Genomic DNA, 129781 nt, shown 5'->3' with positions numbered 1-129781 from the left:
TTGGCGTTGTAGATAAGGGACGAATTCTCAATTCGTAAACCAACACGCATTATTTTTTCATCATCCAGAAATGAGAAAATCGAATCAGCAGTGATATTGAGTGGAGCTGACGTCCAATTTCGAGATGTTTATACGCCTTCTGAAAGGCCTTTCGTTGAATGTACAGGGTCTGAGGTTGCTGAGTTGTACAGGGTCATAAAATCGACCCGGTTATGGATCGTTAAATAAAATTCCAGAACTATTTTTTCCGGGTCCATCGAAAACTCTCCATCTTGATCACGGCGTGTTGCGGTAGGTAAACGCAGGTGTTAGGGCATTAACCGATTTGAGCTTTTTTCAGCTAACAAGAAGTCATCTAAAAACTCCTCGTATTGCTGTTTGAGTTAAGGATTGTGGCGGAATTTTTGTTACAATGAAAACACGATTGGATGTCTATGGTAGAGTTGACTCGATAGATTCCATCCTTGAAAGGATACTCGACAATGACTTTCTGTGGGGTCACTAGTGTCCAAGAGTGTCTGGCTAGGTTGAAGACTGTCCCATTCCATAAAAGATGGGACCATCGTGTCAAGATTCACGTGATGTGTCACAGCCGGAATTTCATGGTCGTTGCAATAACCAAACATTGTATTAGTGCTATAGGGTAGCCCTGAGCAAACTGTTTTTTTCTCCGGTGTATAGAGACCAAAGTCTATCTGATCCAACGATGACTTCTATAGCTCCTGGGGTGCAGAATGTGGAATCTGCTAGTGGAAGCGCCGAGATTTGTTTCCACACTAGAGATGTGGTGCCAAACTCTTGCACTGGAAAAGGTGACGTCAATGATGTCAGTATGAAATAGGCCAATTCGATGACCTGATCCGAATGTCGAGAGCGCAACCTAAGGTGTTCGCGTCCGCGAGTAAGACCCGCGTTCTTGGCTGCGAGGCCAAGAATCCGCTGGACAAATAATTCCGATGCCAATGTAATGGTGGAGCCCGTGTCTAGGCATCCTGCATTTTGTGGTGCTTCCCCAGGCATCGATTACATCTGCAAGGATGGTTGGCAAAAGGGCATTCTCCAGGGTATGATGAATGTAGTTGTTTTCTATAGGAGGAACGCTTTTCGATGGTGGGTCTTCTTTAAGGCGATGTTGGTTGTGAGAAGTTCGTTACTGTTAACGCTTTTTGCTTCAACGTAAATTCTATTTTGATGAGGCGAGCCGTCGATCAATGTGTGATGTTTACGGTGTCAGACCCGACACGTGTTTTTGAGGTACAATTGCCGACCATATGTGAGGCGCTGAGGCAATTAAAACAAAGCTTTTTGGGCTAAAAGAATTCTCGGCGATTTGCGATGTCCAATGCGAGGAACAGGTTGTACCTAAAAAGTGGATGATTCTGCTGGTACGATGTGCAAATGTGATCCTCTCGACGCGGATGAACGTCAGCGTGATGTGTGGCAGCTGATCGTCGAGCTTGTGGCGCACGAACTAGTTATCAGGCATGTAAGGTGTCGCAACGAGACGTCGGAAATGTCAGGATTTGACGAGTTTCGGCATATAGTTTGGATAATTATTATTATTATTATAATATGTTACGGAACTGCATCTTTCCCGGAGGGCGGAGAACCCCCTATGCCCTGCAGTCCGAACAATCGATTTCGACTCATCGAACGTCTCACGGCTCTAATTTGACGATTACCATCACTATCGCAAATCAAATCAAAACAGAACAAAAGTGTATATACATCAAAACCTGAGAAAATTGGACGAAATTGGTGGCTTGGGTGTTATTGCCACGACGCACCCACCCTTCCTTGGCTACCCCAAAGCTAATGTTGGAGGCACACCCCATCTCCGGCAGACCGGAGTCTATTCCTGGTGAATTAGGATCGGCTCATCTACCCGCCCAAGGTAACTCACACAAACAATTCGGCCGTTTGTTTACATTTAATTTTGTGCAAGATTAATTATAAAACACGTTCCGATTTAATTCCTACTATTTAATTTCTACTCTTTTCGTTAGCAACACTTAAGGCCAATCTCAGACCGTAGCCCAGATGACAAGTGGTCAAAGCGACAATAACTTAAGGAAAATTTTAAGACGCTGAAAATTGTAAGTATTTGGCAAAGTCGCCACGGATATGAAGTATAGGGCACCAATTTGGAGGCGTTTGCCCACCCGGGTCACCTATTCCTGAGGAGCTCCAAGGGAAAAGAAGGGACGTGCTGAAAAGGTAAGTATGCTTAATAAGTCCCACAAGTCATCAAATTTTGCGGCCTAATTTAGACGTAGTTGAACGCTCGGCTAGGGTGCGGAATTAAGCCTCTAAATGCAGATTAGATTTCACAGTGAGTATTCGAAACAACCTTTACAGCAGGATTGCATAATTTAATGACTACAACTTATTTATCGCTGAGCTGAACGTTGGATATGGTCGAGCCTGTTCGAAGCTGCAGCAGGAAGAAAGGACCGCTAGCGGCAAAAACCAGCGCGAGTCCGCACGGAGTCAAATGGTCCGGAGGATAGCTCGCGTCTGCACCAGAAGGGCCGGAGAGAATTCGTCGGTGGTCCCAGAGATGATCACGTAGTCAGCGCGGGTATTCGTTCCCGGAACGGAGTGACCGAGGGAATCTGCGTATGTGGCCGTCTAGCAGGCAGTTGCTAGAGGATGCGGATGCTGCTGATGCCGCTGCTGCTGCTGCTGAAAGCTGCTGCTGAAACGCTGCTGCTACGCTGCTGCGGGTGCCCTGCTGCGGCTGATGCTGCTGCTAATGCTGATCGCTTCTACTGCTGATTCCGCTGCTGCTGCTGCTGATAGCTGCTGCTGCTATTGGTGGTGCGGCTGCAGATGCTGATCGCCGCTGCAGATCGCTGCTGGTGGACGACGTGGTCTTCACGACCAGGTTAGGTCCGCCAGGTAAGTGTTTTGCCTTCCCGAGTCTTCAAAATTTCCGGGGCCCTTTAGATAGGGTCCCCGGCAGTTTTAATATTTTTTAAAAACCACTGTTATTTATAAGTTTATGACCAATATATAACTACTCACTTCAACTTGTGTAAGCACTAATATTTAATTGCGGAACTCCTATTTTTTCATATACGACTGTTCGTCTACAACTTTTCTCAGCAACTGAACTAAAACCCTGACCTACTCCAAGGTCGTTCGCCATTTTTTCTCCCGCTCTCCCAAAATGGGTGAGTGAACGCATTTAAGGCTATCTAAACCAGTTAACGAGCGAACCGGGTTAAATTTAAATAGCTAGATGCTCTCCCACTATCAACAGTTGGTGTCACCACCGAATCATATCGATAACGCAACCTGCTGACGTATCGGTCTATTTTGGTATTTTCCAGACGACTTCAACTGAAAATGCAACACCACCCTGGATTCCGAGAGACGCCAACACAAAGTTTTAGACGAGCACAGGAATACTTGGGAGCATTTGGATTTGGACTAACAGGATTCAGCCGGCCTCCATACCAAGATGCAGTTCCAACTGTATCCAACGCGGGGCCCACGCTTTACGGGAAGTAGATACATTCCAATTCTGAGCTCGTGTACTTTGTTGTTCCTCTTTCTAGATCACAACCTAATGTCCTTGGCATGGTTTAGTCCGATCGGTCGTCCTTGAAGATCCTCGAGCTCGTATGCATTGTTGCCGACTGTTTTGAACACCCGAGCTTTCAGGAACTTCCGCGCAAACTTGACGCTAAAGGCTTTTTTAAAATCGCTGGGGGCAAAGTTGCGGCGATACACTTCCTGACCCGGCTTCGCAAGGAAAGTACGAGCCCTTTTGTCGTACCGCAGGCGACTCCAATCGTATGCATGCTCGAGGTTCTTCTGCACCTTGTCATGGATCACTTGGAGTTTATCAGACGTTCTCATCCCCGCCATCTCGTGATCACACAGCGACTTCAACTTCCTTGCCAACTTGTAGCTGGCTCCGTTCAGGAAAATACCGAATACGGTGCAGAACGGAGCTTCCCCGATTGCCGAATAATGGCACGCGTTGCGGATGGCCAACTGAATCTCCGGAAGATACGTGTCCCGAGTTGCTTTGCGGAGAGTGGACTGGCGTCTCGATGTGCGTAATGCCAAAGCTTTCCATCGCCTCCTCGAAGATCTTGGACGTAAACTGGCCGCCGTTGTCTGAATGCACAATTTCTGGAACTCCGAACTTGTAGAAAACCTCGTGAATGAGAAACTGCACTACATTTGAGGCCGATGCCTCTTGCACGGCTTATAGAAAAGTGTACTTGGAGAAGTGATCCACCACTATGAAGATATAGGCCTGTCCCTTCTTCGCCCTCGGATATTTCCCGGAGTATGGACTCCCGGTCTTGCAGTGCCATGCCAGGCCAGTAAAACTGCCGCCGTATGCTCTCCAGAGTTTTTCCCATTCCGCCATAAGCTGCCGTTGGATCCGAATGTGCACGCTCAATTATGCTGTGGGTCAGGAAGATACTTCATGTGCGTTCTCATGTCTGGCGCTATTATTAGCAGATCATCCAAGTAGACGAACACATAAGAGCGGATCTCAGCTGGAATCACTCGGTCCATGAGTCTCACCAGCCTCTGTGATGCGTTACAGAGTCCGAAAGGCATTACTCGGAACTGGTAAAGAGGCCGACCAGCAACCGCAAATGCTGTATATTCCTTACTGTTCGTGTCCAACTCAATCTACCAGAAAGCGAACTTCAAATCCACACTGGAAATGTTATACGTTTGATCGATTCTGGACAGGATGCCGTCTTTGCTTCGCGGGAGACATCGGATAGGGTCGATCTTTGAACACTTTGGCTAAGTCAATCAGCTCAATCGTGTGCCTCTCCAGACTGGTGGTCCCTAAGCCATCCTTCTCGAAAGTCAAGAACTGCTGCTTGATCTCCTCCAGCTCTTGTTCCTCGGCTTTGAAAAACGTCCAGGACTCGGGATCGTCTTCCTCCTCGTCGTCATCCTCGACCTCAGCGTAGTGCTCCATCTCCCTAGCGTGTATTTCTTCGGCCTTTTCATGCTTTCGGGATCGATGTGGCCTATTATTGCTGGAGCCAGTCCGACCGCTTGCCAAAAATCCACTCAAAAATAAGCCGGCTACTTCAGGTAAGGACATAAATAAAAGAGAACGTACTCTGTCTGTCCTCGGTATTCCACAGGTAGCTTGACCCGTCCTATAATCGACCGATCCTCTCCAGATGCCGTTCGGACTGCGGATAGGTACTTCTCGACGCGCACCTCCAATGCCTCTACCAGCTCTCTGATGAGCTCTTCAAAATCATCGCGAACCTGGCTGCCGATTTCAATAAAATCCAGCACCTCAAGACTGTCATGGACCTATTTAAATTCAGCCTAATTCTCCTCTGAGAGCTTAACACGAAGCTGTAATTCATCTTCACTCATAGGGTGGAGCTTTTCAACAGTCAAGGCCTTCTCAGAGCCTTTAGCCTTAGAAAGCATTGATTCAGCCATTAATTTAAGTTGCCTCACTTGCTGAACTGGAGCAACTAAAGTTGTTTCGGTTAACATTTTATTAAATTTATTTAAATTATTTTCAGTTTATATCACCTGCAAATAATTAAATTTCACTGTGCAGTGTGTGCTGCACCAAAACTCTTGACCACCGAAAAACAAACGGTATGTATGTGCATAATAACTGTGATATATCGGTAGAAAGGAGTGCAACGAACTCGCGAACAACACACAACGCATCCATTTCCCAAAGTGATTGTGAATTGTTTCAGTACGATGCTGAAGTGTGCTCTTGGAAATGTAGTAGTAAATGTAGTAAATCGATCGATCGAAGGAATTTCATTAATAGCTGCAGATTCTTCCCAATTGGCCTGAGTTTTGCTATCTAATTTTTAGAACAAGAATGAATGTATGAACAAGAATACAGTTTTAAATTTGCTTACCAGAACCCATTGACTGAAGAGCTCGTAGATTAGCATTTATTTTTATCGGACATATCTCTCAGCTTCGTTGCGAACCGCATGTCCACTTTAGGAAGACCCAAAATTGCCATTATATGAGATTGGAAATTTAGACGCTTATTATTGAAACGGTTGTTCAACAAATCCTAGGCTACAGCATAGTTGCCATAACAAATTTCTAATGAGCGCACTGTATCCAAAGCGTATTCTTCAAACAGGACTTTAAATGCTGCAGTCTCTCAATGCTAGTGGGCTCAACGTCATTGTGGTACAAAAAAAATTAAAAGTCCTGTAAGGCAGGACTTTAAATGCTGCAGCTTCTCAATATTGAGCTCAACGTCATTGTGGTACCAAAAAAATTAAAAGACCTGTACTACCCAGATTCCTATCGGATCTGTACTCCCCTGGCCATCGACTAATGCCACTTTTGCCTTAGGTATTATGGAAAATTATCGTGTCATTCTTGGATAAAAAGACATCGTTCTGGACTACGATCAATTCGTGCTGGGGTCCCGCAAGGAAGCGTCCTTGGGGCAGTCCTGTATACAGTTTCACGTCGGATCTTCCAAGGCTGTTGTCCTGCCAACGTTAAATTGGGGAATAACTTGCAGGGGCACTGCCTGTGTTTCATCCCTTAAAAGGGTAAAAACGTGCATATCAAAGCCGATTAGGAGGATACTGGGTTTGATATATCACCATTATGTCGAAAATCATATGTTGTTTCAGGGCACGGGAGTGCCGACGGTCGCTTGCTGGATCACACGAACCGTCTGGCTAGACGGCTTGCTACACCATTGGGTAGACGACGTCTTCGCAGACAGCATCCAGCGGTCCTGTGGATTATTGGTCGTGATAGACACGGGCGCCTCTTATAACAACACAAGAATACTGACAAGCTTTTACCTGCCCTGCACTTAATACCCTACGCATACACGAAAACAAAGACCATCCTTGTGTGGCGTCTAAAATAAAATAATAGCCAAAAAAAAAAAAAACTGCAACTCAGCAACAGCAAGTATGAAAATTAAATCTGTCAAAGTCGATTTTGAAAGCTTAAGAGCGCTGATTGTCACTATCATTTCAGAAGTGGCAGCGCAAATACTGAGATTAGTGGGATATCTTCTGAAGGTACATGTGTATCAAAATAAAGAATAAAAATGGTAATTAAATCCCCTATTTCTAAAAAACCATTTGTCACCGATGCAAACATATTGCCAAAATTAAGACAAAAATAGAGAAATAAATATAGATAAATCAATATGGCAACATTTTTCATTAGCTGACTCGAACTTTAATAAGCCATGCCGAGTTGTTGTAAATATTGGAGCGATTTATATACACATATTTAAAGGAAAGGTATGAACGATTCTGGGAATGACATAAAACTGTAATTTCTAAAAGCAATACTATTAAATTACCACTGTTAATTCAAGTGGTAGTATATTGTTAGTATTCCATTTAAACGATACATCCGTACGGCTGGGAAAGAATTTCCAGCGGAATGAAAAACTTAGCGGCGCTAAAAAGGTTTATCGCAAAAAGAGGAAAGCGGACTGCTATTTATTCTGACAATGGAGCAAATTTGGTAGGTGCCGACACACTTTCTCGATAGCCTTGTGAGGTACTGCAAGTGCTGTCGAACTCGAGGACCACTGCGACTGGATCAAAAGGATGAAAGACCAAATACAGGAGGAACCCGAGAAGTTCGCCAATTACATGATCGAAAACGACCAGCTCTACAGGAACATGGTCTACCGAGCTGACGAAGAGGACTACTTCCCGTGGAAGCTCTGTGTGCCCACTTCCCGTAGAGGCCGCGTCTTACGTGAGTGCCACGATTCCCCGACCGCAGGACACTTGGGAGTCCGATCACGCGTCTGACCCAGAGGTATTTCTGGCCCGGTATGTATCGCGACGTGAAACGCCATGTTCGCCATTGTGAATCTTGTCAAAAGTTTAAGACGGAACAAACCAAAGCGGCACGTAAGATGCTAACCCGGGTCGTCAGAGAACCTTTCGATATTCTCTGTGCGGACTTTGTAGGTCCACTACCCCGGTCGAAACAAGGAAATAATATGCTTCTGGTGTTTCACGACGTATTCTCGAAATGGGTAGAACTGATCCCACTCCGGAAAGCCACCGCAGCTCAAGTGCAGAAACCGTTTCGAAAACGCATACTTGCACGAGTGGGCATTCCCCGGAAGTTCGTATGCGACAATGGAACCTAATTCACAAGCCGGGTCCTAAAGGACTATTTCACCAAGCTCGGCATAGAAATCCAGTACACGGCTCCATATTGCCCACAGGAGAATCCCACAGATAGGACCAACCGCACTGTGAAGACGCTTATATCCCAGCTGTCGGAAGGCGACCAGAGTTCGTGGGATAATATGTTGCCAGAGATATCCCTCGCGATCAATAGCATTATATCGGATTCGACGGGGTATAGCCCCGCGTTCCTAACTTAAGGACGGGAACCACGCTTGCCTGCGATGCTGTATGATGAACTCACCCCCGGATCGGCGTTCGTGCATACAGGTCCTGAAGACAAGGCGTCTCACCTCAAAGGAATCTTCGACATCGTACGAGCGAATCTTCAGCGAGTGTCTCAAGACCAGGCGAATGGAGACCCACGCTCGGCGGTCAAGTTTGGCTGCGACAGCATCCCTTATCGAAAGCAGCCGAGGGATTCGCCGCCAACATTGCTCCCAAGTATGACGGCCCTTACACCGTTGCGAAGTTCACGTCTCCGAACTTGGTACGCCTGCAACGCCCCGGAGATCGACGGCGGTGGATCGCCAACATATCCCAGCTCAAATCATACTACGCAAAGGCCACTCCAGACAGGATCGATGACAGAGTCGCCGGACTGAGTAACCCGATACAGTAAGTGGCATACAGCCGCAGAATAGTCTAACAACTAGTCTAATAACCATTGTATAAGCCGCCAATAACCACTGTATAACCATTGTATAACCAGTCGAGTAACCATTGTATAACCACTGTATAACCATTGTATAACCAGTCGAGTAACCATTGTATAACCATTGTAATAGATTAAGGCCGAGTCCTTTGTTAGCTACACCGTCAGGTAGGGAGCTCGAAGACGTGGGGCAATACCAATAAGTTTAGTTTACCGTTTCAGATGGATGAAGTAATTGTGTTGTCGGACGACTCCAACGACACGGAGGCCTTCCACATGGAGATGGATCACAGTGACAGAGACGACGAAGCAATGGAGAAGGAGTTCCTCACGTCGGACGGCGAGGCAGACGGTAGCTCGGTGGAGACAGACGACGGTTTCCAGGCTCCTGAAGGATCCCGGCTCGCAGGACTCCGCGGAGGCTTGTGGAGCCCCCGACCCGACGGGTCGCGGCAATATTATCAGCCGACGTCGCCCCAGTCAGCTTCCTACCGCCTGGAAGACGACGAAGATGACGCCAGTGACCGGGATTCGGAGCTATTCAGCAGGCCCCCACGTTCCAGGGAAAGCTCACCAAGTGGGGCCAGCGGTTACCCCAACGGACGACGACCAAGGGAGCCGTACTATACGGAGTCCCGACGGCCCACCTCAGAGGAGGATTACCCGTGGACCCGACGTGACCCTCGGTTTGGCCATCCGGGTTACCCAAGACCCAGTCCTCCAAGATTCCCGGACGTTGAGCATTCGTATCATCACACGTCCGAAAACCAGGTCTGCCGGTACACGTATCGCTGGACACGTATCGCTGGACACGTATCGCTTATGCGTATCGACGTCCGCTCGGTGGTGATCAAAGTCCCGGGGTTACCTGCAGAGGGACCCTACGTCGACGAACCGCCATCCGCCATTGGAAAATCGCAGAGTTGCAGATCCCGACGTTGACGTCGAGAAGGCAGCCGGCGAGAGGGTAGGACAACCGAGGACCCAGCCCCGACGGACTGTGGTGCCCCCCGTTTCGATTTCTCAAGGGGTCCAGACATCCCCAGCCGTGGAGCGGGTCAAGAAGGCGAAACTACTCAGACCTCTCCGTCTAACCAAGGTCGGTTGCGGGATGTAGAACCAGTACAGGAAGCAGGACTCCCCGAACCCAGGTGCGACCCCAGGTTCATAACGTCGGACTCCCCGGATCCCGTATACCTAGCGGGATTCGAGCTGATCTCCGACAGCGAAGACGACGTAGGAGAAAGGCCACTATTCCGCCGTTGTTTCCAAACATCGCCGCAGCAAGATCTGCAGGGCGTGGACACCTCGGCCAGATCTCGCCCAGATTATCTCTATCGAGGAGACGCTGGACAGCGGTGGGACGGGGCCGTAGATCTCCAGCACTTCCCCAACTGTGCTCATCCGATCGACCAACTCACCGAATGGGAAGATCACTTGCTCGACCAGGTCCTAATGGATATTTCGGAGATCGATTCGACCGAATTCGCCGCCAGGTATACCCAACCAAGTGCTGCGATGACGGGCGAAGTAAACGCCGTACCGACTTCCGCATTGGAGTTGGCGGAATCCGCAGTAGGGGAGGATGATCTCAGCCCATTGCCGGAGGGCTGGATTGGTAGCAGCGGTTTGCGTTACCTACCTAGACATATTGTCCAGGAGATCAAGAGGAAGGTAGCAGCCCGGGCCGGCCGCGGACGCCGAGTCCGAATAGCCATAGGAGGCGACGGACTCCGGTTCATCGTCACTGTCAAGAGTGACGGGCGCCTCTTTATCGCCCCACGGGAAGAAAGGGGGGGTGTAACGTACACACCTAGACGGTGTACGATACAATTGTTAGTAGGATGTAAGGTTATAGGAGTAAGCGACTTATCATGAATAATAAATATTAAGTTAGTAGTATGTAAGGTTATAGGTGTAAGCGACGCATAATGGATAATAAATATTAAGTTGAAACCGAATATTAAGCCGTAATTAAGTTTCAAACCCGAGTGGCAGCGCCAGCCGATATTTAGTGAGTAATAGAAAATACTTGGAATTAAGGAATATACTAGAAATCCCTAAAGCGAGAAAAAGGGAGCGTGGGAAAGGTGGTCATACACCGATCGAGCGAGGGTTCTCTTGTGTCGGAATGGTAAGAGGGGCCGACGTGTCTCCCGCAGTGACTTTCCGTGTAATCCGAGTAACGCCTCGACCGCGCGACGGCACGCGACCAGTGAATAAGTGAGCTGATCAGTGTTTTGAGGTTAGTGTGTATAACATTCCTCCCCTGTAAGTAAAGACGGTGTAGCGGACTCTTAGGAGGGTATTAGATAAATAAAAATAATCTAGAAAAAATAAAGAGAAGAAGTAAAAGTGAAATCCCTCGTTTGTGATTCTTGTATTCGTAGTCGACCAGTAGCTTCTCTCCTCGTAGTGCATGTGACCTGTATGCGGACATCCGTCCCGTCTGGTCTAGTATCCTAGCTTCCCTCCCCGTAGTATTTGAGACCTGAACTTGGACACCCGGCCCGTCTGGTCTAGTATCTTAGCCTCCCACACCGTAGTATTTGAAACCCGCACGTGGGCGCCCGTCCCGTCTGGTCTAGCATCTTAGATTCCCGTCCAGTCTGGTCTAGTACCATAGCTTTCCTCCTCGGACATCATTCCCGACTGGTCAACTTGCGCGTGACGTCACCCGCCGGCCCCACTCTCGCGAAATAGTGTCCTGGCTTGGCCTCGCCCGAGCGTCCAGCTCGGTGGATTTTTGGCCTCCGGCACGCGGAAAACGACTTACGTGTCCCAATCGCGGAAGTGACCAGTGGGATCACCCGGCGTTCCCACCCTCGTGAAATCGTTCGCCTGGCTTGGCCTCGCCCCAAGGTCCAGCCCGTGGGATTTTTAAGTCCGGAGCAAGGTACGGCGCGATCAACTCCGACATTACTCTCTCTCCCTGGCGTCCATGAGAACCTTCGGCGTGACCCCCCAAACGACTCATTCACTCGTTGAATGAAACTCTCTTGTCCGGTGTTTCGGTGATTTACAAATTTCTTATAAAGGACTCCTGGATCTGACTGAGATATGTACCCCGGCCGGAGAGCATCCTTACAATCTTGCAGAAAATTAAATGTAAACAAACGGCCGAAATATTTGTGTAAGTTACTTTGGGCGGGGATAAGAGCTGATCCTAATCCACCAGGAATAGACTCCGTTCTGCCGGAGATGGGGTGTGCCTCCAACATTAGCTTTGGGGCACCCAAGGAAGGGTGGGTGCGTCGTGGCAATAACACCCAAGCCACCAATTTCGTGGATCACGGGTTCCGTGACTGCGCAGCGACAGAACGCAGACTGTTCAGCTACCGATGTGGAAAGCCAGACAACGTGTCTCCCAAATGTCTGGGTTGTGCGGAAAACGGTCGACTGGGCGATCCGAAGGCGGAGGATGCGTCCAGACAAGAGTCCCGCAAAGAAGAAGAGTCGGAAGGTTTAAATAAATGTTTTCTTTCTTAGAATAGTAATAGGTCCAAATTACAATACTTACCCGATGCGGAGAGGATGAGACGGTACCTAGAGGCGGGATGCGTATGTAGTCTCGCAAGGTTCAGAAGGCCAGGGATCGATTTCGACGCGAAGCAGGGTCCGCCGTGAAGCGAAGTTTATCGCGAGATCCCAGACCATTCGCCGCAGTCCGAGTCCTGACCAAGCAACTGACGGTATTGAGTGGATTTTTGGCAAGCGTTCGGACTGGCTCCAGCAATAATAGGCCACATCGATCCCGAAAGCGTAAAGAAATACACGCTAGGGAGATGGAGCACTACGCTGAGGTCGAGGATGACGACGAGGAGAAAGCCGATCCCGAGTCCTGGACGTTTTCCAAGGCCGATGAACAAGAGCTGGAGGAGATCAAGAAGCAGTTCGTGACTTTCGAGAGGGATGGCTTAGGTACCACCAGTCTGTAGAAGCACATGATTGAACTGATTGAACGAGCCAAAGTGTTCAAGGATCGACCCTATCCGATGTCTCCGCGAAGCAGAAGGTGGTCGAGGACGAGGTCGACAAGATGCTAGCGTTCGGAGTCATCGAGTAAAAGCGCCTGGAGCAACCGCATCACCGTAGTGTCAAGGTCTGGAATTGGCCATTAGAGATGCTTACCCGTTGCCCAGCTAGACGGCATCCTGTCCAGAATCGACCAAACGTATTACATTTCCAGCGTGGGTTCGCTTTCAGGCAGATTGAGTTGGACACGAACAGCAAGGAATACACAGCACTTACGGTTCCTGGTCTGTCTGTTTTCCAGTTCCGTGTGATGCCTTTTGGACTGTGTAACGTATCACAGAGGCTGGTGAGACTCATGGACCGAGTGATTCCAGCTGAGATCCAGGGCGTGTATCAGGTATTAGGAGAATGCCTGAGCCAAGGACCATGAAGGAAATGAGAGTCTTTCTTGGAACCGGTGGTTGGTACCGTCGGTTTATAAAGAACTTCGCGACGTTGGCAGCTCCGCTTACGGAATCCTTGAAGAGGACTGGAAATAAGAAGTTTTCCTTGAATCCAGAAGCAAAGCTGGCAGTAGAGTCCTTGAAAATGGCCCTTGCAACTGCGCCAGTTTTGGTACATGCTGACTTCAAGCGGCACTTTTTCATCCAGTGCGATGCATCCCAGATCGGAGTCGGTGAAGTGTTGTTCCAGCGGGATGAAGTCGGCCAGGAGCAGCCAATATCGTTATTTTCGGCCTAGATGAATCGTCACCAAGTTCCCTACACCGTCACTGAAAGAGAATGTCTCGCGGCCCTGCTGGCCATTCGAAAGTTCCGGCCGTAAGTTGAAGCACTTATCATGCCAGCTTAAAGTGGCTTATGTCTATGAAAAACCTTTGGGGTCGGCTGGCTCGGTGGTCATTGCAGCCCCAGGGATTTCACTCCAACATCGACCACAGGAAGCGAGAACGTCGTGGCAGATACCCTTTCGCGTTGTGTTGAAGAGCTAACGGTGGACCCGTCACAGTTGGTCGGCTTCGAGACCACCGAGTTTACTGGGGAAAAATACACGGAGTTGTTACAAGTAGCTAACGGTGGACCCGTCACAGTTGGTCGGCTTCGAGACCACCGAGTTTACTGGGGAAAAATACACGGAGTTGTTACAAGTAGAAAAAAACTTGGTCAACTTACCTGATTTGGGGATAGTGGACGGTCTCATCTTCAAGAGAGTCTTCTTCAAATCTGGATGATTGAAGCCTTCGTATGGAAATTGTGGATTCCCCAGAGTCCGATCCACAGCAGAATTGTGCGTGCACATTCGGATCCAACGGCAGCTTATGGCGAAATGGGAAAAATTCTGGAAAATCTAAGGCGGCAGTTTTACTGGCCTGGCATGGCACTGCAAGTCCGGGAGTCCATATGTAGGTGTGTTCTCCAAGTACACTTTTCTGAAAGCCATGCAAGAGTTATCGGCACCAAATGTAGTGGAGTTCCTCATTCACGGGGTTTTCTTTAAGTTCGGAATTCCATAAATAGTGCATTCGGACAACGGCCGCCAGATTATGTCCAAGATCTTCGAGGAGGCGATGGTATTGGTATTACGCACATTAAGACGCCAGTCCACTCTCCGCAAAGCAACGCAGTTGAAAGGGTAAACCAAAGCGTGTTGGCGGCGATCCGAAGCTATTTAGAGAAAACCATCGAGAATGGGACGCGTATCTTCCGGAGATTGAAAGGTGTAACGAACAAATTGCAAACTGTTAGCCCTGCACGCGTTTAAATCCGGCTCTAACTCGTCAGCGAATGTCGTGAGAGGCTGCAGCTTACGGGTGCTCTTTTATATCTTTAACAATTAAAATGTATCGCGTGCAAACAGGCAACGAGCCAATATCGGCCGGAAAAGAGATAGCATAACAAAAAGACAGATAGAAATAGCACTTCTCACATTACACGCCCCTAGATGTAAATGGGGTGTTATCAGCCCAATAAAATACTGCATCAGACCCCTTTAAATAATTAATTTTAAGACGGCTCTCGGGTCAGCACGGAGTTAAAAATATGATTGTTTACTCAGACATTATAATCATTATTTATTTACTAAATATAAAAGGGAAAGATATAGACTTCATTTAAAATTAGATATTTTTGTACACAGGTATTGTTTAAAACTAGCAATGCATAATCCTTAATAAAACTGTAAATTTGCATAACTTCATATATCGTGCGATCTCAATTACGGTAACAAAGAATAATAAAATATATTTAAATTTAATATTACAAATTTACTCTTTTTTTTACTGTTTGTTTCATAAGAAAAATTATCGTTAGCATTCATACATTTTATTTAGTATTTATTTACTTTACATTTTATTTAGTATTACTTTACACTCGATCACTTAATTGCGTAATAAAATTTCGGATAACTCTCAAGACCTTTAAATTTGCCGCAGGGTATAAAATTGTCAAACTTGGTTCACCTGAGATATCCCACTAATGAAAGCGCTTCCATATGTTGGTGGTGTTGATGAAAAATTGTAAACAAATGCAAACCAAAGAAGTTCGGCAATTATTACCTAATCGGCTCATACGTCTGCACATATTTAACGTGACCGAAATTTGCATACACATCTCTTGAATTTAACATGTTCCTACTCTTTGCCTATATTCGCATCTTTTTACTCTATTTATAACTAACGATAAAAAAACTTTCGAACTTCTTGTTCTCTCCTTATGTTCAACTAATTCTCATTTTCATATTCATATTTCGTTTAACATTTTAACATTTTAACTTATTCATATTTTTATTGATTTTACTTAATACAACTTAGGCTTATCTTATACGATTTCTATATCTTCATTGGGTTTTATATATTTACTTGGCGATTTCAAATTTAGTACATTTTATTTGCGTAAACAACTGGGATTACTTTTACTTTGGTGTTTACATTTAGGTTTGCGTTTACTTTTACATGCATTCAGCATTGCGCTCACTTTTACCCGTGTATTTTTTTTGTATACTTTTATATGTGCATGCGTTTACTTTTATACACTTCACTATGGGAATTACTACTGTAGGCCATAGCTGTTGATTAGCTGAGCACAGACGAATTTATAAACACTTTTTGGTATGCACTTTAATTAGTTCGACAGACGTATGATACAAAAAAAAATGCACTGTACACTATTGCGGCATGCTGCTGGCGCTGGTTATGTTGTGCTCCTGATGGGGTTTCCTTATCCTCGTTGCACCGGGGTTTAGTTGAAGAATTTGGCGAACTGAACTGCCTTTTTGGGGCAGAAATGACTGATGATACGATCGCCGGCGGTACTCGGCGACGAAAGGGCATGTAAGAATGCCGTCCCCTATGTCAAATAAAACGCCTGGATGAGGGAATATTCACCTGCACCGGTTATAGGTTATGACTTACCCGTGAGGGGGTAGTAATTAACCGTTTTGGCCAGAATCTGGCCAAGAATTGGTTCACTGCGACTGTAACACCTTATGCCGTGCAATAATTTGTGCAGTGGTGAGCTGTGAAAGTCTTGATCGGCCACAACCTCTTTACTTTTAGTTGTATTATCGCTGTTGTTATGCCAGCTATACAACCGCTCAGGTCGGGACTCAGATTAAGAAGAAATCATGAGGTTTTCGAGGGCGGATATTACAAGATGGGTTACAACCGGGATTAAAGCTGGGTTTTCGCTAAAAACCTTAACGCTAATGCAGTCCTACCTATTGACGATTAATCTTCCACTTTAAGGTTGCCATTTACAGCCTATACCGCCCGCTAGGTGGCGCAACTAAACATACCGTATGTGGTTCTATACTCCACTACAGGTGCCCATCCGCAACGCGATTCATTCCGCAACCGGAGAAGCTCCGTTCTTCACCTTATTCGGATGACACATCTTCCTGAACGGAGCCAGCTTCAAGTTGGCAAGGATGTTGAAGTCGCTGTGTGATCACGAAATGGCGGGGATCAGAACGTTTGATAAACTCCAAGTGATCCATGACAAGGTGCTGAAGAACCTCGAAAATGCATACGATCGGAGACGCCTGCGGTACGACAAAAGGTCTCGTACTTTCCTTGCTCGGACCACTAATTATACAACATATAGACTGGTCATTTCATACAAGGCATTTGGACACAAAAAAACGGATCACAGGAAGCCCCCCGTGCTCACAGCAGCAGGCCCCTGCACTTCGTGTGCATTCGGGTTTTTTGCTCTCTCATTCTTATTCTCATTTTTATGCTCGCGCACTCATTGCACGAGTTCAGTCGTTCAGTCGCAGAGAGGCGCTTTTTGTAGAAGGCTGCCCTGCGCTTGAATTCGTCTTTGTATGTATGCGTGATCATGCATTCTCATACACGGGAGCATGTGTGCATTTATTTCATTTCGGCGCATCAATATTTGGTCTTTTGCCACTTTTCAAACTTGGTACCCTAAAAATATAGGCGTATTTACTATTGGGTTATGATAAAAATATGAATATTATATGTTATAATATATTTTTTTGATAGTTCAGCATACATTTTATTTTTGTTTAGAAATTCAAATCAGTGGTAGCAGTAAAATGTTTTACATATATGTATGTATTCGAATTTATAGAAATCAGTCCACTGAGATGGGCATATCGCAGTCGTGTCACTTGAAACACCGACTGCTCTTCAGTGGTTGAGAAAACTTCAAACTAAATCTGTTCTTGTCATTGTTTTGCGAGCGGTTGGTGCCTGCATACCCTACCGACGATTGCTTTTAAGGAGAGCGGGCTTTTAGGACACTTGTTTTAGATGTTATGTTTAGTGATCTTTGGTTTATTTTTTAATGATTCGCAGTGTTATTTTAATTATTATCTATACTATTATATAAAATAAAATGTCGACGAAAAAAATTTTCGATTGAGAATCATTGCACAATTCCATTATGCCAACCTTTTTTGCATTAATAAATTGGCCACATTTTGCCACTGCAATTTTTATAGGTTGTTCCAATATTATAAAATGTTCAAAAAATTTTGTATTATTAATTAAATGTTCTAATGCTCCTGTTCTAAAGAAAATAAATTTATTTTACTTTCTCTTCTACACAGCATGACCAAAATTTGAATCAGAAGGACCTGCTTCCAATTGTGCATGTTTATTTTTGTGATTATTATTATGATTATTTTCTTTCTCTTTCTTTGTTGCATTTTCAGTTGAAGTCGTCTGGAAAATACCAAAATAAACCGATACGTCAGCAGGTTGCGCTATCGATAAGATTCGGTGGTGAAACCGACTGTTGATAGTGGAAGAGGATCTAGCTATTCAAATTTAGCCCGGTTCGCTCGTTAAATGGGTTAAATAGCCTTGAATGCGTTTACTGACCCATTTTGGGAGAGCGGAAGGGAAAATAGCGAACGACTTTGGTGTAGGTCAGGGTTTTACATTAGTTGCTGCAAAAAGTCGTAGGCGAACGTTCGGAAAAAAATAGGAGTTCATAAATTCATAATTAGTGCTTAGACAAGTTAAAATGAGTAGTAATTTATTGGTCTTAAACTTATAAATAACAGAGCCCGGAAATTTGGAAGACTCGGGAAGGCAAAACACTTACCTGGTGGACCTAACCTGGTCGTGAAGACCACGTCGTTCACCAGCAGCAGCAGTGATCAGCAGCAGCGATCTGCAGCGGCGATCAGCATCAGCAGCCTCTAGCAACTGCCTGCGAGAGGGCTACATACGGAGATTCCCTCGGTGAGTCCGTTCCGGGAACGAATACCCGCGCTGGCTACGTGGTCATCTCTGGGACCACCGTGGTCGACTCCGGCCCCATTTGACGCGAGCTATCCTCCGGACCATTTGGCTCCGTGCGGACTCGCGCTGGTTTTCCCCGCTAGCGGTCCTTTCTTCCAGCTGCAGCTCGAGCCTGGTCGAAGCTAATCCAACGTTCAACTCTGCGTTCAGCTCTGTTTCAAATACTCACTGTGAAATCTAATCTGGAATTAGAGGCTGAATTCCGCACCCTAGCCGCGCGTCCAACTACGTCTGAATTGGGTCGCGAAATTTAATGACTTGTGGGACTTATTATTATTATTAATATCGGTGTGTTCAGTGTACCGCGACCTGTAAGATCTATTGTACCCCCATTCAGAGCCTACAGCTCAGATATCAACCCACTTCCTCGAATAAAGTCGAGGAGTTTTAATGGGTTGATTCTTCCTAGGAGCTCAGGTGTAAGAGTTCTGGTTCCAAAGTTTTTACATCTTATACTTACTAACGCCGGACAGTCTGCAATGATGTGTCTAGAGGTTTCGTCCTCTATGTCTCAGAATCTGCAAGTTCTACTGCTGGTTATTCCCATCTTACCTAGGTAACTTTTCAGTCTACAGTGCCCGGTTAGTAATCCGGTAACGATCCTAAGTGAATTTTTCCCTAGTTGAATAAGTTCCTTGAACCTCTTCTTGTTATAGTTATTTATTTGAGTTTTGGCTTGCCTTAGGCCTGGGGTATTTCTCCAGTGTTCTTGTCTCATGGCGCCTTCCTCTTTCCTAAGGTATTCTTTTATAGTGTTCCTCCCTATGCCACAGTAGGGCTCTGGGCCTATCAGGGGCTGTTCGGCTCCTAGTTTTACCATTTTATCGGCAAGTTCATTTCCGGATATATCCTTATGTCCCGGAATCCATCTGAGGGCCAGCCTGTTTCGGCTGCCCAGTATATTTAGCTTACTCTTCACCTCTAGGACTAGCTTCGAGGTGATTTTGTTACTATGTAAAGCAGTAATTGCTGCTCGGCTGTCCGAAAGGATCGATATGTCCTTTTCCTTGTATCCACGCTGTATGTTGAGCTCTGCACATCGTCCAATGGCACATACCTCAGCCTGGAATATGCTGGTGTATTGGCCAAGGGATTCGTGGTATTTTATGCGAGGCCCTACCACTCCAAGGCCCGTGCCTTGTTGTGTCAGGGATCCATCTGTGTACCATGCAATGGTGTGTTTAGCCATCGGGTGCACTTCAGGCAATGTGGTCCAATCTTTCTTATTGCCTAGGTGTGCTGTGAAGTTCTGCTCGAAGATTAGTTCGGCTGTCATTTCATCCCTAGGGTGGAGTATTAGGGGCACCTCACCTAACAGATTAGTCGCATCCCTGTTATTTAGAATGCAACCACTACCTGTGCCCTCAGTGCTTATTCTTAGGAGTGTAGCTTTGCGTTGAATTTCAATCACATAGTGGAGTGGTGTTAGCTCCATCAAAACTTCTAAGGCAGTTGTAGGACAGGTCCTCATTGCCCCTGTCATGCATACGCAGGCAAGTCTTTGTAGTTTTCCTAGCTGGTTTTGCATGCTGGTGAGCTTAGCTCGTTTGCCCCATGCAAGTGCTTCGTAAGTGAGGATTGGTCTCACGATCATTAAGTATAGCCATCGTATTATCTGAGGCCTGGTTCCCCAGGATTTCCCAGCAATTTTCCGACATGTATAGAGTGCTCTGTAACACTTTTCCAATGTCTTTTGGACATGGGAAGCGAAGTTCAGGTGATTCCTAGATATTTAACCTCTCGGCTAGTTTCTATAGGAGTTCCTAGCAGTGAGATTTGTCTCATTCTCAATAGTTTGTACTTCCTTGTGAAAGGAACGATGACTGTCTTAGCAGGATTTAAGTTGAGTCCAACCTCCCTGCACCAGTCCAGCGTTGTCCTTAGTCCGAGTTGGACGATGTCGCAGAGTGTCGCTTCAAATTTGCCTCTGGCGATTATCACGATGTCATCGGCGTATCCCTGACATTAAATGCGTTTTACAGCAATTTTGCTGAGAAGGTCATCTACTAGCAGACTCCATAGCAAAGGGGACAGTACTCCTCCTTGCGGGCAGCCTTTGCTGGTTGCAATTGTCACTCTATCCGAACCCAGTGTACATGTTGCTTGCCTGGATTCAAGTAGGTTGCCAATCCATTTGCTTGTAGTAATGGCTATGTTCCTTCTGGACAGGGCAGCTCGAACTGCATCATGTGATGTGTTGTCGAAGGCTCCCTCTATGTCTAGAAAGGCACAGATAGCTATTTCTTTGCTGTCAATTGCCCCTTCTAGGGTTCGACATAGTTGATAAAGTGCAGTGTCTGTTGAACGGCCTGCTCTGTATGCATGCTGTGTGTTTTGCAGCGGACAGTCTCTGAGAGCTGTTCTTCTGATATTGTTTTAAGCGTTTTAAGACAAAACGAAGTTAAGCTGATAGGTCTGAACGACTTTGGCTGGTGATGTCTTTCTTCCTGATCTTGGGGATGAAGACCACCCTAGCGCTGCACCATGCACTTGTGGTGTACTCAAGGGCTAGGCTGCTCACCATTAGTCTTCTTAGGCGGGTTAGGAGTAGTTCCTGCCCCTGCTGTAAGAAAGCTAGAGAGATCATGTCTAACCCCGGTGATTTAAATGGTAGGAAGGTTCCAATAGCCCATTTGAGTTTCTCGGGCGTAACTTAGACTTGGCTGCTGCCCAGTCACTGGCTACTGTCCTAGGGGTTCTATGTTGATCACGCCTTACGTTTCCCATAGTGGGAGTACTCCCCGGGAAATGCGTGTCAAATAGCAATTCTAATTTGGTTTTGGTTTGTTGAAGAGCTTCCGAGTGGTTACTTGTAGTCGTTCAAGACTAGCATTCCACCATGGTGCGTCTGTTTCCCGCTTCTGTCTGCCTGAAGGACAACTGTCTTCAAAGGCATTTACTATCTTGTGGCCTAAGTTGTCTACCGCTCTATCTAATTCCAAGGGATGTCTAGGGTATTCTGACGGTTCGTTGGAAAGATTGAGCTCTAGAGTTTACCTGAATTTGTCCCAGTTTGTTTTTCTGGGGTTTCTTTTAGGGTTACATCTTTTTGTTTTGAAGGCTACTTCAAACAAAATTGTCTTGTGGTCGGACATTGATTCTTCTGGTGACACATGCCAGTTCTTAATGTGGGGTTTAAATGAATTGGTTACTAGAGTTATGTCTAGCACCTCTTCCAGCGGCATTAGGTCACACACGCAAGTGCGTATCCGATCATGAGACTTATCGGCGGCCTATCAGCAACAGATCAAGCTCTATGCTTGGCGGATAAGATGGAACTAGTACGCAGTGTAGTTAAACAAGTATTAGCTCGGGCACACGAAAAAGCTGAAAGAACGTATAATACCCGCAGTAAGGAAATAATAAAAAAAACAAAAAAAAAAAAACAAATTCATATCTTATCAAATAAATAAAAACAAACAAAAATATATATATATTTGTCACCTGACCTTTTTCTAATTTTTTGTTGAGGGCAAATTAATGATCACAATGGCCCGGATATCTCAGACAATAGAGCGTGAGACTCCTAAATCCCAAAATATTGGTCGTGGCCCCATGTTAGGGTAATCGCTCCTCGTAGGTTTTTTTTTGCGAGTGCATTCCATGCTGAATCAGCATCGACGACACTCGAGCGTGTTACGGAAGCAGGGTAAGAAATAAAACAAGAAAGAAATAGATACAATAGCCAGAGACAGAAGACACTGTGAAGTGCAGGTGTCGAAACACCGAAATTGGCCAATACAGTAACCAGCAACGAATTGGTCAGAGTAAGCAATTCATGAGAACATACAGCAGACAATAGAGGATCGCATTGCAGTGACCGGCGACGATCCATCGGCATACGAGAGGTATGAAGGGGCAGGGTAAAACAGCCACACGCTGCCGATCGAAATTCGGTCGAGCGCTCGAACTAGCTACTTGAGAAGCTTGTGGGCAGCGACGACAAATGACAAAACGAACTGAACGATCTCTATCTTTTTCCTAAGGCACGATAAATTTATTCTCGTTATGTAGGGGAGGGAGTGGTTTCCAAAGAACCCACCCCATCCGGCGAGCTGAGCCGGCAACCAGCGTGCCTACCCAGGACGCAACTCCCTCGGCCCAAGTCCTTTGGACTGGGCACTAATACACCGACGTAACAAAGCACGAAAGGCTGAACCACAAACTGTGATATAGTTATTAGGGACATATTTTTTTTATTTACGTAATTTTAATGAATGTTTGTTTTTGTGCAGATCCTTGCGTTTTCTTAGTATTTGTGTTTTCATATCATTTCGGTTTTAAACTAAAATGTGTGGTCGTGACCCGTGACGTCGTTACGTGCTGTTCGACCACCGCGACTTGAATGAAAAGCGAAAATTCAAAAGGAAATCCTATGCGATCCTGCAAACAGCCGAGGCCCTTAACTGGCGAATTTCAGCACGGCTGAAAGTTAGTCCAGTTAACGAGCGGCTTGTTCAGGAGAACAAGGCAGCAAACATGATCACCTGCTTCGGTCGAAGGGTTTTCCCTTCGGTTTCTCTACGTTGAGGACCGCAGGGCTTTAGATTTCCGCGAGAAGCCGCGCCTGTATGCCAATTTTGCGCCGGTAGCCGCCAACCAGCAATGGCGAATTGAGCAGTGGGGAGTATTCTTCGACGGTGAGGATCAACGGAACTCGGTGGAGGATTTTCTCTTCCTGTAGGAGTTCCTGGATCACGGGTTCCGTGACTGCGAGTGTTAGTCTGCTTGGTAAAGGTGGCAGAGAGCTGGTAGAGGTATTAGATGTGCGCGTCGAGAAGTACCTATCCGCAGTCCGAACGGCATCTGGAGAGGATCGGTCGATTATAGGACGGGTCAAGCTACCTGTGGAATACCGAGGACGGACAGAGCACATTCTCTTTTATTTATGTCCTTACCTGGAGCAGCCAGCTTATTTTGGAGTGGATTTTTAGCAAGCGTTCGGACTGGTTCCAGCAATAATAGGCCACATCGCTCCCGAAAGCGTGAAGAAGGCCGAAGAAATACACGCTAGGGAGATGGAGCACTACGCTGAGGTCGAGGATGACGACGAGGAGAAAGCCGATCCCGAGTCCTGGACGTTTTCCTAAGCCGATGAACAAGAGCTGGAGGAGATCAAGAAGCAGTTCGTGACTTTCGAGAGGGATGGCTTAGGTACCACCAGTCTGTAGAAGCACATGATTGAGCTGATTGAACGAGCCAAAGTGTTCAAGGATCGACCCTATCCGATGCCTCCGCGAAGCAGAAGGTGGTCGAGGACGAGGTCGACAAGATGCTAGCGTTCGGAGTCATCGAGTAAAAGCGCCTGGAGCAACCGCATCACCGTAGTGTCAAAGTCTGGAATTGGCCATTAGAGATGCTTACCCGTTGCCCAGCTAGACGGCATCCTGCCCAGAATCGACCAAACGTATTACATTTTCAGCGTAAGTTCGCTTTCTGGCAGATTGAGTTGGACACGAACAGCAAGGAATACACAGCACTTACGGTTCCTGGTCTGTCTGTTTACCAGTTCCGTGTGATGCCTTTTGGACTGTGTAACGCATCACAGAGGCTGGTGAGACTCATGGACCGAGTGATTCCAGCTGAGATCCAGGGCGTGTATCAGCTATTAGGAGAATGCCTGAGCCAAGGACCATGAAGGAAATGAGAGCCGTTCTTGGAACCGCTGGTTGGTACCGTCGGTTTATACGTTGGCAGCTCCGCTTACGGAATCCTTGAAGAGGACTGGAAATAAAAAGTTTTCCTTGAGTCCAGAAGCAAAGCTGGCAGTGGAGTCCTTGAAAATGGCCCTTGCAACTGCGCCAGTTTTGGTACATGCTGACTTCAAGCGGCACTTTTTCATCCAGTGCGATGCATCCCAGATCGGAGTCGGTAAAGTGTTGTTCCAGCGGGATGAAGTCGGCCAGGAGCAGCCAATAGCGTTTTTTTCGGCCTAGATGAATCGTCACCAAGTTCACTACACCGTCACCGAAAGAGGTATTTCACTCCAACATCGACCACAGGAAGCGATAACGTCGTGGCAGATACCCTTTCGCGTTGTGTTGAAGAGCTAACGGTGGACCCGTCACAGTTGCTCGGCTTCGAGACCACCGAGTTTACTGGGGAAAAAAACACGGAGGTGTTACAAGTAGAAAAAAACTTGGCCTGACCTGATTTGGGGATAGTGGACGGTCTCATCTTCAAGAGAGTCTTCTTCAAATCTGGATGATGGAAGGCTTCGTATGGAAATTGTGGATTCCCCAGAGTCCGATCCACAGCATAATTGAGCGTGCACATTCGGATCCAACGGCAGCTCATGGCGGAATGGGACAAATTCTGGAAAATCTAAGGCGGCAGTTTTACTGGCCTGGCATGGCACTGCAATTCCGGGAGTCCATACGCAGGTGTGAAGTGTGCAAGGAGACGAAATCCCCGAATTTCCGGATGCAAGTTGGTATCGGTGAAAGAGTCCAGACTGAGCAGCCATTTCAGAAGCTGTACATCGATTTCCTGGGGAGCTGATGGTATTGCAAACTGTTAGCCCTGCACGCGTTTAAATCCGGCTCTAACTCGTCAGCGAATGTCGTGGTGTTCTTGAGAGGCTGCAGCTTACGGATGCTCTTGAATATCTTTAACAATTAAAATGTATCGCGTGCAAACAGGCAACGAGCCAATATCGGCCGGAAAAGAGATAGCATAACAAACAGACAGATAGAAATAGCACTTCTCAGATTACACGCCCCTAGATGTAAATGGGGTGTTATCAGCCCAATAAAATACTGCATCAGGCCCCTTTAAATAATTGATTTTAAGACGGCTCTCGGGTCAGCACGGAGTTAAAAATATGATTGTTTACTCAGACATTATAATCATTGTTTATTTACTAAATATAAAAGGGAAAGATATAGACTTCATTTAAAATTAGATATTTTTGTACACAGGTATTGTTTAAAACTAGCATGCATAATCCTTAATAAAACTGTAAATTTTCATAACTTCATATATCGTGCGATCTCAATTACGGTAACTAAAGAATAATAAAATATATTTAAATTTAATATTACAAATTTACTCTTTTTTTTACTGTTTGTTTCATAAGAAAAATTATCGTTAGCAATCAGACATTTTATTTAGTATTTATTTACTTTACATTTTATTTAGTATTACTTTACACTCGATCACTTAATTGCGTAATAAAATTACGGATAACTCTCACGAACTTTAAATTTGCCGCAGGGTATAAAACTGTCATACTTGGCTCACCTGAGATATCCCACTAATGAAAGCGCTTCCATATGTTGGTGGTGTTGATGAAAAATTGTAAACAAATGCAAACCAAAGAAGTTCGGCAATTATTACCTTATTGGCTCATACGTCTGCACATATTAAACGTGACCGAAATTTGCATACACATCTCTTAAATTTTACATGTTCCTACTCTTTGCCTATATTCGCATCTTTTTACTCTATTTATAACTAACGATAAAAAAAACTTTCGAACTTCTTGTTCTCTCCTCATGTTCAACTAATTCTCATTTTCATATTCATATTTCGTTTAACATTTTAACATTTTAACTTAACCTTTAACCTTATCTTATACGATTTCTTTGTCTTCATTGGGTTTTATGTGGCGATTTCAAATGTAGTACACTTTATTTGCGTAAACAACTGGGATTGCTTTTACTTTGGTGTTTACATTTAGGTTTGCGTTTACTTTTACATGCATTCAGCATTGCGCTCACTTTTACCCATGTATATTTTTTGTTTACTTTTATATGTGCATATAGCTTGCGTTTACTTTAATACACTTCACTATGGGAATTACTACTGTAGGCCATAGCTGTTGATTAGCTGAGCACAGACGAATTTATAAACACTTTTTGGTATGCACTTTAATTAGTTCGACAGACGTATGATACCAAAAAAAAATGCACTGTACACTATTGCGGCATGCTGTTGGCGCTGGTTATGTTGAGCTCCTGATGGGGTTTCCTTATCCTCGTTGCACCGGGGTTTAGTTGAAGACGTTGGCGAACTGAACTGCCTTTTTGGGGCAGAAATGACTGGTGATACGATCGCCGGCGGTACTCGGCGACGAAAGGGCATGTAAGAATGCCGTCCCCTATGTCAAATAAAACGCCTGAATGAGGGAATATTCACTTGCACCGGTTATAGGTTATGACTTACCCGTGAGGGGGTAGTAATTAACCGTTTTGGCCAGAATCTGGCCAAGAATTGGTTCACTGCGACTGTAACACCTTATGCCGTGCAAAAATTTGTGCAGTGGTGAGCTGTGAAAGTCTTGATCGGCCACAACCTCTTTACTTTTAGTTGTATTATCGCTGTTGTTATGCCAGCTATACAACCGCTCAGGTCGAGACTCAGATTAAGAAGAAATCATGAGGTTTTCGAGGGCGGATATTACATGATGGGTTACAACCGGGATTAGAGCTGGGTTTTCGCTAAAAACCTTAACGCTAATGCAGTCCTACCTATTGACGATTAATCTTCCACTTTAAGGTTGCCATTTACAGCCTATACCGCCCGCTAGGTGGCACAACTAAACATACGATATGTCTTTCTATACTCCACTACAGGTGCCCATCCGCAACGCGATTCATTCCGCAACCGGAGAAGCTCCGTTCTTCACCTTATTCGGATGACACATCTTCCTGAACGGAGAAAGCTTCAAGTTGGCAAGGATGTTGAAGTCGCTGTGTGATCACGAAATGGCGGGCATCAGAACGTTTGATAAACTCCAAGTGATCCATGACAAGGTGCTGAAGAACCTCGAAAATGCATACGATCGGAGACGCCTGCGGTACGACAAAAGGTCTCGTACTTTCCTTGCTCGGACCACTAACCATACAACATATAGACTGGTCATTTCATACAAGGCATTTGGACACAAAAAAACGGATCACGGGAAGCCCCCCGTGCTCACAGCAGCAGGCCCCTGCACTTCGTGTGCGTTCGGGTTTTTTGCTCTCTCATTCTTATTCTCATTTTTATGCTCGCGCACTCATTGCACGAGTTCAGTCGTTCAGTCGCAGAGAGGCGCTTTTTGTAGAAGGCTGCCCTGCGCTTGAATTCGTCTTTGTATGTATGCGTGATCATGCATTCTCATACACGGGAGCATGTGTGCATTTTTTAATGATTCGCAGTGTTATTTTAATTATTATCTATATTAATATATAAAATAAAATGTCGGCGAAAAAAATTTTCGATTGAGAATCATTGCACAATTCCTTTATGCCAACCTTTTTTCATTAATAAATTGGCCACATTTTGCCACTGCAATTTTTATACGTTGTTCCAATATTATAAAATGTTCAAAAAATTTTGTATTAATAATTAAATGGTATAATGCTCCTGTTCTAAAGAAAATAAATTTATTTTACTTTCTCTTCTACATGACCAAAATTTGAATCAGAAGGACCTGCTTCCAATTGTGCATGTTTATTTTTGTTTTTATTATTATGATTATTTTCTTTCTCTTTCTCTGTTGCATTTTCAGTTGAAGTCGTCTGGAAAATACCAAAATAAACCGATACGTCAGCAGGTTGCGCTTTCGATAAGATTCGGTGGTGAAACCGACTGTTGATAGTGGAAGAGGATCTAGCTATTCAAATTTAGCCCGGTTCGCTCGTTAAATGGGTTAAATAGCCTTGAATGCGTTTACTGACCCATTTTGGGAGAGCGGAAGGGAAAATAGCGAACGACTTTGGTGTAGGTCAGGGTTTTACATTAGTTGCTGCAAAAAGTCGTAGGCGAACGTTCGGAAAAAAATAGGAGTTCATAAATTCATAATTAGTGCTTAGACAAGTTAAAATGAGTAGTAATTTATTGGTCTTAAACTTATAAATAACAGAGCCCGGAAATTTGGAAGACTCGGGAAGGCAAAACACTTACCTGGTGGACCTAACCTGGTCGTGAAGACCACGTCGTTCACCAGCAGCAGCAGTGATCAGCAGCAGCGATCTGCAGCGGCGATCAGCATCAGCAGCCTCTAGCAACTGCCTGCGAGAGGGCTACATACGGAGATTCCCTCGGTGAGTCCGTTCCGGGAACGAATACCCGCGCTGACTACGTGGTCATCTCTGGGACCACCGTGGTCGGCTCCGGCACCATTTGACGCGAGCTATCCTCCGGACCATTTTGCTCCGTGCGGACTCGCGCTGGTTTTCGCCGCTAGCGATTTTGTGCAGATCCTTGCGTTTTCTTAGTATTTGTGTTTTCATATATCATTTCGGTTTTAAACTAAAATGTGTGGTCGTGACCCGTGACGTCGTTACGTGCTGTTCGACCACCGCGACTTGAATGAAAAGCGAAAATTCAAAAGGAAATCCTATGCGATCCTGCAAACAGCCGAGGCCCTTAACTGGCGAATTTCAGCACGGCTGAAAGTTAGTCCAGTTAACGAGCGGCTTGTTCAGGAGAACAAGGCAGCAAACATGATCACCTGCTTCGGTCGAAGGGTTTTCCCTTCGGTTTCTCTACGTTGAGGACCGCAGGGCTTTAGATTTCCGCGAGAAGCCGCGCCTGTATGCCAATTTTGCGCCGGTAGCCGCCAACCAGCAATGGCGAATTGAGCAGTGGGGAGTATTCTTCGACGGTGAGGATCAACGGAACTCGGTGGAGGATTTTCTCTTCCTGTAGGAGTTCCTGGATCACGGGTTCCGTGACTGCGAGTGTTAGTCTGCTTGGTAAAGGTGGCAGAGAGCTGGTAGAGGTATTAAATGTGCGCGTTGAGAAGTACCTATCCGCAGTCCGAACGGCATCTGGAGAGGATCGGTCGATTATAGGACGGGTCAAGCTACCTGTGGAATACCGAGGACGGACAGAGCACATTCTCTTTTATTTATGTCCTTACCTGGAGCAGCCAGCTTATTTTGGAGTGGATTTTTAGCAAGCGTTCGGACTGGTTCCAGCAATAATAGGCCACATCGCTCCCGAAAGCGTGAAGAAGGCCGAAGAAATACACGCTAGGGAGATGAAGCACTACGCCGAGGTCGAGGATGACGACGAGGAGAAAGTCGATCCCGAGTTCTGGACGTTTTCCAAGGTCGATGAACAAGAGCTGGAGGAGATCAAGAAGCAGTTCGTGACTTTCGAGAGGGATGGCTTAGGTACCACCAGTCTGTAGAAGCACATGATTGAGCTGATTGAACGAGCCAAAGTGTTCAAGGATCGACCCTATCCGATGTCTCCGCGAAGCAGAAGGTGGTCGAGGACGAGGTCGACAAGATGCTAGCGTTCGGAGTCATCGAGTAAAAGCGCCTGGAGCAACCGCATCACCGTAGTGTCAAGGTCTGGAATTGGCCATTAGAGATGCTTACCCGTTGCAACTGCGCCAGTTTTGGTACATGCTGACTTCAAGCGGCACTTTTTCATCCAGTGCGATGCATCTCAGATCGGAGTCGGTGAAGTGTTGTTCCAGCGGGATGAAGTCGGCCAGGAGCAGCCAATAGCGTTTTTTTCGGCCTAGATGAATCGTCACCAAGTTCACTACACCGTCACCGAAAGAGGTATTTCACTCCAACATCGACCACAGGAAGCGATAACGTCGTGGCAGATACCCTTTCGCGTTGTGTTGAAGAGCTAACGGTGGACCCGTCACAGTTGCTCGGCTTCGAGACCACCGAGTTTACTGGGGAGGTGTTACAAGTAGAATAAAACTTGGCCTGACCTGATTTGGGGATAGTGGACGGTCTCATCTTCAAGAGAGTCTTCTTCAAATCTGGATGAATGGATGAATGGCTTCGAATGGAAATTGTGGATTCCCCAGAGTCCGATCCACAGCATAATTGAGCGTGCACATTCGGATCCAACGGCAGCTCATGGCGGAATGGGACAAATTCTGAAAAATCTAAGGCGGCAGTTTTACTGGCCTGGCATGGCACTGCAATTCCGGGAGTCCATACGCAGGTGTGATGTGTGCAAGGAGACGAAATCCCCGAATTTCCGGATGCAAGTTGGTATCGGTGAAAGAGTCCAGACTGAGCAGCCATTTCAGAAGCTGTACATCGATTTCCTGGGGAGCTGATGGTATTGCAAACTGTTAGCACTGCACGCGTTTAAATCCGGCTCTAACTCGTCAGCGAATGTCGTGGTGTTCTTGAGAGGCTGCAGCTTACGGATGCTCTTGAATATCTTTAACAATTAAAATGTATCGCGTGCAAACAGGCAACGAGCCAATATCGGCCGGAAAAGAGATAGCATAACAAACAGACAGATAGAAAAAGCAGACAGAAATGGGGTGTTATCAGCCCAATAAAATACTGCATCAGGCCCCTTTAAATAATTGATTTTAAGACGGCTCTCGGGTCAGCACGGAGTTAAAAATATGATTGTTTACTCAGACATTATAATCATTGTTTATTTACTAAATATAAAAGGGAAAGATATAGACTTCATTTAAAATTAGATAATTTGTACACAGGTATTTTTTAAAACTAGCATGCATAATCCTTAATAAAACTGTAAATTTTCATAACTTCATATATCGTGCGATCTCAATTACGGTAACTAAAGAATAATAAAATATATTTAAATTTAATATTACAAATTTACTCTTTTTTTTTACTGTTTGTTTCATAAGAAAAATTATCGTTAGCATTCAGATATTTTATTTAGTATTTATTTTCTTTACATTTTATTTAGTATTACTTTACACTCGATCACTTAATTGCGTAATAAAATTACGGATAACTCTCAAGACCTTTAAATTTCATACTTGGCTCACCTGAGATATCCCACTAATGAAAGCGCTTCCATATGTTGGTGGTGTTGATGAAAAATTGTAAACAAATGCAAACCAAAGAAGTTCGGCAATTATTACATTATTGGCTCATACGTCTGCACATATTAAACGTGACCGAAATTTGCATACACATCTCTTACATTTTACATGCTCCTACTCTTTGCCTATATTCGCATCTTTTTACTCTATTTATAACTAACGATAAAAAAAACTTTCGAACTTCTTGTTCTCTCCTCATGTTCAACTAATTCTCATTTTCATATTCATATTTCGTTTAACATTTTAACATTTTAACTTATTCATATTTTTGTTGATTTTACTTAATAGAACTTAGCCTTATCTTATACGATTTCTTTGTCTTCATTGGGTTTTATGTGGCGATTTCAAATGTAGTACACTTTATTTGCGTAAACAACTGGGATTGCTTTTACTTTGGTGTTTACATTTAGGTTTGCGTTTACTTTTACATGCATTCAGCATTGCGCTCACTTTTACCCATGTATATTTTTTGTTTACTTTTATATGTGCATATAGCTTGCGTTTACTTTAATACACTTCACTATGGGAATTACTACTGTAGGCCATAGCTGTTGATTAGCCGAGCACAGACGAACTTATAAACACTTTTTGGTATGCACTTTAATTAGTTCGACAGACGTATGATACCAAAAAAAAATGCACTGTACACTAATGCGGCATGCTGTTGGCGCTGGTTATGTTGAGCTCCTGATGGGGTTTCCTTATCCTCGTTGCACCGGGGTTTAGTTGAAGACGTTGGCGAACTGAACTGCCGTTTTGGGGCAGAAATGACTGATGATACGATCGCCGGCGGTACTCGGCGACGAAAGGGCATGTAAGAATGCCGTCCCCTATGTCAAATAAAACGCCTGAATGAGGGAATATTCACTTGCACCGGTTATAGGTTATGACTTACCCGTGAGGGGGTAGTAATTAACCGTTTTGGCCAGAATCTGGCCAAGAATTGGTTCACTGCGACTGTAACACCTTATGCCGTGCAAAATTTGTGCAGTGGTGAGCTGTGAAAGTCTTGATCGGCCACAACCTCTTTACTTTTAGTTGTATTATCGCTGTTGTTATGCCAGCTATACAACCGCTCAGGTCGAGACTCAGATTAAGAAGAAATCATGAGGTTTTCGAGGGCGGATATTACATGATGGGTTACAACCGGGATTAGAGCTGGGTTTTCGCTAAAAACCTTAACGCTAATGCAGTCCTACCTATTGACGATTAATCTTCCACTTTAAGGTTGCCATTTACAGCCTATACCGCCCGCTAGGTGGCACAACTAAACATACGATATGTCTTTCTATACTCCACTACAGGTGCCCATCCGCAACGCGATTCATTCCGCAACCGGAGAAGCTCCGTTCTTCACCTTATTCGGATGACACATCTTCCTGAACGGAGAAAGCTTCAAGTTGGCAAGGATGTTGAAGTCGCTGTGTGATCACGAAATGGCGGGGATCAGAACGTTTGATAAACTCCAAGTGATCCATGACAAGGTGCTGAAGAACCTCGAAAATGCATACGATCGGAGACGCATGCGGTACGACAAAAGTCTCGTACTTTCCTTGGTCGGACCACTAACCATACAACATATAGACTGGTCATTTCATACAAGGCATTTGGACACAAAAAACGGATCACGGGAAGCCCCCCGTGCTCACAGCAGCACGAGTTCAGTCGTTCAGTCGCAGAGAGGCGCTTTTTGTAAAAGGCTGCCCTGCGCTTGAATTCGTCTTTGTATGTATGCGTGATCATGCATTCTCATACACGGGAGCATGTGTGCATTTTTTAATGATTCGCAGTGTTATTTTAATTATTATATGATATTATTATATTATCATATTATTATATAAAATAAAATGTCGACGAAAAAAAATTTCGATTGAGAATCATTGCACAATTCCATTATGCCAACCTTTTTTCATTAATAAATTGGCCACATTTTGCCACTGCAATTTTTATACGTTGTTCCAATATTATAAAATGTTCAAAAAATTTTGTATTAATAATTAAATGGTTTAATGCTCCTGTTCTAAAGAAAATAAATTTATTTTACTTTCTCTTCTACATGACCAAAACTTGAATCAGAAGGACCTGCTTCCAATTGTGCATGTTTATTTTTGTTTTTATTATTATGATTATTTTCTTTCTCTTTCTCTGTTGCATTTTCTGTTGAAGTCGTCTGGAAAATACCAAAATAAACCGATACGTCAGCAGGTTGCGCTATCGATAAGATTCGGTGGTGAAACCGACTGTTGATAGTGGAAGAGGATCTAGCTATTCAAATTTAGCCCGGTTCGCTCGTTAAATGGGTTAAATAGCCTTGAATGCGTTTACTGACCCATTTTGGGAGAGCGGAAGGGAAAATAGCGAACGACTTTGGTGTAGGTCAGGGTTTTACATTAGTTGCTGCAAAAAGTCGTAGGCGAACGTTCGGAAAAAAATAGGAGTTCATAAATTCATAATTAGTGCTTAGACAAGTTAAAATGAGTAGTAATTTATTGGTCTTAAACTTATAAATAACAGAGCCCGGAAATTTGGAAGACTCGGGAAGGCAAAACACTTACCTGGTGGACCTAACCTGGTCGTGAAGACCACGTCGTTCACCAGCAGCAGCAGTGATCAGCAGCAGTGATCTGCAGCGGCGATCAGCATCAGCAGCCTCTAGCAACTGCCTGCGATTGCCAAATACTTAAAATTTTCAGCGTCTAAAAATTTTCCTTTAGTTATTGTCGCTTTGACCACTTCTCATCTGGGCGACGGTCTGAGATCGGCCTTAAGTGTTGCTAACGAAAAGAGTAGATTATGAGTAGAAATTAAATCTGAATGTGTTTTATAATTAATCTTGTAACGAACACACCTAAACGGTGTACGATACAATTTTTAGTAGTATGTAAGGTTATAGATGTAAGCGACTTATCATGAATAATAAATATTAAGTTAGTAGTATGTAAGGTTATAGGTGTAAGCGACGCATAATGGATAATAAATATTAAGTTGAAACCGAATATTAAGCCGTAGTTAAGTTCCAAACCCGAGTGGCAACGCCAGCCGATATTTAGTGAGTAATAGAAAATACTAGGAATTAAGGAATATACTAGAAATCCCGAAAGCGAGAAAAAGGGAGCGTGGGGAAGGTGGTCATACACCGATCGAGCGAGGGTTCTCTTGTGTCGGAATGGTAAGACGGGGCCGACGTGTCTCCCGCAGTGACTTTCCGTGTAATCCGAGTAACGCCTCGACCGCGCGACGGCACGCGACCAGTGAATAAGTGAGCTGATCAGTGTTTTGAGGTTAGTGTGTATAACATTCCTCCCCTGTAAGTAAACCGGTGTAGCGGACTCTTAGGAGGGTATTAGATAAATAAAAATAATCTAGAAAAAATAAAGAGAAGAAGTAAAAGTGAAATCCCTCGTTTGTGATTCTTGTATTCGTAGTCGACCAGTAGCTTCTCTCCTCGTAGTGCATGTGACCTGTATGCGGACATCCGTCCCGTCTGGTCTAGTATCCTAGCTTCCCTCCCCGTAGTATTTGAGACCTGTACTTGGACACCCGGCCCGTCTGGTCTAGTATCTTAGCCTCCCACACCGTAGTATTTGAAACCCGCACGTGGACGCCCGTCCCGTCTGGTCTAGCATCTTAGATTCCCGTCCAGTCTGGTCTAGTACCATAGCTTTCCTCCTCGGACATCATTCCCGACTGGTCAATCATACCGGCATCATTTTCCCTTCAATCCTCCCATGTCCGACAAATTGTACCCGGCTTGGCCTCGCCCGAAAGTCCAGTCCGCTGGATTTTTGGCCTCCGATACGTCGTAAACAACTTGCGCGTGACGTCACCCGCCGGCCCCACTCTCGCGAAATAGTGTCCTGGCTTGGCCTCGCCCGAGCGTCCAGCTCGGTGGATTTTTGGCCTCCGGCACGCGGAAAACGACTTACGTGTCCCAATCGCGGAAGTGACCAGTGGGATCACCCGGCGTTCCCACCCTCGTGAAATCGTTCGCCTGGCTTGGCCTCGCCCCAAGGTCCAGCCCGTGGGATTTTTAACTCCGGAGCAAGATACGGCGCGATCAACTCCGACATTACTCTCTCTCTCCTGGCGTTCATGAGAACCTTCGGCGTGGCCCCCAAACGACTCATTCACTCGTTGAATGAAACTCTCTAGTCCGGTGTTTCGGTAATTTATAAATTTCTTATAAAGGACTCCTGGATCTGACTGAGAAATGTACCCCGGCCAGAGAGCATCCTTACAAGTGGCGCCCGAGCAGGGTTACCGAGAATAGCTAGAGAATCATCCAAGTGGCTTAAAGACCCACTGAAGAAAAAAAATGAAGGACCTAGAAGACTTGAGAAGGAAGTTAACACCAAATTAAATCGAAGAGGACAACAAACAATGAGTAACCCCAAGGAATCTGACGGTGAGTACGAAGAAGCCTATTTTTTTAAGAACATAGGTATAGGAGTCTGCTGGATATACGCTCGCCGAAAAGACGAACTCAGTTCTCTCGCCCTGGAGTTTGGTTTTAAAGCCGACGGTACCGTCGAGGAGACCAGGAAGGCATTCGCCCACCTCGTCAACACAGGGTCGTTGCAGGAGCAGGAGCAATATAGCAGCCGGGCCCCAAGTCCGAACCCTCCAGGCAGGAACGGTGAGACGGGACAACTCTCGGAATCCCTGAGCATTTCCATGACTTCCGGAGCTACATCGATCGGGACTCCGCCCAGGATCGACGCACGGTACCTGGATGCCACCGGTAGACGCCCGCTTACCTGCCGATCTACAAGGGCGAGACACATGGAGCAGCTCCCACTCAACATCTGCTCCCCGAGAAGATGCACAAATGGAATTTACGGTTCAATGGGAGTTCGGATCCGTTGACTCTCATCGCCGCGCTCGAGGAAAAGATGACGACGTACAGGATAAATCCAGAGTAGGTACCCCACGTTATGTCCGAAATTTTGGAGGGCACAGCGGTACGGTGGTTTCGCACGAGCCAGCTACAGTCGGCCTCATGGGGAACCTTCAGAAGGGAATTCCTCGACTTTTTCCTACCACCTCGATATTTCGAGCGGTTGGAAGATGAGATACGGACCCACGTGCAGCGGAAAGGAGAGCCTTTCAAGACCTTCTTGATCGAGCTTAGAACCAAGATGCAGCAAACCGGTTGTCGAGAAGAGGAAGAATTGTACCGGGCATACGAAAACTTGGCTCCAGAATACCGACTGTATAATAAACACAGTGAATTCGTGAACTTGACACAGTTGACCCATATGGCCAGAGAATATGAGAGTGTCAAACAACTCGAGACGACTCGGCGCGAGCCAAGAGCAACCATGGACAGGAACCAAGAAGAACCTCAACTTCGCCGATCGCCGAACCCATTCCGGAATCCGGTGAATACAACGCAGACGGGACACCTGACCCACCAGATGATCGGTCAAGGAACCTCTCGAGTGGACATACGGCTGGCTTGTAATCGCTGTGGAGAGAACGGACATCTCCAATGGAACTGCCCCAACCCACGTCGGGATTTATGTTGGGACTGTGGGCGACCAGGAGTTTTAACTATAGAATGTTGCCGTCGAAATGTGTCGGGAAACGCCTCCGCCGGAACCCGGGTGCGGCGGAGACGAACGGAGCAGCAACCCGACCCCAGTAAAACCCCCGTTAAGGTTACACGGCGGGCTCATCACAGCAGCGATAGAAGTCGGAGGACAACGGGTGGACGCCACCATTGATACAGGGGAATCGAGGAGATTCGTCAGTGAAAGTTTTACTCGACTGGCCGCGAGTGCAGGCGAGTTACAGGATGTTATCACTAGAATAGCGTTGGCCGACCGGTCATGTCTGGATGTGACGAAGCTCTAGCGAACCTCGGTTACGTTGGCCGGCAATACGGTGCTCTTACCTATGTTAGTAATGCCCACCATGTTAGATCGTGTAATACTTGGGATGGACTTCCTCAAAGTAGCGGGAACTCAGGTGCGATGTGGTCGAGCTACCCTTGGATTGCAAAATGAAGCCCAAGCGGCAGGAGACCCTCTCTTACAGCCAGTACTTATAAAGGCGCGGAGCAGCCAGGAGGAAACGGTACGCCCTGTTGCGGTTGGGGCCCATTTGGGAACTGCCAGGCGACTAACAGCGACAGAGCACACTATTGAGTCCGGCGCAACAAAGCTTCATCGATCGGGAACTGGCCTTATTCGAGAAGCTGTATGGGGTGTCTCACGTCGCCGAGCACACTATCGTCATGCGCGACGATAAGCCCGTAAAGCAAAGGTATTATCCCCGGAACTACGCGATGCAACATGTTATCGATGCCCAAGTAGACGAACTGCTCCGTGACGGGGCCATCGAACCTTCCAGAAGCCCGCACAGCGCTCCCATCGTATTGCTCAAGAAGAAGACTGGCGATTGACGCATGTGTGTAGACTACCGTCAGTTAAACGCACACTCAGTGCCCGACGCCTACCCAGTCCCGAGAATCAATCACATTCTGGAGAAATTACGTCACGCCCGATATATCTCCACGTTGGACTTGAAGCACGGCTATTGGCAAATTCCCATGGCAAGGGATAGTCGCCAATATACAGCATTCACGGTTCCTGGGAGAGGATTGTATCAATGGAAGGTTATGCCCTTCGGGCTGCATTCTGCCAGTGCCACGTTTCAACGCGCTCTAGCTAGTGTGTTCGGTGTGGAGATGGAACCGGTCGCCTTCGCTTACCTAGACGTCAGGTAAACAGTACTTCGCTCATCTTTTGGAAGTTTTCCGCAGATTGCGGGCGGCGAACTTAAGGATAAATCCAAAGAAGTGTTGCTTCTTCAAGCAGAAACTCGTTTACCTCGGCCACGTCATCAGCAGCGACGGAATTCAGACTGATCCCGAGAAGGTGTCTGCGATCAACGGGTTAAAGGCCCCCTCTAACTTAAAGGAACTCCGTCAATGGATCGGGATGGCCTCGTGGTATCGGCGATTTGTCCCTAGTTTCGCGACTATCGTGCAGCCGATGACTGCGCTACTAAAGAAAGGACGGAAGTGGACCTGGGGACCAGAACAGCAAGCCGCCTTGGAAGAAATTAAAAGATGCCTGACTACTGCTCCCGTCTTAGGCTGTCCGGATTTCGACCATAAGTTCATTTTGCAAACAGACGCTAGTGGGCTCCGAAAGTCAAGAGAAGGTCATCGCATACGCTAGCCGCCGACTAACCCCCTCGGAACAGAACTACACTACCACGGAGAAAGAGTGTCTGGCCATAATCTGGGCAATCAGGAAGATGCGGTGCTACCTGGAAGGGTACCGATTCGAGGCCGTTACTGACCATCTAGCTCTCAAGTGGCTAAATTCTATTGAGAGCCCTTTCGGCCGAATAGCGCGTTGGGCGTTAGAATTGCAGCAATTCCAATTCGACGTACGCTATCGACGAGTTAAATTGAACGTCGTGGACAGCGGTGGGACGGGGCCGTAGATCTCCAGCACTTCCCCAACTGTGCTCATCCGATCGACCAACTCACCGAATGGGAAGATCACTTGCTCGACCAGGTCCTAATGGATATTTCGGAGATCGATTCGATCGAATTCGCCGCCAGGGATACCCAACCAAGTGCTGCGATGACGGGCAAAGTAAACGCTGTACCGACTTCCGCATTGGAGTTGGCGGAATCCGCAGAAGGGGAGGATGACCTCTGCCCATTGCCGGAGGGCTGGATTGGTAGCAGCGGTTTGCGTTACCTACCTAGACGTATTGTCCAGGAGATCAAGAGGAAGGTAGCGACCCGGGCCGGCCGCGGACGCCGAGTCCGCATAGCCATAGGAGGCGACGGACTCCGGTTCATCGTCACTATCAAGAGTGACGAGCGCCTCTTTATCGCGCCACGGGAAGAAAGGGGGGGTGTACACACCTAGACGGTGTACGATACAATTTTTAGTAGTATGTAAGGTTATAGGTGTTAGCGACTTATCATGAAAAATAAATATTAAGTTAGTAGTATGTAAGGTTATAGGTGTAAGCGACGCATAATGGATAATAAATATTAAGTTGAAACCGAATATTAAGCCGTAGTTAAGTTTCAAACCCGAGTGGCAACGCCAGCCGATATTTAGTGAGTAATAGAAAATACTTGGAATTAAGGAATATACTAGAAATCCCTAAAGCGAGAAAAAGGGAGCGTGGGAAAGGTGGTCATACACCGATCGAGCGAGGGTTCTCTTGTGTCGGAATGGTAAGAGGGGCGGACGTGTCTCCCGCAGTGATTTTCCGTGTAATCCGAGTAACGCCTCGACCGCGCGACGGCACGCGACCAGTGAATAAGTGAGCTGATCAGTGTTTTGAGGTTAAGTAAAGACGGTGTAGCGGACTCGTAGTAGGGTATTAGATAAATAAAAATAATCTAGAAAAAAATAAAGATAAGAAGTAAAAGTGAAATCCCTCGTTTGTGATTCTTTTATTCGTAGTCGACCAGTAGCTTCTCTCCTCGTAGTGCATGTGACCTGTACGCGGACATCCGTCCCGTCTGGTCTAGTATCCTAGCTTCCCTCCCCGTAGTATTTGAGACCTGTACGCGGACACCCGGCCCATCTGGTCTAGTATCTTAGCCTCCCACACCGTAGTATTTGAGACCCGCACGTGGACACCCGTCCCGTCTGGTCTAGAATCTTAGATTCCCCCCCTCGTAGTGCATGGGACCGGTACGTGGACACCCGGCCCGTCTGGTCTAGTATCTTAGCTTCCCTCATCGTAGTATTTGAGACCTGCACGTGGACACCCGCCCCGTCTGGTCTAGTATCTTAGATTCCCCCTCTCGTAGCGCATGCGACCGGCACGCGGACACCCGGCCCGTCTGGTCTAGTACCCTAGCTTTCCTCCTCGTAGCGCATGCGACTGGCACGCGGACACCCGGCCCGTCTGGTCTAGTACCATAGCTTTCCTCCTCGTAGTGCATGTGACCTGCGCGCGGACATCATTCCCGACTGGTCAATCATACCGCCATCCTTTTCCCTTCAATCCCCCCACGTCCGACAAATTCTACCCGGCTTGGTCTCGCCCGAATGTACAGTCCGGTGGATTTTTGGCCTCCGATACGTCGTAAACAACTTGCGCGTGACGTCACCCGCCGACCCCACTCTCGCGAAATAGTGTCCTGGCTTGGCCTCGCCCGAGCGTCCAGCTCGGTGGATTTTTGGCCTCCGGCATGCGGAAAACGACTTACGTGTCCCAATCGCGGAAGTGACCAGTGGGATCACCCGGCGTTCCCACGTTCGTGAAATCGTTCGCCTGGCTTGGGCTCGCCCCAAGGTCCAGCCCGTGGGATTTTTAACTCCGGAGCAAGATACGGCGCGATCAACTCCGACATTACTCTCTCTCTCCTGGCGTTCATGAGAACCTTCGGCGTGGCCCCCAAACGACTCATTCACTCGTTGAATGAAACTCTCTAGTCCGGTGTTTCGGTAATTTATAAATTTCTTATAAAGGACTCCTGGATCTGACTGAGAAATGTACCCCGGCCAGAGAGCATCCTTACAAGTGGCGCCCGAGCAGGGTTACCGAGAATAGCTAGAGAATCATCCAAGTGGCTTAAAGACCCACTGAAGAAAAAAAATGAAGGACCTAGAAGACTTGAGAAGGAAGTTAACACCAAATTAAATCGAAGAGGACAACAAACAATGAGTAACCCCAAGGAATCTGACGGTGAGTACGAAGAAGCCTATTTTTTTAAGAACATAGGTATAGGAGTCTGCTGGATATACGCTCGCCGAAAAGACGAACTCAGTTCTCTCGCCCTGGAGTTTGGTTTTAAAGCCGACGGTACCGTCGAGGAGACCAGGAAGGCATTCGCCCACCTCGTCAACACAGGGTCGTTGCAGGAGCAGGAGCAATATAGCAGCCGGGCCCCAAGTCCGAACCCTCCAGGCAGGAACGGTGAGACGGGACAACTCTCGGAATCCCTGAGCATTTCCATGACTTCCGGAGCTACATCGATCGGGACTCCGCCCAGGATCGACGCACGGTACCTGGATGCCACCGGTAGACGCCCGCTTACCTGCCGATCTACAAGGGCGAGACACATGGAGCAGCTCCCACTCAACATCTGCTCCCCGAGAAGATGCACAAATGGAATTTACGGTTCAATGGGAGTTCGGATCCGTTGACTCTCATCGCCGCGCTCGAGGAAAAGATGACGACGTACAGGATAAATCCAGAGTAGGTACCCCACGTTATGTCCGAAATTTTGGAGGGCACAGCGGTACGGTGGTTTCGCACGAGCCAGCTACAGTCGGCCTCATGGGGAACCTTCAGAAGGGAATTCCTCGACTTTTTTCCTACCACCTCGATATTTCGAGCGGTTGGAAGATGAGATACGGACCCACGTGCAGCGGAAAGGAGAGCCTTTCAAGACCTTCTTGATCGAGCTTAGAACCAAGATGCAGCAAACCGGTTGTCGAGAAGAGGAAGAATTGTACCGGGCATACGAAAACTTGGCTCCAGAATACCGACTGTATAATAAACACAGTGAATTCGTGAACTTGACACAGTTGACCCATATGGCCAGAGAATATGAGAGTGTCAAACAACTCGAGACGACTCGGCGCGAGCCAAGAGCAACCATGGACAGGAACCAAGAAGAACCTCAACTTCGCCGATCGCCGAACCCATTCCGGAATCCGGTGAATACAACGCAGACGGGACACCTGACCCACCAGATGATCGGTCAAGGAACCTCTCGAGTGGACATACGGCTGGCTTGTAATCGCTGTGGAGAGAACGGACATCTCCAATGGAACTGCCCCAACCCACGTCGGGATTTATGTTGGGACTGTGGGCGACCAGGAGTTTTAACTATAGAATGTTGCCGTCGAAATGTGTCGGGAAACGCCTCCGCCGGAACCCGGGTGCGGCGGAGACGAACGGAGCAGCAACCCGACCCCAGTAAAACCCCCCGTTAAGGTTACACGGCGGGCTCATCACAGCAGCGATAGAAGTCGGAGGACAACGGGTGGACGCCACCATTGATACAGGGGAATCGAGGAGATTCGTCAGTGAAAGTTTTACTCGACTGGCCGCGAGTGCAGGCGAGTTACAGGATGTTATCACTAGAATAGCGTTGGCCGACCGGTCATGTCTGGATGTGACGAAGCTCTAGCGAACCTCGGTTACGTTGGCCGGCAATACGGTGCTCTTACCTATGTTAGTAATGCCCACCATGTTAGATCGTGTAATACTTGGGATGGACTTCCTCAAAGTAGCGGGAACTCAGGTGCGATGTGGTCGAGCTACCCTTGGATTGCAAAATGAAGCCCAAGCGGCAGGAGACCCTCTCTTACAGCCAGTACTTATAAAGGCGCGGAGCAGCCAGGAGGAAACGGTACGCCCTGTTGCGGTTGGGGCCCATTTGGGAACTGCCAGGCGACTAACAGCGACAGAGCACACTATTGAGTCCGGCGCAACAAAGCTTCATCGATCGGGAACTGGCCTTATTCGAGAAGCTGTATGGGGTGTCTCACGTCGCCGAGCACACTATCGTCATGCGCGACGATAAGCCCGTAAAGCAAAGGTATTATCCCCGGAACTACGCGATGCAACATGTTATCGATGCCCAAGTAGACGAACTGCTCCGTGACGGGGCCATCGAACCTTCCAGAAGCCCGCACAGCGCTCCCATCGTATTGCTCAAGAAGAAGACTGGCGATTGACGCATGTGTGTAGACTACCGTCAGTTAAACGCACACTCAGTGCCCGACGCCTACCCAGTCCCGAGAATCAATCACATTCTGGAGAAATTACGTCACGCCCGATATATCTCCACGTTGGACTTGAAGCACGGCTATTGGCAAATTCCCATGGCTAGGGATAGTCGCCAATATACAGCATTCACGGTTCCTGGGAGAGGATTGTATCAATGGAAGGTTATGCCCTTCGGGCTGCATTCTGCCAGTGCCACGTTTCAACGCGCTCTAGCTAGTGTGTTCGGTGTGGAGATGGAACCGGTCGCCTTCGCTTACCTAGACGTCAGGTAAACAGTACTTCGCTCATCTTTTGGAAGTTTTCCGCAGATTGCGGGCGGCGAACTTAAGGATAAATCCAAAGAAGTGTTGCTTCTTCAAGCAGAAACTCGTTTACCTCGGCCACGTCATCAGCAGCGACGGAATTCAGACTGATCCCGAGAAGGTGTCTGCGATCAACGGGTTAAAGGCCCCCTCTAACTTAAAGGAACTCCGTCAATGGATCGGGATGGCCTCGTGGTATCGGCGATTTGTCCCTAGTTTCGCGACTATCGTGCAGCCGATGACTGCGCTACTAAAGAAAGGACGGAAGTGGACCTGGGGACCAGAACAGCAAGCCGCCTTGGAGGAAATTAAAAGATGCCTGACTACTGCTCCCGTCTTAGGCTGTCCGGATTTCGACCATAAGTTCATTTTGCAAACAGACGCTAGTGGGCACCGAAAGTCAAGAGAAGGTCATCGCATACGCTAGCCGCCGACTAACCCCCTCGGAACAGAACTACACTACCACGGAGAAAGAGTGTCTGGCCATAATCTGGGCAATCAGGAAGATGCGGTGCTACCTGGAAGGGTACCGATTCGAGGCCGTTACTGACCATCTAGCTCTCAAGTGGCTAAATTCTATTGAGAGCCCTTTCGGCCGAATAGCGCGTTGGGCGTTAGAATTGCAGCAATTCCAATTCGACGTACGCTATCGACGAGTTAAATTGAACGTCGTGGACAGCGGTGGGACGGGGCCGTAGATCTCCAGCACTTCCCCAACTGTGCTCATCCGATCGACCAACTCACCGAATGGGAAGATCACTTGCTCGACCAGGTCCTAATGGATATTTCGGAGATCGATTCGACCGAATTCGCCGCCAGGTATACCCAACCAAGTGCTGCGATGACGGGCGAAGTAAACGCCGTACCGACTTCCGCATTGGAGTTGGCGGAATCCGCAGTAGGGGAGGATGATCTCAGCCCATTGCCGGAGGGCTGGATTGGTAGCAGCGGTTTGCGTTACCTACCTAGACATATTGTCCAGGAGATCAAGAGGAAGGTAGCAGCCCGGGCCGGCCGCGGACGCCGAGTCCGGAAAGCCATAGGAGGCGACGGACTCCGGTTCATCGTCACTATCAAGAGTGACGGGCGCCTCTTTATCGCCCCACGGGAAGAAAGGGGGGGTGTAACGTACACACCTAGACGGTGTACGATACAATTGTTAGTAGGATGTAAGGTTATAGGAGTAAGCGACTTATCATGAATAATAAATATTAAGTTAGTAGTATGTAAGGTTATAGGTGTAAGCGACGCATAATGGATAATAAATATTAAGTTGAAACCGAATATTAAGCCGTAATTAAGTTTCAAACCCGAGTGGCAGCGCCAGCCGATATTTAGTGAGTAATAGAAAATACTTGGAATTAAGGAATATACTAGAAATCCCTAAAGCGAGAAAAAGGGAGCGTGGGAAAGGTGGTCATACACCGATCGAGCGAGGGTTCTCTTGTGTCGGAATGGTAAGAGGGGCCGACGTGTCTCCCGCAGTGACTTTCCGTGTAATCCGAGTAACGCCTCGACCGCGCGACGGCACGCGACCAGTGAATAAGTGAGCTGATCAGTGTTTTGAGGTTAGTGTGTATAACATTCCTCCCCTGTAAGTAAAGACGGTGTAGCGGACTCTTAGGAGGGTATTAGATAAATAAAAATAATCTAGAAAAAATAAAGAGAAGAAGTAAAAGTGAAATCCCTCGTTTGTGATTCTTGTATTCGTAGTCGACCAGTAGCTTCTCTCCTCGTAGTGCATGTGACCTGTATGCGGACATCCGTCCCGTCTGGTCTAGTATCCTAGCTTCCCTCCCCGTAGTATTTGAGACCTGTACTTGGACACCCGGCCCGTCTGGTCTAGTATCTTAGCCTCCCACACCGTAGTATTTGAAACCCGCACGTGGACGCCCGTCCCGTCTGGTCTAGCATCTTAGATTCCCGTCCAGTCTGGTCTAGTACCATAGCTTTCCTCCTCGGACATCATTCCCGACTGGTCAATCATACCGGCATCATTTTCCCTTCAATCCTCCCATGTCCGACAAATTCTACCCGGCTTGGCCTCGCCCGAAAGTCCAGTCCGCTGGATTTTTGGCCTCCGATACGTCGTTAACAACTTGCGCGTGACGTCACCCGCCGGCCCCACTCTCGCGAAATAGTGTCCTGGCTTGGCCTCGCCCGAGCGTCCAGCTCGGTGGATTTTTGGCCTCCGGCACGCGGAAAACGACTTACGTGTCCCAATCGCGGAAGTGACCAGTGGGATCACCCGGCGTTCCCACCCTCGTGAAATCGTTCGCCTGGCTTGGCCTCGCCCCAAGGTCCAGCCCGTGGGATTTTTAAGTCCGGAGCAAGGTACGGCGCGATCAACTCCGACATTACTCTCTCTCTCCTGGCGTCCATGAGAACCTTCGGCGTGACCCCCCAAACGACTCATTCACTCGTTGAATGAAACTCTCTTGTCCGGTGTTTCGGTGATTTACAAATTTCTTATAAAGGACTCCTGGATCTGACTGAGATATGTACCCCGGCCGGAGAGCATCCTTACAATCTTGCAGAAAATTAAATGTAAACAAACGGCCGAAATATTTGTGTAAGTTACTTTGGGCGGGGACATGAGCCGATCCTAATCCACCAGGAATAGACTCCGTTCTGCCGGAGATAGGGTGTGCCTCCAACATTAGCTTTGGGGCACCCAAGGAAGGGTGGTTGCGTCGTGGCAATAACACCCAAGCCACCAATTTCGTGGATCACGGGTTCCGTGACTGCGCAGCGACAGAACGCAGACTGTTCAGCTACCGATATGGAAAGCCAGACACCGTGTCTCCCAAATGTCTGGGTTGTGCGGAAAACGGTCGACTGGGCGATCCGAAGGCGGAGGATGCGTCCAGACAAGAGTCCCGCAAAGAAGAAGAGTCGGTAGGTTTAAATAAATGTTTACTTTCTTAGAATAGTAATAGGTCCAAATTACAATACTTACCCGATGCGGAGAGGATGCGACGGTACCTAGAGGTGGGATGCGTATGGTGTCTCGCAAGGTTTAGAAGGCCAGGGATCGATTTCGACGCGAAGCAGTGGCCGCCGTGAAGCGGAGTTTATCGCGAGATCCCAGACCATTCGCCGCAGTCCGAGTCCGGACCAAGCAACTGATGGTGTTGTTGTACTTTGGAGCGAGTGTTAGTCTGCTTGGTAAAGGTGGCAGAGAGCTGGTAGAGGTATTAGATGTGCGCGTTGAGAAGTACCTATCCGCAGTCCGAACGGCTTCTGGAGAGGATCGGTCGATTATAGGACGGGTCAAGCTACCTGGACGGACAGAGCACATTCTCTTTTATTTATATCCTTACCTGGAGCAGCCAGCTTATTTTGGAGTGGATTTTTAGCAAGCGTTCGGACTGGTTCCAGCAATAATAGGCCACATCGCTTCCGAAAGCTTGAAGAAGGCCGAAGAAATACACGCTAGGGAGATGGAGCACTACGCTGAGGTCGAGGATGACGACGAGGAGAAAGCCGATCCCGAGTCCTGGACGTTTTCCAAGGCCGATGAACAAGAGCTGGAGGAGATCAAGAAGCAGTTCGTGACTTTCGAGAGGGATGGCTTAGGTACCACCAGTCTGTAGAAGCACATGATTGAGCTGATTGAACGAGCCAAAGTGTTCAACGATCGACCCTATCCGATGTCTCCGCGAAGCAGAAGGTGGTCGAGGACGAGGTCGACAAGATGCTAGCGTTCGGAGTCGTCGAGTAAAAGCGCCTGGAGCAACCGCATCACCGTAGTGTCAAGGTCTGGAATTGGCCATTAGAGATGCTTACCCGTTGCCCAGCTAGACGGCATCCTGTCCAGAATCGACCAAACGTATTACATTTCCAGCTTTCAGGCAGATTGAGTTGGACACGAACAGCAAGGAAAACACAGCACTTACGGTTCCTGGTCTGTCTGTTTACCAGTTCCGTGTGATGCCTTTTGGACTGTGTAACGCATCACAGAGGCTGGTGAGACTCATGGACCGAGTGATTCCAGCTGAGATCCAGGGCGTGTATCAGCTATTAGGAGAATGCCTGAGCCAAGGACCATGAAGGAAATGAGAGCCGTTCTTGGAACCGGTGGTTGGTACCGTCGGTTTATAAAGAACTTCGCGACGTTGGCAGCTCCGCTTACGGAATCCTTGAAGAGGACTGGAAATAAAAAGTTTTCCTTGAGTCCAGAAGCAAAGCTGGCAGTGGAGTCCTTGAAAATGGCCCTTGCAACTGCGCCAGTTTTGGTACATGCTGACTTCAAGCGGCACTTTTTCATCCAGTGCGATGCATCCCAGATCGGAGTCGGTGAAGTGTTGTTCCAGCGGGATGAAGTCGGCCAGGAGCAGCCAATAGCGTTAGTTTCGGCCTAGATGAATCGTCACCAAGTTCACTACACCGTTACCGAAAGAGAATGTCTCGCGGCCCTACTGGCCATTCGAAAGTTCCGGCCGTAAGTTGATGGAATGCCGTTTACGTGCATCACGGATAATGCCAGCTTAAAGTGGCTTATGTCTATGAAAAACCTTTGGGGTCGGCTGGCTCGGTGGTCATTGCAGCTCCAGGGATTTCACTCCAACATCGACCACAGGAAGCGAGAACGTCGTGGCATATACCCTTTCGTGTTGTGTTTGAGAGCTAACGGTGGACCCGTCACAGTTGGTCGGCTTCGAGACCACCGAGTTTACTGGGGAAAAATACACGGAGTTGTTACAAGTAGAAAAAAACTTGGTCAACTTACCTGATTTGGGGATAGTGGACGGTCTCATCTTCAAGAGAGTCTTCTTCAAATCTGGATGATTGAAGGCTTCGTATGGAAATTGTGGATTCCCCAGAGTCCGATCCACAGCAGAATTGTGCGTGCACATTCGGATCCAACGGCAGCTTATGGCCATGCAAGAGTTATCGGCACCAAATGTAGTGGAGTTCCTCATTCACGGGGTTTTCTTTAAGTTCGGAATTCCATAAATAGTGCATTCGGACAACGGCCGCCAGATTATGTCCAAGATCTTCGAGGAGGCGATGGTATTGGTATTACGCACATTAAGACGCCAGTCCACTCTCCGCAAAGCAACGCAGTTGAAAGGGTAAACCAAAGCGTGTTGGCGGCGATCCGAAGCTATTTAGAAGAAGACCATCGAGAATGGGACGCGTATCTTCCGGAGATTGAGGTGTGTAACGAGCAACGTTGAGCTGATGGTATTGCAAACTGTTAGCCCTGCACGCGTTTAAATCCGGCTCTAACTCGTCAGCGAATGTCGTGGTGTTCTTGAGAGGCTGCAGCTTACGGGTGCTCTTGAATATCTTTAACAATTAAAATGTATCGCGTGCAAACAGGCAACGAGCCAATATCGGCCGGAAAAGAGATAGCATAACAAACAGACATATAGAAATAGCACTTCTCACATTACACGCCCCTAGATGTAAATGGGGTGTTATCAGCCCAATAAAATACTGCATCAGGCCCCTTTAAATAATTGATTTCACGACGGCTCTCGGGTCAGCACGGAGTTAAAATATGATTGTTTACTCAGACATTATAATCATTGTTTATTTACTAAATATAAAAGGGAAAGATATAGACTTCATTTAAAATTAGATATTTTTGTACACAGGTATTGTTTAAAACTAGCATGCATAATCCTTAATAAAACTTTAAATTTTCATAACTTCATATATCGTGCGATCTCAATTACGGTAACTAAAGGATAATAAAATATATTTAAATTTAATATTACAAATTTACACTTTTTTTTCCTATTTGTTTCATAAGAAAAATTATCGTTAGCATTCAGACATTTTATTTAGTATTTATTTACTTTACATTTTATTTAGTATTACTTTACACTCGATCACTTAATTGCGTAATAAAATTTCGGATAACTCTCAAGGGTATAAAATTGTCAAACTTGGCTCACCTGAGATATCCCACTAATGAAAGCGCTTCAATATGTTGGTGGTGTTGCTCAAAAATTGTAAACAAATGCAAACCAAAGAAGTTCGGCAATTATTACCTTATCGGCTCATACGTCTGCACATATTTAACGTGACCGAAATTTGCATACACATCCCTTGAATTTTACATGTTCTTACTCTTTGCCTATACTCGCATCTTTTTACTCTATTTATATCTAACGATGAAAAAACTTTCGAACCTCTTGTTCTCTCCTTATGTTCAACTAATTCTCATTTTCATATTCATATTTCGTTTAACATTTTAACTTACTCATATTTTTATTGATTTTACTTAATAGAACTTAGCCTTATCTTATACGATTTCTTTGTCTTCATTGAGTTTTATGTATTTACTTGGCGATTTCAAATGTAGTACACTTTATTTGCGTAAACAACTGGGATTGCTTTTATTTTGGTGTTTACATTTAGGTTTGCGTTTACTTTTACATGCATTCAGCTCACTTTAACCCGTGTTTTTTTTTTTTGTTTACTTTTATATGTGTATATAGCTTGCGTTTACTTTTATATACGCGTTTTGCTTTGCGTTTACTTTACTACTACTTTTAAGCACTATTCTGACCTAGTTTTAGTCACTTCACTATGGGAATTACTACTTTAGGCGATATTTGTTGATTAGCTGAGCACAGACGAATTTATAAACACTTTTTGGTATGCACTTTAATTAGTTCGACAGACGTATGATACCAAAAAAAAATGCACTGTACACTATTGCGGCATGCTGTTGGCGCTGGTTATGTTGAGCTCCTGATGGGGTTTCCTTATCCTCGTTGCACCGGGGTTTAGTTGAAGACGTTGGCGAACTGAACTGCCTTTTTGGGGCAGAAATGACTGATGATACGATCGCCGGCGGTACTCGGCGACGAAAGGGCATGTAAGAATGCCGTCCCCTATGTCAAATAAAACGCCTGAATGAGGGAATATTCACTTGCACCGGTTATAGGTTATGACTTACCCGTGAGGGGGTAGTAATTAACCGTTTTGGCCAGAATCTGGCCAAGAATTGGTTCACTGCGACTGTAACACCTTATGCCGTGCAAAAATTTGTGCAGTGGTGAGCTGTGAAAGTCTTGATCGGCCACAACCTCTTTACTTTTAGTTGTATTATCGCTGTTGTTATGCCAGCTATACAACCGCTCAGGTCGAGAGTCAGATTAAGAAGAAATCATGAGGTTTTCGAGGGCGGATATTACAAGATGGGTTACAACCGGGATTAGAGCTGGGGTTTCGCTAAAAACCTTAACGCTAATGCAGTCCTACCTATTGACGATTAATCTTCCACTTTAAGGTTGCCATTTACAGCCTATACCGCCCGCTAGGTGGCGCAACTAAACATACGATATGTCTTTCTATACTCCACTACAGGTGCCCATCCGCAACGCGATTCATTACGCAACCGGAGAAGCTCCGTTCTTCACCTTATTCAGATGACACATCTTCCTGAACGGAGCCAGCTTCAAGTTGGCAAGGATGTTGAAGTCGCTGTGTGATCACGAAATGGCGGGGATCAGAACGTTTGATAAACTCCAAGTGATCCATGACAAGGTGCTGAAGAACCTCGAAAATGCATACGATCGGAGACGCCTGCGGTACGACAAAAGGTCTCGTACTTTCCTTGCTCGGACCACTAACCATACAACATATAGACTGGTCATTTCATACAAGGCATTTGGACGCAAAAAAACGGATCACGGGAGGCCCGCCGTGCTCACAGCAACAGGCCCCTGCACTTCGTGTGCGTTCGGGTTTTTTGCTCTCTCATTCTTATTCTCATTTTTATGCTCGCGCACTCATTGCACGAGTTCAGTCGTTCAGTCGCAGAGAGGCGCTTTTTGTAGAAGGCTGCCGTGCGCTTGAATTCGTCTTTGTATGTATGCGTGATCATGCATTCTCATACACGGGAGCATGTGTGCATTTATTTCATTTCGGCGCACCAATATTTTGTCTTTTGCCATTTTTTAAACTTGGTACCCTAAGAATATAGGCGTATTTACTATTGGGTTATGATAAAAATATATTTTTTCTGTTTAAGGTTCGATCGTCATGACTTTTTTACCTCGTTAAGAGGTGTTTTTGTTAGATATCAAACGTTTTTATTTGAAAGTACCACAATATTATTGCATGATTAAAAAAAAACGTTTAGCTTTACGTCAGTACTTTAGAAACTACGTTTGGCAAGTCTTTAAAGCTTAACAAGAAAGGAAGCAAACTTTGGCAAACCGACCTACCTAACGACCTGCATGAAAAATTATTCCGGAGCTCTTTGAGAAGTCCTTAAAGTTTGAAATTGTCAAACAGACACGGACAAATTTTCGTTTTGAGATAACCAAAAATAAGTATTTTTGAATAACTTTTGATCGGAGCAACGGGTCCAAGTAAATTGGGTGTCACTCCACTTTAAAAAAAATTTCACCGCCCTTTCTCCTGAACCAATTACTTTTGCTTAAGTCTTCGACAACAATCCCGATTCAATTAGCGATACCCTTACTCGTTACGATCGGACCATCACAGCAGATTTTGAATTCTGGCTCCTATGCACATGCTCTTGGTGCTCATCGTCACTACATGTACTGCCGTCCATAGTGACACAAAAGTAAACCGCGACCACACGCGGTCGAAATAGAAAGCAGAAACAACTTAGGTTCTTTTTTCAACGCTATGCAGTTGCTCGCAGACAACTATCGCGTTCAGCTGACAGTCGGCGTTGCCATATTAATCTTTATTTCCAACGTTTATATTGAAGATTTATTTTTTTTTTTTCACCTACATACATATGTGGGTTTTTGCCAATTACCTTGAGTTGATTTTTTTCTAAATCTGTAATACTCACCGTACGACTATAAAAAGTATATTCATGTTATATTATATTTTATCAGTTCAAAAAAATGTATTTATCTCATTCGAGTCAAGAGCAACTATGGCCTCTTCATGCTTTATATTCGTCTATGAATTATTTTAATTAATGTTGTCTACATTAAGTGAGGTTTATATATAGGGCCATTCGTTCTGAGCCTAAGCAACGGAATGCAGAGAGTATAATATATATATTTATTAAGTTTGCGTAAAGCCGTTAAAAAAACCACCAGAACCAAAAGACACAAGTTAACTAAAGTTTAAGACAGCTTCAGAACAACTTTTCTGCAAACAGAACTTGGCATCGTGGCGATATCTTTTCATCAAACAATGTCTCATATCGCACCTGAACAGTAAGTTTCTGGTTTTCTGCCGCTTCCTTCAAGAAACACAAACGGTCAAATAACACTACGTTTTCACATAGTTTCTATGGAAAGGTAAAAAGGTATAACAGTTATCATTATAAACATGTAAGGAAGCAAACTTCGACAAGCCGAAGTTTATATACCCTTGCAGGTAATTCTTGAAATTTTCGTTTTATATGCGTATATGTTTAAAAACATATAAGTGGTGATTTTCAGCTTAATTATGCTATCGTTTCTATGGCAGCTATATGATATCGTTTTCCGGTTTAAATTAAAATAAAACGTAAATCTGAACTATCAAATTAATAATATTTCCAAAACAATTTTTTAAAAATTCAAAAATAGAGAAGTTTAATTATTTTTAAAATGTATTTTTATTAATATTGTGATTGTTTCTATGGAAGCTATATGAATATGAATTATACGGTTATTCTAAATTATTTAACTATTACTTCATCTCGAATAACTAAAAAAAATTAACAACAGCAAATTTATAATTTACCTGCCTACCTGCAACAGAAAGACAACTTTTGGGAAAGTTTTATGCAGATACGCTAAAAAAAACGGAGACTAGTTTGCGTAGAAACGGACGGACGGACAGACGGACATGGCTAGATCGACTCCCCCAGTGATCAAGAATATATCTACTTTAAAGGGTCGGAGATGACTCCTCTCACTGAGATAATACCCTCTGCAAGGGTAAAAAAAAACATTTATAATATTCCTAAAACTTACCTGCATTGCTGCTTGCAAGCATGTTAAGCCTTCGACCAACATAGAACCCTCTTTGTCGGTATACATAGTGCTTATCTCAAAAAACATCTTTTCGTGGGAAGGCTGCCACTCCACCGACTCACCAGATTCTTTTGAAAGTAACTGAAACCTTCTCTTTATTTCAAAAAAGTCTATTGGGTAGCTGGCCACTGGGAATTGACTCTTTCTTGGCTTTACAAATTCTGTTGAGTTAAGGATAGCCTCAGCCAGCGCTCGCATGTACATGCGGTATCCGTGCTCCTTATGTGCGCCTTCGGTGCAATCTCGCCACCAGTGAGAAGTGGAACGTTGGCACGCCAGTCTAAGAAACGGTCTATTTAAGAATGGGTTTTTAAAACTTTTTTTTACAGACTTTCCTAACGCAGCGCTAAGCGGAAAGTTAGTAAATGATTTTTCATCGCTGTCTCCGCCATGATTAACGACTTCAATCTTGTGGTAGCAGCAGGGCATAATGTGAAGGCACTGAACTCGGGGCATTTTTAAAAATAAGTGCAGTGCATTTATGCTTAAATCCCCACAGGCATGCAAGCCAATTATTGAAATTGTTTTACGATCTAAAGAACCGTTATTCCTAGCAAGTTCTGAAGTCTGCTCATCTATATAAGATCCGGAGTCAAAGCTAACGAATTTTTGCAAATATCGAATTGAGTTTATGGCATCCGGTGGCAAGCAACGAAGACATCTTTGACGAGCCTGCTCCACGCGTGCCATATCGGCTTCCAAGCCTAGTATAAGGCAATCAGGTTTAAGTCCGTAAAGGGCATGGCTTAGGTAACCCAATCCTGCTCCCAAGTCAACTAACACTTGTGTATTTGCACAATGGTCGTGTATGTGAGCTGCAAGTTGTTTGATTTCCTGTGTTTTCTTAGTCGACAGCCCCTTGTGGTTTCTATTATTCCTGATTACGTCGAAAATTTTAGGCGAATTAAGGTTTGGCGTTAAAATGGACAATTGTTGTCTGAAACTACAAAGCTCTGATGGGTAATCGCTTATATTTTCGTGAATATAAGGAAATGCATTAAGTTTTTCATTAGATATTTCCAGAAAATATTTTTTGAATTCAGGCGGCATAATGTTAATAGAAGGTATACAAGCTACATTGGCTTCGCGATAAATCCACGAGTATGAGCATAGAAATTCTACTACGGTGTCAAAGTATGTCTCTGAGTTTCGGAAAGAGCTAGGCATTGACATATCTAAAATAGATACAATTAAATTTGATTTACCTAACTAAAAGATATATTATACAAACTAAATATTAAGTACTGGGTACCAGCGGTTCCGCCACAGAATTCTAGTTCAGGTCTCCGTGGCTGTCATCCGTACGAACAAGTCTTTCAACAAGTCTTTCCTTTTATAAATACTAAAATGATTTACATAGGTAAGTTGCGGCTGAATAAGCAAATTCTAGTGAAATTTGTAACTCTGCTAACCACCCACTTTTTATATATATAAATTGGTTATGGCCTCCATTCCTTTGCCTTTTATAGCCCAGTCGCACAGAGCCCATCCAAGTGAAACGGCTGGGATTTTTAGATGTGAAACCCGTGTTTCGACAGAGCAAACATTCGCGTTCCACAACCTCCATTCAAAAACAGACATTAACAATCACTGTTAAATTTTTGAAATAAATTTTTAATTTTTTGTTAAAAAAAAACTAATTCTCCTCTCTCATATTTTATGAAATGCTGAATGTTTAAATTATGGCTTACATATATGTTATATCGCATATAAATTTCTGCCTGGGAGAACGTCAACCTCCCAAACCCCATTTTTCAATTACATCTCTGGTTCACAGATATTAAGAAGGTGGACATGAAAATTTAAAAATTTCAAATTCGCGTCATGGTTTTAGGTCTGCACAAAAAATACGTCGGCTAGGTAATGACCAGAAACGAGCGGTAAGGAACGTTAAGTGTCCATCTAGGACTAACTGGGAAATTTTTGGCGCGTGGATGGTGCTCTGTGCCACAAATTTTATTGCGGGTAGCTCGTTAAGGATTGCCATAGTCCAAGTCAGAAATCTCCGCCGCGGTTCAATTTTAAGGAATTACTGTGCGGCCCAATTATGCTCGCTATTTGATGAAAACCCTAAAAGACCAGTCCCTCGGAACCCATATAAGCGAAACGCCTGGGATTTTTTATGGTTTGCGAATTGGTGTTCCCACAGAGCCACCTTCCACCATCCGCCATCCATCAAAACCCACAGTGGCATATGCAGAATTTTCGAGGAGGTCTTTAACTCAATCAAATTTTTTTTAAAGTAATTTTTCCGGCTTTTATTTTATTTAAATGCTATGGTTTAGTGGTGAAATGGCTATTTGCTTATATATACCTTGTACTCAAATTGATGGCTGGGGGAGCGTTAACCTCCCAAGAGAAGTATCCTACTTCTCTTCACTGACTACATGTATTAGTTTGTATATTTCCATTATATAAAAGAATAATCAGCTGTTATATAGTTGCCAAACTGGCAACTCTGCAAAATGTTAAATATCGGTACTGATCGCACCTACTCAGCAGCTCTGAACTTGCCAACCAGCGACAACGAGGCAGAACAAGCAGCAGCAGCGATTAAAGTGTCGATAAGTGGCGCTGATATCGATGTCAACAAGGGTGTTAAGCAACGGCAAATGATAGATGTAAGCAAAGGACTTCAGTGGACAAACATTTCACATTCTTTCGCCAAAGAAATCATTATGGACTATGATGGATCGTCGTGCGCAAGCATTTGGACTCAGCAAGTACAAAACATTGCTGAAATGTACAACCTGAATGCAGTGTGCGTGAAAATAGTGATTGTGTCCAAACTGAAGGGCATCGCCCAGCGTTGGTTGCACTCAAATGCAACGCGCATCATAGAGCCAGTAGAAAATCTGTTGGAACAACTGATTTTAGCATTCAGCGATAAATTTTCTAAAGCAGAAGTGGTAACTGCAACGCCAGAGGACACACCGCCAAGGATTGTCGAAAGCAAGCGAGGGAGCCAGAATCATGCTATGGTTGTGGCAAAGAAAAAAAACGGCAAATGTACAAATGCTTCTAGGAATCGAAGATTTTGAAACCGAAATACTGAACATTGACTTTACAAACGATGAAATCATCAAATCAAAAGAACAACTTATCAAATACAATGTCGATTCTTAAAAATAATAGAAAACAGCTATGTATGTTTAAGCAATTATATTCCCTTTTCGAAGTAGACGAACAATTTAACCTTTTACAAACAACCTTTTACAACCTTTATTTGTTATTTATATAACTGTCTCGTACCTGTTCATAGCAAAGTTATTCGTTTTCCTGAATTACCATTGTTTCAAAGAAACATCAAAGACGCAATATTACAGCGTGACGGGACCTATAATAAGTGGAGAAGGTACAGGACCCCTCCAGCTTACGCGGTGTTCAAGTGACCCAACTTACTGATACCGCCAAGACAAATTTTTATTCCCGTAAACTCACGACGCATCTTCCACAAGATATATAAAAACCTGTGAATATGAAAAGTTAAACCAAGCCTTGAGCAAGACATAAATGTTAATGAACTTAATAAATAGTTCTTAAACTGCACAGTACCTGAAATCACTGAAAATAAATATCTGAACCCACGAATTGTACCTGAAACTATCTGTGATATTAGATTTAGGTTTATGTGTGTTAATCAGTGTGATGTCCTTCAAAGTATACTACAAATTACGAGTGACGCCACTGGGCCTGACAACATAAACCCTAAATTTATAAAAATTCTGCTGCCAAAAATCCTGCCATACATAACCTATACCTTTAATACTGCACTGACAAAATCTACTTATCCGGACTGTTGGAAAGCGGCAAAAATAATTCCGATTCCCAAATCAAATAATGAGTACAGACCCATCTCCATTTTACCATACCTATCAAAGGTATTTGAGAATCTCATGGCTGATCAAATTAATAAATTTATGTCCGACAATGCAATGCTTACTAATAACACTAACCATACAACATATAGACTGGTCATTTCATACGACGCATTTGGACACAAAAATTCGGACCGCGGAAGGTCCACCGCTCTCACAGCAGCAGGTCCATGCACTTCGTGTGCGTTCGGGTTTTTTACTCTCTCATTCTTATTCTCATTTTTATGCTCGCGCACTCATTGCACGAGTTCAGTCGTTCAGTCGCAGAGAGGCGCTTTTTGAAGAAGGCTGCCCTGCGCTTGAATTCGTCTTTGTATGTATGCGTGATCATGCATTCTCATACACGGGAGCATGTGTGCGTTTATTTCATTTCGGCGCATCAAGAATATTTTGTCTTTTGCCACTTTTCAAACTTGGTACCCTAAGAATATGGGCGTATTTACTATTGGGTTATGATTTAAATAATATATATATAAATTGGTTATGGCCTCCATTCCTTTGCCTTTTATAGCCCAGTCGCACAGAGCCCATCCAAGTGAAACGGCTGGGATTTTTAGATGTGAAACCCGTGTTTCGACAGAGCAAACATTCGCGTTCCACAACCTCCATTCAAAAACAGACATTAACAATCACTGTTAAATTTTTGAAATAAATTTTTAATTTTTTGTTAAAAAAAAACTAATTCTCCTCTCTCATATTTTATGAAATGCTGAATGTTTAAATTATGGCTTACATATATGTTATATCGCATATAAATTTCTGCCTGGGAGAACGTCAACCTCCCAAACCCCATTTTTCAATTACATCTCTGGTTCACAGATATTAAGAAGGTGGACATGAAAATTTAAAAATTTCAAATTCGCGTCATGGTTTTAGGTCTGCACAAAAAATACGTCGGCTAGGTAATGACCAGAAACGAGCGGTAAGGAACGTTAAGTGTCCATCTAGGACTAACTGGGAAATTTTTGGCGCGTGGATGGTGCTCTGTGCCACAAATTTTATTGCGGGTAGCTCGTTAAGGATTGCCATAGTCCAAGTCAGAAATCTCCGCCGCGGTTCAATTTTAAGGAATTACTGTGCGGCCCAATTATGCTCGCTATTTGATGAAAACCCTAAAAGACCAGTCCCTCGGAACCCATATAAGCGAAACGCCTGGGATTTTTTATGGTTTGCGAATTGGTGTTCCCACAGAGCCACCTTCCACCATCCGCCATCCATCAAAACCCACAGTGGCATATGCAGAATTTTCGAGGAGGTCTTTAACTCAATCAAATTTTTTTAAAGTAATTTTTCCGGCTTTTATTTTATTTAAATGCTATGGTTTAGTGGTGAAATGGCTATTTGCTTATATATACCTTGTACTCAAATTGATGGCTGGGGGAGCGTTAACCTCCCAAGAGAAGTATCCTACTTCTCTTCACTGACTACATGTATTAGTTTGTATATTTCCATTATATAAAAGAATAATCAGCTGTTATATAGTTGCCAAACTGGCAACTCTGCAAAATGTTAAATATCGGTACTGATCGCACCTACTCAGCAGCTCTGAACTTGCCAACCAGCGACAACGAGGCAGAACACGCAGCACGGCTGAATAACGTGGACTCCGGGATTCGCGGAACTCGTCCACTGGTCCAAGAAGTCAAGCAAACAGTAGTCGGTGAAAACTTCAACGAAGCAGTTGGCTAAAAAATACCAAACACCGATTAAAGTGTCGATAAGTGGCGCTGATATCGATGTCAACAAGGGTGTTAAGCAACGGCAAATGATAGATGTAAGCAAAGGACTTCAGTGGACAAACATTTCACATTCTTTCGCCAAAGAAATCATTATGGACTATGATGGATCGTCGTGCGCAAGCATTTGGACTCAGCAAGTACAAAACATTGCTGAAATGTACAACCTGAATGCAGTGTGCGTGAAAATAGTGATTGTGTCCAAACTGAAGGGCATCGCCCAGCGTTGGTTGCACTCAAATGCAACGCGCATCATAGAGCCAGTAGAAAATCTGTTGGAACAACTGATTTTAGCATTCAGCGATAAATTTTCTAAAGCAGAAGTGGTAACTGCAACGCCAGAGGACACACCGCCAAGGATTGTCGAAAGCAAGCGAGGGAGCCAGAATCTTGCTATGGTTGTGGCAAAGAAAAAAAAACGGCAAATGTACAAATGCTTCTAGGAATCGAAGATTTTGAAACCGAAATACTGAACATTGACTTTACAAACGATGAAATCATCAAATCAAAAGAACAACTTATCAAATACAATGTCGATTCTTAAAAATAATAGAAAACAGCTATGTATGTTTAAGCAATTATATTCCCTTTTCGAAGTAGACGAACAATTTAACCTTTTACAAACAACCTTTTACAACCTTTATTTGTTATTTATATAACTGTCTCGTACCTGTTCATAGCAAAGTTATTCGTTTTCCTGAATTACCATTGTTTCAAAGAAACATCAAAGACGCAATATTACAGCGTGACGGGACCTATAATAAGTGGAGAAGGTACAGGACCCCTCCAGCTTACGCGGTGTTCAAGTGACCCAACTTACTGATACCGCCAAGACAAATTTTTATTCCCGTAAACTCACGACGCATCTTCCACAAGATATATAAAAACCTGTGAATATGAAAAGTTAAACCAAGCCTTGAGCAAGACATAAATGTTAATGAACTTAATAAATAGTTCTTAAACTGCACAGTACCTGAAATCACTGAAAATAAATATCTGAACCCACGAATTGTACCTGAAACTATCTGTGATATTAGATTTAGGTTTATGTGTGTTAATCAGTGTGATGTCCTTCAAAGTATACTACAAATTACGAGTGACGCCACTGGGCCTGACAACATAAACCCTAAATTTATAAAAATTCTGCTGCCAAAAATCCTGCCATACATAACCTATACCTTTAATACTGCACTGACAAAATCTACTTATCCGGACCGTTGGAAAGCGGCAAAAATAATTCCGATTCCCAAATCAAATAATGAGTACAGACCCATCTCCATTTTACCATAACTATCAAAGGTATTTGAGAATCTCATGGCTGATCAAATTAATAAATTTATGTCCGACAATGCAATGCTTACTAATAACACTAACCATACAACATATAGACTGGTCATTTCATACGACGCATTTGGACACAAAAATTCGGACCGCGGAAGGTCCACCGCTCTCACAGCAGCAGGTCCATGCACTTCGTGTGCGTTCAGGTTTTTTACTTTCTCATTCTTATTCTCATTTTTATGCTCGCGCACTCATTGCACGAGTTCAGTCGTTCAGTCGCAGAGAGGCGCTTTTTGAAGAAGGCTGCCCTGCGCTTGAATTCGTCTTTGTATGTATGCGTGATCATGCATTCTCATACACGGGAGCATGTGTGCGTTTATTTCATTTCGGCGCATCAAGAATATTTTGTCTTTTGCCACTTTTTAAACTTGGTACCCTAAGAATATGGGCGTATTTACTATTGGGTTATGATTTAAATATTAATATTATATGTTAAAATATATTTTTTTAATATTTCAGCATACATTTTATTTTTGTTTACAAATTCAAATCAGTGGTAGCAGTAAAATGTTTTACATATATGTATGTATTCGAATTTATAGAAATCAGTCCACTGAGATCGGAACAGGGCATATCGCAGTCGTGTCACTTGAAACACCGACTGCTCTTCAGTGGTTGAGAAAACTTCAAACTAAATCAATTCTTGTGGATGTTTTGCGAGCGGTTGGTGCCTGCATACCCTACCGACGATTGCTTTTAAGGGGAGCGGGATTTTAGGACACTTGTTTTAAATGTTATGTTTAGTGATCTTTGGCTGATTTATTTTTTAATGATTCGCAGTGTTATTTTAATTTAATATAAACAAGTAATAAATAATAAAATACTTTTTATATTTTTGAAAATTTAAATGGACTAAATATAAAAATCCACATTTTTTTAATGATTATAATTTTAGATTTTAATTGTACCAATATCTTGAATTTTAACGAATTGTTTAAAGACAATTAAAAATTAAAAAATAAATCAACCAAAGATCACTAAACATAACATTTAAAACAAGTGTCCTAAAATCCCGCTCCCCTTAAAAGCAATCGTCGGTAGGGTATGCAGGCACCAACCGCTCGCAAAACATCCACAAGAATTGATTTAGTTTGAAGTTTTCTCAACCACTGAAGAGCAGTCGGTGTTTCAAGTGACACGACTGCGATATGCCCTGTTCCGATCTCAGTGGACTGATTTCTATAAATTCGAATACATACATATATGTAAAACATTTTACTGCTACCACTGATTTGAATTTGTAAACAAAAATAAAATGTATGCTGAAATATTAAAAAAATATATTTTAACATATAATATTAATATTTAAATCATAACCCAATAGTAAATACGCCCATATTCTTAGGGTACCAAGTTTGAAAAGTGGCAAAAGACAAAATATTCTTGATGCGCCGAAATGAAATAAACGCACACATGCTCCCGTGTATGAGAATGCATGATCACGCATACATACAAAGACGAATTCAAGCGCAGGGCAGCCTTCTTCAAAAAGCGCCTCTCTGCGACTGAACGACTGAACTCGTGCAATGAGTGCGCGAGCATAAAAATGAGAATAAGAATGAGAGAGTAAAAAACCCGAACGCACACGAAGTGCATGGACCTGCTGCTGTGAGAGCGGTGGACCTTCCGCGGTCCGAATTTTTGTGTCCAAATGCGTCGTATGAAATGACCAGTCTATATGTTGTATGGTTAGTGCTAATAATCAGTCTGGTTTTAGGAAAAACAGAAGCTGTACCTCAGCTATTTTAAAAATTGTAGACGACATAAGGGAACAAATAGACGAAAACAATGTTACACTCTTAGTTTTACAGGACTGTAGTAAAGCCTTCGATACAGTAAGCCATAATGTCCTTTGTGTAAAACTACGTAATATGTTTATGTTTTCTAAAACTTCTGTCAAACTTGTGTCTTCGTACCTTAAAAATCGTCGTCAATCTGTTGTACTTTCTAGCGTTTCGTCTTCATATGAAAATGTTAATCGTGGTGTACCCCAAGGGTCTGTGCTTGGTCCCTTATTGTTTACCTTATTGTTAATGACCTTCCCAATGCGCTTTCTGAATGTAATGTACACTTGTATGCTGATGTTGTCCAAATGTATGTGAGTCGTCCTTTAAACAGAATAAATGAATGTATAGATGTTTGTAACAGAGAACTTGAACGTGTAAATGAGTGGTCCGGCAACAATGGACTTGGGCTCAACCCATTAATATCAAAATGTCTTCCCATAAATAAAAGAAATAAAGTTTTTAATAATTTGCAGCCCCTGAGTATAAATATCACGCCACTTGAGTACGTTGAAACAGCTTAGGTTTCACACCTACCTGGAATGATCATATGCCCACAGTTTACTAATAGCCAAAACGTGCATTGTTCCAGCGCAATTTTATGGTATAGAAGTTTTTTCAACCTGTGACACTATCAGTAAAAACAAAATTAAAGTATTATTTAATTGCATAGCCAGGTATATATTCAACCTTCACAGAAAATATTTGCTATCTTACTAAATGAATGCATAAAGATGCGAAATATTGTTGGTGCTTCTGGAAAACTGATTCCCAAACATAAAGGACCTTATATGATTGCGAGAGTGATGCGCAATGACAGAGTTTTACTAAAAGACGTCGAAGGGTTTTAATTAGCACATAGACTTTACCTAGGTGTTTGGAGGGCGCAGAATTTAAGACATTGGATAATGAATAAAATTTAAAAAAAGTAATAAGTAACAACTAGTTAAGACTATTTGTTAAAAAAAACGTAATGTTGATCAGGTGATCAACCGGTCAGAATGGCCGAGTTGTAGTAGGATAAGTCACTGACTATATGTATTAGTTTGTATAACTCCATTATGTATTAGAATAGTCAGCTGATATAAATCTTATGTTAAAAACCGACGCTATGTTAAATCGGGCAATTGAGAATAAGAACTAGAAGAGAACTACTATCAAGCCGCCCATCTCTTTCGACCACGCTTTTTCCTTTGTTTACAGAAACATAGATTACCGCCATGTTTATTCAATTACATTAGAGTTGCACTGAAAACACATCGGCTAAATATCGGCTAGAAACGTGCGGTTAAGAACATAAGTTCTGTGGGACAAGTGCTGTGGGACTAGGCCATTATATAATATTTTTAAGTGTAAAAGCCCCTCTCCACAGATCTCCGTTGAACGGAAGGTCCGTATGGTTTTGCCGTTCCAAAAATTTCCCTGTTAGTCCGCCGTTAAAATTAAACTAGCTTTGACGGAATAATTTTTGCGATAGTTTTGTTTTTTCGATGCAACTCTCTTGACACGCAGTCCATTCCTGAAAAACCGTTAAAATTTTTGAAAAGTGGTGAACCCAAGTTGCACAGAGCACATCCACCATCATCCACCATCCACCATAAACATCTGTGGCTCAAAGTCACAAAACAAATCAACATCTTTGTTTATGTTTTGATGAGCCACAGCTGTTCAGATTATTTGTTATTGGAAGAGTGATGGTGAGAAAGGTGAGAAAACTTACCACACATTCCATATTTTTGGTATAGCGCCGCCATAATGGAGCGCGTGAAATCGGCAGAAATTGGCTAGGAAACCGATAGAATTCAAAAGGTGAGAGGATAATAGGAAGAAATCGGGCTTTTATCAATCTCCAAAGAAAGGGGGAGATGTAACGAGTTATAAAACTCCCCACAAAAAGCAGTGAAGCGGATGCGCTTAGCAACAGCGAAGAAGTGACAAGAACGAGGCCGAAGGAATACCGTTCAGGCGCGCCTAGCAATAGCACGACGCAAGGACAGAAAGTGAGTGAGTGCGCGCAAGCGAGATCCCGCAAGTGATAACGGGACGATCGGGACACAAACAGTACGGTTCGGTGTGCGAGGACACCGAGGATCCTCGTTGGGAAATACACGCAAGTGAACCCGGTATTGAACCAGGTGTTGAGCACGGCGTGAGACCTGGCGATGAGCCAGGTGGTAATCAGGAGTGAAACCCGGCGTTGAACCAAGTGTTGACGCAGCATTCAGCAGGATTAAGAAGTGCAACAATTATTTCGGGCAATTAATACGAGGAAAATGTCATTTGAATTCTGTGTTCGATTTGGTTGTGTGCAATCACGTACCATTATTTTGTTGGGACGAACCTACGGACTCTCTTAACTAGCCGCACAATACTAGAAAAAAATCAAGAATATAAAATAACTTAATTGAGATACACCCATATAAGTATTTAATCCTACAGGCTTGCATATTGTAGATTTACAATGTGCCATTCCATGCGACGAAATATTAGAAATCAACTTTATTAAAAACTATAATTGTCAATTAGACTTCAAGCCATTTGAAGTCTGGCTTAACATTTCTGATTTGTGTTCTAATTACATATTATTACGAATAATTCTGTTAGCAAGATTCGAAGTTATCCGAAAAAATGTAACTTAATTCAAAAGAAGGATGCTTAGTAATTGTAAATCATGAAATTCTTCATGGTGGTGAATTGCACATACCATCGAAACATCTCAAAATACTTTAATAACACTTCTACTACGACAATTACTGAACAAATAGTCCATATAAATTATATAAGACACAAATCACAAATTACGATATAGTTAAAAAATATGTAATAAACAGGAAAAAAACTGTAGTATCTAAACTTTCAACAAATTTTCCTCCAAATTTCAAAACAGAATTTATAAGCATTCAATATTGTGATGTATTCGGACTTAATACAGAATCAATAACAAATAATTTTTCTTAGGAAAAACTAAAACTAAGAAAGAAGATATACATTTAAAATTTACTTGGCTCTTTTACGTTTTTCTGAGCACATCGGCAGATCGGTGGATAAATCACTTAAGAGAATCTTTCCACTTGCGAATGTTAAAATTGTATTTAGTTTTGCGTTGATATCCATTTTATCGACCGAAATTAAATTTTGTGCTCTAATTTTCTCATATCGTAGACCATTCAGCTGCTCTTGCAACAGTGATTGTCTTTTTGAATGGGTTGCTCCGACTTTTTCGCTACAACTCTTTTTTGCTTCAACGATCAAATTCCGATTTAGCGGATTTTTCTTTCATAAAAGGAACATGTGCTAGAAAGAGCAGGAAAAAGTCCCTACAACTCGCTGTTGCGAGTAGTAAATTCGGTTGTGATTCAGATATTTTTAAGAATTTAGATTATTTATACTGGGATTTTTCGGAGAGGGAGATGCATTTTGGCCAAGTCTGCGGATTTAAAAAAAATGTAATTAAATGAAGAAATGTCATTCGATATATGAAATATTGACTTTTATTGGACCTGCGGGGTAAAAAGCTGGCTACAACTGGCGGTGGAAGTCCAACAGAAATTAATGGAGCGGGTGGTCACCATAGGCTATCATAGGCCAACATAAATGGACAAATCATAAGCAGATGAAAAACATTCAATTTAAGAATGTTAAAAATGTATTTAGTTTTGCGTTAATATCTATTTTTTGGAGGGAACATTGATGTTTGTGTTTTCTTCTTCTTCTTTTTAAGTTTGTTCACTTCTAGTAAACTGTTTTTGCATCCGCAGGTGCCTGCGTGAGCCTCAATATACCGGAAAATACTAATTTTTAACGATATTTCGTCGTTGCCACCGCTAGAAAAACTGATTTCTATTGACAAGGAGGGCGCAATTTTTGTATTCATAAATATTACTGAAAAAAACACAAGCGGCGCATATCCTCTGGCAGGGAAAAACTCCTACATATAAGGGGATTTTGGGGGTAACGACATAATTCCGCCGACTTAATTTCGCACGATCTAACGACGTTTGAAAACGCCGTAAGTTTGACGCAGAAAAAACGACATTATTTCGCAAGCCTCGAACTTATGTCGCTGCTAAACGACATAAACTTGCTTGTGTGCAGGGCCAAAGTTATTTTATGCTTAAAAATTTGTTACGTTAATTTGACCATATTTACATTTCTTACAGTATTAAAAGTTTTGAGCGACCTTCACATTACATATGTACTTACATACAATTCAAGCGGCGAGTGCCACGAAAAAATGTTACTGTATGTGTAAGGTTTTTGTTTTGTAATTTATACCAAACTTAAAAACGAACTAATAATACTAATTAAGTTTTAAGTAAGATTAGATTAGAGTCAGTAGTTTAAATAATAGGAGTTGAATATTGTCATTTCATAGTACTCTATATGGTTCGTGCATGTCATAGTTTGATCTACAATGTTTCGAAATAAGAGGAATATAGTTCCTGGTAATATAAATAGGCACTAAGAAATGTGGGCGGCCTAGTAGTTCGGTACTCTCCACATCCCCCTGAATAAGTTTAATAAAAAAAGCAATACCAAGACTCGTTCTACGGTTGGATAAAGATGATAAATTAATAAAGAGAAGTCTACTAGAGTAAGTAGGTAAGAAATGGTTTATATCCCAGTTTAGGCCCCTATTGCACATATTAAAAAGTTTTTTTGCACAAACTCTATTCGGTCTATATGTACACCGTATTGGGGACTCCAAACTGGTGAGCAGTACTCCAGGCTTGGACCAACGAATGAAATAAAAAAGGTTTTTGTGAAATACGGATCATTGAATTCCTTTAAACACCTTCAATAGATTTTCACAACACCATGTTTAAAAAAGTCAAGATCCGTTTGTAAGTCAGAACTGCGGAAAATATCGCAATATTGCAGGCATAATTTAACGTCATCCGTGTACATAAGGACCCCCGACTTTGTCAAGACTAAAGGGAGACCGTTAATAAATAATGTAAAAAGAAGTGGGCCAAGGTGGCTTCCCTGTGACTTGAATCAGTTAAAAGACCGAGCTTTTAAAAAGGACTCGTTGTGTCCAACAACTCAGATAAATCGAAGTCCATTTAAGAAGCTCGTTTGAAAACCCTAATGCGAAATCAAATGTCTTGCTAAAATCCGTGTACACTACGTCAGTCTGAACGCTATAAATAAAGTTATTTATAATGATCGATGTTAGCTCCAAAAGGTTGGTCATAGTAGACCTGCTTGTTGTAAATCCATGCTGGCATGGAGATATAATCGATCTACAAAGATTTTGCAAATAGCAGGTAAGAACTTTTTCGAAAAGCTTGAGGATAGCGGACAACTTGGAGATACCTCTATAATTGCAAGTATTTGATCTATTTTCCTCAGCCAGGTACACCATCAGAAGGCGGTGAGTAGACTGGACGTCGCTGAATATGTCGCTTGGAAAAACTGCGCAAAAAGATCGGCAATTGACTGATCAGTGTTTGCCGTAGATGATGGCGATGCAAATGATAGCGATGCTGGGTAAGAGGCTGATTTATGCTTAGTATTAAGAAAGTTATAAAACTGTTTTGGATCTTATGAAAACTGGATCCTACAACGAGTTAAGTAAGCCATATAACACTGAGCGTTTAGCACGGTAAAATTTGATCGTACACTTATGTATCTAGAAAAGGCAGCTTGTGATCAAAACATTTTTAATTTATTTAAAAAGTTGGACCTAACAGTTCTTAGGCGAGATAACTCTTTATTAAACTATGGAGGTTTATTGGAGTTCGACGGAAAATGTAACGGAACACACATTATTATTAATATCGGGGTGTCCAGTGTACCGCGACCTGTAAGATCTATTGTACCCCCATTCAGAGCCTACAGCTCAGATATCAACCCACTTCCTCGAATAAAGTCGAGGAGTTTTAATGGGTTGATTCTTACTAGGAGCTCAGGTGTAAGAGTTCTGGTTCCTAAGATTTTACATCTTATACTTGCTAACGCCGGACAGTCTGCAATTATGTGTCTAGAGGTTTCGTCCTCTATGTCGCAGAATCTGCAAGTTCTACTGGTGGTTTTTCCCATCTTACCTAGGTGACTTTTCAGTCTACAGTGCCCGGTTAGTAATCCGGTAACGATCCTAAGTGAATTTTTCCCCAGTTGAATAAGTTCCTTGAACCTCTTCTTGTTATAGTTATTTATTTGAGTTTTGGCTTGCCTTAGGCCTGGGGTATTTCTCCAGTGTTCTTGTCTCATGGCGCCTTCCACTTTCCTAAGGTATTCTTTTATAGTGTGCCACCCTATGCCACAGTAGGGCTCTGGGCCTACCAGGGGCTGTTCGGCTCCTAGTTTTGCCATTTGTTGCATTTTCAGTTGAAGCCGTCGGGAAAATACTGAAACGAACCGATACGTCAGCAGGTTCCGCTATCGATAAGATTTGGTGGTGACACCGACTATTGATAGCGGGAGAGGATCTAGCTATTTAAATTTAGCCCGGTTCGCTCGTTAACTGGGTTAGATGGCCTTGAATACGTTCGCTGACCCATCTTGAGAGAGCGGGAGGGAACATGGCGAGCGACTTTGGTGTAGGTCAGGGTTTTGCTTTAGTCGCTGCAAGAAGTAGTGGGAGAATGGTCAGAAAAAAACCCAAAATTTAAGTTCGTGATTAGTGTTTGAATAACGCAAAGTGAGTGTTTATTTATTAGTCCGGAACTTGTAAATTACAGTGTTTTTTTACATTGAAGCCGCCGGGGACCCTAACTAAAGGGCCCCGGAAATTTAAACATTTGGGAAGTGAAAACTTACCAGGCGGACCTAACCTGGTCGTCGACCACCAGCCGTCGCAGCATTGGCCTCAGCAGCATTGGCCGCAGCAGCATCAGCAGCAGCATAGGCCGCAGCAGCATCAGCAGCAGCATAAGCCGAAGCAGCTTCAGCAGCAGCAACATCAGCCGCAGCAGCAGCGATCAGTAGCAGCAGCGATCAGTAGCAGCAGCAGCAGCCTCAAGCGCCAGCAGCTACAGCGACTGCCGCCAAGACGGCCAGATACGGGGATTCCCTCGGTGAGTCCGTTCCGGGAACGAATGCCCGCGCTGGCCACGTGGTCATCTCCAAGTCCACCGACGCCCTGCTTCCGGCCACGCTACGCTATCCTCCGGACCAATTGGCTCCGTGCGGAGTCGCGCTGGTCTTCGCCATCAGCGTTTTTCCTGCTGCAGTTTCAACACATGCGACGTTGAACTCTGAAAAAAATTAGTTTTAGTTGTTGTTTTGTGATATTATGCAGTCAAGATTGTAAAGTACTTACTGTGAAATCTGATCTAAATTTAGAGGTTCAAGCCCGAAGCCTGGCCGCGCGTCAAACTATATCTAAATTGGGTCGCGAAATTTAATAACTTGTGGGATTTGTTTAGCGTACTTACCTTGTCAGCACGTCCCTTCTTTTCCCTTGGAGCTCCTCAGGATTAGGCGACCCGGTTGGCAAACGCCTCCAATTTAGTGCCGTGTGGCGAGTTTGCCTGACACTTTGAACTCTAAGCGTCTAAAAATTTCCCTTTCGGTTGTTGCCGCTTTGACCGCTTCTCATCTGGGCGACGGTCTGAGATCGGCCTTGAGAGTTTCTAACGAAAAGAATAGATTATCAGTAGGAATCAATAACGAATGTATTTACTTATTAATCTCACCAAAAATTAAATGTAAACAAGCTACCGAGATGGTTGTGTGAGTTACCTTGGGCGGGGAGATGAGCCGATCCTAATCCACCAGGAATAGACTCCGGTCTGCCGGAGATGGGGTGTGCCTCCCACATCTCTCTTGGGGCACCCAAGGTTGGGTGGGTGCGTCGTGGCAAGGACATCGAAGCCACCGATTTCGTCGAATTGTCTTAGTTGCTTAATGTAAACATAGTTTTGTTTTGTTTTGATTTGTGCTAGAGATGGTAAATCGACGTGAGACGTCCGATGAGTCGGAATCGATTGTTCGGACTGCAGGGCATAGGGGGTACTCCGCCCTGGGACTCCGTGGCTAGCCGGCGCTGCCCTCCGGGAAAGATGCAGTTCCGTAACAATATGGCGCCCAATTTAACAAATAAAATATGTGATAGCCGAGTCGACGGCGTCTCGCATATTTATTATCTCCAGCCAGCCCACGAACGGTGGCTTGCATGACACACATGCAATTGCACCGGGATGCGGACTGGTGGAGAAAAGTTGTTTAAATTTTGTAGGAAGAAAGGGAGGCGTGCCCACTAGAAGTAGGACAATTGCTCCCGAGGCACAGTTCACAGGGATTAGCTGTGATTTGGCGGTGACATCCTCTTCGAAGAAAATCGAAGGATTCGCATCCCAGGTCGTCCGTGCAATAAGCACGAAAGGTTAAACCAAAAACGGTGATAAAACTGTGATATAGGTATTAGGGACATATTTTTTTTGTTAACGTAATTTTAATGAATGTCTTGTTTTGGGGTTACAGTGTAGTTGTTTTTTTGTGCAGATCCTTGGGTTTTCTGGGTATTTGCGTTTTCAGATCATATCGGTTTAAAACTTAAATGTGTGGTCGTGACCCGTGACTTCGTCACGCGCTGCTCGGCCACCGCGACTTGAATGAAAAACGCAAAGTCCAAAAGGAAATCCGATGCGATCCTGCAAACAGCCGAAGTCCTTAACTGGCGACTTTCAGCACAGCTGAAAGTTAGTCCAGTTGACGAGCGGTTTGTTTAGTGAGAATTCGGACGAAATTGTAGACGCAAGACGACTGGCGCGGAGTCTACCGGCTGGGGATCGGCTCCATCTCCCCTTATTGAGGCTGGGAAAAGAAAAAATAAAAATAGAGAAAGAAATTTAGTCGAGGGACTTGTTTTTTGATAAGAGCTAATATTTGGTGTGAATTTGTTTAGCCTTAGGGTATTTGTGGGTCTTTAATATATTTTCTTATTTATTTCTTATCTATTCATGGTTAATTGTTTCTATTTATTTATTATTATTATTTATTGGCCTGGTAATATAAGTATTCGTATTATTTAGTTGCATATTATTTAGTGGTTCTTATTTATTGTTTATTATTTGTTGCTAGCATTCAGTATAATTTATTTATTTATATGTCGTAGAATGATTAATTTGCCCACTGTATATGTGTGGCATAGAATGGTTAGTTTGACCATTGTGCATGCATGTACAGTTTGAGTGGCGACACGATGTCGCTAACGGTGGTTTTCAGAACGCGCAACAGCTAAGGAAAAGAGACATCCTCTGCTGTTGAGTAAGGTCTGTTCGTAGGGGCGTAGAAAAGAGATAGCATTATGATCTGCAAAACTTGTGAAATAACTTGGAATGTGCGTAGTGAGTTCAGTTACGATCACGCCACTGAAACGAACAGAACTTGCTGCGTCCGAAAAATGGAAATAAATGAGCCATCTCCGACATCAGAAGTGGGATCTGCTTTGCCTACTGATCCACATTTGTTAGCATTGGAACTGCAAAATCGCAACCTGATGGAAATAATTAAAAACATGCAGACTCCAAAGGCGCCGCAATCCGATGGTAAAGCTTCGCACATTACCTTACCAAAATTTAACCCTGACGTGGCTGGAGTGGAGCCCTCATCTTGGTGCAGCACGGTGGACCTTATATTTGCTGATAACGATCTCCAAGGTAGCAATCTGGTGATAGCACTAAGTAAAGCACTAGAAGGCACCGCATCACAGTGGCTTTCACAAATATGCTTTGCCGGCATCACTTGGGAGCAGTTCAGGGAACTGTTTCTTCAGCGTTTTGTTGGAATTGAAACCTCTGCTGGCATGGTTCTCAATGTATTGAAGGGTCGACCGAAACCAGAAGAAGGCTTTGCTGAATACGGCAGCCGGATTGTCACGATGCTTATGTCTAAATGGAAAGCCAAGGATTTAGAAGAAATAGCTGTGTCTGTAACTTTGGCTCACATGGCTCAAGTTGACAGCAAGTTGGCGCGCTGGATTTTTACCACCAATGTAAAAACTCGCAATGAGCTACAACAACAGTTGCAGGCACACTCCTTCATGAAGCGTAGCATAGAAGACGATGCAACTGGCTCGGATCGCAAAAAGTTCAAATCTCCGTCCCTGGTGAAATGCAACTACTGCGGAAAGGTTGGGCATAAATATGCCGAATGTCGGGCACGTTTGCAGCAGGGCCAGAGTAAAGGCAAAACCTACAGCGGCACAAATACGACGGGTGTGAAAGATCGATCTGGTGTCAAATGCTTCAAATGTGGCGAAATTGGGCACTTTGCATCCGCATGTCCTAAAGTCCGATCAGGTGGATGCGAAAGAATTTTTGAGAAGCGAGTGGATATCTGCGCAGTAGCTCCACCCTCTGGAACAATAAAGGCATCCGGTGAGTCTGTTCCATTTTGTTTCGATTCCGGTGCAGAATGCTCACTGGTCAAGGAAAGTGTCGCCCATAAATTTAAAGGGAAAAGAGTTAATAATGTTGTAAAACTCAATGGCATAAGTAACGATGCAATTTATAGCACTCAACAAGTTTTATGCAAAATAAATATTGAACAATACTGTTTTGAGATTTTGTTACACGTAATTTTAGACAAGTATTTGAAATACGATGTGTTAGTTGGTCGAGAGATTCTTAGCCAAGGCTTTGGCGTGATGATAGACGCTGATAAATTTCAAATTTATAAAACGAAAATGATAAATAAGGTGACTTTAATTGATTACGAGGATATTATAAGTTCTGATACAGATTTAGTTGATTCCGATAAAATTGTCTTAACAAATATCCTAAAATGCTACTCTGACTGGTTTATTAGTGGAATACCAAAAACTCGAGTCTCGACAGGGCTGTTGGAAATTAAGTTAATAGATCCACAAAAGACAGTGCAACGACGTCCCTATAGGCTTGGCGAGGAAGAGAAAAACCTGGTGCGTTGTAAAATCGATGAGTTGTTAAAAGCAAATATTATCCGTCCAAGTTGCTCACCTTTCGCCAGCCCAATGATGTTAGTGAAAAAGAAAAATGGCACTGATCGTCTTTGTGTGGACTACAGGATGTTAAATGATAATACCATTGCTGATAGGTATCCATTGCCTCTTATCGCAGACCAAATTTCCCGGCTTCGCGGTGCAAAATATTTCTCGTGCTTAGATATGGCTAGTGGTTTTTACCAAATTCCAGTACACGAAAATTCAATTGAACGAACCGCGTTTGTGACTCCAGAGGGCCAGTACGAGTTTTTGACCATGCCTTTTGGCTTGAAAAATGCACCTTCTGTTTTTCAGAGGGCCATAACAAGAGCATTGGGATCACTGGCACACTCATGCGCTGTCGTTTACATTGATGACGTGTTGGTTATAGCCGAAACTAAAGAAGAAGGATTAGAACGGTTGCGTATTGTATTAGAAGCATTGAGTAAAGCGGGATTTTCATTTAACATAACCAAGTGCTCCTTTCTTAAAACTCGCATAGAATACCTAGGTTTTGAGATAAGTAACGGAGAAATTAGTCCAAACGCACGTAAAGTAAAAGCATTGTTAGATTTACCGCCTCCACAATCTGTGTCGCAATTACGACAATTCATAGGATTGGCTTCGTATTTTAGACAGTTCGTTCCAAAATTCTCGGAAACGCTTAAGCCTTTGTATCAACTCACATCAAAGAAAAATTCTGATTTTTCTTGGCAACAGCAACATGAGCAAATAAGGACTAAAATTATAACAGTTTTGACGCAGGCACCTGTGTTGACTATATTCGACCCGAAACATGCAATAGAATTGCACACCGATGCAAGTTCGATTGGCTATGGTGCTATATTGTTGCATAAAATTAACGAGAAACCCCATGTGGTAGAATATTATAGTAAATGCACATCCCCTGCCGAGTCGAAATATCATTCGTACGAGTTAGAAACGCTAGCAGTAGTCAATGGTATCAAACACTTCCGTCACTACTTGCAGGGACGTAAATTTGTCGTATATACGGACTGTAATTCCTTAAAGGCTAGTCGCACAAAGCTAGACTTAACGCCGAGGGTACATAGGTGGTGGGCATTTTTACAATCGTTTGACTTTAACATAGAATACAGGAAGGGTGATCGTATGGCGCATGTAGATCGTTTATCTCGGAATCCAGTGCCCGATAAAAATAATGGTCAAAATAAAATTCCAGAAAAACGCATTAATTTAACCGAGGTAACTGACAACTGGTTGATTTCTGAACAACAACGTGACCCTGAGGTAGCAGATACATTAGCTAAGTTCAAAAATAACGAATTGCCAGAGCATTTATTAAAAACCTATGAATTAAGGAAAGGAGTTTTATATAGAAAGATACAACGAAATGGCAGGACTAAATGTTTGCCTGTAATCCCTAGGGCATTTAGATGGGCAGTGATTAATCATGTTCATGAATCCATCATGCATCTAGGTTGGGAGAAAACATTGGATAAAGTCTATGGATTTTACTGGTTTGAAAATATGTCAAAGTACGTTCGTAGATTTGTTGAAAATTGCATTACTTGCAAATTAGCTAAGCCACCAGTTGGAAAAATTCAATCTGAATTGCATTCGATTCCTAAGGTAGACATCCCGTGGCACACAGTGCATATTGATATAACAGGAAAGATGAGTGGAAAGAATGACCTAAAGGAGTACGTAATTGTCTTAGTAGATGCGTTCACGAAATTTGTTTACTTACATCACACCTTAAATATTGATACTGAATGTTCAATCAAAGCTGTTAAGGCCGTCGTGTGTTTGTTTGGTGCGCCTACACGCATTATAGTGGATCAGGGCCGCAATTTTGCAAGCTCAGGATTCCGTGAATTTTGTTCCTCCCAAAAGATTGAGCTACACTTAATTGCTACAGGCGCGAGTAGGGCAAACGGCCAGGTAGAGCGTATAATGAGCACGCTTAAGAGTATGTTGACAGCAGTCGAAACCAGTCAGAGGTCGTGGCAAGATGCTCTAACCGAAGTACAATTGGCAATTAATTGTACCACCAATCGAGTCACAAAGTTTAGTCCATTAGAAATGCTAATTGGTAGAGAATCTAGACCTCTTTGTTTGTTACCAATAGGTGAAGAAGAGGATAATTTAATTGATAGAGAGTCTATAAGAAAACAAGCCAAGGAAAATATGGAGGCTAATGCTCGTTATGATAAACATAGATATGATAAGAATAAAGCAAAGATAATAAAATATAATGTGGGAGACCATGTTTTAATAAAAAACGAAGAGCGTCACCAAACTAAGCTTGATCCGAAATTTAAAGGTCCGTTCGAAATAATCGAACAACTAGATGGCGATAGATATGTTTTAAAGTCTTTAACAAGCAAAAGAACTTATAAGTATGCACATGAGTTTTTGAGGGCATTGCCCAATAGAGAATTAAGTAAAGAAATTGATGAAGAACTAGATGACTCAAGAGGAGATGCATCTGACTCTGAAATGAGAAATAGAGATAAAGATGGCACAGCAGTTGCCTTGGAATCCCAAGAGGGGATATAGAGACCGCACCATAACAGATGGAATTGTTATGGCGGGGGTCAATCGACCGCACCATAACAGATGGAATTGTTATGGCGGGGGTCAATCGACCGCACCATAACAGATGGAATTGTTATGGCGGGGGTCAATCGATCGCACCATAGTAGAAGGACTTACTGTGGCGGGGGTCAGTGTTGATAGCACCATGACAGAAGGACTTGTTATGGCTAAAATCAGTTAGAATAACTACACAACATAATGGAATTACAGAAAAGAAGAATTGTTAAGTTTGACTTAAGACAAAATGTTATGAAAACGTCTAAGTGATGTCATTGTAAAACCAATTTGATTGTTTGGTATAAAAGTTGAAACTTTATATAAATAAAAGTTAATGAATTAAATGGTAAATAACATTTGACGATAATTGAGAAAATCCTAGATCAAACACACGAGGACGTGTGATTTGTCAGGAAGGCCGTGTCGTAGAATGATTAATTTGCCCACTGTATATGTGTGGCATAGAATGGTTAGTTTGACCATTGTGCATGCATGTACAGTTTGAGTGGCGACACGATGTCGCTAACGGTGGTTTTCAGAACGCGCAACAGCTAAGGAAAAGAGACATCCTCTGCTGTTGAGTAAGGTCTGTTCGTAGGGGCGTAGAAAAGAGATAGCATTATGATCTGCAAAACTTGTGAAATAACTTGGAATGTGCGTAGTGAGTTCAGTTACGATCACGCCACTGAAACGAACAGAACTTGCTGCGTCCGAAAAATGGAAATAAATGAGCCATCTCCGACATATACATAATTTGGGCTTTTGGTGGTCACGTTGAATTCGGGATTTCAGAAGTCGTGTTAGGGGTTATCAAAATTCAGGATGTCAAAGCGACAAGGCAGCAAGCATGATCACCTGCTTCGGTCGAAAGGTTTTCCAGGCGAGGACGACGAAAAGATGTGGTCCACGGATGTGGAGGGCGCTACCGAGGCTGGCTTGCCGCGCATATCGGAAGGGTTGCCCAGGACTCCGCTTGCCCGTTTGCGCCAGGGACTGCAACAAGAGCAAAAAGGACCATAGGACACAGAGCTGCAGCAGGACCTAAGGCAGCAGCAGATCCTGGAGGGAATTGGTTCCGCAGCGGATGAGTTATTGCAGCTGGACGATAAGGACGCAAGACTCGACGATCCCTTTGTGGATTCCGCGGCAAGGTCGGCCGTTAATGTGGCTTTGGCACAGGCGGCGGAGACCCATCGGAAGGCCCAAGAAGGCGGGATCAATCAGGCACTGAGGGACGAGATCCGAAGTGGCTTCCTGGAGATGATGAAGCTGATGAACGAGGTGTTAAGGCCTGCTGCTCAGCGGCCTCAGCTTCCCCTGGAGAGCATGCCGGATGAGCGAAGGCGTCCGGATTCAAGGATCAACGCGGGAATCCCTGGTCAAGCCCCGCAAGGTGCGGTGCCGAAGAACACACAGGTCACCGGCAGGGACGGTTCCAGGCTACCTCCGCCGAGGGTGCCACCCAAACCGACGAGGAGGCCGCTGGATTTCCAGGAGTTGGAAAGTAGCAGTCCCGGGTATCCTCCGGATCATTTCAGGTCGCGCCGAGACGATGGCCCGGCCCGCAGCTGGTGCATTGAGGACCGCAGGGCCTCAGAGTTCCGGGAGGAGCCGCGTCTGTATGCCAATGTGGGGCCGACAGCCGCCAACCAGCAATGGCGAATTGAGCGGTGGGGCGTATCCTTCGACGGGGAGGATGAGCGAAACTCGGTGGAAGACTTTCTCTTCCGGTTGGAGTTCCTGCAGCGGCAGTGCCAATGCCCGTGGCAAGAGGTGCTCCGAAACTTCCACCTGCTGCTCACTGGGCGGGCTCGGGAGTGGTACTGGGTGCACGTGCGTCACTGCAGGGTGGACAGGTGGTCCCAGCTTCGAGCCTCGCTGATGGATAGGTTCCGATGCCATCAGACGGAGCACGATCGGATGCACCAACTTCTGCAGAGGGAGCAGCAGTCCGGAGAAGGAGTTGGCGATTACATCCATGCGATGCAGCAGTTGGCGGCTCGACTGAAAAGGCCACTGTCAGAGCGGCAGCTGGTGAAGATTATTAAAAAGGGATTGAGGGAGAGCATCGCAAGGTTTGTCTACGCGATGGACGTACTCACGGTGGATGAACTGCGGGAAGAGTGCTGCGAGGTGGAGCGCAGTTTTGGACGACGTGGACGGACCACGATGCGGTATCCTCTGGCGGAAAAGGCCAAGGTTAGCGAGGCGATTGGCCCAGATCCTGCTGAGGATCCTCCGTGGCAAGAGGTGGACGAAGTGCGGGCGAAGCCTAAAAATCCGTTCCGAGCCGGCTGCTGGAATTGCGGAGCCGTGGATCACGGGTTCCGTGACTGCGCAGCAACAGAACGCAGACTGTTCTGCTACCGATGTGGGAAGCCCGACACTGTGTCTCCCAAATGTCCGGATTGTGCGGAAAACGGTCGGCTGGGCGATCCGAGGGCGGAGAGGATGCGTCCAAACAGGAGTTCCGCAGAGAAGAAGAGCTGGTAGGGTTAGATAAATGTTTACCTTCTAAAAATAGTAATAAGTTTGCATTACGATACTTACCTTATGCGGAGAGGATGCGGCGGTATCTAGAGACCAGGAACAGGATCTTCTCAGAGCACCAGTTAGGCGGGATGCGTATGGTGTCTCGCAAGGTGCAAAAGGCCAGGGAGCGATTTCGCAAACGTCGGAACTGCCGACGCGAAGCAGTGGCCGCCGTGAGGCGCAGTTTATCGCGAGATCCCAGACCGTTCGCCGCAGTCCGAGTTCTGACCAAGCAACTGACGGGGTTGTTGGACACTGGAGCGAGTGTGAGTCTGCTTGGAAAGGGTGGCAGAGAGCTGGTCGAGGCCTTGGATGTGCCCGTCCAGAAGTACTTGTCCGCAGTCCGTACTGCCTCTGGAGAGGATCGGTCAATTATAGGACGGGTCAAGTTACCGGTGGAATACCGAGGACGGACAGAGCACATTCTCTTCTACTTGTGTCCTTACCTGGAGCAGCCAGCTTATTTTGGAGTTGATTTTTGGCAAGCATTCGGACTGGCCCCAGCGATTATAGGCCACATAAATTCGGAAGGCGTGAAGAAGGCCGAAGAATTACACGCCAGGGAGATGGAACACTACGCGGAAGTCGAGGATGACGATGAGGAGAAACCCGATCCCGAGTCCTGGACGCTTTCCAAGGCCGAGGAACAAGAGCTGGAGGAGATCAAGCAGCAGTTCTTGACTTTCGAGAGGGATGGCTTAGGTACCACCAGTCTGGAGAAACACACTATTGAGCTGATGGACGGAGCCAAAGTGTTCAAGGATCGACCCTATCCGATGTCTCCCGCGAAGCAGAAGGTGGTCGAGGACGAGGTCGACAAGATGCTAGCGCTCGGAGTCATCGAGGAGAGCAAAAGCCCCTGGAGTAACCGCACCACCGTAGTGTCAAGATCTGGAAAACACCGGTTCTGCTTAGACGCACGTAAGCTTAATGATGTGACCATCAAAGATGCTTACCCGTTGCCCAGCATAGACGGCATCCTGTCCAGAATTGAGCAAACATACTACATTTCCAGCGTGGATTTGAAGTTCGCTTTTTGGCAGATTGAGTTGGACACGAGCAGCAAGGAATACACAGCCTTTACGGTTCCTGGTCGGCCTCTTTACCAGTTCCGTGTGATGCCTTTCGGACTCTGCAACGCATCACAGAGGCTGGTGAGACTCATGGACCGAGTAATTCCCGCTGAAATCCGCTCAAATGTGTTCGTCTACTTGGATGATCTGCTAATACGCCCGACATAAGAACGCACTTGAAGTATCTTCGCCGAGTCGCTGAATGCCTGAAGGAAGCAGGGTTAACCATTGGGCTGAGCAAGTCGAAGTTTTGCTTCAAGTCTTTGACCTACCTCGGCTTCATAGTGGGTGGAGGTCGTCTGCGGATGGATCCAGGACGTGTAGCAGCTATTAGGCGGATGCCTGAGCCAAGGACCATGAAGGAAGTGAGAGCCTTTCTTGGGACCGCTGGTTGGTACCGTCGGTTCATAAAGAACTTCGCAATTTTGGCTGCCCCGCTCACGGAATCCTTGAAGAAGACGGGAAATAAGAAGTTTTCCTTGAGTCCAGAAGCACAGCTGGCAGTAGAGTCCCTGAAGATGGCCCTAACTACTGCGCCAGTGCTGGTACATGCGGACTTCAAGCGGCACTTTTTCATCCAGTGCGATGCATCCCAGATCGGAGTCGGTGCAGTGTTGTTCCAGCGGGATGAAGACGGCCAGGAACAACCAATAGCGTTCTTCTCGGCCAAGATGAATCGTCACCAAGTCCATTACTCCGTCACTGAAAAGGAATGCCTCGCAGCCTTGCTGGCGATTCGAAAGTTCCGGCCGTATGTGGAAGGAATGCCGTTCACGTGCATCACCGATCATGCCAGCTTGAAGTGGCTCATGTCCATGAAAGATTTTTCGGGTCGGCTGGCTCGGTGGTCATTGCAACTCCAGGGATATGACTTCAACATCGAACACAGGAAAGGAAGCGAGAACGTTGTGGCAGATACCCTTTCGCGTTGTGTTGAAGAGCTAACGGTGGACCCGTCAGAGTTGCTCGGCTTCGAGACCACTGAGTTTGCTGGAGAAGAGTACACGGAATTGCTACAAGAGGTGGAAAAAAACTTGGCCAACCTACCGGACTTGAGGATAGTGGATGGTCTCATCTTCAAGAGAGTCTTTTCGGCAAATCTGGATGACGAGGTTGAAGGCTTCGAATGGAAGTTGTGGATTCCCCAGAGTCTGACCCACAGCATAATTGAGCGTGCACATTCGGATCCAACGGCAGCTCATGGCGGAATGGGAAAAACTCTGGAAAACCTACGGCGGCAGTTTTACTGGCCTGGCATGGCACTGCAAGTCCGGGAGTTCATACGCAGGTGTGAAGTGTGCAAGGAGACGAAATCCCCGAATTTCCGGATGCAAGTTGGTATCGGTGAGAGAGTCCAGACTGAGCAGCCATTCCAGAAGCTGTACATCGATTTCCTGGGGAAGTATCCGAGGTCGAAGAAGGGACAGGCCTACATCTTCGTTGTGGTGGATCACTTCTCCAAATACACATTTCTGAAGGCCATGCAAGAGGCATCGGCCTCCAATGTAGTGGAGTTCCTCATTCACGAGGTGTTCTACAAGTTTGGGGTTCCAGAAATTGTGCATTCGGACAACGGCCGCCAGTTTACGTCCAAGATCTTCGAGGAGGCGATGGAGAGCTTTGGCATCACGCACATCAAAACGCCAGTCCACTCTCCGCAAAGCAACGCAGCGGAAAGGGTGAACCAAAGCGTGTTGGCGGCGATCCGAAGTTACTTAGAAGAAGACCATCGAGAATGGGACGCGTATCTTCCGGAGATTGAGGTGGCCCTCCGCAACGCGGTCCATTCAGCAACTGGAGAAGCTCCGTTCTTCACCGTATTCGGACGACACATGTTCCTGAACGGAGCCAGCTACAAGTTGGCAAGGAAGTTGAAGTCGCTGTGTGATCACGAAATGTCTGGGATGAGAACAGCTGATAAACTCCAAGTGATTCATGACAAGGTGCAGAAGAACCTCGAAGATGTATACGATCGGAGTCGCCTGCGGTACGACAAAAGGGCTCGTACTTTCCTTGCGAAGCCAGGTCAGGAAGTGTATCGCCGCAACTTTGCCCCCAGCGATTTCAAAAAGGCCTTCAATGCAAAGTTCGCTCGGAAGTTCCTAAAAGCTCGGGTGGTCAGGACAGTCGGCAATAATGCGTACGAGCTTGAAGATCTTCAAGGACGACCGATCGGAGTGTACCATGCCAAGGACATTAGGTTGTGATCTGGAAAGAGGAATAACAAAGTACACGAGCTCAGAATCGGCATGTGTCTACTTCCCGTAAAGCGTGGGCCCCGCGTTGGACACCGTTGGAACTGCATCTTGGCATCGAGGCCGGCGGAATCCGAATAGTCCAAATCCAAATGCTCCCAAGTATTCCTGCGCTTGTCTAAAACTCTGTGTTAGCGTCTCTCGGAATCCAGGGTGGTGTTGCATTTTCAGTTGAAGCCGTCGGGAAAATACTGAAACGAACCGATACGTCAGCAGGTTCCGCTATCGATAAGATTTGGTGGTGACACCGACTATTGATAGCGGGAGAGGATCTAGCTATTTAAATTTAGCCCGGTTCGCTCGTTAACTGGGTTAGATGGCCTTGAATACGTTCGCTGACCCATCTTGAGAGAGCGGGAGGGAACATGGCGAGCGACTTTGGTGTAGGTCAGGGTTTTGCTTTAGTCGCTGCAAGAAGTAGTAGTAGAATGGTCAGAAAAAAACCCAAAATTTAAGTTCGTGATTAGTGTTTGAATAACGCAAAGTGAGTGTTTATTTATTAGTCCGGAACTTGTAAATTACAGTGTTTTTTTACATTGAAGCCGCCGGGGACCCTAACTAAAGGGCCCCGGAAATTTAAACATTTGGGAAGTGAAAACTTACCAGGCGGACCTAACCTGGTCGTCGACCACCAGCCGTCGCAGCATTGGCCTCAGCAGCATTGGCCGCAGCAGCATCAGCAGCAGCATAGGCCGCAGCAGCATCAGCAGCAGCATAAGCCGAAGCAGCTTCAGCAGCAGCAACATCAGCCGCAGCAGCAGCGATCAGTAGCAGCAGCGATCAGTAGCAGCAGCAGCAGCCTCAAGCGCCAGCAGCTACAGCGACTGCCGCCAAGACTGCCAGATACGGGGATTCCCTCGGTGAGTCCGTTCCGGGAACGAATGCCCGCGCTGGCCACGTGGTCATCTCCAAGTCCACCGACGCCCTGCTTCCGGCCACGCTACGCTATCCTCCGGACCAATTGGCTCCGTGCGGAGTCGCGCTGGTCTTCGCCATCAGCGTTTTTCCTGCTGCAGTTTCAACACATGCGACGTTGAACTCTGAAAAAAATTAGTTTTAGTTGTTGTTTTGTGATATTATGCAGTCAAGATTGTAAAGTACTTACTGTGAAATCTGATCTAAATTTAGAGGTTCAAGCCCGAAGCCTGGCCGCGCGTCAAACTATATCTAAATTGGGTCGCGAAATTTAATAACTTGTGGGATTTGTTTAGCGTACTTACCTTGTCAGCACGTCCCTTCTTTTCCCTTGGAGCTCCTCAGGATTAGGCGACCCGGTTGGCAAACGCCTCCAATTTAGTGCCGTGTGGCGAGTTTGCCTGACACTTTGAACTCTAAGCGTCTAAAAATTTCCCTTTCGGTTGTTGCCGCTTTGACCGCTTCTCATCTGGGCGACGGTCTGAGATCGGCCTTGAGAGTTTCTAACGAAAAGAATAGATTATCAGTAGGAATCAATAACGAATGTATTTACTTATTAATCTCACCAAAAATTAAATGTAAACAAGCTACCGAGATGGTTGTGTGAGTTACCTTGGGCGGGGAGATGAGCCGATCCTAATCCACCAGAATAGACTCCGGTCTGCCGGAGATGGGGTGTGCCTCCCACATCTCTCTTGGGGCACCCAAGGTTGGGTGGGTGCGTCGTGGCAAGGACATCGAAGCCACCAATTTCGTCAAATTGTCTTAGTTGCTTAATGTAAACATAGTTTTGTTTTGTTTTGATTTGTGCTAGAGATGGTAAATCGACGTGAGACGTCCGATGAGTCGGAATCGATTGTTCGGACTGCAGGGCATAGGGGGTACTCCGCCCTGGGACTCCGTGGCTAGCCGGCGCTGCCCTCCGGGAAAGATGCAGTTCCGTAACACATTTTATCGGCAAGTTCATTTCCGGATATATCCTTATGTCCCGGAATCCATCTGAGGGCCAGCCTGTGTCGGCTGCCCAGCATATTTAGCTTACTCTTCACCTCTAGGACTAGCTTCGAGGTGATTTTGTTGCTATGTAAAGCAGTAATTGCTGCTCGGCTGTCCGAAAGGATCGATATGTCCTTTTCCTTGTATCCATGCTGTATGGTGAGCTCTGCACAACGTCCAATGGCACATACCTCAGCCTGGAATATGCTGGTGTATTGGCCAAGGGATTCGTGGTATTTTATGCGAGGCCCTACCACTCCAAGGCCCGTGCCTTGTTGTGTCAGGGATCCATCTGTGTACCATGCAATGGTGTGTTTAGCCATCGGGTGCACTTCTGACAGTGTGGTCCAATCTTTCTTATTGCCTAGGTGTGCTGTGAAGTTCTGCTCGAAGATTAGTTCGGCTGTCATTTCATCCCTAGGGTGGAGTATTAGGGGCACCTCACCTAACAGATTAGTCGCATCCCTGTTATTTAGAATGCAACCTTTACCTGTGCCCTCAGTGCTTATTCTCAGGAGTGTAGCTTTGCGTTGGATATCAATCACATAGTGGAGTGGTGTTAGCTCCATCAAAACTTCTAAGGCAGTTGTAGGACAGGTCCTCATTGCCCCTGTCATGCATACGCAGGCAAGTCTTTGTAGTTTTCCTAGCTGGTTTTGCATGCTGATGAGCTTAGCTCGTTTGCCCCATGCAAGTGCTCCGTAAGTGAGGATTGGTCTCACGATCATTAAGTATAGCCATCGTATTATCTGAGACCTGGTTCCCCAGGATTTCCCAGCAATTTTCCGACAGGTATAGAGTGCTCTGTAACACTTTTCCAATGTCTTTTGGACATGGGAAGCGAAAGTCAGTTTACTATCTAAAGTGATTCCTAGATATTTAACCTCTCGGCTAGTTTCTATAGGAGTTCCTAGCAGTGAGATTTGTCTCATTCTCTGTAGTTTGTACTTCCTTGTGAAAGGAATTATAACTGTCTTAGCAGGATTTAAGTTGAGTACAACCTCCCTGCACCAGTCCAGCGTTGTCCTTAGTCCGAGTTGGACGATGTCGCAGAGTGTCGCTTCAAATTTGCCTCTGGCGATTATCACGATGTCATCGGCGTATCCCTGACATTGAATTCCTTTTCCAGCAAGTTTGCTGAGAAGGTCATCTACTAGCAGACTCCATAGCAGAGGGGACAGTACTCCTCCTTGCGGGCAGCCTTTGCTGGTAGCAATTGTCACTCTTTCCGAACCCAGTGTACATGTTGCTTGCCTGGATTCAAGTAGGTTGCCAATCCATTTGCTCGTAGTAGTGTCTATGTTCCTTCTGGACAGGGCAGCTCGAACTGCATCATGTGATGTGTTGTCGAAGGCTCCCTCTATGTCTAGAAAGGCACAGATAGCTATTTCTTTGCTGTCAATTGCCCCTTCTAGGGTGCGACATAGTTGATAAAGTGCAGTGTCTGTTGAACGGCCTGCTCTGTATGCATGCTGTGTGTTTTGCAGCGGACAGTCTCTGAGAGCTGTTCTTCTGATGTTGTAGTCTACCAGTTTTTCCAGCGTTTTAAGACAAAACGAAGTTAAGCTGATAGGTCTGAAGGACTTTGGGCTGGTGATGTCTTTCTTCCCGATCTTGGGGATGAAGACCACCCTATCGCTGCACCATGCACTTGGGATATACCCAAGGGCTAGGCTGCTCACCATTAGTCTTGTTAGGCGGGTTAGGAGTAGTTCCTGTCCCTGCTGTAAGAAAGCTGGAGAGATCATGTCTAATCCCGGTGATTTAAATGGTTGGAAGGTTCCAATAGCCCATTTGAGTTTCTCGGGCGTAACTATAGATTTGGCTGCTGCCCAGTCACTGGCTACTGTCCTAGGGGTTCTATGTTGATCACGCCTTGCGTTTCCCATGGTGGGAGTATTTCCCGGGAAATGCGTGTCAAATAGCAATTCTAATTTCTCCCGATCCGTGGAGGTGAAGGTGTTATTCCCTTTCCTCAGGGCTAAATTACTATCCGCTGCACTTTTAGCCATTGCTTTTTGCAGTCTCGCGCCCTCGTTGACGTTACTTATTGCCTCACAGAAGTTCCTATAGTTTTTCCGTTTGGCCTTCCTGATCTCTTTGTTGTAGAGCGTCAGGCTTTGCCTGTATAGTTCCCAGTTTCTATCAGTTTTTGGTTTGTTGAAGAGCTTCCGAGTGGTTACTCGTAGTCGTTCAAGACTAGCATTCCACCATGGTGCGTCTGTTTCCCGCCTCTGTCTACCTAGAGGACAACTGTCTTCAAAGGCATTTACTATCTTGTGGCCCAGGTTGTCTACCGCTCTGTCTAATTCCAAGGGATGTCTAGGGTATCCTGACGGTTCGTTGGAAAGATTGAGCTCTAGAGTTGACCTGAATTTGTCCCAGTTTGTTTTTCTGGGGTTTCTTTTAGGGTTACATCTTTTGTTTTGAAGGCTACTTCAAACAAAATTGTCCTGTGGTCGGACATTGATTCTTCTGGTGAAAAATGCCAGTTCTTAATGTGGGGTTTAAAAGAATTGGTTACTAGAGTTATGTCTAGCACCTCTTCTCGTACCCTAGTAACAAATGTCGGCCTGGCGCCGACATTACAGATCTCTAGGTTATTGTTTAAAATAAATTCTAGTAATTGCTCACCTCTGTTGTTGACATCCGTGCTACCCCAGATCACGTGATGTGCGTTGGCATCACATCCTATGATGAGGGGGATCTTGTTCGTCCGGCAGTGGTCCACTAGCCCGGGTATTCCTGGCGGTGGACAGGCCTCCTCCCCGGCAAAGTAGGCGGAGGCCACTGCTAGCCTTGGTGCAGCTCCTGTGCCGTTGATGGCTACGGCGACCCAGTCTCTGCTCATGAACTCTGAAAAGATACTATAATTGATATCTTTCCTTATAACGATGCATGATCTGGGAGGTGATCCTCCTGGATCGCATATTACCTTAGTGTCCTTCGTGTACAGGCCTTTTATGCCATGGTGCCACCATGGCTCCTGTACAAGGGCTAGCCCGAGGTGTTGGGAGGTGAACATCCTCGCCAAGACAGCAGATGCTGCTTTGGCCCGATGGATGTTTACCTGGGCTAGCCGAGTGCTGCTTGTTGCAGCCATCACTCCGAGGTTTGATGCTCCGTGAGGTCTGGTGAAGAGAGAGAGCAAGTCTCTCCACCACCGTCTATCACGGTAACCTCGGCTTCTTCGCAGCTTTCGTCCAGGAGGAGCTCCTGGGCCAGCTCTTGGGATGACATAGGGTGTCCATCCCCTTGGTCGTCCCCAATGTCCATGCTGGTGATGGATTGTTCATCCTGCTCACCACTCTGTGACTTCGGCTCCACATTCGGTGGTTCGAGGGTATCCTCGACAGCCTTGCATATGCCGTCATTGGGCGTCTCTTCCGGAGCTCTCTTGGTCTTTTTCAGACCACTCACGGTGACGTGGCCAAACCGGAAGTTGAGTTCGTGGTCACGCTCCACTATCTCATCCCTTCCGGTCTGGTCCATCCCTACGACCAGGAGTGCACCAGCTCCGTCGTTCTTCCTGGAGATGACCTTCCAGGCGTCCGTCTCGACCCGGTTTTGGAAACCAATGAAGGCCAATATTTCCTCATTGGTCCGGTCGGAGCTCCTCGGGCAGAACAACGTGGCGTTGTACGCTGCCGGGATGTCTGCTCCCGTGCGGGTTTCTAGGGGTACTCCCTTCCACGTCCGCAGCTGAGGTACAGCAATCTTGAGCCACTCAGCTGAGCCTTCATCCAGGCAGTCGATAATCAGGTAACCCACCCTGAAGTGGATTCCCCTGAACACGACGGGACCGCTCCACGCTGACGTGAGCATCTCGTCCATGACCGACTCCTGGAGCCCGGATAGTTCCTCTGCGGTCAGGCTGGCCGCCGGGAAACCCTCCGGGAGTATAGCCACCCTGATGAGGGTGGCTTTCTTGTTAGCCTCCGCGTAAGTCGGACGGGGTCCGATGACCGGCGGTGCCGAGCTAGAGGGTCTTCCTCCAGCGGTTGTCGGCTTCTGGTTTTGATGGGGCTGGGAAGGTATCTTCCTGGCCTGCACTTTTGCCTTTTCTGCCGCTGCTGCTGATGTGCTAGGCCCCTCTTGCTCAGGGACCCGTGAGGACGTCTCACTAGCCCCTGGGCCGTGCCTAGACCTTTTGGGGGTGTCCGTTGGTGGTGTGCGGCTGGTGTTCAGCCGTTTGCCAGCCGGTGCTGTCCCCAATGCCGGCTGCTCCCTCGGCTCCTTTGCCTTCATCAAGGCCTCCTCCGGTGTCATGCCCTGCATGAGATACCTCAGGTACCACTTTACCTTTGACCCTGGCAGGCCACGCCGTCCAGGTCGTCCAGTCCTCCGGGCTGTCCCAGGGCTGGAAGGGCGTCCTGCTTCTTCAGCTGTCTGATAGAGGTTGGCCTATCAGATGCGAGAGGTGGGCGTGCTGGCAGGGTAGCTCCTGCTGGCACCCCACGCTCCCTGGCTGGGAATGTCTGGGCTGCTGGTGTAGTCCTAGGCGGGTGCGCTGCCGCCTGGGGTCTGTCGCGAGGGATGTTCGAGGGATCTTTCCTCGAAGTGTCTTGCGACACCGGTTGCAGGGATATCCTGCGGGATTTTTATTGTTTTGTTTTTCTTCATGGGGTCCCACGAGTTGCGGAGAAGTATGTGGTCCGCCCGGGCAGAGATCCGCCGTACCCGGGTAAGGCGTACTTAGGACAGACGGTCGCCACTTGCCTGAACCCTCCGTTTGCGACTGGGCTATTTGTTAAATCGGGCCCCCAGCCAGGCTGACTATCGGCACGGGTCGAATGACACCTTAGTCCGGCACCGAGGTGAGATGTGGGGGGATAGGATGGAGGTAGGTAGTCGTGAGGGAGGGGGTGTGTAAGGCTACGGTGTTAAGACGGCCAAACAAGCGTCTTGTCGGTATACCTCCATCGGTATACCCGCTGTTTGTCCGGGGTTGCTTATTTGCTTACGCTTATTCGCAACTAACCTTCCCAGAAGGTCGTTCGCTATCCGCAACCTGCGACCCGCCTGGTGGCCTCAGCTAAGCCTCCCTTCGAACCATCCCACTAGTTCTTGAGGACCAAGAACGGAACACACATATGAAAGAAAGATTTTAATGCACTATAAAAGATACTAACGGCCTCAGCCATGTTAGTGCATAAATAAAGTTCGGACCAATTGAAGTCTGATATACATGTATTTAAGCGTTCAAAGTAAGTCTTGCGAAAGCAGTGGGTTCGTTTACCAGGTTTTTCAGATTTTTCTTTAAGCTCTGATCCTGCATCAACAGTCAGCTCTAAAGTTGAGTGATAAGGATCCTAAGGTTGCTTAAGTGCTGAAATTCTTAATAAGGAGACGCTTTCTGGATTTGTCACAAAACACAAACCCAGTAAACGACCCAAACAATTCTAAACATGGTTCACTTGAGATAGCGCAATACTAAGCAAGCCGTCAGTAAAGACATTCTGCGCAAAGGGAAATAAGATATTAGTTTTTTCATCTGTGGACAAAGTCGCATTCGGTATACTAAAATCTGCTGAAACTATTAACTGATCTTTAGCTGACAGTTCTTTAAAAATGGACTGTATAACGGAAAGGATGTTCATATGTTAAGTAATATATATGTATAAAACTACCGGGGAACGAGAATTCTATACCTAGAAATTTAATTTCATTTATTTCATTAAAAGATAGTAATTCAGAAGTGAGGTTTGTGTCAATCAAGACTCCTCCTACTCGTCTGAAAGGACGGCCAAGCCTTTAAATTGTGTACTTACCAGGGAAAACTTCGGAGCTAAATATCTCTGGTTTTAACCAGGTTTCTGTTAACAAAATTACACGGGATAAAAAGAAAAAAAAACTACCTGAATATAATTCAGTCAGCTTACAAAGTAAGCCCCTTGTATTTTGATAGGAAAGAAAAAGGCGGGATGTTAGTTTCTTTAAGAGGAAGCAGACTCTCACGGGCATTTACTTTTTTGTCTTAGATTTGACATCTTTTACCATCATATGTTGCGGTCAAAAGTCGGAACGGCATATGACTTCAAAAAGTTCATTTGACACAGTGATCTTGAAAGATGAAATGTACCTAGCGTAAGAAAAGTTGAATATTTCCACTTTAACAATAACTTTATCGGATTTAGTTCTTTCTTGTATAAGACAGCACATGAGAAGATGTCTGAGCAGGGGAAAGCCGAAAAACAAATATTTGTTTCTTGAGTGGAACCACTGAAAAGGGTTTCAGAACTGCAAATTGGGTTTCTGAAGAACCAACTACAGCCGGTATTACGGACACAATATTCCCTTGTGAAGGTAAAGTTTAGTTACTCGGGTTTTGAGGGTTCAGTGATTGTGAAACCACAGCGGACAATTCAGAAATTTTGGAAGTCTTTTTAGCTGCGGATCCGCAGGAGCGTTCTGCATAAAAAACATTAAAGTTTAAATAAATTGTTAACATAATTCACTACACTCGCGGGGCGAACGGAAATATTAAAGTTTATATATTAATTGACCGGATAGTATTATAGTATGATATTTTCCCCCGTTGGGTTATTAAAAAAAACAATAAAAATTCGGAACGCACAAAAAAACTCGACTGTTTGCTTTGGAAGTCTACGATTTAATATATTTATGATTTTTAATAATTGCGTTTAGATTTTCGACTAATTAAAAGTATATTAATCGAGAAAAGCTGCTCGTGGCTACAATATGGTTAATAATATGGCTTAAATTACGTATAAAATGGGCGCTTGTGTACTTCGTGAAACGGTGCTTCACATCCTAATTACTATTTTTCAAAAGCACCTGCAAAACTGGATATTAGGTAAAGAAAAACACCGTATGCATACGATAATGCGCAAGCCCACAAAATGGGGGAGTAATTTAATTAATCTTAACAACAACAATAATTGTTTTTTTAATTGTTTAGTACATTTAATTAATCTTAACAACAACAATAATTGTTTTTTTAATTGTTTAGTACATATGAATCGGTAGTGAATAAATAGCTTAAAGGAACTAAATAGAAATGTCAACTAGTTTCGATGTTGTTTTTATTTCTGAGCTCCCGTATTTATTTAAAAATTGTATACAAATATTGTTTCTTTTTGTTTTTCTCGGTTTTATGAACTTTGAAACATAATTTTCGCCGGTCTTGCCTCCTCCTTTGGCAGGCCGGCTGATACGCTTAACCTTTATTATACCCTTGCAGAGGGTATTATAATTTCAGTCACAAGTTTGCAACGCAGAGAAGGAGACGTTTCCGAAACTATAAAGTATATATATTCTTGATCAGCATCACTAGGAGAGTCGATCTAGCCATGTCCGTCTGTCCGTCCGTTTCTACGCAAACTAGTCTCTCAGTTTTAAAGCTATCTGCATAAAACTTTTCCAAAAGTTGTCTTTCTATTGCAGGTAGTATATAGGTCGGAACGAACCGGATCGGACAACTATAGCATAAAGCTACCATAGAAAAAATCGGAAAATTACAAAAAAATTATAACTTTGCTGTTTTTCAATTTTTTTTTTAATCTTTTGACATATAGTAATGGTTAAATATTTCAGAATTACGGTTTAAATTTCATCAAAATCGGACGACTATAACATAAAGCTCCCATGGAAACAATAAAAATATTAAAAAAACATTTTTTTTTAATTTAATTTTTTTTATTTTGTAATTTTGTTTGTAATTAATTTTGACTAATTAATAATTGGACTGTTTAAAATTTCGCTTTTAATTTTATTAAATTCCGAAAACAATATAATAAGCTGCCATAGGAACTATCAAATAATTGAGCTGCTAAACAGCATATCTTCAATGTTTTTAAACATACACGCAAGTAAATTATAATTTTAATGTTTTTAAGAATACTTAATTTTTGCAATAGCTGCAAGGGTATATGAACTTCGGCTTGCCAAAGTTTGCTTCCTTTCTTGTTTTTATTTAATTTTTGTTCTTATTACCCGTGCAATGTCAGATGCTGATATCATGTCTGGAAAAGATGTCTTTCATTTTTTTAAGCCATCTCTGGAATTACCTGTTGTAAAGCAATATTGACCCCCGTGTGAGTAAGCATTTGGGGTTTGCTATGTACCAAATCATCATCAATAAGGAAGATGTCAAATAAGTCGTCAACCAAGCGTCTAGGAAAACCCAAGACGATTTCATCAGACCCCTTTTAACAACTGATTCTACGACGGCTCTCGGGTTAGCATGGAGTTAAAAACATGATTGTTTACTCAAACATTATAATAATTGTTTATTCTCTAAATATAAGAGGGAAAGATATGAACTTCATTTACATTAAGATATTTTTATACACAGGTATTGTTTAAAACTAGCATGCATAATCCTTAATAAAATTGTAATTTTCATAACTTCATATATCGTGCGATCTCAATTACAGTAACAAAAGGCTTATAAGGCTTTTCTTCACTGTTTGTATCATAAAAAATATTATCGTTAGCATTCAGACATTTTATTTAGTATTAATTTACTTTACATTTTATTTAGTATTAAGTTACACTCGATCACTTAATTGCGTAATAAAATTTCTGATAACTCTCAAGACCTTTAAATTAATTTTATCGGTTCATACGTCTGCACATCTTTAACGTGACCGAAATTTGCATACACATCTCTTGAATTTTACATGTCCCTTCTCTTTGCCTATATTCGCATCTTTTTACTCTATTTATAACTAAAAACTTTCGAACTTCTTGTTTAACTAATTCTCATTTTTATATTCACATTCCGTTTAACATTTTAACTTATTTATATTTTTATTGATTTTAATTAGTAGAACTTAGCCTTATCTTATACGATTTTTATGTCTTCTTAGGTTTTATGTGTTTACTTGGCGATTTCAAATATACTACATTTTCTTTGCGTAAACAACTGGGATTGCTTTTACTTTTGTGTTTCATTTAGGTTTGCGTATACTTTTATATGCATTCAGCTTTGCGCTCACTTTTGTGTATGTATTTCTCGTTTACTTTTATGCATGCATATAGCTTACGTTTATTTTTATATACGCATTTTGCTTTGCGTTTACTTAACTACTACTTTTGGGCATTATTCTGAGCTAGTTTTAGACACTTCACTATGGGAATTACTGGGATTTATCTACTGTAGGCCAGAGCTGTTGATTAGCAGAGCACAGATGAATTTATAAACACTTTTTGGTATGCTTTTTAATTACTTCGACAGACGTATGATACAAAAAAAAATGCACTGTACACTATTGCGGCATGCTGCTGGCGCTGGTTATGTTGAGCTCCTGATGGGGTTTTCTTATCCTCGTTGTACCGGGGCTTAGTCGAAGACGTTGGCGAACTGAACTGCATTTTTGGGGCAGAAATGACTGATGATACGATCGCCGAAGGTACTCGGCGACGAAAGGGCATGTAAGAATGCCGTCCCCCGTGAGGGTGTGGTAATTAACCGTTTTGGCCAGAATCTGGCCAAGAATTGGTTCACTGCAACTGGTGCACCTTATGCCGTGCAAAAATTTGTGCAGTGGTGAGCTGCGAAAGTCTTGATCGATCACAACCTCTTTACTTTTAGTTGTATTATCGCTGTATTTATGCCAGATATACAACCGCTCAGGTCGAGACTCAGATTAAGAAGAAATCATGAAGTTTTCGATGGCGGATATTACAAGATGGGTTACAACCGGGATTAGAGCTGGGTTTTCGCAAAAAACGTTAACGCTCATGCAATCCTACCTATTGACGATTAATCTTCCACTCTTAAGGTTGCCATTTACAGCCTATACCGCCCGCTAGGTGGCGCAACTAAACATAAGATATGTGGTTCTATACTCCATTACAACACACCCCCGCTAAAATCAGACTTGGTGGTAACAAGGCTGATCCCGCCAAGACTATTGGTGCAGATCTTTTGCATGGTAGCGTCCAACGAGTTTACCTTGAAGGTCCTCAGTGTCGTAGTATGAATTTCCTAGCTTCTGACGCACACTTGCCTTTACAAATGCAGGACCTAATTTGGAATTGTATCCCGTTTGAAAACAGCTATGTTTAAAATTCCTCCGAAACACGTCTTGACCATGGGAGTAGGAAACCTCACGCGATCTAAGATTGTAGCGCTCTCTATTATTGCTATCAGGTTTTTCTGATAACTTAACTGCCTTGCTATGAGCTAACTCTAACGAGTCTGTTCTGGTGAATGTCACCCCTCTATCTTGTAATGATTGCAGCGATCTTAATAAGGAGTAAGTGCCTCCTGATGTCCCAATGTGTTGGCCAAACATATAGTAAGGCGATGTCCCGATGGCAGAATGGGTGGCAGACCTGAGGGCGCAGGAAATGCTGCTTAGATTTGCATCCCAATCTTTTTGACTAGCATCTACATACGATCGAATAGCAGTAATTATTGAACGATTTACTCGCTCTGATGCATTTGCTTGGGGCGAATGGATGGCTGTGAGCTTATGAGTAATCCTGTACTCCCTTTACAAGTTGTGAAACAATTCAGCCCCAAACTGTGAGCCGTTATCTGAAACTATTGTTTCCGGCACGCCGCACAAATGAAACAACTCCTCCCTCATATACTTCACAACGATGGTCGCTTCCAGATTTTTAACGGCTTTCAAGAAAAGAAACTTTGAGAAGTGATCCAGAACTATAAAAATTGCGACGTTTTCATTACGCAACCGAGGGTATGGGCCTAGAAAGTCTATACAAACACGCTGGAAGAATCGTTGAGATTCTGGTGCTTTCCCCATGGAGGCCTTAACGGACAGTTGAGGGATTGGTTGGTGGATCAACAACTTTTAAGTCAGGAAATTTCGAATTGTTGGCCCTAACACTATCTACCAGGCTTAAATATTCTGGGCCTTGAAAATGTTTGGACGTTACATCCACCAACAAGCCATGTGAATCATCAATGCTCGCCATTTCGTCCTCGTTGACTCTAAAGAGAGCATCTGGAACTACATTAAGTGATCCCCGGTGATGTTTGATCGTAAATTTAAACGCTTGCAATTTAAGAGCCCATCTTGCTAAACGACAATTGAGATACGTCTGGCCCATTAACCACTTTAGCGATGCATGGTCGGTAATTATCGTGAAGTCCTGACCTTCTACGTAGGGACGAAATCGCTTAACGCTTACAATTGTAGCCAGGCACTCTTGTTCACTTACTGCGTAGCTTTTTTGGACCTTGGTCAGCTTTTTAGAGACAAAAGCGATCGGGTACTAGTCACTCTGTTCCGTTTTCTGGACTAAAACGCCTCCTACGCCACTTTTGCTAGCATCGCAATGGATGTAGAAGGGCTTTGAAAAATCTGGACTTCTAAGAACGGGTGCGGAACAAAGCATTCGTTGCAACTCTATAAATGCCTGATGTCCTTCCTCTGTCATCGTGAATTTTCTTTTTGCCTTTAGTAGGTCTGTCAAGGGTGCAGCTACCGAAGCAAAATTGTCTATAAATTTGCGGTACCAGCCCGCCATACCTAGGAAGCTTCTCAAACTTTTCAGGGTTTTGGGCAACGGAAACTTCTCAATCGCTGACACTTTTTCCGGGTCTGTGCGTATCTCACCCTCTCCGATAACATACCCTAAATACCTAACCTGCTGTACGCAAAAATGACTTTTTGGACATTAATTGTCAAACCGGCAGATCGGATGCGATCAGAGACTGTTTTCAGGACTTTTATATGGTCTTCAAAGCTCTCTGAGAAAAGTAAGTAATCAACTACCCGAAGTAGACGTGTTTCCGATCGCTCCGCCGAGTGAACGGGAAAACTAAGTTATTTAAAAAATTGAAAACACACCAATTGATAGCGAAAAGACGCTGGCAGCAATGCCAAATAACAAGGGCTTCCTTCCCTAACAAATCTAATAACAAATACGAAGATTTAAATAATTTAAACTTAATAACAATGCTTGCGGGTACGATATTGGAAAGTGCCAACAGCAAGCCAGTGAGTCAAAGTAGTGTACAACAACAACAACAGTAAGACGTGCGTCGACTGTCTTCGCTTCAACTGGCTTCGTCTTCGAAAAATAATGCATACTTAGCAATTGTCTCATCGGAGATAGTAAATAACACTTCAACAAGTGCAATATCGCCGCCCGCTACTGAGAGAGCTCGGTCTCTTTCGCCAGCACTATTTACCAACTCAACCCCTTCCACATATAGACGCACCGACTACATCAGCTTGTGCTGTTGTATCGACTACAACAACAACAACTTCATCATCGACCAACGTGTGGCCGATTTTGGCATCGCGAGCAATACTAGCTTCTGCTGCAGAGCTCTCACAATCTACACTTGTACAGACTGGGATCTTGAGAGCTAGGGCAACAAATTTGCCTAAACTTACGAAAACTTCAAACAACACCACTAAGGCAACTTCTGCAAACAAATTTGCCATACTCTGCGAGCTCGAAAAAGATGACGGTCAACTACCCCAAGCCAATAAAATTGTAAAGCCACCTATTTACATTAGAGATCAAAATGGGTCAGATTTAATCAATAAACTCAATCAAAAAATTGGGCACAACAACTTTTATATTACTATTTTAAAAAGAAGCTCCATTTCACAAATGAAGCCAACTACCGCTCTGTAACAAACTTCCTGGACCTTGAGCGTGTTAATTATTTCACCTACCAACTCAAAAGTAGCAATGGACTTCAAGTTGTAATAAAGCGTATCGAGTCAACCGTCCAGGCAGCTGAGATGGCATAAGGACTTAAAGAAAATGGTTTTGACGTTAAAAACGTAATGAACATAACAAATAGCGCAAAAATTCCTCAGCCAATTTTCAAGATTGAACTAAAACCAGACCCGACTACTCTGAAGAAAAACGCAGTGCACCCCATATACAAACAGCATTACCTACTCCATCGAAGAATAACCGTAGAGGAGCGGCATAAACGAAACGGCCCGGTACAGTGTACAAACTGCCAGGAGTTTGGGCACACAAAAAGTTATTGCACCTTGCGACCAGTCTGTGTTGCCTGTGGCGACATGCACTGTATAGAAGCTTGCACGGGTAACAAAGAAGACCCAGCACTGAGAAAATGTAAAAACTGTGGTGGAAACCACACTGCTAATTACAGGGGATGGCCCGTCTTAGACAGATCAAGAGTCGACTCAAACAGAGGCAGCAACAACCAACCTCCACCAAACAGGTTGCTCAGCCAAATTTGTACATTCCTTCGCAAACCACTCCTGGAGTTACTTTTGTGGCTGCCCTTCGATACCCTGGATTGTCGCCTACAAGAACCGCTCAGACCGAAGCATTACAGCCCCACCCGCCTATACCAAAACCAAAATATACTCCGCTTCCAGAGCAAAACGCTCAAAGACCAGCTCAAACTTATAACCAACAAAACAAGACTTACACTCCACAAATACAAAACAGCATCGAAGCTACTTTAGCTACACTCACGAACATCATGCTTTCAATGCATGGACCCTCCAGGAACTAGTGCGAAACCAGAACAATCTTATAGAACTTCTAATCAAACAAAAGTCAACTTAAATGGATCCCCTAAGAATATACTTTTGGAACGCTAACGGTGCTTCGCAGCACAGACTTGAACTTCTACAGTTCTTAAACACCCAGGACATCGATATCATGCTCCTCTCAGAAACGCACCTAACCAATAAAAACCATTTTTATCTCACTGGGTACATCTTCTATGCGAGCAACCACCCAGACAGCAAAGCTCACGGAGGGACCGGAATCAGTATCAAACAGCGCATTAGGCATCACCCTCTGGAGGCGTTTGCTTACAACCACATACAGGCCTCTTACCCACGAATCAACATAACCAGCGGACCAGTCACCCTATCGGCTGTGTATTGTCCCCCACGATTTAATATTTCAGAGAGTGAATTTTTAAGCTTTTACAACCCATTGGGTAACTGTTTTATAGCTGCCGGTGACTATAATGTGAAACACCACTACTGGAGCTCTCGGCTTATTAACCCCAAAGGATGCCAATTATACAACGCTATTATCAAACCCGCTAGATTTTGTTTCACCAGGTACTCCCACATACTGGCCAGCATACTGACCGAACAAAAAACCAGACATTATCGATTTTGCTGTAACTAGGAGAGCGTTCAGGCTGATACATGTTGAAACCCTGGCGGAACAGTCATCTGACCACTCGCCTGTTTTACTCTGTCTATCTGAACATCCACAGTTTGTAGAACGACCACAATTTCTAACATCCAATACAACTAACTGGCTAAAGTATTAAAAATATATAAGCTCACACTTTGAAATCGAACCTAAAATCTCCTGTGAAGCTGGTAATGTCCTCTGTTGCCAAACACACTACACCCGAACTTTCAGCCACATCCCCCCCAAAAACTGCACGTACAAATACACAGATCCAGTCGCTTCTTCAAGAAAAACGGCGACTTCGCCGAGACTGGCAGGCACACCGATCCCCAGCCGCTAAACAAAGATTTAAAGAAGCTTGTCGGAATTTCTCTAAAGCTTTACTAGCTCAAAAGAATCAGACTCAACGTGCCTATATAGCGCAACTTTTGCCCACCAGCAACAAATTTCCACTCTGGAAAGCGCACCCAAACATTCAACCACCAATAGAACGTGATTTTCCAATTCGATCACCAACAGGGCGGTGTGCCCGCGGTGACGAGGAAAAGGCCAACATATTCGCCTCTTACTTAAAAAATGTCTTCCAAGCTCATCTGCCGACAAACCAATTCACTTTACCAAACATCGCACCAGCGGAGCCTTACTCCACAATATTTCTGGAAACAAGCACAATCATAAAAGCCATTGAAGAACAGATGAATCCAAAAAAAGGCCCTGGCCATGATTTAATTCGCCTAAAATGATAATTGAATTGCCTCTATGCGCAGTCAAAAGCATAACCACCATATTCAACTCAATTCTTAAATGGTGCTATATTCCCAAACAATGGGAAAAGTCTGTTATTACAATGATACCAAAACCAGGCAAAGACAAATCCCAACCTTCGTCCGACAGGCCCATTAGCCTCAGTCCGTGCATATCAAAGCTATTTGAGAAACTGCTTTTGTGCCACCTCAGAACACACCTCCAAATCGACGGAGTGATCCCCCTGCATCAGTTCGGCTTTAAGGAAAAGCATGGAAATACCGAACAGGTAAATCGCATAACAGCTGAAATACGCACAGCTTTTGAATGCAGCGAATACTGCAGTGCCTTATTCCTAGACGTGTCTCAAGCGTTTGATCGCGTTTGGATTGACGGTCTGGTTCATAAAATCAAGACTGTTCATAATGTCAAGACTGACACCCACAAATTACTTGAATCATACCTTAAAGACGGAGTATTTACTGTCAGATGCAAAAATTTCTTCTCCGCCAACCACAAAATCGAAGCTGGATTACCCCAAGGAAGTGTGCTCGGACCGATCTTGTATGTCCTATACACGGCTGACATTCCCACAAGCAGTCAGACAACTCTATCCACCTTTGCTGATGACACAGCTATAACCAGTCGTTCAAAATGTCCAAAAACAGCAACAGCGTATTTAAAAAACCACCTGGGGGCCGTAGAAAAATGGCTAGCAGATTGGCGCATACAAGTCAACGAACAAAAATGCAAACATATTACGTTTACATTCAATCGGGCAACCTGCCCACCACTGGCCCTAAAAAACAAACAAATCCCCCAAGTCGATGAAGTCACATACCTGGGCATGCACTTAGACAGGCGGCTTACCTGGAGAAAGCACATTGAAGCGAAGAAGATTTCCCTAAAACTCAAGGCCAACAGTTTCCACTGGCTCATCAAAGTGGGACTGGAACTCAAAGTAGTTATTTACAAATCTTGTTTAAAGCCAACCTGGATGTACGGGTCTGAACTCTGGGGAAACGCAAGCAGTAGCAACATAGAAATCATCCAACGAATATAGTCCAAGATACTGTGAACAATAACTGGGGCCCCCTGGTATATTCGCAACGCAAATATTTACAGGTACCTGGATATATAACCCGTTAAAGAAGAAATTGATAGTAAAGTCTCGAAGTACGAAGCTAGACTATCAATACATCCAAAACCAACTAGCCAGGCAGCTCAGGCGGCTCAGTAACCACTCTCGCTTACAACGCAACGACCGCCCGCCCAACCTAGGGCCATTAACCAATTAACAATTATAATACAGTACAGGTTAAGATTTGAATACTTATTGTTAGTCTATTCTAGAGAAGATTCAATAATTAAATAAAACGGAAAAATTAAAAAAAAAAATAAAAAAAAAGCTCTCTGACACCAGCAAGAGATCATCAAGATAGATGAAAACCTCATTGCGCAGTCAAGCGGGGATAACTTTGTCCATTAAACGCGATATTGTTTGGCCAGCTTTACAAAGGCCAAACGGCATTACCTTAAATTGGTAAAGCGGCCGACCTGGGATCGTAAACGCGGTCTTATCCCTAGATGCTGGATCCAACGGGATTTGCCAAAATGCATCCCTAAGGTCCAGACAGCTTATAAAAACGGCTTTTGGTAGGATGCCGTCAATTTGAGGCAGTCGATACGCATCGTTGACGGTAACTACATTCACACTCCTGCTATCTAGGCAAAGCCTAACCTTTCTAGGTTTCTGCACCAGGACCACTAGCGAGGACCAAGCGCTATCAGACTCTTCTTCTACGCCGAGCTGCAGCATTCGATCTACTTCTCCATACAACAGCTTTTCCACGGCTGGTGACACGGGAAAATGGCGCTGCTTTATGGGCTAAGCGTCACCCACATCAATGTGGTGTGAAAAAAGACTTGTTTTACCCAAGCCAGCGGAACTGGTCTACTACTTTCTGGAGGGTTTTCTTCTGTTCCTCTGTCAGATTATGAGCGCTTAGCTCAGAAATCTGAATATCTGGAGGTAACAAATCGAAAAGTTGCCAAAAGTCAACGCCTAGATAAAGGTTCTGCTTCAGAGAAGGAACTATGTGATGGGGACTTCACTACCAAGAATTTCCTGTGCGAACTGACCGCCGATACAACTCCGGTATAAATTAACCCTTTAATTTTGCGATCAAGAGTTTTGACCACTGTATAAGGACACAAGTATTGCGAAGCGCACTTTAGTCTTTAGTAACTTTCCAGAACCTTTTTAGTCTATTTGTATTTCGTGAACTATTTTTAATTTTAGAGTTATTAAGAAAATAAGATTTTATACTTCTAATTTTAAAATTACTAACTCTCTGATGGCAACCATCAAGAGGAGCATCATCAGGAGTAAGAAAGTCCTTTTCAGGACGATTCCTAATGGGACTTATAAGTGCTCGTTTTCGGTGTTTGTTGACTGCGTCTTCTGAACACACCGAGAACGAGTGACTTGGGTGTTCTGCTGAAGGTTTTTTTGACATCTTTGGCACGAGGACTTGTACGTGTTGCGTGCGCCACATCCATAGCAAAACACTTTTCGAGGAGCTGTGTAGTCCTGGTACCTGTGACCTTCCTTTCTACAGTTCCAGCAAATTAGAGATATTGCTTCAACTGCACCATCATCGTCTTCAAATAACTCTGATTCACAAACTTTATGCTGGTCCTCTAGCAGTTCTGGCATGGCTTTTAAAAAGAGAATCCTTTTTATATATTTGATTCCGCTTTATTTCATCAAGGAAACATTCTCGTCTTCTACATATTTCGCGAAGTTTTGAGATTGTTTCCGTGGGAATATTTAAGATTTCATGTCTTATTTCTGCTCTCAGATTGCGCCTAAGAAAGCTTTTTCATTCAAAGGGCAGTCTAGGCTATCAGTCAACTGAACTATGGCATCATAAAACGAATCGAAATTCTCTTATTCTTTATGTTTTCGATCTCTAATCAACTCTCGAATATCTACATCTGTCTTAGTATCCCTGAATTGACGACGAAATGCGGCACACAGTTCGATCCACTTTACGGATTGCACTGATTTATGATACCGCCAGTAAAAGTCACTTGCCTTACCCTCAAACAAAGCACTTGCGTTGCTACACATTACATCGAATTTCGAATCAAGTGTTTGACCGGTTAGAGCTTGTTCCCTGTATATGAAATTATCTACGCCTATGCCACCTGTGTCTCCGCTAAAATAGAGTTTCCATCCATTCATTATATGTGCCATTCGTTATATGTGCCACCTTATCTGGCCTGCATCTATGCCAAGAAGCTTATCAATAAACCCTTATTATACCCTATATCGTTAGAGCTATGAAGTGGCGGTTGGTGAATTCTGACCGCTAGATTGGATTGAATCATGTTGGAAATTTTTTTCTGATAATTGCGTAAGCAACTCGTGTTGCGTAGCTTTTACTGCATCTAACACCATACTTTGTAGTTCCTCGCCCCCACGTTCTCGACTCTGACTTTCTTTCTCCATAATCCCTCACTTTCGCCCTCTGCTTGTGAACTTAAAAGTTTTTGACTTCATGTTTTTTGTGCGATAAAACTATCTGATCTTGCAGTAAGTTCTCCAGAGCCAGCAGCTTTACTGGTTGGGCAGGTTTTCTTGCTCTTCAAATGTGTGCTTATACACTTTCTATGAAAACCGTGCCCGCATTTTGTCTTGTATAAATCTTTTTCATGAATGCGTGAATTACATAAGACACAAAAATCGGACGATCTACCGGCTTCTTCGCTATCTGAATGGTTACTCCCATAGTTTATCAATTTCCTGCTGACAAAACAGTTGGCTGGTTTGTAAATCAAATTTGAATATCGAAATGGAACGCTGAAGAAAAAATCGGAATAATCGAAAATGTAAGATCATAAGCAACTAGCTTATGTTAATAAGAAAATTTATGACGGTAAAACAATTAACCTAATGCATAACCAAGAGCTCATCGACGAAGCTCTAATTTAAAAGAGAAGTTCTTAAGAAAAAAAAGAAGAATAGGAAAAGCTAAGAATGAATGCACAAAAAGATAATTCTGGCTATTTTGATCATTTGACCTTTGTATCAAGCGTGGCCAACCTAAACTACGAATAGTTCTTTTAAGGATTGTAGCTCCAAGCACTTCACACTCTGCCTGAAATAAAATTCCCTGGTAACAATTTCTCAAAGACCTAATTCCTAAACCCGCGGCCAGGCTTTTGCTTATTAGCATTTGCTCTGTTATCCTGCAGTGCCGAATTACTAGACTTTAGCTAAATTCCATATGCATCGCTGCGTAAAGTGTGGTTAGCCAAAATAATTAGTTAATTGTAATTGGCCAAAATCCAAAGCACTTGACCATTGTGGTTTAACACAAATAAAAGAGACAGATGTGTCAAAACTTTCCTCGTGGTGAGTTTTTACTATTTCTGAAAATATAAGCACTGCATTCCAATGCGATAGAAAGTTGACACGGCTGGCTAGGAAAATTATAGAAATATAACTGAAAGGAAAAGGTATAGTATTTGTATGCTATTTAGTGGGTTTTACTGTACAGTAAAGCCAATACGTTGGGCGCCAAATTATTCAGGTATTTCTTATTATTATTCCTGTAACGAACAACGTTGAGCTGATGGTATTGCAAACTGTTAGCCCTGCACGCGTTTAAATCCGGCTCTAACTCGTCAGCGAATGTCGTGGAGCTCTTGAGAGACTGCAGCTTACGGGTGCTCTTGAATATCTTTAACAATTAAAATGTATCGCGTGCAAACAGGCAACGAGCCAATATCGGCCGGAAAAGAGATAGCATAACAAACAGACAGACAGATAGATAGAGATAGCACTTCTCACGTTACACGCCCCTAGATGTAAATGGGGGTGTTATCAGCCCACTCTACCTTGGCCAATGCTCTTCCAATAAAATACCGCATCAGGCCCCTTTTAACAACTGATCCTACGATGGCTCTCGGGTTAGCATGGAGTTATAAATATGATTGTTTACTCAAACATTATAATAATTGTTTATTCTCTAAATATAAGAGGGAAAGATATGAACTTCATTTACATTAAGACATTTTTATACACAGGTATTGTTTAAAACTAGCCTGCATAATCCTTAATAAAATTGTAATTTTCATAACTTCATATATCGTGCGATCTCAATTACAGTAACAAAAGGCTTATAAGGCTTTTCTTCACTGTTTGTATCATAAAAAATATTATCGTTAGCATTCAGACATTTTATTTAGTATTTATTTACTTTACATTTTATTTAGTATTAAGTTACACTCGATCACTTAATTGCATAATAAAATTTCTGATAACTCTCAAGACCTTTAAATTAATTTTATCGGCTCATACGTCTGCACATCTTTAACGTGACCGAAATTTGCATACACATCTCTTGAATTTTACATGTCCCTACTCTTTACCTATATTCGCATCTTTTTACTCTATTTATAACTAAAAACTTTCGAACTTCTTATTTAACTAATTCTCATTTTTATATTCACATTCCGTTTAACATTTTAACTTATTTATATTTTTATTGATTTTAATTAGTAGAACTTAGCCTTATCTTATACGATTTTTATGTCTTCTTAGGTTTTATGTGTTAACTTGGCGATTTCAAATATACTACATTTTATTTGCGTAAACAACTGGGATTGCTTTTAGTTTTGTGTTTCATTTAGGTTTGCGTATACTTTTATATGCATTCAGCTTTGCGCTCACGCTTAACGCTTACAATTGCAGCCAGGCACTCTTGTTCACTTACTGAGTAGCTTTTTTGGACCTTGGTCAGCTTTTTAGAGACAAAAGCGATCGGGTACTAGTCACCCTGTTCCGTTTTCTGGACTAAAACGCCTCCTACGCCACTTTTGCTAGCATCGCAATGGATTTAGAAAGGCTTTGAAAAATCTGGACTTCTAAGGACTGGTGCGGAACAAAGCATTCGTTTCAACTCTATAAATGCCTGATGTCCTTCCTCTGTCATCGTGAATTTTCTTTTTGCCTTTAGTAGGTCTGTCAAGGGTGCAGCTACCGAAGCAAAATTGTCTATAAATTTGCGGTACCAGCCCGCCATACCTAGAAAGCTTCTCAAACTTTTCAGGGTTTTGGGCAACGGAGACTTCTCAATCGCTGACACTTTTTCCGGGTCCGTGCGTATCTCGCCCTCTACGATAACATACCCTAAATACCTAACCTGCTGTACGCAAAAATTACTTTTTTGGACATTGATTGTCAAACCGGCAGATCGGATGCGATCAGAGACTGTTTTCAGGACTTTTATATGGTCTTCAAAGCTCTCTGAGAAAAGTAAGTAATCAACTACCCGAAGTAGACGTGTTTCCGATCGCTCCGCCGAGTGAACGGGAAAACTAAGTTATTTAAAAATGAAAACACACCAATTGATAGTGAAAAGACGCTGGCAGCAATGCCAAACAACAAGGGCTTCCTTCCCTAACAAATCTAATAACAAATACGAAGATTTAAAAAATTTAAACTTAATAACAATGCTTGCGGGTACGATATTGGAAAGTGCCAACAGCAAGCCAGTGAGTCAAAGTCGTGTACAACAACAACAACAGCAAGACGCGCGTCGACTGTTTTCGCTTCAACTGGCTTCGTCTTCGAAAAATAATGCATACTTAGCAATTGTCTCATCGGAGATAGTAAATAACACTTCAACAAGTGCAATATCGCCGCCCGCTACTGAGAGAGCTCGGTCTCTTTCGCCAGCACTATTTACCAACTCAACCCCTTCCACATATAGACGCACCGACTACATCAGCTTGTGCTGTTGTATCGACTACAACAACAACAACTTCATCATCGACCAACGTGTGGCCGATTTTCGCATCGCGAGCAATACTAGCTTCTGCTGCAGAGCTCTCACAATCTACGCTTGTACAGACTGGGATCGATCGGTATGTACAAATAAAAAGAAAACTTAGTCCGCAAAAAGCAATAGAAACAAATTTGCCTAAACTTACGAAAACTTCAAACAACTTCTGCAAACAAATTTGCCATACTCTGCGAGCTCGAAAAAGATGACAGTCAATAAAATTGTAAAGCCACCTATTTACATTAGAGATCAAAATGGGTCAGATTTAATCAATAAACTCAATCAAAAAATTGGGCACAACAACTTTTATATTACTATTTTAAAAAGAAGCTCCATTTCACAAATGAAGCCAACTACCGCTCTGTAACAAACTTCCTGGACAGTGAGCGTGTTAATTATTACAACTCAAAAGTAGCAATACACTTCAAGTTGTAATAAAGCTTATCGAGTCAACCGTCCAGGCAGCTGAGATGGCATAAGGACTTAAAGAAAATGGTTTTGACGTTAAAAACGTAATGAACATAACAAATAGCGCAAAAATTCCTCAGCCAATTTTCAAGATTGAACTAAAACCAGACCCTACTACTCTGAAGAAAAACGCAGTGCACCCCATATACAAACAGCATTACCTACTCCATCGAAGAATAACCGTAGAGGAGCGGCATAAACGAAACGGCCCGGTACAGTGTACAAACTGGCAGGAGTTTGGGCACACAAAAAGTTATTGCACCTTGCGACCAGTCTGTGTTGCCTGTGGCGACATGCACTGTATAGAAGCTTGCACGGGTAACAAAGAAGACCCAGCACTGAGAAAATGTAAAAACTGTGGTGGAAACCACACTGCTAATTACAGGGAATGGCCCGTCTTAGACAGATCAAGAGTCGGCTCAAACAGAGGCACCAACAACCAACCTCCGCCAATCAGGTTGCTCAGCCAAATTTGTACATTCCTTCGCAAACCACTCCTGGAGTTACTTTTGCGGCTGCACTTCGATACCCTGGATTGTCGCCTACAAGAACCGCTCAGACCGAAGCATTACAGCCCCACCCGCCTATACCAAAACCAAAATATGCTCCGCTTCCAGAGCAAAACGCTCAAAGACCAGCTCAACCTTATAACCAACAAAACAAGACTTACACTCCACAAATACAAAACAGCATCGAAGCTACTTTAGCTACATTCACGAACATCATGCTTTCAATGCATGGACCCTCCAGGAACTAGTGCGAAACCAGAACAATCTTATAGAACTTCTAATCAAACAAAAGTCAACTTAAATGGATTCCCTAAGAATATGCTTTTGGAACGCTAACGGTGCTTCGCAGCACAGACTTGAACTTCTACAGTTCTTAAACACCCAAGACATCGATATCATGCTCCTCTCAGAAACGCACCTAACCAATAAAAACCATTTTTATCTCACTGGGTACATCTTCTATGCGAGCAACCACCCAGACAGCAAAGCTCACGGAGGGACCGGAATCAGTATCAAACAGCGCATTAGGCATCACCCTCTGGAGGCGTTTGCTTACAACCACATACAGGCCTCATACCTACGAATCAACATATCCAGCGGACCAGTCACCCTATCGGCTGTGTATTGTCCCCCACGATTTAATATTTCAGAGAGTGAATTTTTAAGCTTTAACAACCCAGTGGGTATCTGTTTTATAGCTGCCGGTGACTATAATGTGAAACACCACTACTGGAGCTCTCGTCTTATTAACCCCAAAGGATGCCAATTATACAACGCTATTATCAAACCCGCTAGATTTTGTTTCACCAGGAACTCCCACATACTGGCCAGCATACTGACCGAACAAAAAACCAGACATTATCGATTTTGCTGTAACTAGGAGAGTGCCGTTCAGACTGATACATGTTGAAACCCTGGCGGAACAGTCATCTGACCACTCGCCTGTTTTACTCTGTCTATCTGAACATCCACAGTTTGTAGAACGACCACAATTTCTAACATCCAATACAACTAACTGGCTAAAGTATTAAAAATATATAAGCTCACACTTTGAAATCGAACCTAAAATCTCCTGTGAAGCTGGTAATGTCCTTTGTTGCCAAACACACTACACCCGAACTTTCAGCCACATCCCCCCCAAAAACTGCACGTACAAATACACAGATCCAGTCGCTTCTTCAAGAAAAACGGCGACTTCGCCGAGACTGGCAGGCACACCGATCCCCAGCCGCTAAACAAAGATTTAAAGAAGCTTGTCGAAATTTCTCTAAAGCTTTACTAGCTCAAAAGAATCAGACTCAACGTGCCTATATAGCGCAACTTTTGCCCACCAGCAACAAATTTCCCCTCTGGAAAGCGCACCCAAACATTCAACTACCAATAGAACGTGATTTTCCAATTCGATCACCAACAGGGCGGTGTGCCCGCGGTGACGAGGAAAAGGCCAACATATTCGCCTCTTACTTAAAAAATGTCTTCCAACCTCATCTGCCGACAAACCAATTCACTTTACCAAACATCGCACCAGCGGAGCCTTACTCCACAATATTTCTGGAAACAAGCACAATCATAAAAGCCATTGAAGAACAGATGAATCCAAAAAAAGGCCCTGGCCATGATTTAATTCGCCTAAAATGATAATTGAATTGCCTCTATGCGCAGTCAAAAGCATAACCACCATATTCAACTCAATTCTTAAATGGTGCTATATTCCCAAACAATGGGAAAAGTCTGTTATTACAATGATACCAAAACCAGGCAAAGACAAATCCCAACCTTCGTCCGACAGGCCCATTAGCCTCAGTCCGTGCATATCAAAGCTATTTGAGAAACTGCTTTTGTGACACCTCAGAACACACCTCCAAATCGACGGAGTGATCCCCCTGCATCAGTTCGGCTTTAAGGAAAAGCATGGAAATACCGAACAGGTAAATCGCATAACAGCTGAAATACGCACAGCTTTTGAATGCAGCGAATACTGCAGTGCCTTATTCCTAGACGTGTCTCAAGCGTTTGATCGCGTTTGGATTGACGGTCTGGTTCATAAAATCAAGACTGTTCATAATGTCAAGACTGACACCCACAAATTACTTGAATCATACCTTAAAGACGGAGTATTTACTGTCAGATGCAAAAATTTCTTCTCCGCCAACCACAAAATCGAAGCTGGAGTACCCCAAGGAAGTGTGCTCGGACCGATCTTGTATGTCCTATACACGGCTGACATTCCCACAAGCAGTCAGACAACTCTATCCACCTTTGCTGATGACACAGCTATAACCAGTCGTTCAAAATGTCCAAAAACAGCAACAGCGTATTTAAAAAACCACCTGGGGGCCGTAGAAAAATGGCTAGCAGATTGGCGCATACAAGTCAACGAACAAAAATGCAAACATATAACGTTTACATTCAATCGGGCAACCTGCCCACCACTGGCCCTAAACAACAAACAAATCCCCCAAGTCGACGAAGTCACATACCTGGGCATGCACTTAGACAGGCGGCTTACCTGGAGAAAGCACATTGAAGCGAAGAAGATTTCCCTAAAACTCAAGGCCAACAGTTTCCACTGGCTCATCAAAGTGGGACTGGAACTCAAAGTAGTTATTTACAAATCTTGTTTAAAGCCAACCTGGATGTACGGGTCTGAACTCTGGGGAAACGCAAGCAGTAGCAACATAGAAATCATCCAACGAATATAGTCCAAGATACTGTGAACAATAACTGGGGCCCCCTGGTATATTCGCAACGCAAATATTTACAGGTACCTGGATATATAACCCGTTAAAGAAGAAATTGATAGTAAAGTCTCGAAGTACGAAGCTAGACTATCAATACATCCAAAACCAACTAGCCAGGCAGCTCAGGCGGCTCAGTAACCACTCTCGCTTACAACGCAACGACCGCCCGCCCAACCTAGGGCCATTAACCAATTAACAATTATAATACAGTACAGGTTAAGATTTGAATACTTATTGTTAGTCTATTCTAGAGAAGATTCAATAATTAAATAAAACGTAAAAATAAAAAAAAAAATAAAAAAAAAGCTCTCTGACACCATCAAGAGATCATCAAGATAGATGAAAACCTCATTGCGCAGTCAAGCGGGGATAACTTTGTCCATTAAACGCGATATTGTTTGGCCAGCTTTACAAAGGCCAAACGGCATTACCTTAAATTGGTAAAGCGGCCGACCTGGGATCGTAAACGCGGTCTTATCCCTAGATGCTGGATCCAACGGGATTTGCCAAAATGCATCCCTAAGGTCCAGACAGCTTATAAAAACGGCTTTTGGTAGGATGCCGTCAATTTGAGGCAGTCGATACGCATCGTTGACGGTAACTACATTCACACTCCTGCTATCTAGGCAAAGCCTAACCTTTCTAGGTTTCTGCACCAGGACCACTAGCGAGGACCAAGCGCTATCAGACTCTTCTTCTACGCCGAGCTGCAGCATTCGATCTACTTCTCCATACAACAGCTTTTCCACGGCTGGTGACACGGGAATCAATGTGGTGTGAAAAAAGACTTGTTTTACCCAAGCCAACGGATGCAAATGATGGGAACTGGTCTACTACTTTCTGGAGGGTTTTCTTCTGTTCCTCTGTCAGATTATGAGCGCTTAGCTCAGAAATCTGAATATCTGGAGGTAACAAATCGAAAAGTTGCCAAAAGTCAACGCCTAGATAAAGGTTCTGCTTCAGAGAAGGAACTATGTGATGGGGACTTCACTACCAAGAATTTCCAGTGCGAACTGACCGCCGATACACCTCCGGTATCCATTAACCCTTTAATTTTGCGATCAAGGGTTTTGACCACTGTATAAGGACACAAGTATTGCGAAGCGCACTTTAGTCTTTAGTAACTTTCCAGAACCTTTTTAGTCTATTTGTATTTCGTGAACTATTTTTAATTTTAGGGTTATTAAGAAAAGATGATTTTATACTTCTAATTTCTAAAATTACTAACTCTCTGATGGCAACCATCAAGAGGAGCATCATCAGGAGTAAGGACTTATAAGTGCTCGTTTTCGGTGTTTGTTGACTGCGTCTTCTGAACACACCGAGAACGAGTGACTTGGGTGTTCTGCTGAAGGTTTTTTTGACATCTTTGGCACGAGGACTTGTACGTGTTGCGTGCGCCACATCCATAGCAAAACACTTTTCGAGGAGCTGTGTAGTCCTGGTACCTGTGACCTTCCTTTCTACAGTTCCAGCAAATTAGAGATATTGCTTCAACTGCACCATCATCGTCTTCAAATAACTCTGATTCACAAACTTTATGCTGGTCCTCTAGCAGTTCTGGCATGGCTTTTAAAAAGAGAATCCTTTTTATATATTTGATTCCGCTTTATTTCATCAAGGAAACATTCTCGTCTTCTACATATTTCGCGAAGTTTTGAGATTGTTTCCGTGGGAATATTTAATATTTCGTGTCTTATTTCTGCTCTCAGATTGCGCCTAAGAATCTCTATCAAAGCTTTTTCATTCAAAGGGCAGTCTAGGCTATCAGTCAACTGAACTATGGCATCATAAAACGAATCGAAATTCTTTTATTCTTTATGTTTTCGATCTCTAATCAACTCTCGAATATCTACATCTGTCTTAGTATCCCTGAATTGACGACGAAATGCGGCACACAGTTCGATCCACTTTACGGATTGCACTGATTTATGATACCGCCAGTAAAAGTCACTTGCCTTACCCTCAAACAAAGCACTTGCGTTGCTACACATTACATCGAATTTCGAATCAAGTGTTTGACCGGTTAGAGCTTGTTCCTTGTATATGAAATTATCTACGCCTATGCCACCTGTGTCTCCGCTGAAATAGAGTTTCCATCCATTCATTATATGTGCCATTCGTTATATGTGCCACCTTATCTGGCCTGCATCTATGCCAAGAAGCTTATCAATAAACCCTTATTATACCCTATATCGTTAGAGCTATGAAGTGGCGGTTGGTGAATTCTGACCGCTAGATTGGATTGAATCATGTTGGAAATTTTTTCTGATAATTGCGTAAGCAACTCGTGTTGCGTAGCTTTTACTGCATCTAACACCATACTTTGTAGTTCCTCGCCCCCACGTTCTCGACTCTGACTTTCTTTCTCCATAATCCCTGACTTTCGCCCTCTGCTTGTGAACTTAAAAGTTTTTGACTTCATGTTTTTTGTGCGATAAAACTATCTGATCTTGCAGTAAGTTCTCCAGAGCCAGCAGCTTTACTGGTTGGGCAGGTTTTCTTGCTCTTCAAATGTGTGCTTATACACTTTCTATGAAAACCGTGCCCGCATTTTGTCTTGTATAAATCTTTTTCATGAATGCGTGAATTACATAAGACACAAAAATCGGACGAGATACCGGCTTCTTCGCTATCTGAATGGTTACTCCCATAGTTTATCAATTTCCTGCTGACACAACAGTTGGCTGGTTTGTAAATCAAATTTGAATATCGAAATGGAACGCTGAAGAAAAAATCGGAATAATCGAAAATGTAAGATCATAAGCAACTAGCTTATGTTAATAAGATAATTTATGACGGTAAAACAATTAACCTAATGCATAACCAAGAGCTCATCGACGAAGCTCTAATTTAAAAGAGAAGTTCTTAAGAAAAAAAAGAAGAATAGGAAAAGCTGAGAATGAATGCACAAAAAGATAATTCTGGCTATTTTGATCATTTGACCTTTGTATCAAGCGTGGCCAACCTAAACTACGAATAGTTCTTTTAAGGATTGTAGCTCCAAGCACTTCACACTCTGCCTGAAATAAAATTCCCTGGTAACAATTTCTCAAAGACCTAATTCCTAAACCCGCGGCCAGGCTTTTGCTTATTAGCATTAGCTTTGTTATCCTGCAGTGCCGAATTACTAGACTTTAGCTAAATTCCATATGCATCGCTGCGTAAAGTGTGGTTAGCCAAAATAATTAGTTAATTGTAATTGGCCAAAATCCAAAGCACTTGACCATTGTGGTTTAACACAAATAAAAGAGACAGATGTGTCAAAACTTTCCTCGTGGTGAGTTTTTACTATTTCTGAAAATATAAGCACTGCATTCCAATGCGATAGAAAGTTGACACGGCTGGCTAGGAAAATTATAGAAATATAACTGAAAGGAAAAGGTATAGTATTTGTATGCTATTTAGTGGGTTTTACTGTACAGAAAAGCCAATACGTTGGGCGCCAAATTATTCAGGTATTTCTTATTATTATTCCTGTAACGAACAACGTTGAGCTGATGGTATTGCAAACTCTTAGCCCTGCACGCGTTTAAATCCGGCTCTAACTCGTCAGCGAATGTCGTGGAGCTCTTGAGAGACTGCAGCTTACGGGTGCTCTTGAATATCTCTAACAATTAAAATGTATCGCGTGCAAACAGGCAACGAGCCAATATCGGCCGGAAAAGAGATAGCATAACAAACAGACAGACAGATAGATAGAGATAGCACTTATCACGTTACACGCCCCTAGATGTAAATGGGGGTGTTATCAGCCCACTCTACCTTGGCCAATGCTCTTCCAATAAAATACCGCATCAGGCCCCTTTTAACAACTGATCCTACGATGGCTCTCGGGTTAGCATGGAGTTATAAATATGATTGTTTACTCAAACATTATAATAATTGTTTATTCTCTAAATATAAGAGGGAAAGATATGAACTTCATTTACATTAAGACATATTTATACACAGGTATTGTTTAAAACTAGCCTGCATAATCCTTAATAAAATTGTAATTTTCATAACTTCATATATCGTGCGATCTCAATTACAGTAACAAAAGGCTTATAAGGCTTTTCTTCACTGTTTGTATCATAAAAAATATTATCGTTAGCATTCAGACATTTTATTTAGTATTTATTTACTTTACATTTTATTTAGTATTAAGTTACACTCGATCACTTAATTGCGTAATAAAATTTCTGATAACTCTCAAGACCTTTAAATTAATTTTATCGGCTCATACGTCTGCACATCTTTAACGTGACCGAAATTTGCATACACATCTCTTGAATTTTACATGTCCCTACTCTTTACCTATATTCGCATCTTTTTACTCTATTTATAACTAAAAACTTTCGAACTTCTTATTTAACTAATTCTCATTTTTATATTCACATTCCGTTTAACATTTTAACTTATTTATATTTTTATTGATTTTAATTAGTAGAACTTAGCCTTATCTTATACGATTTTTATGTCTTCTTAGGTTTTATGTGTTAACTTGGCGATTTCAAATATACTACATTTTATTTGCGTAAACAACTGGGATTGCTATTAGTTTTGTATTTCATTTAGGTTTGCGTATACTTTTATATGCATTCAGCTTTGCGCTCACGCTTAACGCTTACAATTGCAGCCAGGCACTCTTGTTCACTTACTGAGTAGCTTTTTTGGACCTTGGTCAGCTTTTTAGAGACAAAAGCGATCGGGTACTAGTCACCCTGTTCCGTTTTCTGGACTAAAACGCCTCCTACGCCACTTTTGCTAGCATCGCAATGGATTTAGAAAGGCTTTGAAAAATCTGGACTTCTAAGGACTGGTGCGGAACAAAGCATTCGTTTCAACTCTATAAATGCCTGATGTCCTTCCTCTGTCATCGTGAATTTTTTTTTTGCCTTTAGTAGGTCTGTCAAGGGTGCAGCTACCGAAGCAAAATTGTCTATAAATTTGCGGTACCAGCCCGCCATACCTAGGAAGCTTCTCAAACTTTTCAGGGTTTTGGGCAACGGAGACTTCTCAATCGCTGACACTTTTTCCGGGTCCGTGCGTATCTCGCCCTCTCCGATAACATACCCTAAATACCTAACCTGCTGTACGCAAAAATTACTTTTTTGGACATTGATTGTCAAACCGGCAGATCGGATGCGATCAGAGACTGTTTTCAGGACTTTTATATGGTCTTCAAAGCTCTCTGAGAGAAGTAAGTAATCAACTACCCGAAGTAGACGTGTTTCCGATCGCTCCGCCGAGTGAACGGGAAAACTAAGTTATTTAAAAATGAAAACACACCAATTGATAGCGAAAAGACGCTGGCAGCAATGCCAAACAACAAGGGCTTCCTTCCCTAACAAATCTAATAACAAATACGAAGATTTAAATAATTTAAACTTAATAACAATGCTTGCGGGTACGATATTGGAAAGTGCCAACAGCAAGCCAGTAAGTCAAAGTCGTGTACAACAACAACAACAGCAAGACGCGCGTCGACTGTTTTCGCTTCAACTGGCTTCGTCTTCGAAAAATAATGCATACTTAGCAATTGTCTCATCGGAGACAGTAAATAACACATCAACAAGTGCCATGTCGCCGCCCGCTACTGAGAGAGCTCGGTCTCTTTCGCCAGCACTATTTACCAACTCAACCCCTTCCACGTATAGGCGCACCGACTACATCAGCTTGTGCTGTCGTATCGACTACAACAACAACAATTTCAACATCGACCAACGTGTGACCGATTTTGGCATCGCGAGCAATACTAGCATCTGCTGCAGAGCTCTCACAATCTACGCTTGTACAGACTGGGATCGATCGGTATGTACAAATAAAAAGATAACTTAGTCCGCAAAAAGCTAGAGAAACAAATTTGCCTAAACTTACGAAAACTTCAAACAACTTCTGCAAACAAATTTGCCATACTCTGCGAGCTCGAAAAAGATGACGGTCAACTACCCCAAGCCAATAAAATTGTAAAGCCGCCACCTATTTACATTAGAGATCAAAATTGTCAGATTTAATCATTTAATTTAATTTAATTTAATAAACTCAATCAAAAAATTGGGCACAACAACTTTTATATTACTATTTTAAAAAGAAGCTCCATTTCGCAAATGAGGCCAACTACCGCTCTGTAACAAACTTCCTGGACAGTGAGCGTGTTAATTATTTCACCTACCAACTCAAAAGTAGCAATGGACTTCAAGTTGTAATAAAGCGTATCGAGTCAACCGTCCCGGCAGCTGATATGGCATAAGGACTTAAAGAAAATGGTTTTGACGTTAAAAACGCAATGAACATAACAAATAGCGCATAAATTACGCATAAAAACCATTTTTATCTTACTGGGTACATCTTCCATGCGAGCAACCACCCAGACAGCAAAGCTCACGGAGGGACCGGAATCAGTATCAAACAGCGCATTAGGCATCACCCTCTGGAGGCGTTTGCTTACAACCACATACAGGCCTCATACCTACGAATCAACATAACCAGCGGACCAGTCACCCTATCGGCTGTGTATTGTCCCCCAGATTTAATATTTCAGAGAGTGAATTTTTAAACTTTTACAACCCATTGGGTAACTGTTTTATAGCTGCCGGTGACTATAATGTGAAACACCACTACTGGAGCTCTCGTCTTATTAACCCCAAAGGATGCCAATTATACAACGCTATTATCAAACCCGCTAGATTTTGTTTCACCAGGTACTCCCACATACTGGCCAGCATACTGACCGAAAAAAAAACCAGACATTATCGATTTTGCTGTAACTAGGAGAGTGCCGTTCAGGCTGATACATGTTGAAACCCTGGCGGAACAGTCATCTGACCACTCGCCTGTTTTACTCTGTCTATCTGAACATCCACAGTTTGTAGAACGACCACAATTTCTAACATCCAATACAACTAACTGGCTAAAGTATTAAAAATATATAAGCTCACACTTTGAAATCGAACCTAAAATCTCCTGTGAAGCTGGTAATGTCCTTTGTTGCCAAACACACTACACCCGAACTTTCAGCCACATCCCCCCAAAAACTGCACGTACAAATACACAGATCCAGTCGCTTCTTCAAGAAAAACGGCGACTTCGCCGAGACTGGCAGGCACACCGATCCCCAGCCGCTAAACAAAGATTTAAAGAAGCTTGTCGGAATTTCTCTAAAGCTTTACTAGCTCAAAAGAATCAGACTCAACGTGCCTATATAGCGCAACTTTTGCCCACCAGCAACAAATTTCCACTCTGGAAAGCGCACCCAAACATTCAACTACCAATAGAACGTGATTTTCCAATTCGATCACCAACAGGGCGGTGTGCCCGCGGTGACGAGGAAAAGGCCAACATATTCGCCTCTTACTTAAAAAATGTCTTCCAACCTCATCTGCCGACAAACCAATTCACTTTACCAAACATCGCACCAGCGGAGCCTTACTCCACAATATTTCTGGAAACAAGCACAATCATAAAAACCATTGAAGAACAGATGAATCCAAAAAAAGGCCCTGGCCATGATTTAATTCGCCTAAAATGATAATTGAATTGCCTCTATGCGCAGTCAAAAGCATAACCACCATATTCAACTCAATTCTTAAATGGTGCTATATTCCCAAACAATGGGAAAAGTCTGTTATTACAATGATACCAAAACCAGGCAAAGACAAATCCCAACCTTCGTCCGACAGGCCCATTAGCCTCAGTCCGTGCATATCAAAGCTATTTGAGAAACTGCTTTTGTGCCACCTCAGAACACACCTCCAAATCGACAGAGTGATCCCCCTGCATCAGTTCGGCTTTAAGGAAAAGCATGGAAATACCGAACAGGTAAATCGCATAACAGCTGAAATACGAACAGCTTTTGAATGCAGCGAATACTGCAGTGCCTTATTCCTAGACGTGTCTCAAGCGTTTGATCGCGTTTGGATTGACGGTCTGGTTCATAAAATCAAGACTGTTCATAATGTCAAGACTGACACCCACAAATTACTTGAATCATACCTTAAAGACGGAGTATTTACTGTCAGATGCAAAAATTTCTTCTCCGCCAACCACAAAATCGAAGCTGGAGTACCCCAAGGAAGTGTGCTCGGACCGATCTTGTATGTCCTATACACGGCTGACATTCCCACAAGCAGTCAGACAACTCTATCCACCTTTGCTTATGACACAGCTATAACCAGTCGTTCAAAATGTCCAAAAACAGCAACAGCGTATTTAAAAAACCACCTGGGGGCCGTAGAAAAATGGCTAGCAGATTGGCGCATACAAGTCAACGAACAAAAATGCAAACATATAACGTTTACATTCAATCGGGCAACCTGCCCACCACTGGCCCTAAACAACAAACAAATCCCCCAAGTCGACGAAGTCACATACCTGGGCATGCACTTAGACAGGCGGCTTACCTGGAGAAAGCACATTGAAGCGAAGAAGATTTCCCTAAAACTCAAGGCCAACAGTTTCCACTGGCTCATCAAAGTGGGACTGGAACTCAAAGTAGTTATTTACAAATCTTGTTTAAAGCCAACCTGGATGTACGGGTCTGAACTCTGGGGAAACGCAAGCAGTAGCAACATAGAAATCATCCAACGAATATAATCCAAGATACTGTGAACAATAACTGGGGCCCCCTGGTATATTCGCAACGCAAATATTTACAGGTACCTGGATATATAACCCGTTAAAGAAGAAATTGATAGTAAAGTCTCGAAGTACGAAGCTAGACTATCAATACATCCAAAACCAACTAGCCAGGCAGCTCAGGCGGCTCAGTAACCACTCTCGCTTACAACGCAACGACCGCCCGCCCAACCTAGGGCCATTAACCAATTAACAATTATAATACAGTACAGGTTAAGATTTGAATACTTATTGTTAGTCTATTCTAGAGAAGATTTAATAATTAAATAAAACGTAAAAATAAAAAAAAAAAATAAAAAAAAAGCTCTCTGACACCAGCAAGAGATCATCAAGATAGATGAAAACCTCATTGCGCAGTCAAGCGGGGATAACTTTGTCCATTAAACGCGATATTGTTTGGCCAGCTTTACAAAGGCCAAACGGCATTACCTTAAATTGGTAAAGCGGCCGACCTGGGATCGTAAACGCGGTCTTATCCCTAGATGCTGGATCCAACGGGATTTGCCAAAATGCATCCCTAAGGTCCAGACAGCTTATAAAAACGGCTTTTGGTAGGACTTGCCGTCAATTTGAGGCAGTCGATACGCATCGTTGACGGTAACTACATTCACACTCCTGCTATCTAGGCAAAGCCTAACCTTTCTAGGTTTCTGCACCAGGACCACTAGCGAGGACCAAGCGCTATCAGACTCTTCTTCTACGCCGAGCTGCAGCATTCGATCTACTTCTCCATACAACAGCTTTTCCACGGCTGGTGACACGGAAATCAATGTGGTGTGAAAAAAGACTTGTTTTACCCAAGCCAGCGGATGCAAATGATGGGAACTGGTCTACTACTTTCTGGAGGGTTTTCTTCTGTTCCTCTGTCAGATTATGAGCGCTTAGCTCAGAAATCTGAATATCTGGAGGTAACAAATCGAAAAGTTGCCAAAAGTCAACGCCTAGATAAAGGTTCTGCTTCAGAGAAGGAACTATGTGATGGGGACTTCACTACCAAGAATTTCCTGTGCGAACTGACCGCCGATACAACTCCGGTATCCATTAACCCTTTAATTTTGCGATCAAGGGGTTTGACCACTGTATAAGGACACAAGTATTGCGAAGCGCACTTTAGTCTTTAGTAACTTTCCAGAACCTTTTTAGTCTATTTGTATTTCGTGAACTATTTTTAATTTTAGGGTTATTAAGAAAAGATGATTTTATACTTCTAATTTCTAAAATTACTAACTCTCTGATGGCAACCATCAAGAGGAGCATCATCAGGAGTAAGAAGCTGGGGCCTAATGGGACTTATAAGTGCTCGTTTTCGGTGTTTGTTGACTGCGTCTTCTGAACACACCGAGAACGAGTGACTTGGGTGTTCTGCTGAAGGTTTTTTTGACATCTTTGGCACGAGGACTTGTACGTGTTGCGTGCGCCACATCCATAGCAAAACACTTTTCGAGGAGCTGTGTAGTCCTGGTACCTGTGACCTTCCTTTCTACAGTTCCAGCAAATTAGAGATATTGCTTCAACTGCACCATCATCGTCTTCAAATAACTCTGATTCACAAACTTTATGCTGGTCCTCTAGCAGTTCTGGCATGGCTTTTAAAAAGAGAATTCATTTTTATATATTTGATTCCGCTTTATTTCATCAAGGAAACATTCTCGTCTTCTACATATTTCGCGAAGTTTTGAGATTGTTTCTGCTCTCAGATTGCGCCTAAGAATCTCTATCAAAGCTTTTTCATTCAAAGGGCAGTCTAGGCTATCAGTCAACTGAACTATGGCATCATAAAACGAATCGAAATTCTTTTATTCTTTATGTTTTCGATCTCTAATCAACTCTCGAATATCTACATCTGTCTTAGTATCCCTGAATTGACGACGAAATGCGGCACACAGTTCGATCCACTTTACGGATTGCACTGATTTATGATACCGCCAGTAAAAGTCACTTGCCTTACCCTCAAACAAAGCACTTGCGTTGCTACACATTACATCGAATTTCGAATCAAGTGTTTGACCGGTTAGAGCTTGTTCCTTGTGTATGAAATTATCTACGCCTATGCCACCTGTGTCTCCGCTGAAATAGAGTTTCCATCCATTCATTATATGTGCCATTCGTTATATGTGCCACCTTATCTGGCCTGCATCTATGCCAAGAAGCTTATCAATAAACCCTTATTATACCCTATATCGTTAGAGCTATGAAGTGGCGGTTGGTGAATTCTGACCGCTAGATTGGATTGAATCATGTTGGAAATTTTTTTCTGATAATTGCGTAAGCAACTCGTGTTGCGTAGCTTTTACTGCATCTAACACCATACTTTGTAGTTCCTCGCCCCCACGTTCTCGACTCTGACTTTCTTTCTCCATAATTTCTGATCCCTGACTTTAGGCCTCTTCTTGTGAACTTAAAAGTTTTTGACTTCTTGTTTTTTGTCCACAATCCACACAGACTGTCGCCGCGATCGGACGTGTTGTCGGACCGTGCTTAGTTTGTGCAAGCTTTCAAAAAGTGATAATTGGAAAAGTGCAAATCGAAAATAATCAAATTCCGCAAAGACCCTCGGGCACAAATAGGTAGATTGGTTTCTAACCAACCTACTACAACGCGAAAAGACGCTTCTTGCGATGTAATCGCAAACACACATATTAATTAATTAATTAATATACGCAGACTATAATTAAAGTGAAGACAATGAGTCAAAACGATATCCGCATGCAACGTCAGCGCGAGCAAAACGAGAGACGACTCTCATCGATCAGAAATAATGCATATTTCTCGTTTACTGCAACCGAAAATTATGCAAACCCAGACAATACGCGGTCAATCACCCCCAGTTCGGTTGACCTCTTGAATGTAACGAGCGAGAGAGCACGCTCTTGTTCTCCCGCGCTACCATCGATGTCTCTAAAGCCAAAAAGTGCCGAGTGTACTCCAATGCATGTATGCACTGACCTACGCTTATCAGCAATAAGTAGCACAGCAGTGTCTTTAACCACTGCAACGGTAACAACAACAACAACAACAACAGCAGCAACGGTATCGACCAACCGTTTATTATCATCAGCAACTTCGCCATCGATAAACAAACCCGTAGCCAACACAAAAACGGCGTTCGCTGCGCTGCCCGAAAAATACACAATAAGCAACGAAAATAAAAGGCCGGCTGTGCAGACTGGTATGGATCGCTACATCCAAATCAAAAGAAAGCTGAGTCCCCTAAATTCTAAGCGAAAAATAACCCGTGCCAATTATAATCAGCTGAGACTGAAACGCCCATTAATACAAACGAAGAGGTTGACGAAGCTACCGAAGCTGAGAAGAAGAAACCGAAGCCCCCCCCAATATACATCCGGGAGAAAAGCTGCAATGCACTTGTTAACAAAATAATTGAGCTTATTGGAAAAGATAACTTCCATATAATTCCCCTTGTGAAGGGCAGCATACACGAAACAAAAGTTCAAACGAAGAACGAAGACAATTACCGAGTGTTGTCTAAATATCTTAATGACAAGAAAAAGAACTTCTACACGTACCAACTTAAAAGCAGCAAGGGTCTGCAAGTTGTACTTAAAGGAATTGAATCCGATGCAACACCTGAAGAAGTAAAAAATGCACTACAAGACAAAGGTTTTAACACTAAGACAGTCTTCAATATCTTGAACAGGGATAGGAAACCGCAACCACTCTTCAAGATAGAGCTCGAACCGGAAACTAAGCTCCTTAATAGAAACGAAGTGCACCCCATATACAAAATTCAGTTCCTCCTCCACCGTAGAATCACAGTAGAGCAACCACATAAGCGCAATGGGCCGGTACAATGTACGAACTGCCAAGAATATGGCCATACAAAGTCATACTGCACACTACGCCCAGCGAGCAAAAACGACTCCAATGTAAAAAAGTGCGGCAACTGTGGCGGCAATCATACAGCCAACTACAGAGGTTGCCCAATATACAAGGAGCTAAAAAGTCGTATCCATCAACGAGGAACCACTGCCCGCTCCCACAACGCACAGCTCACAGCATCAAAATCAAACCCTGAAGTCTTCTTTTCGACTGCACCCAGCTCCTCACTAGGACCCGTAACCCTCAACAAAAATGTGACATTTGCAAGCGCTCTAAAATTAGGACTGGCTCCTCCTGTATCTAAAATTTCATTTCCACAAGCAGCATGTCTAGAACACAACATGACTCAACAACGTCAACCAACGGAGCAGACACAAAGCAACTTTGAAGCAATGATAGTTAGCCTGCAACAAAGCCTAATGGAGTTTATGTCGTTTATGCGCACAACTATGCAAGATTTAATGCGAAACCAAAATCTTCTGATTCAAATGCTGGTCTCACAACAATCAAAATAATGACGTCCCTACGAATTTCTACGTGGAACGCTAACGGCGTCTCACAGCACAAACTTGAGTTAGCTCAATTACTACTCGACAATCACATCGATGTAATGCTACTTTCAGAAACACACCTTACAAACAGATACATTTTTCAAATAAGAGGCTACTCATTCTATGGAACAAATCATCCGGACGGTAAAGCACATGGTGGACTGGCATTCTAATCAGAAGTCGTATTAAGCACCACTATTATAACAAAACTGCTAAAAACTATCTACAGGCCACATCTATAAGCATACAACTGATTACCGGCAACCAACTAACTCTAGCCGCCGTATACTGCCCCCCTCGTTTCAATATAACCGAATATGAGTTTTTGCAGTTCTTCAACACATTAGGTGACCATTTTATAGCAGCAGGAGACTACAATGCCAAACACACACACTGGGGATCTCGCCTCGTGACTCCAAAAGGGAAGCAGCTTTACAATGCAATCATAAAATCCAACAACAAGCTTGACTATGTCTCTTCTGGTAGACCAACATACTGGCCGACAGACCCAAAGAAACTACCCGATCTTATTGACTTCGCGATAACCAAGAATATTCCCAAAAATCTTATAAGCGCCGAATGCCTTTCGGATCTTTCATCTGATCACTCGCCGGTCTTATTTCATCTTCTCCAACAACCAGGAAAATTAGAACACCAGTTTAACCTGACCTCACAAAAAACCAACTGGCTCAAGTTTAGAAAATATATTAGCTCACATATTGAGCTATGTCCTCGCCTAAACGACGAAGCTGACATAGACAGCTTTGTAACTACACTGGAGTCCGTACTTGTCACTGCGGCTCGAGTTTCCACACCCCAAACCTCAAATATTCAATGCAAGCAAAAGAAGACAAATCTACAAATCGAATAGCTAGTCCTAGAAAAGCGGCGCTTACGTCGGGAGTGGCAATTCTATAGATCGCCATCTGCTAGGCAGAACTTGAAATACGCCTTACGGCAACTAACTAAAGCTCTAAAACAAGAAGAATCATATGCCCAGCGCCGTTATATAGAGCAACTGTCATCAACTTGCTCAAAACATTCACTATGGAGAGCCCACCCATCTCTTAGCTCACCGAAAGAAACCGTGATGCCTATTAGAAACCCCTCAGGCGGCTGGGCGCGCAGCGATAAAGATAGAGCCAGCACATTCGCCGACCACCTTAAAAATGTCTTTCAACCAAATCCTGCCACCAATGCATTCACTCTGCCGACTTTTGCATATGACACCCAGCTTCACCATGAGCCAATCGAGTTTCGCCCATTGGAAATCGTTAGCATCATCAAAAACCATATGAACCCGAAAAAATCTCCAGGCTGCGACCTCATTACCCCTAAAATGATCACGGAGCTTCCATATTGTGCCGTTCGCACCATTACACATCTCTTCAATGCCATCGCTAAACATGGCCATTTTCCAAAAAGATGGAAAAGATCAATTATTATAATGATTTCGAAGCCAGGAAAAGACCCCACAATCCCCACATCGTACAGACCTATAAACCTTCTATCATGCTTATCTAAACTCTTTGAAAAATGTATATTGACTCGGATAAACACATATCTACGAATCCAGAATGGAATTCCTTCACACCAATTCGGATTTCGAGAAAAACACGGAACGATTGAGCAGGTCAACCGTATAACATCAGAAATTCGAAACGCGTTCGAAAAACGTGAGTACTGCACCGCCATATTTCTGGACGTCTCTCAAGCGTTTGATAGAGTTTGGCTAGAAGGCCTAATGTACAAGATCAAGACAATGCTTCCCAGCAACACTCACAAACTTTTAGAGTCTTATCTACACGACAGAAAATTTGCTGTGAGATGTAACACTGCCATATCTGACGATTTTTCTATTTTGGCTGGAGTCCCCCAAGGTAGCGTGCTCGGGCCAACATTATATGTCCTCTACACAGCAGACATCCCGACAAGCAGTCGACTGACAACATCTACTTTTGCTGATGATACAGCTATACTCAGCCGTTCAAAATGTCCAATACAAGCAACTGCGCAACTAGCTCTTCACTTGGCCGACGTTGAAAAATGGCTATCTGATTGGCGAATTAAAGTAAATGAACAAAAATGCAAGCACGTTACTTTCACCCTGAATAGGCAAAACTGCCCACCCCTCACATTAAATAACGCCCTGCTTCCGCAATCAAACGAAGTAACGTATCTAGGAGTACATCTCGACAGAAGAACTGTCGAATTTGTGTTCATTGAAGCCAAAAGAACACACTTAAAGTTGAAAGCCAGTAGCCTACACTGGCTCATCAACGCTCGATCTTCCCTTAGCTAAGACTACAAAGTCCTGCTGTACAACTCAGTACTAAAGCCTATATGGACGTACGGCTCCCAGTTATGGGGGTATGCTAGCAATAGCAACATCGACATAATCCAGAGGGCTCAATCAAAAATCCTGAGAACGATCACCGGGGCACCGTGGTACGTTCGCAACGAAAACATACATCGTGACTTGAACATCCCACCAGTCAAAGAAGTTATCGCAGAACAAAAGGATAAGTACCTCATCAAGCTATCTTTGCACCCCAACCACCTTGCAAGAGGTCTAACAAGGTTGTGCAACCAATCCCGTCTTCGTCGCAATGACTTACCTACCCAGCGACCAACTTGAGGGACGCGCAACCAAAATTACAGTCCACTGTTAGTTAATGTTTAACTTTTAAGATTCGAAAACTTATTGTTAGTCTCAAAGCTAAGAGAAGATTCAATAAATAAAGCAAAGTTAATAAAAAAAAAAAAAAAAATGTTTTTTGTGCGATAAAACTATCTGATCTTGCAGTAAGTTCTCAAGAGCCAGCAGCTTTACAGGTTGGGCAGGTTTTCTTGCTCTTCAAATGTGTGCTTATACACTTTCTATGAAAACCGTGCCCGCATTTTGTCTTGTATAAATCTTTTTCATGAATGCGTGAATTACATAAGACACAAAAATCGGACGATCTACCGGCTTCTTCGCTATCTGAATGGTTACTCCCATAGTTTATCAATTTCCTGCTGACACAACAGTTGGCTGGTTTGTAAATCAAATTTAAATATCGAAATGGAACGCTGAAGAAAAATTCGGAATAATCGAAAATGTAAGATCATAAGCGACTAGCTTATGTTAATAAGAAAATTTATGACGGTAAAACAATTAACTCCTTGCAGAACCAAGAGCTCATCGACGAAGCTCTAATTTAAAGTGATGTGAGAAGTTCTTAAGAAAAAGAAGGAGAATAGGAAAAGCTGAGAATGAATGCACAAAAAGATAATACTGGCTATTTTGATCATTTGACCTTTGTATCAAGTGTGGCCAACCTAAACTACGAATAGTTCTTTTAAGGATTGTAGCTCCAAGCACTTCACACTCTGCCTGAAATAAAATTCCCTGGTAACAATTGCTCAAAGACCTAATTCCTAAACCCGCGGTCAGGCTTTTGCTTATTAGCATTAGCTCTGTTATCCTGCAGTGCCGAATTACTAGACTTTAGCTAAATTCCATATGCATCGCTGCGTAAAGTGTGGTTAGCCAAAATAATTAGTTAATTGTAATTGGCCAAAATCCAAAGCACTTGACCATTGTGGTTTAACACAAATAAAAGAGACAGATGTGTCAAAACTTTCCTCGTGGTGAGTTTTTACTATTTCTGAAAATATAAGCACTGCATTCCAATGCGATAGAAAGTTGACACTGCTGGCTAGGAAAATTATAGAAATATAACTGAAAGGAAAAGGTATAGTACTTGTATGCTATTTAGTGGGTTTTACTGTACAGTAAAGCCAACACGTTGGGCGCCAAATTATTCAGGTATTTCTTATTATTACTTCTGTAACGAACAACGTTGAGCTGATGGTATTGCAAACTGTTAGCCCTGCACGCGTTTAAATCCGGCTCTAACTCGTCAGCGAATGTCGTGGTGTTCTTGAGAGGCTGCAGCTTACGGGTGCTCTTGAATATCTTTAACAATTAAAATGTAAACAGGCAACGAGCCAATATCGGCCGGAAAAGAGATAGCATAACAAACAGCATAGCACTTCTCACGTTACACGCCCCTAGATGTAAATGGGGGTGTTATCAGCCCACCCTACCTTGGCCAATGCTCTTCCAAAAAATTCCGCATCAGGCCCCTTTTAACAACTGATCCTACGATGGCTCTCGGGTTAGCATGGAGTTATAAGCATGATTGTTTACTCAAACATTATAATAATTCATTTACATTAAGATATTTTTATACACAGGTATTGTTTAAAACTAGCATGCATAATCCCTTATAAAACTGTAATTTTCATAACTTCATATATCGTGTGATCTCAATTACAGTAACGAAAGGCTTATAAAATATATTTAAATTTAATATTACAGATTTACTCTTTTTTTTCACTGTTTGTTTCATAAGAAATATTATCGTTAGCATTCAGACATTTTATTTAGTATTTATTTACTTTACATTTTATTTAGTATTAATTTACACTCGATCACTTAATTGCGTAATACAATTTCTGATAACTCTCAAGACCTTTAAATTAATTTTATCGGCTCATACGTCTGCACATCTTAAACGTGATCGAAATTTGCGTACACATCTCTTGAATTTTACATGTCCCTACTCTTTGCCTATACTCACATCTTTTTACTCTATTTATAACTAACGATAAAAACTTTCGAACTTCTTGTTCTCTCCTTATGTACAACTAATTCTTATTTTTATATTCACATTTCACTTAACATTTTAACTTATTAATATTTTTATTGATTTTAATTAGTAGAACTTAGCATTATCTTATACGATTTTTTGTCTTCATTCGGTTTTACGTGTTTACTTGCCGATTTCAAATATACTACATTTTATTTGCATAAACAACTGGGATTGCTTTTACTTGTGTGTTAACATTACATGCATTCAGCATTGCGCTCACTTTTACCCGTTTACTTTACTACTACTTTTGGGCACTATTCTGACCTAGTTTTAGACACTTCACTATGGGAATTACTACTGTAGGCCATAGCTGTTGATTAGCAGAGCACACACGAATTTATAAACACTTTTTGGTATGCATTTTAATTACTTCGACAGACGTATGATACCAAAAAAAATGCACTGTTCACTATTGCGGCATGCTGCTGGCGCTGGTTATGTTGAGCTCCTGATGGGGTTTCCTTATCCTCGTTGCACCGGGGTTTAGTTGAAGTCGTTGACGAACTGAACTGCCTTTTTGGAGTAGAAATGACTGATGATACGATCGTCGACGAAATGACAAATAAAACGCCTGAATGAGGGCATATTCACTAGCACCGGTTATAGGTTATAACTTACCCGTGAGGGTGTGGTAATTATCCGTTTTGGCCAGAATCTGGCCAAGAATTGGTTCACTGCCACTGTAGCACCTTATGCCGTGCAAAAATTTGTGCAGTGGTGAGCTGCGAAAGTCTTGATCGGCCACAACCTCTTTACTTTTAGTTGTATTATCGCTGTTCCTATGCCAGCTATACAACCGCTCAGGTCGAGACTCAGATTAAGAACAAATCATGAGGTTTTCGATGGCGGGTATTACAAGATGGGTTACAACCGGGATTAGAGCTGGATTTTCGCTAAAAACGTTAGCGCTAATGCAGTCCTGCCTATTGACGATTAATCTTCCACTTTTAAGGTTGCCATTTACAGCCTATACCGCCCGCTAGGTAGTGCAACTAAACATACGATATGTGGTTCTATATTACACATGCTAAAACTAAAAAGCGCCCTTCCGTTATGCTTTTTATGCGTTTTTTGAAAACTCATCTCTTTGACTACAGGTTTTCGGACAGAATGGTGACTGGTGGAATCTTCTGTAATTCTACTGTGGATGACGGAAGTATATACCGTGTGGGCTAGAAGCTGTTTAAGGATAATGGCATCCCTGTCAGCACCTTTCAATTTAAGAGTCTCATCAAGGGTCTCCATGCGGCTACTGAGATAGCTGAAATTACTGCGAGGCTTAAAGCCTTGGGGCACAATCCTCGTAGTGTATACAACCCCCATGGTGAGAATGGCAAGGCGAACCGGGATATATTCTTTGTTGAATTGGAACCAGCGAGAAATAACAAAGAAGTGTGTGATATAAGCAAAGTTGATTATCAGGTGGTGAAAGAGAAAAGTACCTTTAAGGTGTTTCCGATGTCAAGAATTTGGGCATTCCAAAAATTTTTGCTCACTTTTGCCAAAGTGTGCTCGATGTGCTGGTGAGCTTTAGACGAAGGACAAGGATAACTGTCTGGCCACGAAAGAAGAGCAGGTTAAATGCGTTAACTGTGGCTCTAATCATAGTGCTTCCTCCCGCCGATGTCCTGCCTATATAGAGGCTATTGAGAAACGTAGGCCTGTTGATCGCAGCCCGATTCAAAAGCTTGTCCTTAAACCTGCTTTGCCCCCGGCTCATAATGCTTGGTTTACCAAGCGTCCTTCTGTATCCTCAAGTCCGGCCTTGCTAGTGCGTGATTCGCGCCAAAATGTATTGCCCCCGCTAAGCCAGCCAAACACTGAAACTACATAATAACCTGCCCAGGACAGGCTTCTGGAATTTATTGATAAGGAAGCAGCAAGAGAATGCTGCGATGGCTCAAGCAGCTGCAATTGACAAACTGTCGGTACGCTTTGAGCCAATGATGTCGATAATGACGACGACGTTGCAAATGCTACAGAGCGCAATGGGGGTTCGACGCATTGCGATGACTAATTACGGGCTAGATATTGAAATTTGGAATGCCAACGACTTAGTTGGCAAATCTCTGGAGATTGAGCATTTTCTCCAGGAAAGCCCTTCCAGACCACCAGTTTGGCTTTCGAAGTCGCCATTGTGCTGTTGAGCAAGTGCACAGAGTAGTAAATCATGTCACCAGTACATGGGTTTGGAAGATCGCAAAAAAAAGCTCAGCTGTCTTTCTTGATGTTCGACAGGCCTTTGAAAGGGTTTGGCGCGAAGGTCTCCTAGAAACGAATGCCTTTTTGGTCGTCTTCATAACGATTTGTATCATAAACTACCTCAGAGGTATTCACTATTTCAAAATAAGAATTAATGTGCTTATTTATTCGTTTGAAGCCAATAAACTTCTAAAAAAAATGATTTCAAATTTATTACTACAAGTTACAATTCGAATGAGTTTTTGGAGTATCTGGAACCATAAGGCAACAACACAAAACCGAGATTAATAAAATGTTCACGATATGAAATTATATTTTTCCATGATAATTGGTTGCACCCGTGAACAAACAAGTATCTGTAAACCATATGTTATACGAATGTGTTTGTGTATGTTTATTTTATTTTAAAAAAACTTTAAGCCAATTTAAGAACATTAAAAAATAAAATACGTTAATTTAGACTATTATTTTCCATTTTTGACTCGTTTCCAAGTCCAAATGCTTATTCTCTGGACCTAGAATGCACTTTCCATAATGACTTGGCGGTTGTCTAAAGTATTTTTCAATAGTATCTTGCAAGTCCTCCATGGTTACCGACAGCATTCGAGAGCGATATTTCTCAAAATACTCTGGCGATTCTATATATATATATATAGGAAGTAGTCAACGCCAATATTTCCAGGTGCTATTGGAGAGTCTAATTGCGACAGCACCCCAAGTTTTGCCTCAAATATAGATTGTTCATCAACCATCTGTCTTTCCGAGCGTAGCCAATCAAAGGTTTTCTCAAACACGTCAAGCGTTTTGGATGAATGTGGGTCCCGATAACTATAAAAACTAAAAATTCCGTCAGAACTTATTTTTGCACCGGCTCCATAAGCCCCATTCTGCTCGCGAACCACGGGCAGAAGATATTTGGCCGATAATAATTTTGCTAAAACTCGTAGTGTTGGATGGTCTTGGTGCATATATGGGGCGGCGAAAAAGGCTTTAGCGCAGTAATTTACTGGTATATTCATCACGTAATGCTGACAGCTAGGGTCATAAAAATGTATCTTGCTATTTTTTTTATTTTTTTCAA

The 129781-nt window shown here is 43.7% G+C and overlaps 4 protein-coding genes and 2 long non-coding RNA genes across 22 annotated transcripts; all 6 read right to left on the bottom strand.

Moving 5' to 3' along the window:
- Positions 1 to 28717: 28717 nt before the first annotated feature.
- LOC121467474 lies at positions 28718 to 30037 on the bottom strand. Its single transcript, XM_041708886.1, has 4 exons — positions 29693 to 30037; positions 29433 to 29639; positions 29022 to 29340; positions 28718 to 28874 (listed from the first exon to the last, which is right to left on the bottom strand). Exons 1-3 carry the CDS (start codon positions 29711 to 29713, stop codon positions 29254 to 29256), a joined length of 315 nt encoding a protein of 104 aa, XP_041564820.1. The 5' UTR covers positions 29714 to 30037; the 3' UTR covers positions 28718 to 28874; positions 29022 to 29253.
- Positions 30038 to 34060: 4023 nt separating this feature from the next.
- On the bottom strand, positions 34061 to 70304 carry LOC108139312 (protein RRNAD1-like). Of its 13 annotated transcripts, XR_005977530.1 has the most exons (4): positions 69802 to 70304; positions 69495 to 69692; positions 69380 to 69441; positions 69024 to 69314 (listed from the first exon to the last, which is right to left on the bottom strand). XR_005977530.1 is itself a non-coding variant. In XM_041708885.1 (3 exons), exons 1-3 carry the CDS (start codon positions 69926 to 69928, stop codon positions 34076 to 34078), a joined length of 186 nt encoding a protein of 61 aa, XP_041564819.1. In that variant the 5' UTR covers positions 69929 to 70304; the 3' UTR covers positions 34061 to 34075. The 13 variants fall into 13 exon arrangements, 9 of the variants coding, with proteins under 9 accessions (XP_041564819.1, XP_017117525.1, XP_041564817.1 ...); XM_041708885.1 differs by lacking the exons at positions 69024 to 69314; positions 69380 to 69441; positions 69495 to 69692 and adding exons at positions 34061 to 34129; positions 52636 to 52640; XM_017262036.2 differs by lacking the exons at positions 69024 to 69314; positions 69380 to 69441; positions 69495 to 69692; positions 69802 to 70304 and adding exons at positions 52223 to 52640; positions 53314 to 54715; positions 54793 to 54868.
- LOC121467475 lies at positions 45922 to 51157 on the bottom strand. Its single transcript, XR_005977533.1, has 5 exons — positions 50316 to 51157; positions 48129 to 50250; positions 46720 to 48074; positions 46356 to 46639; positions 45922 to 46234 (listed from the first exon to the last, which is right to left on the bottom strand). It is a non-coding gene; the product is annotated as an uncharacterized LOC121467475 (long non-coding RNA).
- A 7477-nt stretch (positions 70305 to 77781) lies between the features above and the next one.
- LOC121467476 lies at positions 77782 to 78661 on the bottom strand. Of its 2 annotated transcripts, XM_041708897.1 has the most exons (3): positions 78580 to 78661; positions 78152 to 78487; positions 77782 to 78087 (listed from the first exon to the last, which is right to left on the bottom strand). In XM_041708897.1, the coding sequence occupies exons 1-2, from the start codon at positions 78620 to 78622 to the stop codon at positions 78153 to 78155; spliced, it is 378 nt and encodes a 125-aa protein (XP_041564831.1). In that variant the 5' UTR covers positions 78623 to 78661; the 3' UTR covers positions 77782 to 78087; position 78152. The 2 variants fall into 2 exon arrangements, with proteins under 2 accessions (XP_041564831.1, XP_041564830.1); XM_041708896.1 differs by having other exon boundaries at positions 78152 to 78584.
- Positions 78662 to 79294: 633 nt separating this feature from the next.
- LOC121467486 lies at positions 79295 to 79919 on the bottom strand. The gene is made up of 2 exons (XM_041708908.1): positions 79479 to 79919; positions 79295 to 79412 (listed from the first exon to the last, which is right to left on the bottom strand). The coding sequence occupies exons 1-2, from the start codon at positions 79781 to 79783 to the stop codon at positions 79295 to 79297; spliced, it is 423 nt and encodes a 140-aa protein (XP_041564842.1). The 5' UTR covers positions 79784 to 79919.
- A 2395-nt stretch (positions 79920 to 82314) lies between these two features.
- LOC121467478 lies at positions 82315 to 83026 on the bottom strand. Of its 4 annotated transcripts, none has more exons than XR_005977536.1 (3): positions 82989 to 83026; positions 82567 to 82879; positions 82315 to 82501 (listed from the first exon to the last, which is right to left on the bottom strand). It is a non-coding gene; the product is annotated as an uncharacterized LOC121467478 (long non-coding RNA). The 4 variants fall into 4 exon arrangements; XR_005977535.1 differs by having other exon boundaries at positions 82943 to 83024; XR_005977537.1 differs by having other exon boundaries at positions 82567 to 82868; positions 82989 to 83022.
- Between the last annotated feature and the right edge of the window lie 46755 nt (positions 83027 to 129781).

Source organism: Drosophila elegans, unplaced genomic scaffold, assembly GCF_018152505.1.
Source record: "Drosophila elegans isolate 14027-0461.03 unplaced genomic scaffold, ASM1815250v1 contig_409, whole genome shotgun sequence".
NCBI lineage: Eukaryota > Metazoa > Arthropoda > Insecta > Diptera > Drosophilidae > Drosophila > Drosophila elegans.
Note: the sequence above shows the minus strand (reverse complement) of the source record. Positions and strands in the feature narration are given on the sequence as shown.

What these genes read in the sequence shown, in the direction of transcription:
- LOC121467474 (XM_041708886.1), bottom strand. Translation starts at nt 29,713, where the DNA reads ATGTGCTTCTACAGACTGGTG. An exon ending in TGTGCTTCTACAGACTGGTG is followed by an intron (nt 29,640 to 29,692) that starts GTACCTAAGCCA and finishes GATCTCCTCCAG; the next exon opens with CTCTTGTTCATCGACCTTGG. An exon ending in AAATAAGCTGGCTGCTCCAG is followed by an intron (nt 29,341 to 29,432) that starts GTAAGGACATAA and finishes GATCCTCTCCAG; the next exon opens with ATGCCGTTCGGACTGCGGAT.
- LOC108139312 (XM_017262036.2), bottom strand. Translation starts at nt 54,546, where the DNA reads ATGTCAATGCCTAGCTCTTTCCGAAACTCAGAGACATACTTTGACACC. An exon ending in GCTTGCAAGCAGCAATGCAG is followed by an intron (nt 52,641 to 53,313) that starts GTAAGTTTTAGG and finishes ACCTTTCCATAG; the next exon opens with AAACTATGTGAAAACGTAGT.
- LOC121467476 (XM_041708896.1), bottom strand. Translation starts at nt 78,557, where the DNA reads ATGTGCTCTGTCCGTCCTCGGTATTCCACCGGTAACTTGACCCGTCCT.
- LOC121467486 (XM_041708908.1), bottom strand. Translation starts at nt 79,783, where the DNA reads ATGAAAAAGTGCCGCTTGAAGTCCGCATGTACCAGCACTGGCGCAGTA. An exon ending in CCACCCACTATGAAGCCGAG is followed by an intron (nt 79,413 to 79,478) that starts GTAGGTCAAAGA and finishes TGCTTCCTTCAG; the next exon opens with GCATTCAGCGACTCGGCGAA.